At 40.2% G+C, this 125,693-nt stretch overlaps 5 protein-coding genes and 1 pseudogene across 5 annotated transcripts; 2 read left to right on the top strand and 4 right to left on the bottom strand.

Moving 5' to 3' along the window:
* Nucleotides 1-19,049: 19,049 nt before the first annotated feature.
* On the bottom strand, nucleotides 19,050-34,418 carry LOC142951863 (alpha-tectorin-like). The gene is made up of 24 exons (XM_076093714.1): nucleotides 34,376-34,418; nucleotides 31,111-31,140; nucleotides 30,235-30,350; nucleotides 29,601-29,879; nucleotides 29,407-29,502; nucleotides 29,123-29,288; nucleotides 28,247-28,647; nucleotides 27,577-28,153; nucleotides 26,912-27,492; nucleotides 26,095-26,647; nucleotides 25,408-26,006; nucleotides 25,083-25,240; nucleotides 24,537-24,937; nucleotides 24,183-24,379; nucleotides 22,932-23,327; nucleotides 22,529-22,812; nucleotides 22,126-22,403; nucleotides 21,849-21,968; nucleotides 21,013-21,197; nucleotides 20,757-20,917; nucleotides 19,991-20,242; nucleotides 19,649-19,808; nucleotides 19,452-19,554; nucleotides 19,050-19,352 (listed from the first exon to the last, which is right to left on the bottom strand). The coding sequence occupies exons 1-24, from the start codon at nucleotides 34,416-34,418 to the stop codon at nucleotides 19,261-19,263; spliced, it is 6,228 nt and encodes a 2,075-aa protein (XP_075949829.1). The 3' UTR covers nucleotides 19,050-19,260.
* Nucleotides 34,419-37,783: 3,365 nt separating this feature from the next.
* On the bottom strand, nucleotides 37,784-51,410 carry LOC142951290 (alpha-tectorin-like). The gene is made up of 25 exons (XM_076092786.1): nucleotides 51,317-51,410; nucleotides 50,688-50,756; nucleotides 50,528-50,551; nucleotides 49,659-49,774; nucleotides 49,025-49,303; nucleotides 48,831-48,926; nucleotides 48,540-48,705; nucleotides 47,662-48,062; nucleotides 46,992-47,568; nucleotides 46,327-46,907; nucleotides 45,554-46,106; nucleotides 44,867-45,465; nucleotides 44,542-44,699; nucleotides 43,996-44,396; nucleotides 43,642-43,838; nucleotides 42,389-42,784; nucleotides 41,986-42,269; nucleotides 41,583-41,860; nucleotides 41,306-41,425; nucleotides 40,468-40,652; nucleotides 40,212-40,372; nucleotides 39,478-39,729; nucleotides 39,136-39,295; nucleotides 38,939-39,041; nucleotides 37,784-38,839 (listed from the first exon to the last, which is right to left on the bottom strand). Exons 1-25 carry the CDS (start codon nucleotides 51,408-51,410, stop codon nucleotides 38,748-38,750), a joined length of 6,342 nt encoding a protein of 2,113 aa, XP_075948901.1. The 3' UTR covers nucleotides 37,784-38,747.
* A 16,747-nt stretch (nucleotides 51,411-68,157) lies between these two features.
* On the top strand, nucleotides 68,158-69,178 carry LOC142951289 (neurexophilin-1-like). The gene is made up of 2 exons (XM_076092785.1): nucleotides 68,158-68,217; nucleotides 68,579-69,178. Exons 1-2 carry the CDS (start codon nucleotides 68,158-68,160, stop codon nucleotides 69,176-69,178), a joined length of 660 nt encoding a protein of 219 aa, XP_075948900.1.
* A 1,041-nt stretch (nucleotides 69,179-70,219) lies between these two features.
* LOC142951864 (alpha-tectorin-like) lies at nucleotides 70,220-90,296 on the bottom strand. The gene is made up of 27 exons (XM_076093715.1): nucleotides 90,257-90,296; nucleotides 89,859-89,927; nucleotides 89,704-89,727; nucleotides 84,481-84,596; nucleotides 83,846-84,124; nucleotides 83,652-83,747; nucleotides 83,361-83,526; nucleotides 82,480-82,880; nucleotides 81,810-82,386; nucleotides 81,145-81,725; nucleotides 80,328-80,880; nucleotides 79,641-80,239; nucleotides 79,316-79,473; nucleotides 78,770-79,170; nucleotides 78,416-78,612; nucleotides 77,164-77,559; nucleotides 76,761-77,044; nucleotides 76,358-76,635; nucleotides 76,083-76,202; nucleotides 74,120-74,920; nucleotides 73,095-73,214; nucleotides 72,271-72,455; nucleotides 72,015-72,175; nucleotides 71,278-71,529; nucleotides 70,936-71,095; nucleotides 70,739-70,841; nucleotides 70,220-70,639 (listed from the first exon to the last, which is right to left on the bottom strand). The coding sequence occupies exons 1-27, from the start codon at nucleotides 90,264-90,266 to the stop codon at nucleotides 70,548-70,550; spliced, it is 7,179 nt and encodes a 2,392-aa protein (XP_075949830.1). The 5' UTR covers nucleotides 90,267-90,296; the 3' UTR covers nucleotides 70,220-70,547.
* A 5,748-nt stretch (nucleotides 90,297-96,044) lies between these two features.
* Nucleotides 96,045-97,083, top strand: LOC142951288 (neurexophilin-1-like; annotated as a pseudogene).
* A 1,407-nt stretch (nucleotides 97,084-98,490) lies between these two features.
* Nucleotides 98,491-117,420, bottom strand: LOC142951287 (alpha-tectorin-like). Its single transcript, XM_076092784.1, has 21 exons — nucleotides 117,243-117,420; nucleotides 116,365-116,765; nucleotides 115,695-116,271; nucleotides 115,030-115,610; nucleotides 114,213-114,765; nucleotides 113,526-114,124; nucleotides 113,204-113,358; nucleotides 112,658-113,058; nucleotides 112,303-112,499; nucleotides 111,043-111,438; nucleotides 110,640-110,923; nucleotides 110,237-110,514; nucleotides 109,960-110,079; nucleotides 101,744-101,767; nucleotides 101,359-101,478; nucleotides 100,528-100,712; nucleotides 100,272-100,432; nucleotides 99,545-99,796; nucleotides 99,203-99,362; nucleotides 99,006-99,108; nucleotides 98,491-98,906 (listed from the first exon to the last, which is right to left on the bottom strand). Exons 1-21 carry the CDS (start codon nucleotides 117,418-117,420, stop codon nucleotides 98,815-98,817), a joined length of 5,817 nt encoding a protein of 1,938 aa, XP_075948899.1. The 3' UTR covers nucleotides 98,491-98,814.
* Nucleotides 117,421-125,693: the final 8,273 nt, after the last annotated feature.

Below are 125,693 nucleotides of genomic sequence, written 5' to 3'. Positions count from 1 at the left end.
CCTTCATGTAACCATCAGGCTGTGCTTGTAATCATTCATGCTCACATTTTAAAACCCACACAATTCAAAGCCTATGTGGAAGGAAACTGTCTATAATCACTTCGCTTTTGAGCCTGTAAATCCACCTGCCTTTCCACATTATTTGACATCCACTTTATCGTTCTCCGACTTTATTAATCATAGAGGAGCAGCGGGCTTTGAATTCAATTTATTGTGGATATCTGGCTCTTTCATTCCCAAAACTTGATCCTCTGCATCTTTATTCTTAAACGTTAATAGTCAATTTGTCCCATACTTATAGCATTCATAAGCTAGTGTTGTATCTTTAAATTTTACAAACTTTACAAATCTATGCTACCAAAGAGGAGTAAACGTCTCAAGAGCATACCTGAAAAGCGACATTATTTACATGCCATGTTAGACTATTTGAGTTTAAGTTGTCAAATGACTTGTGTCTGTTACTGCTGCCCGATGACGCCTACATACCACAGAGTATCTGGATCTCTGCAGACATGACAACCCGAGGAAGGATGCTTGGACGCTTTTCAAATTAACCCGTTCTCTTTTTAGCAGCAAACAAAAGTCCATTTACTCTTATTTTAAATGTGTGTATTGCATTCAAGACATTGGGCTGCAGCACGTGGAATCTCAACTAACTAGTTTCTGCAGTTTTTCCGACAAGTGCTATAAGAACTTGACTTCGCCAACGAGTTGGTCTGTGGGGCAGATCATTGACCGAGGCAACATGAGACACTGTTCTATGTGCTCAGGCCTATCTGCATAGAACAGGGGCTCCCACACAGACTCACTCATCCTGACCCAGAAAATGGACAGACATGAAATTCAACTATGTACAGTATGTAAATAGGCAGACGAGTGAACACACCATACACATACATACACACACACACCTACAGTATGTAACAATGCATGTACTATTCAAACAAACACACACAGAGATCATGTAAACATTTACATACGTATTCATTGTAGAAGACAGAAACACAGAAAACTTCAGATCCTGCCATATTCTGAATAGAACGCTATCATGAGGGGACCATATATTGTTTAATGTCATTATTAGTAGCCTCTGTGTCTTTAAAAAGAATGTCTAAAATCCATATAATTTGCAATGTGTGCTCTAGATGGTGAAATGCTACCTTAACAGTAAACAGCATGCATAGTAACTCATTGTCAGCCAGTGCACAGATACCAAGAAAAACACATACAGAATAATCAGGATGCAAAACAAAAATCCAGGATTTTCTATAATGTTTTGCTTATTTTCTCAGGGTATCTTGAATGATTGTGTTACTGCATCAATATTACACTTCTTATTGCACCCTGTATAGACACTGTGTTTATCCAAAGCAGTGGCTCTTGCAACTCACAATCCTTCAAACAGGTGAATAAGAGGGGGAAACGGGCCAGAGAATAAAGAAAAGGGGTGTCTTGTTTCCTCATTGTTTGCAACAATGACCTCTGGATAAAAGGCAAGTCAGTGGAGACATAAGTCAAAGGATGTGGGATGATCGGAGCGAGGGAAAGCGGAAAAGTTTTGGATTACTTAAATGTAAAGGTGAAACCCAGGATTCTGCGTTTGCAGTAATCAGCTTGTTGCATGCATTGTGTTGTGCTGCACCCATTTGGTTTGAATTTGTCAAAGCTTACTTAAAAAAATGTTATTATGTTGATATTATTATGCTGCCAACTGAGGACCACTAGCCCCTTTTTGTTTGCTTTCTTTTTTGGGGAACATTTTTGAAGGAGCAAATAGTTTACTTTGCTAAACTTAAATCACCAACTTCATCTGTTACTTTGAGGTACAGATTGTACATTGTTACTAACCACTCGCATAAAAAGCATCATGCTGCAGTGTTACTTTAAATGAAGGTATTCTCACTCCACTGTCTGAGGATTGTTGTATTTTTATTCCTCAATAACAACTGCAAATGGTATTATGTTTATCCTATTGTCCTATAGATTCTAGTACTCAAATGTGTAATTTTGTCTGTTTTGCATCCCAAGTGCCTGGGGACTATTTCAGGTGTCCGCTGATGTTGTACATTTGTTGTTTTTAGCTGTTTTTGTAAGTATATTTTCTTTAGTTGTCGTTTTTTAACTTGTAAGTAATTTGTCTTTTTCTAGTTTTTATTTTAGTTAAAGCCTAGACGGCTCTACTGTACAATATCTTTGTGAACGGGACGTTTTTACAATATCAATGCTGTTCTAGTTTAAAAGGATATGAAGGGCAAAGGGATAGGTGCCTTTGTGAGGTAGGAAACTTTTAACAAATTATTCACCACCAGGTGTAGCCTATTAATATAAAGACTGAACATGAATAGGGAACACAAATTTACATTCCTTTAAGGCTAATCAGATCTGGAAAGGCTGTAATTGTCCATTTGGAAAAACACCAGCTGCCACCAAACTCAACTATACAACATTATAGTACACTGCGGTGTGAGGGCCCTGTACAGTGAGTCAATCATTTTGCAGTATGACATTTTTGGAAATATGCTTATTAGCTTGTTTTGCAGAGTTAGCAGACACACTCTAATATGTGTATGTTCAATATAATGGCTACAGCCAGCAGCCACTTAGCTTAGCATAAAGACTGGAAACAGGAGAAACTAGCTGTTTCCAGTCTTTATGTTAAGCTACGCTAACTGTCTGCCGGCTGTAGCCGTATATTTATTAAACAGACAGACTATTTGAGGAGTTACACAATACTAAATATGAGTGTTGAGGAAACTTTGCAGATGTTTTCAATATTAGCCTACCACCTATTACCTTCACTAAAAAAGCCCTTCGTTCATTGTACTAGAACTTCGTCAACACTATCTTCAGGGTTGTGAATTGTGACTGAAAATGGAAGTGTTTTCCTTGGACAGTATTTGTTTAGTTTGATAGATATGAGAGGTTTAATTGAGTTAACAGTGATATGGAATTGCCTGTACAGTAAACCCAACTGAAGGGGAACATGTCATGATATTGCACTTGAGAGTAACAAAGTAGTACTGCAGATAGGGGGTTGAGGGTGGATCCCCCATCCCCCATCACCCCTATCTGCAAGGTTTTTTAAAAGGCCCTGGTAATGTAGTTCATGGTAAGACTGACAGTGCACCAGGATTTAATTGTACAGATCTGAGAAATACTGAATGTTCCTTGTATACTAATACTGTACTATACTTAATGTGAATTTGCAAAATTCCTACATCAGACAAGCAGTAACCAATAATAAAGCTCTTAAAACCACTTAAACCCTGTGTTGATCCAGTAATGCACACACAAACAAATAAGATTGCATGCACTTGCATCTTCACGAACATATGCTCAGTCTTAACACAACATGTCTTGCTAAATTATTAAAACTCAACTGAAATGTTATTTTCATTCTTAGTTTGAATTGTATTCAAGTTCAAATACAAGTGTTAGAATAAAATGTCATTATAAAATAGACATTGTTGTAATAAAATAAAAAATAACCAATAAAACTAATTTCTTAAATTATTTAGAATGTATTGGTTCATAAGCCTATGTGTTACACAATTTATTCATTGGATTATTTATTTCATAATTACTTATTTATGTATTTCATATTGTAGAACTAGACTTTGGGGCTCCATGGATACAGTATGCCCTGGATTCTTATGTATTTTGCCCTCAGGATGGAGAAGGTCTGTGCATTTTCCTCAAGAGCCACTAAAGTCCTTCTGACATGTAATCCAAGCCAAATGAGACAGACTGATTACTGGAAGCCTCAACAGTTGCACCCCAAAGAGGGATTGAAGAGGAAAGGGGTTCTGAAAAGGGGGCAAAGTAGGATTGACTAGTTCCTTTTTAGCTTCACTAAACTGACTGCATGAGTTATGGCATTGTGTGTGGTCAATGTGGCAACGGCAATACAATACTATAATAATAGAAACCAACAGCCTGTCAAAGCAATTAGACTTCCTCTGGTGAGTGATATGGAAAGGTAATGGTGCATGAAATGACACACGCTGGCACTCTGGCTCTAACTGGTTTCATATTTTTATGTCACTGTGGGCTCAAGTCAATGGTGGAGTTACAAATGTGAAAATATTGTGACGAATTTGTATATTTTATGGTCAAATAGTAAATATTTTTACTGTTGGCATTCATATATGTGATAAGGTAAGACTTTACTGGCCACCAGAGGGGAAATTGAGCAAGACATAAAACAGTCTTAAGAGGTAGGAAACATATATAGAACTGTTATAAATAATAAATACAACAAATTGAAAAGCTGTATGCATTTCAATACTTGGTGAAGTTATCGATTTGTATATTGTGCAGATAGCTGTTTGCTAGATGTTTGCTACTGTATGTGCAGAGAACGGCTAAAGAAGCAACCTGTGACTTGCTGGATTACTTTCTGAGGGAACTGTGAAGAACATGACAACAGCTGCAGTATACTGGTCTTTCCTATACCAGGAATTGAGGGTGGACACGTTAAATTATATCACTTAAGATTCAAATTCTGTATCAGATAAAACACAAACGACAAAGATTACTGTATTGGTTACTGTAATAAAGCTTTAATTATTTTTATCATACAGTATCATGCAGACACACCATATAAATGAATGTAGAAAAATGCACGCAAATGTAAAACATTATATTTGTGTGCCACTAACAATGCACCCAAACTGTCAAACATGTCTTCATAATAGGAAAGACAAACTCCCCGCTTCACATGTGCTCTCAGTCCAATTGAACTTAAGTTAGCAACAATCTTTCCCCTGCGTTCTTGCTCACTCCACCCTGACCTGTTTCTGCTTACTCTGATCAGAACAGGTTCTGACCCAGTCCCAGTACCCAGGATCAGTTTCTTAGTGAACCATGGTTCAAATGGAAAACACATTCCCAAGCTAAATGCTGCTAACCTCCAGTGAGTCGTTAGCGAGGAATGTTTGATGTGTGAAGGGAACCATGTGTGCAGTGACATGTGGTGGTGAAAGAGGATAGGCCACGTTGAGCTTGGCTGACCAGTTGAGTTTTAGCTTCATGTTGAGTGGAGAAAAGTTTTCTTCACTTAGTCTCTACAGCCACAACACTTATAATCAGTGGTTCTGTGTTCACTTACTTTAAAGAGAAACACTTCATCATGCTGATTTACATTATGTAAATGTGACTATTTTACAGTAAAGCACAGTACGCTAAATTACAAAAAATAAAGACATTGACATAAAAAGAAGATAACAATATACAAAACCACTTTATTTGTATTGCTACTTTACAGAAAGCTGTAAATAAAATAAATATAGGTATGTGATGATTTTCATGCTGCAAAGTTCACAGGGCTAATTTACAACATGTTATGGTTAGTTTTATGAGTCAGTCTCGGTGTGGTCTCTGAATAATGTTATTTTCTCTACAAATCACCTCTGGGATGAAGTGAGAACGAGGAAACAGGACTCCCTCAGGACTGTCCAGAAATGTGAGGTTGTGAAACCTTTGCCACGTAAAGACCTTTTCCACAGGTCTCGCAAAAAATAACAGCACAACACATAATCTCTGAAGGTTCATCCTTCCATCCATCCAAAAAAATTTTTAGGTTGTACCTTGAGAAGAAACTTTTGTAGCAAAACAAGAGTTATTTCCTATATGGTACAGTCAAATACTTGATCCCAGTCTTCTAACCTCAATGCCTTCTGTGCCTCATTCCATACAAGTTCACACAATGTTCTTCAAAAGGCAATCATGAGATGAGGTCAAAGGTCAGAGGCATCTTCATCTTTAAGACCAAGTGAAGAGCATTTTTCTGAGGTTTTCGCTCATGATGATGTATGACTGACTGTATAAAGACAGTCTGTAGATCATTCCAGACGATGGAACACGTGTTCTCTTTGGACACGGAGGACTTTAGCAGGAGATCAAACACAAGGTGCAACCTTTGAAAGTAGCAAAATGGTGTTCACGAGCGGGACAGTAGGGAAGAAGTGACTGATCTCCTCTGAAGTCAAAGGTCGGCGTCTCACAAGGTAATAGAGCTGGAGCAGCTTTCTTTTCTGTCTTAGGCGTGAATTTAAGGGTCAATTCCAATTTGTATCCTGTTTTGGATACAATACATTAAAGGTAGTAGTACCACTTTGAAGGTTTGAAATTACATCTTTCTTATGATTAATTCAGAAACAGTTTATTTCTATTTTTTAACCCAACAGTAACATTCACGCACTTATATTGAGAGTAAACCAAAGCCAAGTTTTTGAACTGAGGATTGTGATTTTGGAGCTTGAGGAAGTTTGACATTTTTAACAGAAACTCTATGAAGTTATGGAATTGTATTACTGGAGATATATCTGGTATTTTTGGAGCTTGACCTATAAGAACTAAAAGTCAGGATATACTGGCATCTGCTGCATATCTGCCACCAATTATTGAGACTCTTTCCTGGTCAAACAATAGCATGTGCAGCCACATAAAATATACGTGTCTATTAGTGTGATTCAGAAATGACATAAAGCTGGGCACATTAGATTGTCTGGGTCAAACTATAAAATATCAAAACATTTACCGAATGAAGATTTATGAATGAACATACAAAAACTTCACTGACCCATGCGTGCAGGTATGCTTTTGAAGAATAATAAATACACTGCCACTCTGTCTCTGCTAAAAAAGCATTTGTTCGCCAACCTTCTGCGATGATAAATGTGCTTCACCTGACATGCCACTACATCCTTCGTAACAATGCATGGCCATGGAGGAGCTCCCTATTGTGTTCATTACCAGTTATCATAATTAATAATTACCAAGACATACTTAGATTGGTGTATAATGGTTATTGCCCTATCCCTATGCAGAATTCTTAGCATCTTTATAACGTGTGACAAATGGATAAACAAATATGATAGAAAATGTCAGCTTACTGATTTGGGATTTGATGAATGCAAATTCTGTCTGAAACAAATTTAGCAACTTTCACATCTTCTTAACCCCACTTCATCAATATACTGTAAAAGATACTCTTCTTGTGCTGTTTTTTTCTTGTCTAGGAAAATCAATCATATGTAAACAAAGGCAATAATTATATTACGTCTACATGGATTGTGTTATTGGTTAACTGTATGTGACTGTAAGTCCATCATCTACTGTTCCTGCATGACACACTCAGAACAGTGAGGGGGATCTCAGTGTTTACACTTGGCTACTCAGAGGGGACCACATAACCTATCGCTTTTACAAGCTGTCCATCTATAAAAATGAAGTGGTGTGGTTTCCCCACTCTGTTCTATTATTCTGCTCTTCGTCCTCTTCTCCCACCTGCCTCTGTTTGCTGGAACAGAGAGTGCATGAGGCTCTGCCAGCAACGCACACAATTAAGTGGAGTGATGAAATTATATCTCCGGGCCGCGCAAATGGAGGGATGAGGGGATAGAGAGGCAAAGTGGGAAGGAGGGAGAGTCCATTCTGTGTCCCTCTGGGGCCAAGGGAAATTCTATTAGGCCTATAATGGAGACATTTTTCACCTCCTTCCACATCACCCTGTTATCCAATGCCTCCTCCTGTCCTTTCCTCTCTCCTCTTTAAATATGCTGCATCATGATTTAGAGTCCTTTTATTATCCTCTACTCTATTCTCTGCATTGTACCTTATCTGTCCTCTTTCTTTTATTTCCCCACCACATGATGTAAATAAGACAGAACACGCCTTACTGTGCTTGTAGTAAAAAGTCATCAAATGCAAAGTACATTCAAATCCAGTAAACAATTTGATTAATCAAAGTTTTGCAGTCAAAGCATTCCTAAGAAACAACTTCTTTGTTGACTGAAGGATCATAAAATGTCTGCGGCCTTAAAGCATGTGAATAAAGCTTAATGACGTATGTGCTTTGAAGAGTCACGACTTTTATTGTCCACATTAATTCCATTTTCAGCGACGATGAAGCTATAATGTGTTTAGTAGGAAGTGACAAAATAAGGAACATTTGACACAATTCACACAGCGTCTTTCAGAAGCTCATAATTGGTGAGGCATTCCAGCCGGTGGCTTTGCGGCGAATAGGAAAGGCTATATTTATTTGTCATGGGTTGGTTCATCGGGGGAAATGCCCTCAAAACATTACTGGTTTAATTGCATTTGATGTAAAAGCACATATGTTCCCTGTCCCTATTTATGGGTCCTGCCTGCTAACCAGGTGCCTGGCACATACGCATCAGCTGTGCCATTAGAAAATATTCATACACTATGGAGAACAGGCACACTTGTCTCTTGTTGTGTTTATAACAGAATTCATAAGAATGTCACCCAGGAAACTGTTTTGAAAGAAAAATCTATCCAGCCATCATTAGAACAACAAGACGTCAACCATAGACAGAACCTATTGTTCAAAATGTTGACTTGCTTCATCACACATCCATATGAATATTTGGTATACATGCTTCCTGCTTTTGATTCTTTTGTTAGCCTGTCCTGACAAGTGAGTCACTGAACCAACAGAGCCTTCGTGTCATAACAGAAAAAAAGATCAACAGCACGATAACAATTGCACCCAGACGACCAGGATACATCCAAAGCCTGGTCTGCACCTACAGGTACAAACATACTGCTTGAATGACACTGATACTCTGAGCCAGCTGTACATTTCACATTATTAGCACATCCATGAGGTCTCAACTAGAAAGCAACCGCAATGTGTGTGTTAGAATGAAAATATCTGCTGCAGAGGTAGTGAAGGTACCAATACTGACAGCTTGAAAATTAGTCCTCGCTTAGAACTGGTTTCATTTTATAATGACTGCTTTGATAATGAATACATTCAAATTAAAGAGAGACAATGCAACTTTTTAAGAATATGAACGACATAAATGTTTTATTACAAATCAAGAGTTGAATTTGTATGCATCCTTCCTCTATTAACCAAACTTTAGTTGGGCCGGTCCAACTCTGTGGTGAAGAATAGCAAAGAGATTCTGTTGTAACATTACATTAACATTAACATTTATTTTTCTCCTGTAGCAGCAAGCTAGCTTTTGATGACTATTATTCTGCCCCCTGAGTTCTCTAGACACCCTTAACAGCATACTGTACTCCACAATAACATGTTTGGTATCGCTGGAAAATAGAAATTACGAGCACATAAACGCACCATGACTCAAAACACACAGCGCCTGCCACAAACGTGAGCGGCCATGTTAGTCAAGTTTGACTGACTTGCACTGTTGGGTGCTTTTTATTAAAAAAAAACACCACATAAAGGAGAAAATGTGTTAATGCCAACTGTTAGCTGTAATGATTATTATAAAATAAATACTCTGCTAACCCATCACTGCCAGCCATTATGAATCCAAATTTAATGGTGATATTGCCCTTGAAATTATTATTATTATATACAATACTATTATATACAATTACTGAGTGATATATATACTTTAAATAGAGCCAGGTCAGCTGTTTCACCCTCTTTTCAATCTTTGTGCTAAGCTAATCAATTGCTATCGTTAGTTTCATATTTACAGTCTTCTCTCCTAACTTACAAGAGAAAATGTCTAACTATTGCTTTAAATTTCTTGCCAAACATTGTGTCTTGGTGTCTTCTGGGCCCTGCTTGTAATCCAGCCTTGGCCAAAACATGTTTACCAAATGGACGATCTCTTCAAGACATGTGTTATTTGTGAGACGTCTACTATATCTGTTATCTGGACAGAGCATACAGGAAACTGGAACTCTGTCCCTATATTCTGCCTCATGAAATCTGATTATCCTCCAGAATAGCCAAGGACAAGCATTGAGGTTCTGCATCTCGTATAATACACAGGCTTGAGTTTCAACCCCAGCCACCAGTCTCTGTGGTGAATGCAGGTATAGAGTGATGATCATGATGTCACATTGATATGGCCTCTAAATAAAGGAGTGATGTAATGTTGCACTGTGGATGTGGAAGAGGACACGGTAGCAGATTATTGTACTCCAAAAGATAATACAGCTCTCTAGTATGACATGGACCTTTCCCACATCTATCTCGACATCCAAGAAAGAGAAAGAGCCTCTGGGTTTTGCTACTTCATCCCTGTTATCAATCCATCCATTTTCCTCCGCTTATCCGGGGTCGGGTCGCGGTGGCAGCAGGCCAAGCAGGCTGACCCAGACTTCCCTCTCACCGGCAACATGTTCCAGCTCATTCTGGGGGATCCCGAGGCTTTCCCAGGCCAGCTGGGAGATGTGATCCCTTGGTCTTAAGCTTATATGCTAATGATGCAAAAATGATAAAACAATTAGTTGTGACCGAATGGGTTTTAAATAGGCCTTTGAGGAACATGCAATCTATCAGTTAAAAATGTTCCAATAAATTGTGAAAATACCTTGGATCTTATTGTTTGAAGGTCCTGAATATGACCTAAAATAGTGGAGAATCCCACAAATATACATTTGTTGTTTCATTCAACTGTGTTGTTCAGGTATGTTCAGACAAGAGGCCCAATCGGTCAACATCAACTGTAGTGCTGACCTGAGGCAGGATGTGTTGCAGCTTGCCTGTTTGCGATGTTTGCAAACTGCATTGGTGATCTTAAGAATCAAGAGAGGGAGGCATGTCTTTAAGTTTTTCTAGGAAAACACAAGTGGAACCCAAAACACCTCAGTGACGTTTCATAAGCTTGGTTAAGCGTTTACATAGAGAAAAACACACCTTGAATGGTTGAAAGACAAATGATTCATCACAAAGAAATACGGGGAACAAATGTCTTTGAACGCCCCTGTGTATCCCAAGGGATCTCCGGGTAGCCCCTGTTTAAAATACTTTTCTTGGAATTTAATTTCGGAAGGCTCGAATTGCTGATGGCTCTATGCCATTTCAGCCAATAGCAGAGCCTTATAGCTAATGCTGGTGGGGCTCATCTGCAGCACCTGTAAAGGACTGGCCATACAGCCATCAGAGTCAGACTGAAGCGTCCCTTCAGGAAAAATACAGCAGTCAGAACTGTAGAAATAAGAGTTATGAGAAAGTTAAGCTTTCTCTTTGTTGTTAAAATGTCTTCTGAGATGTTCTGAACTCCTTTTGTACACTTAGACTTAGCAGCAAATATAGTGAACTTAACCCTCGGGCACACTTAATGCCCCAGACCAAAGTTGACAATCATCTTTGGTTGGGCAAAAACAGTAGATTACAGTGTGAGGCAAGCCCTGACGCAGGACCATATACTGAACTACATATCACAGACTGGCATGGCTCCTAACCTCCCAGAACTTGGACATTTCAGTCACAGATCGACTCATACAATTTGTTACGAGCGGAATGTTCGAAATACAAAAAATACACTGAAACTATATCACATCCATAGCACTAGAAGCCTATCTTCTGGCCACATCTTCTGGCCACCAGTGGCAGTACTGAGCGCTCTGCAGCTGAGCAGCACGGCAGTTGTTCAGTGACGAAGCAGTCCTGTTCCATTTTTCCTAATACAGATGCTGATCGCAATCCCATATCACCATCATGTCCAAGTTAGATTTTATGCATCCATGTAAAGAGATGAAAGTGACAATAACACCAAGAGACACTTGTTAACTCTCAGGGCATTCCCTCCTCTTAGGTATGGGCCGTGACCTCGTGGGCTGAGTTTAACCAGGAGGGTCATCATGTCTGTCTGGCACACAAAACAACAGATACTCTGCAATCCAGGCCTGCCCGTCTCAATCCCATTCTCTTCTTCCCTTTCCAGATTTGTTCAGAGGCAGCGCTGAGTGTCAGGTTCAGCTACAGTATCAGCTGTCAGGGATTGGAGTCAGATCAAAGTGGGATATTGAAAAGAGTGAGATCCACACCCAGACTCCTAACCGTACAAAGAAGCCAAGGAGCAAACCCCCCTCCCCCGGGAGTTGTAATGGGAGCGGCCGATTACTCCTGTGTACCACAGTCATTTGGGCCAACCTGAGGGAGCCACAGTGGACGACTGCATGCAGCCAACGATGAGGCCTTGCATTGCATAGGCCAAAACTAGGTGATCCCTAATCACGCCATATAGTGGGAATTCAGTTTTCCTAATAAGTGACATATGTCCACCAATACATTCAGTAAAGCTCATCAATTGCAGCAGACAACAAACCAACATTCACCCCATCCTGGTCCATGTTAATCTGGTGTTATCATGTCTGCTGCTTCGTGACGAACTATCCTCCTCTTCCTCCTCCAAAACCAAGAGAAAATTGAGTTAGGACCGATCCGCTGCCCAATTTATCTCAAATCCTCGGCAATGCAGATCTTATTTCAGCCTCTTAGTACCACAAACAGGAAGAAGAAGCCAGTCGATAAACAGCCCATGGTCACTGTTGGATGGAGTGAAGAAGTGGTGGTGGAGGAAAGAGAATATGGTGACACAGTGGAAAAGGAAAGCAGGAGGGTTGTCATTATCATTTGCCCAGTTCATCACTCACTCCATCAACCTCTGGCCTTCTAATTTGTGCGATAAACTTAATTAGAGTATGTGCAAATTAGCTAAAAGCATTTTAAGTTAATTGAAAATACTCAAAAAATGCATGTAATCTGGTCTGACCAAATGACTTAAAAGCTATGAGTCATTTTTCTCAAATATGAAGCTAATGCGAGCAGCATGTTAGCTTAGCTTAGCACAAAAACTGGAAACTGGGGAACAGCCAGCCTGGCTCTGTCCGAATGTTTTTACATGTGTTGTTTTTACACTTTGGTTTGTGTACGGATTAAACAAACAAAATACGCTTTTATTCGATAAAATAGTTAAGCCAGAGGCAATACTGTACAACTGAGGCCTCAAATGTGATCAAGATATAAAACCTGAAACTGCACCATGAAGCGTGAACGAGAAAAAAAATGAGCACATGAGAGAAGCCAGGGGGCTTCTGGAAGGATGAAAATAAAAATAATTACAATTATTTTGAAGAGGAAAGACACAAGAAAACAAAATTTCCTGATGCTCATAAGACAAATCTTAAGTGAGTCACCGAACACTGAACTGCAGGTCTAAGGACGAGAGGAAGCAGTCATGGGTTGACAGCAGAACCAGATGGCAATAGAAAGCCCTCTGGTAAACCTCTGATCTAATATTTCAAATGGAAGGCTGATGGAAGCAGCATGTCTCAGACAATATAAATCATGATTTTGTCATTTTTATTATAATGGATTTTTATGGAATTCTTAATAATCATAACCACACACTCACCATAGTAATTGTACCTATTGCACGAAAGGGGGGCTGATAAGATGTACAAAGATTTTTGTTTTATTTCAGCTTGAATGGGACATAATAGAAATACATCAAGACTATAGAAAAACAATATTTAAAAAAACTAAAATGTATTTCGCTCTCACGGGATGTAATTGTTAGGACAGTAAATATGTCACAATAAATCCACAAAGAACACAGCATGGATCAAAGTCACGGTACGTATATTTCACTTTAAAAGGTGTTGATTTTTTTCACGCATGGTTTGCCAAGTCAAGTTCATGACTTCTAGGATTGCAGCTACAGTCCCCTGACTGTCCAGCCTTCTCAGGAGTATAGAATTCACCAGGGAAATCTAATTACTCTCCACAGCAACAGTAGATGGCTGGATATGTCTTTATAGAGAGAGGTCCGATCAAAACAAAAGGCCCTGTGAACAAGAAAAACAAACTACAAAAAAAGGAGAATCCTGTGAGTTTCCATTCACACAGCATATTGTGTGCTAAAGTATACTTGCTGCTCACAGGAATTGAATGCATTTGTGTTAGAACTTCTTTTTTTTCTACAATAACAAACTTCACGTTACCAACATTAACTGGTGCTTTTGTTTCTATTCTCTGTCAAATCTGAATTTAAAGTTAAAATTAGGTTTCCTTATCCAGATGCCATGGTTATGTCACCCTGATTAGTTGTCTCCCGCTCTTGTTAATTGGCAGAGACCTTACACTTGCCATCTGCAAGCATTCTGGAAACTGCAAAATATTAAAAACAATAATATTGCACTGGGAACGGCTGGTGAATTATAACATAGCAACACTTACTACAGTGAAACAGATCCTCAACAAAAGGATAATGACATGAGTCGTCTACTTACTCTAAAATGAAGAAGTCCACTACATTCAAGCCCAATTCTTATTTTCTTTACATTAATTACTTTTAATTTGAAGAATGATAACATGTGTCCATAAGGTGTAGTTCAAAATGTAATATTATTATTTCCATTGCTTTCTTAAAGAAACGTTTTGTCATATCCATATGAACATGTTGCTATATCTTCAGAGCTATTAAACCATGATTGATGTTAGCTTTGGATACAAATGTACAGAGTACACTTCACACATATCTCAAAATACAAGGGCAAACTAATTTGTCCATCAAACCCCATACAAAAATGAATACAAGGTTTTTAAAGCCATAGCTTTTATCTAGAAAAGGGATACAGTATAGGAGATAAACTATTTTTAAATAAAGATTGAATTAATTTTGTATTCATCTGTTTGTGAAAGCATTCATTTGTTGACAGTCATATTTCATTATTCTCCAACAACAATGCCTTTGAAATAGCAGCATAAACCCACATTTATCCTCACAACCAGACCCTGAACATCTCTTTCAAACTGGCAGTCAAAGTGCAGTTGGGATGTTGGGGGAATTCTTGGTGGGAACCAATCAATGGTCAATGTGCCATTTGCTAACCACAAAGTAGAACGTCTACTCGTTAAAACCTATTGTATATAAATCATTTTTGCATTAAAAAAGCCAGGCGCTGGAATCTGGAATAAATTAACTCAAGTTCAGACGTAATTACGCTTTGAGCTGCATAGTGGTCAGTGGTGCTGACGTGAGGGGAAAAGGAGAGGTCAAACGTCAGATGGGACTGTTCCTGACCCCTCCAACACACCACACAGGGGACCTTTTGAGCGAATCCAGTTAAGCCCACTGAGCCCTCAGCATCTAGTAAAAGTCAACAAGCTATCACTCATATTTCCCTCTCTTCCCCATCCACCACCTCCTCTCTCACCAGCTTCCTCTTTATTCTGTCTCTCTCCTCACGACCTTCCTGAGCTCAGGTCTGAAGTGGAGCGATGAGTATTCAAAATGGTTTGATGGCTCCGAGTTGGAAACTGCAAAGACAATCTTAGCCAGGAAATCAGATTAAGCTAAGGAAAACTCTGAGAACATCCACTTGTAAACATTTAATGAACCATTAGTGATCTATTTAGCTAAATTCTCATCAAGCCATCTAATGTCGATGCCGTTCACCCAGTAGCTCTCTACATCAAGGAGGGCACGATGAAGTGACTGAATGACAACAGTTTACAAGTGAAAGATAAAGTATGACTCGCCACATATGGATGTTGTTAAGTTTGACATGTGTGGGTGGGTTCAAAAAGGTGGGACAAAAGCTTCAGGAACTGCATTTAGTTAATTCAATTTGAGTTAAAGAAAAGGACGGGTGAATGGAGCTGAAAACTGCTGGCCATGTTAGCGGTGTGGCTTTAGGGAGGCCTCGTAGTGGCACTAGACATTTTGGATTTTGAGTGAAATGTCTCAATAACCGTTATAAGATAGATGGATTGTCATGAAATCTGGTACACAAATTCATGTTCCCCTCAGGATGATCTGTAAGAACGTAGGTGATTTCTAAACTTTTTACATGGAGCCATCATCAGGGCAAATGTTTTATTTTTTTCAAATATATGCAAAACTAGTTACGTTCCCCTCAGCCTCAGCTGTACTTTACTGTTCAGTGCTAAACATTAACATGCTAAGACGTAATACTAGGATGGTGGAAATGGACAACAATACGCCTGTTAGCATGGCTGACTTTAGCATTAAGCTTAGACTACAGTTTAACAGAGCCGCTAGTGTAGCTGTAGACACATAGTTATATATGTCATAAATATATAAAATAACGTTAACTGGGAGAATACTGCAGTATTGTAAAGCTGGAGAAAGATTGTAGGCTTACTAAACTTTTTACAATAATATAGAAATATATACAAGCATCAATGTTTTGCACATTAACTTCAATCAAATTAAACTATTCGCAGTTGACCTTTTACAGTGTTCACAAATGGTTTTAATAATCAACTAGTCCACAAGCTAACAAGTCTGTGATTTAGTGTCAACATGTGGAGCATCTTCCTTATTTCCCCTGACAGCTCATTAAATGTATGGACAGATCTCTGCACATCTTGCCTTTACTTGCAGTCTCGTACACATCAAAGTAGTACTGCCCAGGGCTTTTTATTGCATTTTTCTTTGATGGCATTATCAACATTTTCGATCAAGTTATTTTCCATACATGTACAACTTTTAAGTAAGGATAATTTCCTTCATTTGGATATGCGTAATAAACTTTTACACTAACCTGCCATGTCCATTTACTGCACGTGGAGCTCAGGCACATGGTTTCCTGCAAAGCCTGGGCATGACATTAGATTTTCTCTCAACAAAGGATCCCTGCTAAATAATGACTTGCAGATATCGGTTCCATTGTGAACTATGCATTATTTCCTGTGAGCGAGTCTCCGTTTGGCTCTCGCATTCATGTTCACACATTGACTTTGAAAGCCTGCAAATGCCACATAAGCCACAGGATTAACCTCCCAATGGTGCACTCAGAGAAGCTGAGCTACTACATGAGAAACACGGAGTGACCAAACAACTCCAGTATAAAGAGGGTGATGTGTCAACAGATGTGCCACATGATCTGTAAAGTAATCTCGACAAAATGTACCTTAATCGACAGTAGTGGACTGGAGAGCCTGTGTATTGGGCCATGTGGTGTTGGACATATTGCCCCTCTTTGAAGTCTTTACTGTAACATACAGCAACACCAATGACAAATTACATGTTGTGGGTGTGTGGTAAGTGTTGTTATGTCTACTGTAAATCTCATCCCATACTGCAGAGGACACGTTGACTGACAATGATGAATTTAAGCCGCAAAGAGAAGACACAGGAGACATGAGCTCTGCCGGCCTCCACACTCAGCCTGACAAAGGAGGTTCAGCACAAAAGAGAGAAACCTGACCTCTTGTAACACTGACAGCTTCTTACATGTCCAATGAGAACCATCTTGTATTAACGGTTTGGATTGTGATTATTGTTACGTTTACGTGTCCTGTAAAGAACTTGTTGTGATAGCATTGTGGAGTTTTCTTACCTACTTACTAGTATTTCTAGATGGTTCAAGACATAACTCCTAACTTTAAATAAATATTGAAACATGGAGAAAGTTCAAACTTTATTCATAAAGAATAAAGATTAAAAAAATTATATAATAGATTAATATTTCTCAACTAAATGACTTAATTAATCATCTTAATCTTGGTTATCAAGGATTGTCACTAATACAATATTGATTGGTTACAACAGATACACATTATACTAAATACAAAAAGGTGAGAAGCAGACAAGAGCTTCATCAAAAAAGAGCCAAGTGTGTATTTGAGCTCATACTGCCCTCTAATGTTGGAAAGCAAAACTCCCACAACTTTAAGGACAAGACCTCTGAGTGAGGAACACTTATCAGGAGGAATGTATCGGACAAATTAACAAATATTCAGTAACATCTATAACATTTTCAAGCCTGCAACATCATCACGGTTCCTATTGAAAAGATGTATCTTATTCCAGTTTAGTGTTTAGTGCAACACAACAGAGAAGAATAACTGATCATTATTAAAATCGAATCACTCTAATCATTAAATCTGTGCACGGGGATTAAGCTACTGCTGACTGATTGATATGTTGTGGTTTAATTTGTATATATTCATCTGTATAATTTATGTGTTTTATCTGCTCGGATCGCCGCTTCTGGGAAAATTCTGAGGAGGTCAAAACTCCAGCAATACTTGTAGTTTAACTTTTGAGTTTAGACCAACGCGTTTTGGCTTGTGGCATTCATCAGGGTCATAATGTCAGAATGTCCTAAGTGCATTAGAGGTCTGCGATCTTTAAACAAGGACCCGTCTCGTTTACCATGCTTTGTGTGTGTGACTTTTTGTAATCCAAAACTATCATACTATACTGGGATCCTCTCAGGTATCATTGATACACTCTGCATCTTAAAATCGTCGAAAAAGTAGCCTATTTTGTATTGTGTCACGTCTGTTGCATTCTTTTGTTTTAATGTTTTTACTGTTTTGTCACTTTTATGGTCTTTTTGTTTCTCTGTTTCTTATGATGATAATTACACTAGTTTAACTTTTTACAATCAGCTAAAGAAGTTCTTTGTAAGATGTTTAATGTGGTCGTAACAGTAGTAAATTATGGGAATTATATTTTATTTACTGCAACACTCTTGCTTCATTGATACACTGAGTTTCCTAGCATTTTTATTCTTGGAAGAAATTTGTTTGTGAACAATCTTTCTCCCTCTCTTTCTATAATTTTTTGGTAATATTTAGGTATTATTGCAGATTTCGATTCCCTTTTGGGTCAGGTTCTCTAGGGTCAGATTAAATGAAAGTATCAGATGTCACTAAAACCAGGTTACAGGATGATTAAAATCAGCCATTTCAACTGATGAGCAATTGATGTGTTCATTGATTCACGTCACTTCTGACTTTGCACTGCATCAGTGATATCTGATACTTTAATTTAAATCTGACCCTAGAGAACGTGATCTTACAGGGAAATTAATCTAGAAATAATACCAAAAGTAAAGGCAGAGAGAGAGGAAAGAGATCGTTTACAAACTAATTTCCTCCAAAAATGCCAATGTGACACCACCTTGAGCTGCACAATAGAACAATTATTTTGTATATTTTTGTTGGAGAAAATAAATTACAGAGATAGGTCCTGTTAATATCAGATTTCTTTGTTTATTTATGTGATCATTTATAATACCTTCCTTGTGATGTGACTTTGCAGGTATTAAGCCATAACCTGGTCATTGTTGATTCAATTATTAAGTGATGCTGGCAGCTTGCAGCAACCACACAACCTTCTACTAAGGACAATAGAAAATGAGATCCATACTACATGCATTGAGAAACTTTATTTATATTTTCAACCTTCATTATACATGGTTGGTTACTTCTTATGTGATAGAAATCTAATGATTAGAACCCCAACAAAGACCCTAAGGATACACTCGATAAACATCTTATATAGTGAAAACAACAAAAGGCAAGTGATTTCAGCTTCAGTATGCTGCACATTTACGGTTATAAAGCAAAATTACTTCAATTTTCAGCAGACCACAAAAACAGAACACAACACAAGGAAAAGGCCTCTCGAATAGAAACACAATCTAAAAGCAAATGTATGTTGAGTGATTTTAGAATATGGATCATCTTTGAACGCCCTACACCAGAGTTTTGGCTGTCAGCAAACTGACTAGCAGGGTCACCAGTGAGGCCAACTGGCCTGAGGCACTGCTCGGGTTCCCCATTCTGGCTGTAAGAGAAGAATTAAAGTTTAGAGTACATAAAATGTATGCATCAAGATTAGTATTATCAAAAGAGCAAAAGTCATGAGGAGATAAGAGGGTTTTACCTTTCCTATTGAGCGGCATGGTAAGTGGTCCTAGTGAGATGCCCGTCATGGCATGCTGGGATACGTCCCTTGCAACTCGGTTGTGGTGGCCTGGGTAGCAGTGCTGCAGGAAAACAACATTAGAGGCTTCTGTTAACGCACCTTTTAATAATCTATCCAAACTCATTACGAACGCACACAAACACAGTAGCACTTACAGCAGCGCAGTTGTTGTGTCTCTTAAGACACAGGTGGACCTGGCAGTGCAGGTAGATGGATGAAAAGTTGTTAAAGGTGAACATCTTGAAGGAGAATCGGGCCACAGTGGAGATGCCGTTCGCAACCAGCTCTACTGTACCATCTGCTGGGTTAGGACACCTGGAGGGAGATAGAAGTTACAATGTTACCAGCTGGACTATAAAATAAACAGGGTTAAGTTGTGAAAGTGAGGAAGGGTGAAGCGAGTGAAGAGAGGCCCTTCTAGAGTAAATCATTTTCTGGGTAATCAAGAACCAGTGATCAGAATGCTAAACTACATGCAGTTGCAATAGCTTGTTTACTCTTCATGTATGAGATCCCAGCGGACAGGGTAGCTGGCTAGGTTGACTGGCGTGGCCCAACAAGAGTCCACAATGGTGGAGATCTGCCTTGCATCGACTCCTTCTGTCCGAATCTCCACATATAGCCTCTGGTCAACTTCCATTTCTATGTTGCTGCCACTGGCCAGGGGGTAGCGGAAGCCAGCGTCCTGGTAGGGGATCATTCTCGTAAGATACTGTCCATGGCCTGATGGAAGCTTCTTTCTCACAATGCTGCAAAAAAACAACAAAGAAGTTGATTGCACTTGAGAAGGACCAATTCACTGGATTGTTCTTGGTAACAACGTCTTGTTGACGCATTCACATTCACATTCACAGAACAGAACAGGGAGAGACTTCTCTGAATGTTTCTTTTTTCACTTTTCTTTTCTTTTAACTTTTCTTCGTATTGTTGATTTAAATGGCAAGTTTATTGATTGCATTGGGTGCAGAATGTGTGTAGTGGAGAAATTACACAACATTTATGACAACAAAGGGCTAAATTATAACTAACTATTTTCAGTCTTTGTCATCATCGAGCATCACTGTCGCAGAAGATAAGTACTCAAAAAAGGTTTGAGGTGCAGATGTAGCACTGTTAAATATATGGTCCTGTTATTGAAAACATAAATATTGAAACATATGTCATGACGTATCACTATGGACATATGTTCACTATAACAAGGATTGTGGTAATTGTATTTAGTTAGCATAAAACATGTAAAGTAGATGGTGTTGTTATTGTTACCTCTCTACAGGGTTGATGCCCACATCCATAGACAGGGCCTGGGTCAGAAGGTATTCACAGCAGAAACGCAAATGAATGTTCCTCTGGCGGCTGATTAGCCCTCCATTAGGGTCCACGTCGCCCTGAATGGTGTTCTCATAGACGAAATGGGTTCCATTGCTCTTAAAATTGAAATGACAAAATGGTAAACTTAAGTAAGTTGCTTGTACTTGTAATATGTCTGATGGAGCACATTAACGTCTGAAACGGACTGTACCCTGAGAGCTGTCCCACACAGATGGTCGTCATTGTTAAAGCGGAACACCAGTCGTCCGTCCTGGAGGGTCCCATTGCAGGAGTCATCTCGGAGGTGGAGGGCGCTGGAGTGGAAGCCAGCTTCAAACAGCTGGCAGCGCGACACAGACATGGTGCCTGAACTACTGGAACAACTGATGGACGAGTCTACGTATATGAGAGAGAGCTTTAAAAAAAATTCTGTAGTGTTTGTAGCTAATCTCATAGTTAGAGCTGCACTAATCAATATTTTCCTGGATTAAATAACTACTATATATGTAATTTGAAAGGTGTTGCTCATAGTGACAAACCCACAGAGTTGTGACTCATAGATATTGTAACAATCCTATAGGTTTATATTGACCATTTAAATCATTTTAACGCTGTTTCCATGAAATCATGTTTCGTCTCTCATTTTGGCATTGAGCACAGTTCACATTACTGCAATACCAATGAGCCTTGGCTGAGATTTGTTCAGGGGTGCCATTCAGATTGGCTGAATTAATTTAAAATTGACGCAGAATTTAAAAGTGAATTGGTTTAAGTTGCAGATTGCACTTATTTTCAAGACCGTAATCTTTAGCTTCCATGCCGTCAGTCGTGCACAAACAGAATTCTAAGCTCTGAGATTGGATATTATGGCAAAAGAACGACGATAAACCGACACCTGAGTGGATATTATTGTTCTGTGGTCTTACGTTGGCGTATATTTAACAAACAATAATATTGTACTATGAAGCAATTTCTACTACTAATCTTACACATATCACATCCGGGATCTATAAGACAAAGCAGTGTTTTAAATGGAGCTGCCCTCACCGTAGCTCTCATTGTTGGGCCGATGGTGGTGCTCATCACAGAAGCAGCCGTACACACCGTGCTTCTCACCACACCACTCATACTCTGTGCAGTCCAGCTGTTCGCAGGGGTCTGACTCAGCTATGGAGATTGTGGGGAAAGGATGAGACAAAGAGTGACGAAACAAGTAAAAAACTACCTTTTTCCACAAGTAGGACAAATGCTAAAGTTCTGTTAAACTAAGGATTATATCTCTCATTCATTATTTTGGCTGTCCATAAGCCCAGTGCAAACTTACCACACAGCAAAGCAGAGCGCCACTCAGTGATGTTTAACCCCAAGACAGAGCAGGTGCTCTCGTAGGCGGAGACTGCAGAACACAGCATGCCATTGGCTGGAGTGTAGAGGCAGAGGTCATAGACACAGGAACTGAAAAATGGCTGTGGATCAGAGTGCAGGTGACATGCACTGAATGGACCGCTACTGTTGGTGATGACACTACAGAGCTCAGAGTATTCTTCCATATAGGGACATCCATCCAATCCATTATCACTCCTTCCATCAGTGGATCCACATCTAGAAAAGAGATGATTTGAGCTGACTTTGTTTACTTTGACATATTTTTCCGTCATATGTGTATTGTTGTTTCTTTATGTAGTGAAGGATTGTTAACCCTGCAAGCTCTTTTCATAACATCTCACCCTGGTTGGCTTGTGGAGGATTTCCAGCTGTGTCCAAAGTGATTGTCATTTTGTGCCAAAGTGCCATTGGGCAAGACTTTGTCATCTGAACGATCCCTGTTGAAGTTTCCACACATGCCTGTGACTCTATTTTGATGGTATTGGGCCAGTCTGACCAGTAAAGTGCTCCGGCCGTCAAAGTGAACTTTCAAGTCAATGGCGTCGACCACGATGTAGCTTCCCTGTCTTACTACCTGAGCTAATGTTCCCACAGTGGTGGGAAGAGACACCTCACTTCCATTTACCTGGAAGGAGGAGAGATCAGAGAGAGACGGACAAGAAGGGAGGAGGCACTTGTTAGTAATTATATTTACAATACAGAGATACAGAAAGTTTTTCATCTTGCAAGTAATGAAGAGCTTACCTTTACTCTTTTGTTGGGTCCAATCCTGATATGCACACTCTCTAGTTGATTTGAGAGGTATACATCCACTGCTGACACAAACGACACACGGTTGTTGCCACGGTGATTATTGGTGGCTACTACCTGAAAGTGTTTTTCATTGATGCCGGGGTTCACACTCTCAGTAATGATGTAAGAGCATGTGCCCTGGAAATGGGCCAGTGCCCTATCAAAGGTGATGTAGTGTGGATCGCCCGTAACAGTGCAAGTAGACATCTCATCAAAACAGCCCAGCTGGCCATTTCTGATGGTGCACTCTTGTGTAGAAGTGCAAGATGCAGCAGAACAGCGCAGGTCATTGGGAGCATGGCATTCACACCGCTGGGAGCAACCCTCTGTCCAGAAGGATTCACCAGCCTGTAACATGTGAGAAAAACAGATGCAATAAAAATCAATGTGTGGTACAATAATAAGACAAAAAGACTGCTATGGGGAATAGGATAAGGAAATTGTCATGGGAATAATGGGCTTCAGAGTGCCGTAGTACACTTGTCACGTTCTGTCAGAAAGGCCCTTTAAATTGTTGTCATGTGATTTGCTATATTTTTACTGTAAAACGATAGTTACATAGCTACATTGCTTGGAACATCACTTGTCACTTTTGAATACCAAGTTGTCACTCAGTCTTGTAACTTGCAGCTTTGCGTCATAGTTTCATGAAATTCAATAGTCGCAGCAGAATAGAGGATAAAGTAATCCAAAACTGAGATATGTGTCTGCGTTCCTTGTCTGACTTTTTTCTTAAATGCTGTTGTCTTTCATTTTCTTTGTGAAATGATGCAATATGTTCATGTACATGTATTTATACAACTTGTGGGCTGTGTATCAGGTCTAATACTAATAAAATGCAAAAATAAAATAAACTAAAACTACTACAACTACAGTTGGTCAAGGTACAAAATGACAGTTGTGACACACAATATATGTAGCACAGTAAAGTAGCAAATATTTGGTTCTCTGTCAACAGTATTTCTAAATATCTTGTTACTTGATAATTTTAGGCAAATGAGGATCGCTTTTTATTGAGCACACTGATGCTGGCTGATTAAAAAAGAAGACAAAAGGATTCTGATATCTGTGATATAAGAGAGTTGCTTGACCAAAGTAAAATGATTATGTGCAAAGACTGAAATCACAGAGACTGTCAGATGAATTATTCGGGCACAGTGATACAAATCTGGTTTGTTATCCATTTAGAGCTATATGACTTACATTATAGTAGAATCCGTCATATTGACAGCCACAGCTTTCCACGGGGACACATCTTGTCCCACTCCTGAGAAAACCTTCATTACAGAAACATCCCTCAGAGCAAACCTGCTCACAGATGGCATCAACGCTGCTGGCACAGATGTGACCACAGTCGGTACCACACAGCTCATAATGGCTGTTGGCGGGACATTCAAGTCCTTTATGAGAGAGGAATTAAAGATGCATGTCAGATGGTTGAAAAGTATTCAGTCAATTAACATAGCCTACACGTAGATGCAGTAGGTCGAGACTTCTTTGATTGTTTCCTAGGCTGTTTAAATGGTGGATAAACAACACATTGACTCGTTGACTTACTGCAGGTGGTGTTCTGTCTCCAAGGGTAGATTGGAACATTTGCAGACTGACAGGCACTGACGTATGTCTGAATGGCTCTGCACAGAAGATCTTGGCCTTGACTTCCCGACACACAAACATCAAACACGCAGTCACTGAAATATGGCGCTGGGTTCACCTCCTCATGGCAGAAGCTTAAGGGGCCGTCAGATGCCTGAATCACCTCACATTGGGCTCTAGCAGGTTGCTCATTGTTGCATTGTGGGCAGGAGGAGCCACACCCATCACTGCAGGTGTAGTTGCTTGCCACTTTCCAGGCTGTCCCAAACTCCTGTGGAGTGGTAACCATCATTCCAGATGGGGTGTGGAAGTCATCATTTGGATTCCCATTGAAGTTTCCACAAAGTCCACATGTTTTTTGTCTGTAATGATGACAATAATTAAATACACCCAGAGTCAAAAATATGTTTATACATTGAAGCTAAATGATTTAAACATTTGTAATAAAATATTTTTCAGAATGTAAACTAAAGCATTCAAACATGGGCTGCAGGAAATGGCAGTTACCTGTAACTTGGAGGTACAGAGACAGACACTGTACTATATCCATCGTACATGACCCTCAGGCCAAACTCAGCACTGACATATGTGCGAAATCCACTTGCATAGATTGAGACAAGACTTCCATTCAGGACGACAGGTAAGTTCTTAGTTACTCCGTTCACCTTTCACAATGTACAAACAAAATTGGATTAACAATCATAGATTTGTATTTTTGTTGCAACTATCTGGTGCTTTTAAAAATGATAGTCGCAAACCCAGTATAGACTCAAAACAGAAGAAAGTTCAGGAGAAAGAATATCTCCAACTGTTCAGAATTTGTGTAACTCACCTGTACCACACCACGGCTCTCCCTCGACATGTGCACTCGATAGCCTCCCACATTCACAAAAACTTCTGCTGTGATTGAAACTGGCTGCCCTCTCCACGGCTCATTCTTAGCTTCCACAGAAAATTGGTGAAGCCCATGAGTGGCATTACAAAGGGTCGCCAAAACATAGCGGCAGGTTCCCTGGAAGTCATAGGCCTTGCGATCAAAGGTGAGGTAGTGGGGGTCACCAGAGGCAGAGCAGGTGCCATGAGGGTTGGGATGGCAGCCAAACTCACCCTCCACCACACGGCAGGACTCCTGGGGACCACAGGCGTTGGGGATACAGTGGACTGCCCCAGTAGTGCCATTACAGGAACACAAGCTCTGACATTCCTCACCATCCCAGAATCGCTCTCCTCCTCGCCGATAGCGTCCTTGGTGATGGCATCCGCAGGCTGTAGGTCGCACGCACTGGTTGCCATTAAGGATAAACCCATCATCACACTGGCACCCATCCTGGCACACAGTGTCACAGATGAAAGGGAAAGAGAGGCTGGGGCAGGTGGAAGGACAAGAGCTTCCACAGAATTCATGATGGCTGTTTTGGGGGCAGTTTTGCTCTAGAGAAGAAGAAAAAATCAATTAATTAAGCAAAGTCATTTACATTATATCAAAACAACCTACACCAAAAGGGGGCAAAGTGCTTACCACAGTGAGTTGCATTCCTCCAGCGTCCAAGGGCAACGCCCTGCTGTTGACACATTAGTGAATAATCTCGTAGGACCTCACATAGTGCTGATGCTGGATCTCTAGAGGCTCTAAGGATCCCCACACATGCATTCACATGCTGCTGGGAGTCCTCCATGGCCAAGCATTGGGCAAACGGCCCATGTGGTGAGCCAAGAATGCCACAGTACTCACGGGAATTGTTATTTGTTGTAGAGTCATGATTTACACTTTCCACACAGTGTGCAGTGAGGGAGCCGTCCCGCCAACTGTCCCCAAAGTCCTGAGGGCTGGTGACCAGAATGCCGTTGGGTGTGCGGAAGTCGTCACGTGGCTGGCCATTGTAATTACCACAGAGTCCACCTAATGAACCGTTGTAGATACCAGGTGCAGTGACACGCACAAAGTGAGGCCAAACTGTCTGCACAGTTACACCAAAGGAAGTGCGAATGATGATACTGTGAATGCTGCTGTGGTAGATTTGGATTCGGTTGGACGCCGAGCTGAATGGTAGTCTTATCCGCTGACCGTCAACCTAAGGGGCCATTTGAATAGTAGTTCAAATTACTTTGTAGTTCACAAGATTTAAACAAAAGTATGTGCTGTTAAATATTCAGAAGAAACGATTAAATCATTAAAGAACCTAAAACAGTTGTAATAATATTCATATTACTAAACTTTTTCACGTCAGCAATCCTTTTGTCAAATTTGTCTTCATTAGAGTTCAGATGCCTAACTTTTAAAATGTTGGATGTATCTCATTGGAATCTGTCTTTTCAAAAAAGTTCCAATCACTTACCTCTACTCTGCTGCTCGCCATCTCAATAGACACGTGTGTTCCCTCTGCCTCAAACTTTAGCAACCTGGAAAAACCCTGCTGGCCTCTGGGCAGTTTTTCTGCTGTCACCACAAAATGTGGGTAACTAGACAATCCCATTACTTTGGCAAGGGTCAATCGACACGCCCCAGGATACAGGTATGTCAATCCATCAAATGTTTGATATGACACTGGACCTTTTATCCAGCATGTTCCATAGCTGTTAGGTCTGCATCCTCTTTCTCCCTCCTCCACACGGCATGATTCAAGTGGACCACAACCATGGGAGTGGCAAGTCATGGAGCCATAACTGCAGCTACAACGTCTCCCACAGTCGTTGTCTAGTATAACAGTTTCTCCAGAGCGGTAGTAGCGACCCTCAAAGCTACAGCCACACTCAGCATGAGGGATGCAGACCCCAGCACTAAGTATGTAGCCTGAATTGCAGATGCAGCTCTCCTGGACAGGAAGAGGGCAGTCGAAGGTAGAATTGGGGCTGACACAGGTAGCTGGACATGCTGTGCCTTGCGGCTCAAAGTGGCTGTTTGCTGGGCATTGGATTTCTAGACAAAAGAAAACAAGATGTATCTTGACATCATGACAGCCCAAGGATTATATGAAATAATGTTTTTGACTGACAGACATACCACAGAAGCCTTGCCTCCTCCAGCTCGGCAGCTGTACACCATTCTGTTGACACCGACTTGCATACACATTTAGGGCTTGACACAGAATGGGTTGATATCCTTCTCCTACACACAGATCATACACACAGCTTTGCAAAATGGTCTGTGGGGGAAGTTGTTGATGGCAAGCAGCAAAAGGTCCAGAAGTGCTCTGGAGGATACCACAATGAGCAGTATTGCTGTATAAAGCTGTCTGAGCCTCAGTACAGGCAGCACAGCTCAGACCTCCACACTGTGCCTCACAACCAGGCTCATTGTCTCCCGATGCTTGCCAGCTGTTGGCAAAATCCACATCAGAGCTTACAACTTCTCCTTGGCGGGTTCGAAAGTCATCCCTGCGATCATTGTTGAAGTTTCCACACAAGCCACATGTTGCATTCTGGTAAGTGTAGGGCACCCTGATCCGAACATAATGATTTGTGTCATAAAACACCTCCAAGCCAAAGTCAGTACTGACGATCACAGAAAAACCTGACTCGTAAACCTCGACCGTGCCATTGTTGAGAGAGAATGGAGTGTCTGCAAAGATGCCATTAACCTGTAAACACACCAACAAGCAAAGACATAGTTGTAAAAATATGAACAAAATTAAAATATCACAGTAAGTGGAGACTTATTTCTGAATACCGACCTTAACTGCACCACGACGTCCCTTGACAAGCTCAATGGTTTCATTATAGACAAACACTTTGACCAGTCGTGTCCAGGAAACACGAGTGCTGCCCCGATGCTCGTTCTTGCCCTCTACTCTATAGTAGGGCAACCCACGACCACATTGCTCAGAGAGAACATAAGTGCAGGTGCCTTGGAAGTGAAACACTTTGTTATCGAAGGTATAGTAATGTGGATCACCACTAATGGTGCAGGTGCCTCTCCGCACCGTCTGGCAGGTGAACTGAAAGGCAGTAGGTTGGCAGATTTGGGAAAAGGAGCAGCGTTGGTTGTGACACTGCAGGCCTGCTGAGGTGCAGGTGCACTTCTGTGCACAGGTACTGTCACTCCAGAATGAGTCACCAAGCTGCACGAATTCACCTTGAGAAGAATGAAAGGAAAAGTTAAATTCAAGGAATAGACTGAAACGTGTCGACACTATCACTGTTAAAACATTAGACATTTGACTTTAATTTTTTGTGGACAATTTTGCATTTGTTTTCATAATAAATAGTAGAACAGTGACAAAAATTAGGAGATAAAGAAAAGGATGCCTTGCAAGAAAAGTCGTCAACCGCCTTACTTGAGACAATACATTGTCGTGGTCAGCGCTTGCCTTTTGAGAGCTACTTTGGCATGAAATGAAAAAACTTAATTTGCAATGCAATTCAATTATATGTCACCATATTCTAATGTAATAGCAGTATGCACATTATACTCCACTGTGTGCAGCAAAATATACATTGTTTATTTAGTTCAACAAACACTTAATACATATCTTCATGGAGTGGTGATCACATATCCACATTACTGTAAAGAACTACCTATGGTGACCACCCTCTGGTTCTGATCTTACCATTGTAAGTACAGCCTCTTGATCCATGGTCCGTCCGGAAAGCCCAGCGACCGGGCACATTGACATTGCTGCTCAGTCGGAAATTTGAGTTACTGCCTGATGCATTGTTAGAGAATGATCCAGGGATGGTGAAATGGTGAGTGGAGCTCACCGTGTCATATCCAGCCTGGAAATACATGTCATATAAATTAAAGTAGTTTTATTTTTGTGCATCTGCATTCAGATTTAAGTAAGTCATGGCCACTTCTACATTGTAAGTCACATATCATTGTAATGCCTCTAACCTGTATATTTGGAGTTGTTGAGGCTATTATCCCATAATTCATCAGCACAAATGAGTACTGGCCACCAGAGATCAAGACTGCTTGAACTGTTGTTTTCTGAAAAAAAATTACTTGTGGTTATTATAGTAAATATATGTTGGCATAGGTCAAATACACGTCCTATGTGTTTCCTCATTTAGAGCAAGATAACTTACTGTTCCAGTGGTGGGATAGTAGGCCATCTCATACCATGTTGCAACAAAGACCCAGTTGGCATTGAAACTCAATCCTGGGAAGTAGCGATTAATGTCTTGCGTAGCTTGGTGGAGGATGCTGCCACTGGTGTATTGGTTGTAGTAGACCTGACCATTCTCTCTGTTGTCTAAATCTACCCAGAGTGGAGCAATGACGTCCCTGGATCCATGCAGTGGAAACCTTTGAGGGGTGTACCTACTCCAAGGTGAGTTAAAGGTCAGATGTCCGTTGTGGTTCACCTGGAAACAAGTTAACCAGTTCTTACTAACGAAGAATTAGTAACATTTACTACACCAATCAACATATGTATTGCTCGTACTTTATAACCTTATTATAACAATATATTGACAACAACCTAACTGCAGTACTTCTTTAATACCTGTTTCAGTTGAAGTCAAATATAAAGTAGTATTAGTTTAATAACATAGTGCAGTTTGTTTTACTTCTCCAATTTATTCATTAACTTCATTAATTTATTTGTTGCACATTTACAACACAGTTCTTGTGATTTACTAACCAGTGGATGAAAACTGGATTCCTCCACAAAACATAAAAGATATGGATTTTGTATTTGCTAATATTATATTTACATACATAAATCTGATTATGCGGCCGTCCGAAATACAGAAATGGTTGTTGCAGGCGAATGTTAGGAGAACTTCCATCATCTGTGCTGGTGCTTCTTGTTCCGGTTATTAAGTAGAGGGTTCCTAGAAAGAACAAAAGACATCACATTTTTAAGAAGAGATGGAATGTCCTTCCATAGTGTTTTTTTGTACATTTCTAGATCACCACATCTAATACATACCAATGTTTGATACAAAATATGCTTTTTGTGTTATTTGTGTTTTTGTGGACTCTTTTAATCTAATATTCTGATCAACCAAAATAAACCTTTTTCCCAGCAGCCATTATGGCATGTTATAGCAGGAACAGAACATATGTCATTGAAAACATTAGAAAAGACAGCATTCTCTCAAAGGCTCACTGGCTTTGCTTTCTGGGACAGTCAAAATTACTACTGTCAAAAAGTTCTAATTTAAAAAGCAATGTAACACCACCTGAAGATCTTGTTTTGTACACCATAAAATCACCGTTGGGCATAGTTGCAGGTGCAGCAAAGTAATCTTTGTACCACATACCAAGTGCAACCAGAGGGTGGCGGTGAAACTCCACCTTTCAACCTGGTATTCATAACTTGTTAACTTGTAAATTAAAACAAAGCAAAGAAATGCCTTGGGTGTGGTACCTCTGCAACCTCCACACTGGCATAGGATGTAAATTGTGTATTTTATATATATATGTATCTCTAAATATATAGATACATATATATAACAATCATAACCAGCAGTATTAGCTGCAATCCAGGGGAAATGGGTATAATCTGGAAGTAATAACTAGAGCGACTGTATGACTGACATGTTAATAGCATGAACAAATTACTAAGAGATTATACAAACTCCAATTCACCTGTCGTCTGAGGAGTCACCGTACCTATGAAAACAAACACAGATATAATTGGATTAAAATCAGTCTGCTCTGCTAACATCAAAAACAAAAGTCAGTTAGTGAATTTAGGTAAATACAACAAAAATAAAAATGTATTTAATTAATTGATACATCAGTCTGGTATTTGTAACTTGTTAACTTCTAAGTTAAAGCAAAGCAAAGCAATGCCTTGGGTGCGGTACCTCTGCAAACTCCACACTGGCAGAGGATGTAAATTGTGTATTATTTAAATGTGTATTGATTTTGTATCAAATTTTGTCATTTAGTCATTTTTATTTTCCATTTTTCTGTATTCATTGTTCTGAATGATCTTTATCCCTTTCCTGCCCCTTGAGACTGCTTATTCTGCTACTGTATTGTGACATGTGAATTTACCCTCTTGGGTTGTTGTTGAGGCAACAATTGTTGATGTTGAGGTGGCGGTTGTTGTTGTTATGGCAGTTGTTGATGTTGGGGGAGCAGTTGTTGTTATTGGGGTGGCGGTTGTTGTTGTTATGGCAGTTGTTGTTGGGGCTGCAGTTGTTGATGTTGGGGGAGCAGTTGTTGTTGGGGCTGCAGTTGTTGATGTTGGGGGAGCAGTTGTTGTTGGGGCTGCAGTTGTTGATGTTGGGGGAGCAGTTGTTGTTGGGGCTGCAGTTGTTGATGTTGGGGGAGCAGTTGTTGTTGGGGCTGCAGTTGTTGATGTTGGGGGAGCAGTTGTTGATGGGGCTGCAGTTGTTGATGTTGGGGGAGAAGTTGTTGATGTTGGGGTGGCAGTTGTTGTTATTATGGCAGTTGTTGTTGAGGCTGCAGTTGTTGATGTTGGGGTGGCGGTTGTTGTTGTTATGGCAGTTGTTGTTGGGGCTGCAGTTGTTGATGTTGGGGGAGCAGTTGTTGTTGGGGCTGCAGTTGTTGATGTTGGGGGAGCAGTTGTTGTTGTTGGGGTGGCGGTTGTTGTTGTTATGGCAGTTGTTGTTGGGGCTGCAGTTGTTGATGTTGGGGGAGCAGTTGTTGATGTTGGGGTGGCGGTTGTTGTTATTATGGCAGTTGTTGTTGAGGCTGCAGTTGTTGATGTTGGGGTGGCGGTTGTTGTTATTATGGCAGTTGTTGTTGGGGCTGCAGTTGTTGATGTTGGGGGAGCAGTTGTTGATGTTGGGGCTGCAGTTGTTGTGGCAGTATTACAGAAACTGGTCCCACAACAGGATGGTCCACTGCTTATGCTTCCAACGCTTTGCATGAAAGGAAGGCTACCCAGGCCTGCAGCAGCTGCACACAGATTTGTAGATGCACAGCCAAAAGCTGGAGAGGTGCTGGACCCATTTGTCACTGTAGAGGAAAAATCATCGTTTAACTACACAGCCTTCATTGTTTTAAGTTTGCTAATTGATTAAAATAAGTAATACCACAATGTAGAATATACTTAAAATGTAAGAAATAAAAGTATTTTCACTTCGTACGTGTTTATTACTGTACTTTGAATACTATTGAATTATGACATGTAACATTTTGGGAATATTACAACATCAAAACTTAAGTGTATTGACTTTTCTTGAAGTAGTCACTATAACTGTCGTATGAATGTAGTGCAGTAAAAAGTACAATAATTACCATTGATATTTACTGGACTATAAGTATTAAGTACCACATCATAGAAATATTACAAATACTATAGAACTGCAGTTCAGGACATGTACTTCTTTACTTTCCTCCACTGGTTGATTTTCCAGATCTTACATGAAGTCGGTTTGAGATACTTTAAGGTTGTAAAATACTTTTTGGAAACCATTTATGATTAAGACTCACCACTCGCTTGAAAGCAGCGATTCTCCTCCCCCCTACATTGTACTTGAGAAGTACATTGAGAGGTGGAGGGGTTACAAGTGAAACACTGTAGGGTGTTATATGTCTGAGCAGCAGGGACTGAAAGAGAAAAGAACATAATTAGTTTGACGAAGAGAGAACATTTAAGCTTCACAAAATTGAAGCATGTCAAAGTCTATTTCGTATTTTTTCATCTTAAATGAGGTATTTATACATCTGTACTTACACGGTAGAGTTTCTGTGTTGCAACTATCTGTGTTGCAGCACTTAGCAGATGCAACTGCACCCGAAACACCCAAATTGGCTGAAAATGTCTGAGAGCCTGTGGCTGGACACAGGGAGGATGATGCACACGCCTTGAATATTTGCTGTGCTGGAGTTCCAGGTGAAGTGGCTACAAAATAAAAAGTTGACTTCGTCAATATTAAGAGAAGGAACACATAACTCTGCAGTACATTTATTTCACTCAAAAGTAGAACATGGTATAAAGAAATGCCCACCTTGAATGGAAGCTGTTACACACATCGTCTCTGAGGAACATGGGACTAGCGTTGCGTTTGAACACTGCTGATCTGTGCATGTCTGACATTGAAGTGCCCAAACTGAAATTGGGAGAAAAAATTGTCAATGAATAATGATCACATCTCAAATGTCAAATCAAATATCTGAAGTGTATTGATGGTTTGTAAAGACTGAAAAGTCCTCTTCTTCTACTTCTTCCCCTTCTTCTGAACCAGGATTGTAAATAATATGAGGTTGTAATTTCTAAAAATGGTTTAGTGTCTAATATACACTACTTGACTCTTTACTCCACCACACATATCTATATACTTGCACAGCCAAGTTTTGTCATGTGTATTGCCTAAGAATTGTAATGTATCAAATACAGTGGTCAGCCGTCAGGGCCAGCAAAGCCTTCTCTGCTGGCCTAAACAGAATCACAAAGTTATAGCTATTTTATAATTTAATAATTTTTCATAAATACACTACATGTATTCTAAATATTTTTCCCATTATCTTATTTTCTCATTGCACAGCTACTGTCTACTTCAGTTGCTCTGCTTCCAGTGCAGCTTGTTTTAAGTAGAGCAAGTAGGTAAGAAGACAGATATATATAGATAACAATCATAAACAGCGGTATTACCTGCAATCCAGGGGAAATGGGTATATTCTTGAAGTAATAACTACAGCAACTTTATGACTGACATGTTAATAGCATGAACAAATTACGAAGAGATTATCTAAACTTCAATTCACCTGTTGTGCGAGGAGTCACCGTACCTATGAAAACAAACACAGATATAATTGGATAACAATCAGTCTGCTCTGCTAACATCAAAAACAAAAGTCAGTTAGTGAATTTACATAAATACAACAAAACTAAAAATGTATTTAATTGAAACAGACTGAATTTGATACTTACTTATCAATCCCAAAAGCAGCACACGCAACATGATTAGATTTGCCATTCTCCAAAGCCCCAAATATAAACCTGCTGACCAAATGTATTTAATTAAATTCCCTCCAAAAAAACAACTAGAAAGCACTGAGACTGCTTACCCAACCAAGGATGCATAGTCATGGACAATAAATGTGTTATATGATTATATAATAGCAAAAGATGTTTTTAATTATTTAATTAAATTAGATTTAAATTCCTATTGATCACGATATACATTCAAATGTCCATTCTACATAAAATTGTCATACATGTGCAGCCTTTTTTAAAATATGAATTGACTGCAAGTGCAATAGTTTCTGAAAAAATGGCACAAATAACTAAATGCTAATAACTAATAATTAAAAAAGACATATCTTGCAAAGTTAAGAAATGCTGGAGTTATATAAAAATAAAATCAATTAGTTACCTGTTCACATGTGCTTCTTTGGCTCCTTTGCCTCTCCTCCCCCTCCTGTATAAAGCACTGGAACAGGCTTTATACAGTAAAAGTTGGCACAGACCCATAAATCTGTTGCTTAACTGGTTGTATCAATATAATCAAATTGCTTCCTCATAACTAGTGAACCAAACCTCCCATTGTGCATTTATAATAACACAGATTATCAGAATTGGTTTCGCGGAAACAAAAGCGAGGTGTTATATGTGTTAAACCCAGTTTATTCATTATTCATGGTGAAACTATGTTTTGTCGCTAATTGTGACCTATAGTGCACAGCGGGTACTAAAGTGTCTGTATTTGCTGATGTTTGTTTTTCAGAGACTTTATTGTTATTTAGTGGCAAATCAGATACTGATACAAAAACAGAGCTCCCAGAAAATGAGTCATAGTACTTGCATGTCAGAAATTGCTCAATACTACAGATTTACCAATCCCACTTTCCCCAAATCCAAATTTCACATCAACTAAAAGAGTGTTCTTTGCAGGATCTGAAGGCTACGGTGAGCCTGCTCCTTGTGCCCCAACAACGAGATGTCCCTATCAGTGTTATGTCAAAAGGGTTTCTAGGTTTCAGGAGCTCTGTAGATTCACTACATATCCATGTGCTCTCAAGAGAAAATAGTGGATTTTATGCCTTCTCAAATTATTTATTAGAAACTTGGTCAAAAATACGCTCCATTTGAGGAGCCTTTTGTGAACACTTTCTGAGGCACACACTTTATAATGGTTGTCGTGTATATTAGCTGTGTATTTGTTTTTATTCGCCGTGCTGCACTTTCAAAGGATTGTTAATTCCCAACCAAGTTCCTGGTTGTTACCCTAAATGCTTCACGTCTTACTTCTTCTGGCATGACACCTTTTACCTGGTTGAACTAGTTAAGTGAGGTAAAGGTTGTTTCCATGCTAATACAATAACAAACATACACATAGAATAGAAATAGCTTTTCTACTGTGATTTCTAGTTGTAAATATTAAATCTAGCTCCTTTCTTCCTCTGGGTTTTGATACATTTCCAACTTACTGATTGATGCATCTGTTTGTTCTGAAAACATTAAACCAACTTCCTTCCCACTACCACATATTTGTATTGAATTCATTGTTTATATGTTTCATTTAGTTTTAAAAAAGTGTATCTTTTTGCATAAATGAGCACAGAATAGACTACAGTGACAACAAGAGGACTTTTTTATGATCCAAACTGGTATATAATAATAATAAAGATTAAATACCATCAAAATAAAACACATTAGAAGTTAAGTAAAGCAAATGGATGACATTGATTCAAGGCTGGTATATACCATTGTTGAAATAAGATACTAAATAAGACTGTTACCAAGTTTATTGTTTGATATCATATTGACATCTGTTGACTAACTAAACTTGATCTAAATGATTGTATAAAGACAAAACACTTTCTGTGTGGTTTGAGTGTCTTTGTTTCAGTTTCTGCTCTGTGTGCCACATGTTTATACATTAGGTTTATGATGTACTAAAAATGAAATGGTAATCATTAACTTTATTTGTTTGAGCATCTAGTGTGTAGGGTTTCGTGACAGTTTATGGCGCTCAGGAACACAGAAAGAGGGTTAATTTAAATGCTTGCTTGTTGCTCAATGATGCATGAATTTAGGTTTGTTTGGTAACAGCCGCTTTCTTAAATCCTTCCTGAATAGGACATTTGATAACCTTTTAATCTCCTTCCTTACCGTATCTCTGACCCTGGAAACTGAATCTGAGAGAAACAAAACCTGCAACATGACCTGAGCCACGAGCAAAGGCAGAGGCGGGACATCTTCCAGGTGCAAGATAGTCCAAGAATCTGAGAGCTCCAAAAATCTACAGCATGTGAATGAATTAAATTACCTCTACTGGACTCATATTTCATATATCTTCAACTTTAACACAAATGAGGAGTTCGAATAATTGAGTTTGCGAGGAAACTAGGCACGTGTCGCCTTTCCTTTACTCAAGTAACATATGTAACTGGCAGGAAATCATGTAGCTTCAGAGATCTAATCTGTGCCATCGGTCACGTCTTCTTGGTGGTTGAGTGCCACAATTAGAAATACTTTGCATCCATGTACCTGCACACACCCTGCAAAGATTTTTTTAATATAAGTTTGAGTGACTGCTGGTGGTTTAACACATTATTCTGTGGTTAAAGTGAAGGAGAATCTGGCCACAGTGGAATTGCTGAACCATCTCTACAGCATCATCGGCTGGGGTTTAAATAGTGAAGAGGCAGAGTGAGCAGGTGAGAGTGATGAGCTGATGAGGTGAGTGTGACTGGCAGGTGCACTGAATGAACTGATTAGGTGAGTGAAAGGTGGAAAAAGCTAGACAGAAGTGACAGAGCTGTGACCGTTTTTGTGACTTTTTTGAAATGCCATAGTATAGTATGTCATAATGCGGTATTACCAAGTTTTCAGGGGATTTATTCATGATGTAGTGTCATGGGATCTAATTTGGCTCCTCTATTTCAGCTCAGACTGCAGTTTGCTATCTGACCATGGGGTGGCAGTATCACATTATCTTGGATGAGTTCGCCTTGTGAATCAAAATAAAATTCTCATTTAAAAAAGTGTCAATTGAATTATTTCATCACCCAAAACATAATGCAAGACATTTTTCAGTGACAAAGAGAGGGGAGGGAGGACAAGCGGCCGAGTCCGGGGATTGCTGAGGCAGCCGAGTCCGGGGATTGCTGCGGCGCTGAGGCGGCAGCGTCCGAGTCCAGGGATTGCGTCCAAGCATGCAAACCTCATGTTCAGATTAAAGACATCTTGCATTTCGTTATAGAACGAAATATAACGAATAGAAAATGAGATCCATACATGCATTGAGAAACTTTATTTATATTTTCAACCTTCATTATACATGGTTGGTTACTTCTGTTAAGGATTTCAGTATTAGAAATATTATAAATAGGATTAAATAACACCCCTAGTGGTGAGTAGAAGTGTCACAATAATAATAATGTCAAAATAGGTTAAAAAGTCACAAAATATTTACTTATGGAATGTATTATGTTTACAATATTCTTACTTGTAGAGGATATTATGTTACAGTATTTTACTCATTGAATGTATTAAACCATAGAAGTATAGTCACTAAAGGTATTAAAACACTGTATGAATAGTTTTGAGGGTCAGAAAGGGAACATTTTGAGTGAGACTTTACAGAGGTGCAGCAGAGAACAGAGGGATGGACAACTGACCACCAGGACCTAGGGAGGAGTCCGGACGACTTCAACCAAACACTGAGATGATAACTGCCCCAAGCCAGGAGGGGCTATTGAATTTCGGCCAATCACAGAGGCTGATACTGGACATTTAAACTTTCGGACAGAGACTTTTAAATATAGGCTTAGTTCCAGAGGGTTTTTGCCAGAGTTCGCGCCGTTACCACTCTGGGTAGTTTACCAGCTGGGCTGGGCTATTTAGTGGGCCTTGTGAGAACTCTGCCCTGGGAACATATTGATATCGATAGAGTAATTCAGTTTGCAACTGTTCTAGCTTCTCTTGTTTATTAAATACTTTTTGATTGTTAACCGGATCCAGTTCATTTTTGGTGCGACTGGAAAGTCCAGCGGTCTGGGTCTCCCCTGAAAACATCTAACCCTAACCCTTCTTATATGATATAAATCTAATGATTAGAACCCCGACAAAGACCCTAAGGATACACTCAATAAACATCTTATATAGTGAAAACAACAAAAGGCAAGTGATTTCAGCTTCAGTATGCTGCACATTTACGGTTATAAAGCAAAATTACTTCAATTTTCAGCAGACCACAAAAACAGAGCACAACACAAGGAAAAGGCCTCTCTAATAGAAACACAATCTAAAAGCAAATGTATGTTGAGTGATTTTAGAATATGGATCATCTTTGAACGCCCTACACCAGAGTTTTGGCTGTCAGCAAACTGACTAGCAGGGTCACCAGTGAGGCCAACTGGCCTGAGGCACTGCTCGGGTTCACCATTCTGGCTGTAAGAGAAGAATTAAAGTTTAGAGTACATAAAATGTATGCATCAAGATTAGTATTATCAAAAGAGCAAAAGTCATGAGGAGATAAGAGGGTTTTACCTTTCCTATTGAGCGGCACAGTAAGTGGTCCTAGTGAGATGCCCGTCATGGCATGCTGGGATACGTCCCTTACAACTCGGTTGTGGTGGCCTGGGTAGCAGTGCTGCAGGAAAACAACATTAGAGGCTTCTGTTAACGCACCTTTTGATAATCTATCCAAACTCATTACGAACGCACACAAACACAGTAGCACTTACAGCAGCGCAGTTGTTGTGTCTCCTAAGACACAGGTGGACCTGGCAGTGCAGGTAGATGGATGAAAAGTTAGTAAAGGTGAACATCTTGAAGGAGAATCGGGCCACAGTAGAGATGCCGTTCGCAACCAGCTCTACTGTACCATCTGCTGGGTTAGGACACCTGGAGGGAGATAGAAGTTACAATGTTACCAGCTGGACTATAAAATAAACAGGGTTAAGTTGTGAAAGTGAGGAAGGGTGGAGCGAGTGAAGCGAGGCCCTTCTAGAGTAAATCATTTTCTGGGTAATCAAGAACCAGTGATCAGAATGCTAAACTACATGAAGTTGCAATAGCTTGTTTACTCTTCATGTATGAGATCCCAGCGGACAGGGTAGCTGGCTAGGTTGACTGGCGTGGCCCAACAAGAGTCCACAATGGTGGAGATCTGCCTTGCATCGACTCCTTCTGTCCGAATCTCCACATATAGCCTCTGGTCAACTTCCATTTCTATGTTGCTGCCACTGGCCAGGGGGTAGCGGAAGCCAGCGTCCTGGTAGGGGATCATTCTCACATGATACTGTCCATGGCCTGATGGAAGCTTCTTTCTCACAATGCTGCAAAAAAACAACAAAGAAGTTGATTGCACTTGAGAAGGATCAATTCACTGGATTGTTCTTGGTAACAACGTCTTGTTGACGCATTCACATTCACATTCACATTTACAGAACAGGGAGAGACTTCTCTGAATGTTTCTTTTTTCACTTTTCTTTTCTTTTAACTTTTCTTCGTATTGTTGGTTGAAATGGCAAGTTTATTGATTGCATTGGGTGCAGAATGTGGGTAGTGGAGAAATTACACAACATTTATGACAACAAAGGGCTAAATTATAACTAACTATTTTCAGTCTTTGTCATCATCGAGCATCACTGTCGCAGATGTAGCACTGTTAAATATATGGTACTGTTATTGAAAACATAAATATTGAAACATACGTCATGACGTATCACTATGGACATATGTTCACTATAACAAGGATTGTGGTAATTGTATTTAGTTAGCATAAAACATGTAAAGTAGATGGTGTTGTTATTGTTACCTCTCTACAGGGTTGATGCCCACATCCATAGACAGGGCCTGGGTCAGAAGGTATTCACAGCAGAAACGCAAATGAATGTTCCTCTGGCGGCTGATTAGCCCTCCATGAGGGTCCACGTCGCCCTGGATGGTGTTCTCATAGACGAAATGGGTTCCATTGCTCTTAAAATTGAAATGACAAAATGGTAAACTTAAGTAAGTTGCTTGTACTTGTAATATGTCTGATGGAGCACATTAACGTCTGAAACGGACTGTACCCTGAGAGCTGTCCCACACAGATGGTCGTCATTGTTAAAGCGGAACACCAGTCGTCCGTCCTGGAGGGTCCCATTGCAGGAATCATCTCGGAGGTGGAGGGTGCTGGAGTGGAAGCCAGCTTCAAACAGCTGGCAGCGCGACACAGACATGGTGCCTGAACTACTGGAACAACTGATGGACGAGTCTACGTATATGAGAGAGAGCTTTAAAAAAAATTCTGTAGTGTTTGTAGCTAATCTCATAGTTAGAGCTGCACTAATCAATATTTTCCTGGATTAAATAACTACTATATATGTAATTTGAAAGGTGTTGCTCATAGTGACAAACCCACAGAGTTGTGACTCATAGATATTGTAACAATCCTATAGGTTTATATTGACCATTTAAATCATTTTAACGCTGTTTCCATGAAATCATGTTTCGTCTCTCATTTTGGCATTGTGCACAGTTCACATTACTGCAATACCCATGAGCCTTGGCTGAGATTTGTTCAGGGGTGCCATTCAGATTGGCTGAATTAATTTAAAATTGACGCAGAATTTAAAAGTGAATTGGTTTAAGTTGCAGATTGCACTTATTTTCAAGACCGTAATCTTTAGCTTCCACATGCCGTCAGTCGTGCACAAACAGAATTCTAAGCTCTGGGATTGGATATTATGGCAAAAGAACGATGATGAACCGACACCTGAGTGGATATTATTGTTCTGTGGTCTTACGTTGGCGTATATTTAACAAACAATAATATTGTACTATGAAGCAATTTCTACTACTAATCTTACACATATCACATCCGGGATCTATAAGACAAAGCAGTGTTTTAAATGGAGCTGCCCTCACCGTAGCTCTCATTGTTGGGCCGATGGTGGTGCTCATCACAGAAGCAGCCGTACACACCGTGCTTCTCACCACACCACTCATACTCTGTGCAGTCCAGCTGTTCGCATGGGTCTGACTCAGCTATGGAGATTGTGGGGAAAGGATGAGACAAAGAGTGACGAAACAAGTAAAAAACTACCTTTTTCCACAAGTAGGACAAATGGTAAAGTTCTGTTAAACTAAGGATTATATCTCTCCTTCATTATTTTGGCTGTCCATAAGCCCAGTGCAAACTTACCACACAGCAAAGCAGAGCGCCACTCAGGGATGTTTAACCCCAAGACAGAGCAGGTGCTCTCGTAGGCGGAGACTGCAGAACACAGCATGCCATTGGCTGGAGTGTAGAGGCAGAGGTCATAGACACAGGAACTGAAAAATGGCTGTGGATCAGAGTGCAGGTGACATGCACTGAATGGACCGCTACTGTTGGTGATGACACTACAGAGCTCAGAGTATTCTTCCATATAGGGACATCCATCCAATCCATTATCACTCCTTCCATCAGTGGATCCACATCTAGAAAAGAGATGATTTGAGCTGACTTTGTTTACTTTGACATATTTTTCCGTCATATGTGTATTGTTGTTTCTTTATGTAGTGAAGGATTGTTAACCCTGCAAGCTCTTTTCATAACATCTCACCCTGGTTGGCTTGTGGAGGATTTCCAGCTGTGTCCAAAGTGATTGTCATTTTGTGCCAAAGTGCCATTGGGCAAGACTTTGTCATCTGAACGATCCCTGTTGAAGTTTCCACACATGCCTGTGACTCTATTTTGATGGTATTGGGCCAGTCTGACCAGTAAAGTGCTCCGGCCGTCAAAGTGAACTTTCAAGTCAATGGCGTCGACCACGATGTAGCTTCCCTGTCTTACTACCTGAGCTAATGTTCCCACAGTGGTGGGAAGAGACACCTCACTTCCATTTACCTGGAAGGAGGAGAGATCAGAGAGAGACGGACAAGAAGGGAGGAGGCACTTGTTAGTAATTATATTTACAATACAGAGATACAGAAAGTTTTTCATCTTGCAAGTAATGAAGAGCTTACCTTTACTCTTTTGTTGGGTCCAATCCTGATATGCACACTCTCTAGTTGATTTGAGAGGTATACATCCACTGCTGACACAAACGACACACGGTTGTTGCCACGGTGATTATTGGTGGCTACTACCTGAAAGTGTTTTTCATTGATGCCGGGGTTCACACTCTCAGTAATGATGTAAGAGCATGTGCCCTGGAAATGGGCCAGTGCCCTATCAAAGGTGATGTAGTGTGGATCGCCCGTAACAGTGCAAGTAGACATCTCATCAAAACAGCCCAGCTGGCCATTTCTGATGGTGCACTCTTGTGTAGAAGTGCAAGATGCAGCAGAACAGCGCAGGTCATTGGGAGCATGGCATTCACACCGCTGGGAGCAACCCTCTGTCCAGAAGGATTCACCAGCCTGTAACATGTGAGAAAAACAGATGCAATAAAAATCAATGTGTGGTACAATAATAAGACAAAAAGACTGCTATGGGGAATAGGATAGGGAAATTGTCATGGGAATAATGGGCTTCAGAGTGCCGTTGTACACTTGTCACGTTCTGTCAGAAAGGCCCTTTAAATTGTTGTCATGTGATTTGCTATATTTTTACTGTAAAACGATAGTTACATAGCTACATTGCTTGGAACATCACTTGTCACTTTTGAATACCAAGTTGTCACTCAGTCTTGTAACTTGCAGCTTTGCGTCATTGTTTCATGAAATTCAATAGTCGCAGCAGAATAGAGGATAAAGTAATCCAAAACTGAGATATGTGTCTGCGTTCCTTGTCTGACTTTTTTCTTAAATGCTGTTGTCTTTCATTTTCTTTGTAAAATTATGCAATATGTTCATGTACATGTATTTATACAACTTGTGGGCTGTGTATAACAGGTCTAATACTAATAAAATGCAAAAATAAAATAAACTAAAACTACTACAACTACAGTTGGTCAAGGTACAAAATGACAGTTGTGACACACAATATATGTAGCACAGTAAAGTAGCAAATATTTGGTTCTCTGTCAACAGTATTTCTAAATATCTTGTTACTTGATCATTTTAGGCAAATGAGGATCGCTTTTTATTGAGCACACTGATGCTGGCTGATTAAAAAAGAAGACAAAAGGATTCTGATATCTGTGATATAAGAGAGTTGCTTGACCAAAGTAAAATGATTATGTGCAAAGACTGAAATCACAGAGACTGTCAGATGAATTATTCGGGCACAGTGATACAAATCTGGTTTGTTATCCATTTAGAGCTATATGACTTACATTATAGTAGAATCCGTCATATTGACAGCCACAGCTTTCCACGGGGACACATCTTGTCCCACTCCTGAGAAAACCTTCATTACAGAAACATCCCTCAGAGCAAACCTGCTCACAGATGGCATCAACGCTGCTGGCACAGATGTGACCACAGTCGGTACCACACAGCTCATAATGGCTGTTGGCGGGACATTCAAGTCCTTTATGAGAGAGGAATTAAAGATGCATGTCAGATGGTTGAAAAGTATTCAGTCAATTAACATAGCCTACACGTAGATGCAGTAGGTCGAGACTTCTTTGATTGTTTCCTAGGCTGTTTAAATGGTGGATAAACAACACATTGACTCGTTGACTTACTGCAGGTGGTGTTCTGTCTCCAAGGGTAGATTCGAACATTAGCAGACTGACACGCACTGACGTATGTCTGAATGGCTCTGCACAGAAGATCTTGGCCTTGACTTCCCGACACGCAAACATCAAACACGCAGTCACTGAAATATGGCGCTGGGTTCACCTCCTCATGGCAGAAGCTTAAGGGGCCGTCAGATGCCTGAATCACCTCACATTGGGCTCTAGCAGGTTGCTCATTGTTGCATTGTGGGCAGGAGGAGCCACACCCATCACTGCAGGTGTAGTTGCTTGCCACTTTCCAGGCTGTCCCAAACTCCTGTGGAGTGGTAACCATCATTCCAGATGGGGTGTGGAAGTCATCATTTGGATTTCCATTGAAGTTTCCACAAAGTCCACATGTTTTTTGTCTGTAATGATGACAATAATTAAATACACCCAGAGTCAAAAATATGTTTAAACATTGAAGTAAAATGATTTAAACATTTGTAATAAAATATTTTTCAGAATGTAAACTAAAGCATTCAAACATGGGCTGCAGGAAATGGCAGTTACCTGTAACTTGGAGGTACAGAGACAGACACTGTACTATATCCATCGTACATGACCCTCAGGCCAAACTCAGCACTGACATATGTGCGAAATCCACTTGCATAGATTGAGACAAGACTTCCATTCAGGACGACAGGTAAGTTCTTAGTTACTCCGTTCACCTTTCACAATGTACAAACAAAATTGGATTAACAATCATAGATTTGTATTTTTGTTGCAACTATCTGATGCTTTTAAAAATGATAGTCGCAAACCCAGTATAGACTCAAAACAGAAGAAAGTTCAGGAGAAAGAATATCTCCAACTGTTCAGAATTTGTGTAACTCACCTGTACCACACCACGGCTCTCCCTCGACATGTGCACTCGATAGCCTCCCACATTCACAAAAACTTCTGCTGTGATTGAAACTGGCTGCCCTCTCCACGGCTCATTCTTAGCTTCCACAGAAAATTGGTGAAGCCCATGAGTGGCATTACAAAGGGTCGCCAAAACATAGCGGCAGGTTCCCTGGAAGTCATAGGCCTTGCGATCAAAGGTGAGGTAGTGGGGGTCACCAGAGGCAGAGCAGGTGCCATGAGGGTTGGGATGGCAGCCAAACTCACCCTCCACCACACGGCAGGACTCCTGGGGACCACAGGCGTTGGGGATACAGTGGACTGCCCCAGTAGTGCCATTACAGGAACACAAGCTCTGACATTCCTCACCATCCCAGAATCGCTCTCCTCCTCGCCGATAGCGTCCTTGGTGATGGCATCCGCAGGCTGTAGGTCGCACGCACTGGTTGCCATTAAGGATAAAACCATCATCACACTGGCACCCATCCTGGCACACAGTGTCACAGATGAAAGGGAAAGAGAGGCTGGGGCAGGTGGAAGGACAAGAGCTTCCACAGACTTCATGATGGCTGTTTTGGGGGCAGTTTTGCTCTAGAGAAGAAGAAAAAATCAATTAATTAAGCAAAGTCATTTACATTATATCAAAACAACCTACACCAAAAGGGGGCAAAGTGCTTACCACAGTGAGTTGCATTCCTCCAGCGTCCAAGGGCAACGCCCTGCTGTTGACACATCAGTGCATAATCTCGTAGGACCTCACATAGTGCTGATGCTGGATCTCTAGAGGCTCTAAGGATCCCCACACATGCATTCACATGCTGCTGGGAGTCCTCCATGGCCAAGCATTGGGCAAACGGCCCATGTGGTGAGCCAAGAATGCCACAGTTCTCACGGGAATTGTTATTTGTTGTAGAGTCATGATTTACACTTTCCACACAATGTGCAGTGAGGGAGCCGTCCCGCCAACTGTCCCCAAAGTCCTGAGGGCTGGTGACCAGAATGCCGTTGGGTGTGCGGAAGTCGTCACGTGGCTGGCCATTGTAATTACCACAGAGTCCACCTAATGAACCGTTGTAGATACCAGGTGCAGTGACACGCACAAAGTGAGGCCAAACTGTCTGCACAGTTACACCAAAGGAAGTGCGAATGATGATACTGTGAATGCTGCTCTGGTAGATTTGGATTCGGTTGGATGCCGAGCTGAATGGTAGTCTTATCCGCTGACCGTCAACCTAAGGGACCATTTGAATAGTAGTTCAAATTACTTTGTAGTTCACAAGATTTAAACAAAGGTATGTGCTTTTAAATATTCAGAAGAAACGATTAAATCATTAAAGAACCTAAAACAGTTGTAATAATATTCATATTACTAAACTTTCTCACGTCAGCAATCCTTTTGTCAAATTGTATCACATTGGAATCTGTCTTTTCAAAAAAGTTCCAATCACTTACCTCTACTCTGCTGCTCGCCATCTCAATAGACACGTGTGTTCCCTCTGCCTCAAACTTTAGCAACCTGGAAAAACCCTGCTGGCCTCTGGGCAGTTTTTCTGCTGTCACCACAAAATGTGGGTAACTAGACAATCCCATTACTTTGGCAAGGGTCAATCGACACGCCCCAGGATACAGGTATGTCAATCCATCAAACGTTTGATATGACACTGGGCCTTTTATCCAGCATGTTCCATAGCTGTTAGGTCTGCATCCTCTTTCTCCCTCCTCCACACGGCATGATTCAAGTGGACCACAACCATGGGAGTGGCAAGTCATGGAGCCATAACTGCAGCTACAACGTCTTCCACAGTCGTTGTCTAGTATTACAGTTTCTCCAGAGCGGTAGTAGCGACCCTCAAAGCTGCAGCCACACTCAGCATGAGGGATGCAGACCCCAGCACTAAGTATGTAGCCTGAATTGCAGATGCAGCTCTCCTGGACAGGAAGAGGGCAGTCGAAGGTAGAATTGGGGCTGACACAGGTAGCTGGACATGCTGTGCCTCGCGGCTCAAAGTGGCTGTTTGCTGGGCATTGGATTTCTAGACAAAAGAAAACAAGATGTATCTTGACATCATGACAGCCCAAGGATTATATGAAATAATGTTTTTGACTGACAGACATACCACAGAAGCCTTGCCTCCTCCAGTTTGGCAGCTGTACACCATTCTGTTGACACCGACTTGCATACACATTTAGGGCTTGGCACAGAATGGGTTGATATCCTTCTCCTACACACAGATCATACACACAGCTTTGCAAAAAGGTCTGTGGGGGAAGTTGTTGATGGCAAGCAGCAAAAGGTCCAGAACTGCTCTGGAGGATACCACAATGAGCAGTATTGTTGTATAAAGCTGTCTGAGCCTCAGTACAGTCCGCACAGCTCAGACCTCCACACTGTGCCTCACAACCAGGCTCATTGTCTCCCGATGCTTGCCAGCTGTTGGCAAAATCCACATCAGAGCTTACAACTTCTCCTTGGCGGGTTCGAAAGTCATCCCTGCGATCAATGTTGAAGTTTCCACACAGGCCACATGTTGCATTCTGGTAAGTGTAGGGCACCCTGATCCTAACATAATGATTTGTGTCATAAGACACCTCCAAGCCAAAGTCAGTACTGACGATCACAGAAAAACCTGACTCGTAAACCTGGACCGTGCCATTGTTGAGAGAGAATGGAGTGTCTGCAAAGATGCCATTAACCTGTAAACACACCAACAAGCAAAGACATAGTTGTAAAAATATGAACAAAATTCAAATATCACAGTAAGTGGAGACTTATTTCTTAATACCAACCTTAACTGCACCACGACGTCCCTTGACGAGCTCAATGGTTTCATTATAGACAAACACTTTGACCAGTCGTGTCCAGGAAACACGAGTGCTGCCCCGATGCTCGTTCTTGCCCTCTACTCTATAGTAGGGCATCCCACGACCACATTGCTCAGAGAGAACATAAGTGCAGGTGCCTTGGAAGTGAAACACTTTGTTATCGAAGGTATAGTAATGTGGATCACCACTAATGGTGCAGGTGCCTCTCCGCACCGTCTGGCAGGTGAACTGAAAGGCAGTAGGTTGGCAGATTTGGGAAAAGGAGCAGCGTTGGTTGTGACATTGCAGGCCTGCTGAGGTGCAGGTGCACTTCTGTGCACAGGTACTGTCACTCCAGAATGAGTCACCAAGCTGCACGAATTCACCTTCAGAAGAATGAAAGGAAAAGTTAACTTCAAGGAATAACCTGAAACGTGTCGACACTATTACTTTTAAAATATCAGGCATTTGACTTGAATTCTTTGTGGACAATTTTGCCTTTGTTTTTATAATAAACAGTAGAACGGTGAGAAAAATTAGGGGATAAAGAAGAGGATGCCTTGCAAGAAAAGTCGCCAGCCGCCTTCAACTTGAAACATTACATTGTCGTGGTCAGCGCTTGCCTTTTGAGAACTACTTTGGCATGAAATGAAAAAACTTAACTTGCAATGCAATTCAATTATATGTCACCATATTCTAATGTAATACCAGTATGCACATTATACTCAGCTGTCTGCAGCAAAAAAGACATTGTTTATTTAGTTCAACAAACACTTAATACATATCTTCATGGAGTGGTGATCACATATCCACATTACTGTAAAGAACTACCTATGGTGACCACCCTCTGGTTCTGATCTTACCATTGTAAGTACAGCCTCTTGATCCATGGTCTGTCCGGAAAGCCCAGCGACCGGGCACATTGACATTGCTGCTCAGTCGGAAATTTGAGTTACTGCCTGATGCATTGTTAGAGAATGATCCAGGGATGCTGAAATGGTGAGTGGAGCTCACTGTGTCATATCCAGCCTGGAAATACATGTCACATAAATACAAGTAGTTTTATTTTTTGTTTTTGCACATTTGCATTGAGATTTAAGTAAGTCATCGCCAGTTTTACATCGTAAATCACATATCATTTTAATGCCTCTAACCTGTATACTTAGATTTGTTGAGGCTATTATCCCATAATTCATCAGCACAAATGAGTACTGGCCACCAGAGATCAAGACTGCTTGAACTGTTGTTTTCTGAAAAACAATTACTTGTGGTTATTATAGTAAATATATGTTGTAATAGGTCAAATACACGTCCTATGTGTTTCCTCATTTAGAGCAAGATAACTTACTGTTCCAGTGGTGGGATAGTAGGCCACCTCATACCATGTTGCAACAAAGACCCAGTTGGCATTGAAACTCAATCCTGGGAAGTAACGATTAATGTCTTGCGTAGCTTGGTGGAGGATGCTGCCACTGGTGTATTGGTTGTAGTAGACCTGACCATTCTCTCTGTTGTCTAAATCTACCCAGAGTGGAGCAATGACGTCCCTGGATCCATGCAGTGGAAACCTTTGAGGGGTGTAACTTCTCCAAGGTGAGTTAAAGGTCAGATGTCCATTGTGGTTCACCTGGAAACAAGTTAACCAGTTCTTACTAACGAAGAATTAGTAACATTTACTACACCCATCAACATATGTATTGCTCATACTTTATAACCTTATTATAACAATATATTGACAACAACCTAACTGCAGTACTTCTTTAATAACTGTTTCAGTTGAAGTCAAATATAAAGTAGTATTAGTTTAATAACATAGTGCAGTTTTTTATACTTCTCCAATTTATTCATTAACTTCATTAATTTATTTGTTGCACATTTACAACACAGTTCTTGTGATTTACTAACCAGTGGATGAAAAGTGGATTCCTCCACAAAACATAAAAGATATGGATTTTGTATTTGCTAATATTATATTTACATACATAAATCTGATTATGCGGCCGTCCGAAATACAGAAATGGTTGTTGCAAGGGAATGTTAGGAGAACTTCCATCATCTGTGTTGCTGCTTCTTGTTCCGGTTATTAAGTAGAGGGTTCCTAGAAAGAACAAAAGACATCACATTTTTAAGAAGAGATGGAATGTCCAATAGTGGTCTTATTGGCAAATATTGCATAGTGTTTTTTTGTACATTTCTAGATCACCACACCTAACCTATCATGCCAATGTTTGATACAAAATATGCTTTTTGTGTTATTTGTGTTTTTGTGGACTCTTTTAATCTAATATTCTGACTTTTTCCCAGCAGCCATTATGGCATGTTATAGCAGGAACAGAACATATGTCATTGAAAACATTAGAAAAGACAGCATTCTCTCAAAGGCTCACTGGCTTTGCTTTCTGGGACAATCAAAATGACTTTTGTCAAACATTTGTAATTTAAAAAGCAATGTAACACCACCTGAAGATCTTGTTTTGTACACCATAAAATCACCGTTGGGCATAGTTGCAGGTGCAGCACAGTAATCTTTGTACCACATACCAAGTGCAACCAGAGGGTGGCGGTGAAACGCCACCTTTCAACCTGGTATTCATAACTTGTTAACTTGTAAGTTAAAACAAAGCAAAGCAATGCCTTCGGTGTGGCACCACTGCAACCTCCACACTGGCATAGGATGTAAATTGTGTATTTTATATATATTTGTCTATATAGATAACAATCATAAACAGCAGTACAAGCTGCAATCCAGGGGAAATGGGTATAATCTTGAAGTAATAACTAGGGCGACTGTATGACTGACATGTTAATAACATGAACAAATTACTAAGAGATTATCTAAACTTCAATTCACCTGTTGTCTGAGGAGTCACCGTACCTATGAAAACAAACACATAGATATAATTGGATAACAATCAGTCTGCTCTGCTAACATCAAGTCTGTTAGTGAATTTACGTAAATACAACAAAACTAAAAATGTATTTAATTGAAACGGACTGAATTTGATACTTACTTATCAATCCCAAAAGCAGCACAGGCAACATGATTAGATTTGCCATTCTCCAAAGCCCCAAATATAAACCTGCCGACCAAATGTATTTAATTAAATTCCAAAAAAAAAAAAAAAAACTAGAAAGCACTCAGAGACTGCATACCCAAACCAAGGATGCATAGTCATGGACTTTAAATGTGTTATATGGTTTTATAATAACAAAATATGTTTAGAGATTTAAATTCCTATTGATCAACATATACATTAAAATGCCCATTCTACACAAAATTGTCATACATGTGCAGCCTATTTTTAAATATTAATTGACTGCAGGTGCAAAAGTTTCTGAAAAAATGGCACAAATGTTAAAAAAGACATATCTTACAAAGTTAAGAAATTCTGGAGTTATATATATATATATATGGAAAATGCTAACAATATCAATAGCAATATCAATATATATATATATATATATATACTTAGTGCTGGGCAAGTTAACGCGTTATTATCGCGTTAACGCATTAATTAATTAATGCCGCCAATTATTTTATCGCGCGTTAATGTCGTTTTTTTTATTTTTATTACTAAGCGGACATTTTTAACTCAAGAACCGCAGCGAGCGGTGAACAGCTGTGTTTGTGTGGCGTCACTTCCTGCTGCTGCTGCCGCACCCCCCCCCGGGTGACACGCCCAGTCCTTCACTCCGTCACCGTATATGACGATAAAAATAATATCAATATACATATTGTCGTGTTTTTAAATGAACATATAAGCACGTGAGAACAAACTGCTCTTAACTGCAACTCTTTATTAGCATAACTTCCACGTGCACGTGACTGCCACGGTACAGACTCCCTCCAGGTCCCATGGTTCACCTACATTCCCCTGGGTCCTAAGTCCCTCCATAGCTTATCACCCTCTATGTACCAACGTACATTTATATCAAATACCACACATATTGCGGTAATCAGCGTTGCATATGTGTCTGACCAAAATACCAAAAAAGCTATGATTAATTTAAATTATTTTTTTAGAGTTTTTAAAGTTGTTTTGTTTGGAATATGTATAATAAGAATATCATTTAGTTATCGCTACTGAGAATTTAACAAACATAAAAAACATGACGAAGATAGGTTTACAGTTTTCAAGAAGTATATTTCAAATTGCATCTCTTACGGAGATAAAGTTGTGAACACCGGCTGAATATCTACGGGTGCTGGTCATATAATTAGACTATCATCAAAAAGTTGATTTATTTCACTAATTCCATTCAAAAAGTGAAACTTGTCTATTATATTCATTCATTACACACAGACTGATATATTTCAAATGTTTATTTCTTTTAATTTTGATGATTATAACTGACAACTAAGGAAAATCCCAAATTCAGTATCTCAGAAAATTAGAATATTGTGAAAAGGTTCAATATTGAAGAGACCTGGTGCCACACTCTAATCAGCTAATTAACTCAAAACACCTGCAAAGGCCTTTAAATGGTCTCTCATTCTAGTTCTGTAGGCTACACAATCATGGGGAAGACTGCTGACTTGACAGTTGTCCAAAAGATGACCATTGACACCTTGCACAAGGAGGGCAAGACACAAAAGGTCATTGCAAAAGAGGCTGGCTGTTCACAGAGCTCTGTGTCCAAGCACATTAATAGAGAGGCGAAGGGAAGGAAAAGATGTGGTTGAAAAAAGTGTACAAGCAATAGGGATAACCGCACCCTGGAGAGGATTGTGAAACAAAACCGATTCAAAAACGTGGGGGAGATTCAGAAAGAGTGGACTGCAGCTGGAGTCAGTGCTTCAAGAACCACTACGCACAGACGTATGCAAGACATGGGTTTCAGCTGTCGCATTCCTTGTGTCAAGCCACTCTTGAACAACAGACAGCGTCAGAAGCGTCTCGGACTGGACTGCTGCTGAGTGGTCCAAAGTTATGTTCTCTGATGAAAGTAAATTTTGCATTTCCTTTGGAAATCAGGGTCCCAGAGTCTGGAGGAAGAGAGGAGAGACACACAATCCACGTTGCTTGAGGTCCAGTGTAAAGCTTCCACAGTCAGTGATGGTTTGGGGTGCCATGTCATCTGCTGGTGTTGGTCCACTGTGTTTTCTGAGGTCCAAGGTCAACGCAGCCGTATACCAGGAAGTTTTAGAGCACTTCATGCTTCCTGCTGCTGACCAACTTTATGGAGATGCAGATTTCATTTTCCAACAGGACTTGGCACCTGCACACAGTGCCAAAGCAACCAGTACCTGGTTTAAGGACCATGGTATCCCTGTTCTTAATTGGCCAGCAAACTCGCCTGACCTTAACCCCATAGAAAATCTATGGGGTATTGTGAAGAGGATGATGCGAAATGCCAGACCCAACAATGCAGAAGAGCTGAAGGCCACTATCAGAGCAACCTGGGGCTCTCATAACACCTGAGCAGTGCCACAGACTGATCGACTCCATGCCACGCCGCATTGCTGCAGTAATTCAGGCAAAAGGAGCCCCAACTAAGTATTGAGTGCTGTACATGCTCATACTTTTCATGTTCATACTTTTCAGTTGGCCAAGATTTCTAAAAATCCTTTCTTTGTATTGGTCTTAAGTAATATTCTAATTTTCTGAGATTCTGAATTTGGGATTTTCCATAGTTGTCAGTTATAATCATCAAAATTAAAAGAAATAAACATTTGAAATATATCAGTCTGTGTGTAATGAATGAATATAATAGACAAGTTTCACTTTTTGAATGGAATTAGTGAAATAAATCAACTTTTTGATGATATTCTAATTATATGACCAGCACCTGTATTATCAGAATCATTATAACCTTATTTGTTTAAAGTGTTTGCAAACCAAATGTTATCGCACTTTTGTTCATATAGCAGTACTTTTAAAATAAAAGTGCGCAATACACTACTTTTGAATTCATTATTGAACTTTGCGCATAACAATGCGATTAATCGCAGAAAAATCATGCGATTAAGCGCGATTACGAATTTTAATTGTTGCCCAGTACTAATATATATATATATATATATATATGTTTGGAAAATGCTAACAATATCAAGCAGGCAGTTTACAATTTATATCTTATTTAAAAATAAAATCAATTAGTTACCTGTTCACATGTGCTTCTTTAGCTCCTATGCCTCTCCTCCTCATGAGACTGCAGCACTGCAACAGGCTTTATACAGTAAAAGTTGGCACAGACCCATAAATCTGTTGCTTAACTGGTTGTATCAATAGAATCTGATTGTTTCCTCATAACAAGTGACCCAAACCTCCGCAAGGAAGTTGTTAGAAAGTTATTTAAGTGGCGATGTACTTGCTTCAAAGGAGTATTAATTAATGTTATATCTCAAATGATATTGGTAACCCTCGTAAAGAAATGCTCTACGCAGACCTTTACTGGCTGGTTCATGATCATAGAAAATGAGGATGATTGATTTGTTTGAGGGGTCTGCAGTGAGGGTGTCATAGTAGCCTTCTTAATGGATGAGAATAATAATTCTGCAATTATTTAAAGGATTTTCAATAAAAGACAATAAGCAAACAAACATTCTATTATATTTCGGCCGCCATCCATTTAAGCGTATCAGTTATTTTAAGTTCTTTTGAAAAAGGAGTGTAATGATTGTGAAGTTATTATAATCACTTATCAGTAGATTTATATATCTTCTATATGTTTAGTCCAGCATTCAGTTCCCTTTTTTGTTTATTTCTAGTTTAGTTAAAAGTAACCCAGTTAATTCATTAGAAATGTAAAGGGGACCATCATCTAAATTAAGAATACCAATATGTTAGTTCCATGGTCTAGAGAAGTTCAATCATTTCAATCATTATTTATGAACATGACTCTCTCAAAGGCAGAAACCAGCACTGTAAAATCTAATTAGTTAACCTTACTTAAAAAAAACATGCAAACCGATTGCCTTGAAAAAAGCAAGTAAAGTAAGGTACTCATTTCATTCAAGTATAAGTATACTTACACTCGAGTTTCAGTAACTAAAAAAAACGAGTGAAGAGTACTTGAAACTTTACTTAAGATGTACTCTTGACTTAGTAAAGCCTACTCAGAATTACTATTTCAAACAACTAAATAATTTCAAGTGAAATATACTTTGTGTGTATTCCAAGCAACACATTTATTTAAGTCAGGCTAACTTATGTGACATTTACTGCTACTTAATATTTCTCAGTTGTATTTACTTGAACACTAAAATCATTTACTTGGTAAAACCATGCAAACCGATTGCCTTGAAACAACCAAGTTCATGTTACTCGTCTAACTTAAGTATGTCAAACATCCTTTAAACAATAATGAAAAACAGGTTCCATTGTCTTCAAACAATCACATTTACACATAATAAATCAAGGCAGTGACACAGTTCAAAGTTCTAGTATATGATTTTTTTATTTTAACATTAGGATTTGGTTCAGATAAAAACATTTAGTAAAATGTACAATTTGATCATCAAATAGACATGTACTGGAGGTTCTATATTTCACAGAGGAACAACTTTTTCACAATAGCAATTTAAAACACCAAATGCTCAGCTATGTTACACTGCTTTGCCAACTCACTGCTATAGGAGTATTGTGAACAATGGAGTCTGCTGGACTGTCTTTTTTTCCCCCATCAGCCTACATATGCCAGCATCAAAATCAGTGATGGTACAGTTATCTGCCATCAATACTTGCCAGCTGTAGTATAAATTGGGCTTTATAAAAATAAATGCAATTATAATACTGAAAAAGAAAAATCCAACCCTGATCTTTAACCTAACATACAGTCCTGAAACAACAACGTTAATACTGTAATAGCTATAAAACGTTGTTGATAGACCAAACTTGGTAAAGAACCAACGGGCTGACAACTACAAAGTGGCTTCATTCAGTTAGCAGAAGAGTATGAAAGAGAAAGGACTCTGGCATTGGATCACACACTTTTTTAACATACACTGGCACACTGGCAGCCTCTGGACATGACTTGCTGATGAATCCATGGGCTAACTATTTGAAACGAGTGCCTTAATATAGTTAACGTAACAAAAAGCAACTGAATCTAATGCCAAACGTCAACACCTTTATACAGTAATTTACATTCTAACTATTTTTAAGAGTTTGCAGTTTTGGTGGGAGTTTGTCTTGTGCCAAGCATCACTCTTTGAATGAAGTTGAAAGTGTTTTTCACGGCTTTAGGGTATTCAGTCCAAGTGTAAAGAAAATGACAACCCAAACAAGAGGCAAAGTGCTTGAGGTAGGTTCAGGAGATCATCCATTACAATACCTTCCTCAACAATGATGGAAGTAGACACTGGGTCAAGGTGGAGTTGATTTGGAGAGAGGGACATCTTCACTGATGTTCGTCACCACCCCAACAGATACTTGTGCCCAGGCATCATCCCTGTCAGAATCCTGTGTAAGACCAAACGGAAACAACATTACAACAAGGACATATAAATTGTCACTGTGTCATATGTCCCGTCTACGCTGCCTTCCAGCCTTGCCCATAACGTTTTCCTTTCACACACCTGCATTTAGTAGTTGTATCCACATTAGTAGGCCTAAAACAGTTTTGACCAGTTTACAGATGTCCAGTAAAGAAGATGAAAGAAATTAAGTGTTGAAGTCTTCCTCGCACTAAATATTCTTTGCCATCCTCGTTAGATTGTATTAGCTAATGTATTCGAGGGAGAGATATGATCTACCTCTTGTGCATTATACACAACCGGAGATGGCAAGCAGGCTTAGCACCGTTGAGCTGAGCTGAGCAGTGCAACCCGGTGGCATGGACTGCGAACGGAGTTAGTTCAATATATGGCTGCTTCACCTTATGGGTGATGCTACCAGCCTAGCTCATGTGAAGCCAGGAAAATACACCTTTATCCATATGCATTAAAAAAAAAAAAAATTGTAACAAATTTTGGGGGGCATTTCTGCATTATTCGACAGTAACAGTAGAGAGACAGAAAAGGCAGGGATGAGAGAGGCGATGACATGCAGCGAAGGCCTCCATCCAAATCAACTTCCGGCCGCTGTGGTTGGGACTCAGCCTTGCTGTGATACGTCTTGAGGCATTATGTTTATCTCAGGATCACCTTGAGGGAATTTCTTCAAATTTGGAACAAAGGTCCACTTGGACTCAAGGTCGAAATTTGGTGGTCAAAGATCACAGGTCACCGTGACCTCACAAAACACGTTTCTGGCCATAACTCAATAATTCATATGCCAATTATGACTATTTCACACAAATGTCTAGGATAAGATGTAACTATGAGAACTTACAAAGCAGGTGTGGTAGAAGTGACTGGGGTCATCACCAAGTAGAACATGTGACAGCAATGTGCACCCTTGAGTACAAGGGTGCACATTGCTGTCACATCTGGTTTCAAGAAGTGGATAATTAACAAAAAAAGTTCAAAATTATGTAACATTCAAATCTGACCATACAAATATGTTTGTCAATGTGACAATGAAACAAGTGTCACCAGAATGTTTGTTTGACAGTACGGACTCACCCGTGAATCAATTTGCTGCACAAACTCAGCAGATGTCTCTCTAACACTTCCGTTCTTGGACTTGAAGATTGTGACAAAGTGCGGTGTTGTGTAGTGGTCCACAGCATCAACAAAGTCATTCTGCAGGTTTGTGGTGGCTCAAGTTAAACTCTGCAAACACCTAGAGCACACAGAAAAAAAACATAGAGTGACTAAATCGGCTTGGACCAATGTGGACATTTTTGAAAACCATTCTGCAAACAAAAACACCGTCACAACTGTTGACATCACTGCATTTTGCAAATTTAAATCAATAGCATACTGCTATTTAGTCACCAGGCTGAGTGACAGGACAAAGTATTGATTGGAAATTGATTTTGATTTAACTTTTGCTACAGCGAGCTAGTCTATTAATTCTAATAAAATTGTAGCATTAACGCTTTGTCAAAAACTGCTCTACCGCTGATTATAACTCCTTAAGCCTAAATATCCTCCAAATTATAGGCTACTGGCATCTCACCTTTAGTGAACCGGTATCCAGTGTTGACGAAGCAGCTCTTTAAGAGCCCCCAGGCAGTTACCGTGAGCACTTCTTCTGAAAAGGACAAAGAATATTTAAGTTAAAAGGAAGTTGTACTTATGTTGTTATTTAGAGACAAATCCCTTGATAAATGCATGCTTTACCGGCATCACAGGAATAAACATTTGATTTTGTTAAACTAATCTTTTTGACACAGGTCAAAGAAGCTAGCTAAGACCACCAATATCCCTGACAGACAAAAGAAATGACTGGGTCATAACGTATACAAGCCTCCTCGATATAATTGTGGAATTTCTTTGTTTTAAGTTACCATAAAATGGAGATCGAGATGATTTCTCCTTCATTATCAGTCACAGACAGCTTAATGTAGCTGACAGCTCGAGAGGGGGAAGGAAAGGTCGTTAATTTGCGCATTCAGTGAGGCTAAAGAGCGGTGTGCGCGCGCAGCTGCAGCTTTTAAGCACTTTCACTGGAATCGAATTAACGTTGAATGAAGCCGGTGGCTACTCGCGTCCATGTGAAAAACTATGGGTGTGTTGGAAAGACTGTTACAACGGCACTAGTCATTAAATACACAGACGTAGCATAGTCTAACCTAACTGTTGCGTTCACTCCCGTGATATTATCGTTTCCTTCAACCACGGTTTGCATGATATATAAAAACATGTCCGCTAACGTCATACACCCATCACGTGACGTAAAATAATATAACTCCACCGCTAACGAAACAAACAGTACTGTTAAATAGTCTTCTAGTTGTCTACCTAACGCGGCTGCAAACTGCACGTTTCAACAACACCGTGTTTAACGTCGCTCTCAAAGCACGGTTCATGCTGCATTCACTTATAACTCGGAATTTCCAAGTTGTAATGTCGTGCGACCTGCGACCAAAATACGTTGGCTGTGTCAACTCGAAGAAAACCGAACAATTAAAATGTACATCGGACTTTCCACTTTCGTTATGGAAAAATTAAAATGTTTTCAGGCGAACCTGGAGCAGTGGTGGGAACAGCTAACGTTAGTCTTTAGGCTACCGCTAAAACATGCCTGAACAAGTTTAGCTAAGCTAATGTGCAGTGACTGTTAGCTAAGTCAGCTAGCGTTGGCTAGTTAACAATTAAAATATGTTTGCAGGCGAACCTGGGGCAGTGGTGGGAAAAGCTAGTCTTTAGCCTACCGCCAAGACATGCCTGAATAAGTCTAGCTAATAGACGAAATGTGCAGTGAGTGTTAGCTAAGTCAGCTAGCGTCGGCTAGTTAACGATTAGCAAGCGTTAGCTCACGCTAGCTAACATTGGCAACAGTCAGAAACATAAACATTTTACACACAGTTACTGTTTGCTTGATGACTTACCTTAATATTCTTCAAAAGCCAAGTGGTTTGTCTTTCTTGCCTCAGCTACCGAGTCCGCCGATCCACCATCTTGAGCGCACACATGGACTGAATGTGGGCTTCTGCGCATGCTCAAACCTCAGCCGTTTTTTGTTACTTGAGTGTTTGAAGTTAGCTTAACTCCAAACAATAAAGTAAATAGTTTTTTTCCACCCGCAATTAACGCTGACTTAGTAAAATCTAGTAAGAAGTCATATTTTGGATGACAAAGTAAAGTTAACTAATTAAATGTAAGTCTGGACAACTATTACATTTTACAGTGAGGGAAGTAAATCTATAATTAGTATAAAGTCTGATGCTGCTCCATAGACAATGGATGGGAGGCTCAGGTCATAGGAATAACACGCAGGAATCTTTAAAATGTGTGTAGTTCCCCTTTTACAGTCACACCATTAACTACCTGTCAGTGAATCTGAATGTTTTAAGTAGGTGTGTAACTAACTGGAAAACCAATCCATACAAAGAAACAATGTGTAATATGTTGAGGTACTTAAAAGGCACTTCAACAATATGACAGTTTGAAATGTGCAAGATGAAGGAGTGTTGGCATGCAGCATAAAATCAACAAACACTCAACCACAGCGATTTCAAGACAATAAAGGCTATCATGGGTTAATCTAGTCGCATGATTTGTTCTTTATCTTACAGCTACTTAAACATTTCAAAAACAATTAATTAAGTAGAAGTTGATGTTTGAACAGATCGTTCGCCCGATTCTGCATCTGGACTTCCTATCCCCTGATCAATAAGCTATCCTAACCGTAGTCATTCATCACTCAGGACCTTCCATTGTAGTGTTTACCGTAAACAATGTTACAGTAAATGATGAAATGACAGATAAGGAAGCAGTCAGAGTTTTCATATACTGGAAGCAACGCAGCTATGTAGTGTGCCGTTTTTGGAAAACACTGTCCTGCATATTATGTTATGTATATATTCATATCATGTATTATGACAAATTCACGGTCTGAAAAAATCTTAGTTAAGCATTATGTGTTACTGCCTGAGGTTTGTGTTTCTGTGCCTTCCAGGTTTAACTTGAATTTGTATGTATTGCTACGTTCATGTTACATCTGAAAGGAGGTTGTGGTCTTGTAATTCATGTGTTTGCTTCGATGCAGCCACAGTATTTATATTTTTTTCTGACACTATTAATGTGCAAGCACAATTATGAACCAAATGGACATGATTTGTGTAGCGTCACATGTCAGTTCAGTCAGTGTGTAGAGATGTTGTTTGTATGTGCTTAAATTCTTGTGTGCAGTTGGTTGAATGTGCCCTGGTGTGTTGCACATACTGTGATAGCAAATGAACTGGCTTTTCAAGCTTCAAGATTTAATCTTTTATGCTTGGTGGCAAAGGCTGTTTGCACAGAAACGAAACCATTTCAGAGATCTATGAAACCCTTAAAGATACAGTATGCAGGGGTGTCTCTGTGGAGTCTTAAAAGTAAACAGAATAACCCAAATGATCCCTCAAAATCAAGAGGGGGTTGGGAGCATTTTGATTGCCTCTCAACGGCGTCCGTCCAGACGTCCAAGTGTGAGCACGATCGATACAGAGGATGACATTAGTGGTAAAACAACAGTTATTATAAGCAAGTAGAAGTTGATGCTTGAATGGATCGTTCGCCCGATTCTGCATCTGGACTTCCTATTTCCTGATCAATAAGCTATCCTAACCGTAGTCATTCCTCACTCAGGACCTTCCATTGTAGTGTTTATCGTAAACAATGTTACAGTAAATGATGAAATGACAGATAAGGAAGCAGTCACAGTTTTCATATATTGTTTTGCTGAATCATGTATGTGGGCTGTGTTCCAAGATTCAAAGCAGGGTGGTGTTCGTTTTTGCACAAACCAAAAAATAAGTATCAAGTTTTAATGACACACTTACAATGACTGAAAAACTCCATATATCCATCCCAATAACCGTCCCAAAATCCAAATGTTGTTTCTCTATTATCATCTATAGCTGTTAGTGACATAATGAAAACACCATTACAATGTCGAAGAAAAAGAAAAGATGAGCTCTGTAGTAGTCGTACACAAATATACACAAAATTCTCTTATTGTGTTCAAATTTAAAAGAGGAACAATTCGTCATCTTTAGCAGAAATAAGTAAAATTCCAAAACAGTTGAGAGGAGTAAGGAGCATGTTTGAACTTCACAAAAAGAAAACTAGAGGGAATGCAACAAAAGCTTTGTTTACACAGAAGTTAGTAATCAGCAAGTGCATTTTCATATCCCGACTAATATCCGGCATAGAGGGATGGAATATCTTTTATTATACTATATTCATCCCCGAAGGGAAAACTTGTCTCTGCATTTGACCCATCCCTGTATATAGGGAGCAGTGGTCTGCCCATGACAGGCACCCTGGGAGCAGTTAGGGGTTCAGTGTCTTGCTCAGGGACACTTCAATACAGGACACGTAGCAGCCAAGGATAGAACCGCCAACCTTGCAGTTACCGGACGACCCTCTCTACCCAGTGAGCCACGGTCGCCCAAAATATTTATTGCGAGAATTACTATAGTTATTTTTTTATCTATCTCATATGCTATACAATAATACAGACATTATGAAGAGATTTTAAAAAAAGACTTACCCTTATCCGGCCCGGAGGCCAGACGTCCAAGTGTGAGCATTACAATGTCACAGTAGGATGAGTCTCTCTGATCTCTCTGGTGAATGGGTTTGCAGTGCTGCAGAAGCAACGCAGCCATGTAGTGCCCCGTTTTTGGAAAACACTGTCCTGCATATTATGTTATGTATATATTCATATCATGTATTGTGACAAATTCTTAGTTAAGCCATTATGTCTTACTGCCTGAGGTTTGTGTCTGGCGTCTTATGTTTCTGCCTTCCAGGTTTAACTTGAATTTGTATGTATTGCTATGTGCATTTTGACATCTGAAAGGAGGTTGTGGTCTTGTAATTCATGTGTTTGCTTCGATGCAGCCACAGTGTTTTTTTCTGACACTGTTAATGTGCAAGCACAATTATGAATTACATGGACATGATTTGTGTAGCGTCACATGTCAGTTCAGTCAGTGTGTAGAGATGTTGTTTGTATGTGGTTAAATTCTTGTGCGCAGTTGGTTGAATGTGCCCTGGCGTGTTGCACATACTGTGACAGCAAATTAACTGGCTTTTCAAGCTTCAAGATGTAATCTTTTATGCTTGGTGGCAAAGAAGGCTGTTTGCACAGAAACGAAACCATTTCACAGATCTATGAAACCCTTAAAGATACAGTATGCAGGGGTGTCTCTGTGGAGTCCTAAAAGTTAACAGAATAACCCAAATGATCCCTCAAAATCAAGAGGGGGTTGGGAGCATTTGGATTGCCTCTCAACGGCTCTCAACATGGCAAAGGCATACCAGTTGATCACAGCTAACGGTGCAACATTGTGCTAACAATGGCGAAAAAGCTGACGCTGTTTACCCGAGGCTACACTACCACAACGCCGCTGTCGGTCGGGACGGCGTTGTCAGCTGTAACCTCCATATGAGAGCAGTGCAGTGTGGCAGCCATGAGCTAACCAGAAGAGCACGCTCACATGCATCGACATGCAGTAAGAACATGTGCGGCCGACCCGGCTACATCAACAAAGCCGAGCAACTCCGATAACAACACACTGCTGAGGTTGACATTATTCCACAATATCTTTACATAGCAAATTGTTGTTAACAATACAGCTTTTGAAATATCAACCTGCTGGCTTGGCTTGAAATTTAACTGTTGGCCCACAAGTAGAAAATATGTCAAAGAGATGGATAAGGGAACTAGCAATGTATTGCTATTTCCATCAACTACAAATATGCTGCTTTGCTCCCTAAGTGGTGGTATTGATATTGTCTCAATAAATAATAAAGTATGTACAGTGTCAATGCTCAAACCTCATCTTTCTTTTGCATTCTGTAACATGAAGAGAGGCAAGAGAGGCTTAATTTGAATCTGGATTGAATTCATACACACAAGCTTCATTCAGTCTGCATTGAAAACATTGAAGGTCATGGACTGTACCCTGAGAGCTTTTCCACACAGCTGGTAGTCATTGTTAAATAGGAACACCAGTCGTCCCATTGCAGGAGTCCTCTTTGAGATGGAGGGCACTAGGACAGAGACATGCCGCCTGACCTACTGTGAAGAAGGAGTCCAGCAGAAATCCTCATCTTGAACCATCATGACAATAATATTAAACTAGTGGTGATTAAAGGAACAGTAGGTGGATTTTATTACGACTAGGAGCTTCTCTTTAAGTACTTGCTTTTTACTTTTTACGAGGGCCTACTGAGTTTCGGAACGCATCCCTACCTTCAGACAATGTCAAAACGCAAGAAAAAAAAGCTCTTGCTGTAACACGGCGGTACAACATGGTGGACTATGTTGGAGAGGACCCGATCCCTATGTAGATATGAATTGCTTTTTCTAAGCTAACAAAAACACAACAATTCTTAGTTTCAGGTGACTACTTACTAATGAAGACATAGTTATGAATATTATATTCCATTTATGCCAATTAATCCCCCTAAATGTTACACACTGTTTATATTATTTATGAATTATCATGATGAATCAATCTATCATGTCTGCTAACAATTACACTTATAATCATACAGTGTTAGTATTCATCGCTATGAACCAATGACTGTGGCTTGATTGTGTGACTTACAAAAATGTGAACCAAAGAAAAATCTAGGTTCATCTGGAGTTCAATTTACCAAAGCTCTGGGGATCCACCATGCCTGCAACAAAAATGAAGCAATGATGCACATATAAACAGATACAACTAGAAACTTCACCAACACCAAAGAATTTAAGTCAAGCTTATATTTCCAAAATAAATATAGCACAAGGTAACATATGCGAAAATTAAATTATATTTGATTGAAACTACTTAGTCCTCATCCCCAAAAGCAGCTGAGGCAACATGATGTGACATGCCAATTCAGATCTGCTTACTGGGAGAAATCTGGAAAGTGAAAAGTGAAAGAAGTGGATTAGATTAGAAAAAATTAGATTAGAAAACTTTATTAATCCCCAGTGGGGAAACTCATCTGCCACCAAAAAAAAATTGACTCATACAGACAACAATAGACACAGTCCACAGAGCACAACAGACAAAAAACACATTACAAAGAATAAATAACACCAGAAAATGCCATATGAAACATGATCGACATCAGAAAGATGCTAAATCTAAAAACCACATCTAAAGGTGTTAATAAATCTAACTGCTGCTGGAACGAAAGACCTTCTGAGTCGTTCAGTAGAACACTGAGGCATCCTGAGTCTCTCACTAAATGAGCTTCTGAGTCCATTAAAAACAGTGTAATGGATGGCCTTCAAAAGAAACAATCGTTTTTAACTTGGCCCTTGTTCTCTTTTCTACAATGACCTCTAGTGAGTCCGGGGTAAGGCTAATCACTGAGCCAGCCTCTCTGATGATCTTATTGATCCTGTTTGTATCATCCGCAGTGATGCCCCCCCCCCCCCCCCCCCCCAGCAGAGCACAGCATAGAAGAGGACACTGGCTAAGATCCCCTGGTAAAAAGCATGAAGAAGCTTTCTGCTGATATCAAAGGATCTTAGTTTCTTTCCTCAAGAAGAGAAGTCTTGACTAAGCCTTTTTAATTACAGTATCAGTGTTCTTTTTCCAGTTTAATTAACTGTCCAATTGCACGATAATGTGGGTAAATATAGCATGGGTGTGGTGCTGTGACAGCAAAGAAAAAGAAACCAAAAGAAACCGCAAAGGTCTGTGGTGAGAGGAGATCTGCCAACAAATTACTGGTGCACAATGGATTGGGCACACCACGCCTAGGTGTGTCTAATGCCACTGATTACGCTCCAATTAATTAAATTACCTGGTGATGCTGTCCTTTTCATTCACCCATTTGGGACTGCACTGCTAGAACGATGCGTCATACAGTGTTAGCTCTTACTTCCTCCTCAACACTAACCATGCCACGTTGTCTATTCAAAACAATGAAGATTATCAAATTGTGCTCAGGACAAAATACTGAAATGTACTGAAATAAGTTTCCAGACACTTGTTCCAAAAGGCAATTTATCAACATTTTTTTATACCAATATTGTGATTAAGCCACAAACTAACATCTGTTGTCAAAGCAATGGCCTGATTTCCTTTGGTGTGACCTGTCCAATGATTTCCTGTTCGCTCTCAGGACTAGAACCTGCAGAACAGGGAACCCTTGTTGAATGTGGCGGACAATGTTCCACACTTTATATTCACCTTTTCTCTGTTGAAGTATTGCATTATGTGTTTTGTAATTGCTGCATGCTAAGTTAGGAGTATATGCTTTACAGATTAACAGATAAACAGAATCTCTAAATACACTAGAGCAGTGGAGGGTATTCTTTTGGTGACCTCATGATTTAATTTCTCCTTTTCACTATGTTTTGTCGCTAATTGTGACCTCTAGTGCACAGTGTCTGTATTTGCTGATGTTTGTTTTTCAGAGACTTTATTGTTATTTAGTGGCAAATCAGATACTGATACAAAAACGGAGCTCCCAAAAAATTACTCACAGTACTTGCATGTCAGAAATTGCTCAATACTACAGATTTACCAATCCCACTTTCCCCAAATCCAAAATTCACATCAACTAAAAGAGTGTTCTTTGCAGGATCTGAAGGCTACGGTGAGCCTGCTCCTCGTGCCCCAACAACGAGATGTCCAAATCAGTGTTATGTCAAAAGGGTTTCTAGGTTTCAGGTGCTCTCAAGAGAAAATAGTGGATTTTATGCCTTCTCAAATTATTTATTAGAATAAAAGCCTTTTGGGAACACTTTATAATGGCACACACTTTATAATGGTTGTCGTGTATATTGGCTGTGTATTTGTTTTTATTCGCCGTGCTGCACTTTCAAAGGAATGTTAATTCACAACCAAGTTCCTGGTTGTTACCCTAAATGCTTCACGTCTTACTCCTTCTGGCATGACACCTTTTACCTGGTTGAACTAGTTAAGTGAGGTAAAGGTTGTTTCCATGTTAATGCAATAACAAACATACACATAGAATAGAAATAGCTTTTCTACTGTGATTTCTAGTTGTAAATATTAAATCTAGCTCCTTTCTTCCTCTGGGTTTTGATACATTTCCATCTGTTTGTTCTGAAAACATTAAACCAACTTCCTTCCCACTACCACATATTTGTATTGAATTCATTGTTTATATGTTTCATTTAGTTTTAAAAAAGTGTATCTTTTTGCATAAATGAGCACAGAATAGACTACAGTGACAACAAGAGGACTTTTTTATGATCTAAACTACCTGGTATATAATAATAATAAAGATTAAATACCATCAAAATGAAACACATTAGAAGTCAAGTAAAACAAATGGATGACATTGATTCAAGGCTGGTATATACCATTGTTGAAATAAGATACTAAATAAGACTGTTACCAAGTTTATTGTTTGATATCATATTGACATCTTTTGACTAACTAAACTTGATCTAAATGATTGTATAAAGACAAAACACTTTCTGTGTGGTTTGAGTGTCTTTGTTTCAGTTTCTGCTCTGTGTGCCACATGTTTATACATTAGGTTTATGATGTACTAAAAATGAAATGGTAATCATTAACTTTATTTGTTTGAGCATCTAGTGTGTAGGGTTTCGTGACAGTTTATGGCGCTCAGGAACACAGTAAGAGGGTTAATTTAAATGCTTGTTGCTCAATGATGCATGAATTTAGGTTTGTTTGGTAACAGCCGCTTTCTTAAATCCTTCCTGAATAGGACATTTGATAACCTTTTAATCTCCTTCCTTACCGTATCTCTGACCCTGGAAACTGAATCTGAGAGAAACAAAACCTGCAACATGACCTGAGCCACGAGCAAAGGCAGAGGCGGGACATCTTCCAGGTGCAAGATAGTCCAAGAATCTGAGAGCTCCAAAAATCTACAGCATGTGAATGAATTAAATTACCTCTACTGGACTCATATTTCATCTATCTTCAACTTTAACACAAATGAGGAGTTTGAATATTTGAGGTTGCGAGGAAACTAGGCACGTGTCGCCTTTCCTTTATTCAAGTAACAAATATGTAACTGGCAGGAAATCATGTAGCTTCAGAGATCTAATCTGTGCCATCGGTCACGTCTTCTTGGTGGTTGAGTGCCACAATTAGAAATACTTTGCATCCATGTACCTGCACACACCCTGCAAAGAATGTTTTAACCTCTTAAGCCCTAGCCCTATTTTTAGAGATTTGAGTGACTGCTGGTGGCTTAACCTGGCAAATAAACCTGGCAGCCTCAGTGAGCACCATTTCCTTTGACCCTTTGACTTTTGTGTGATATACTATGACATACTATACAATTACTTTTTATGTCTTTTCGTGACATACATCTTTATAACTTTTTTGAAATATATACGTTGACATTTTAATGATTTCTTTTTACATGAATATATCATCATACATTGATGTTTTTATGACTTTTTTGTGACTGTACTGTAAAATGCCATAGTATAGTATGTCATAACTCAGTGTTACCAAGTTTTCAGGGGATTTATTCATGATGTAGTGTCATGGGATCTAATTTGGCTCCTCTATTTCAGCTCAGACTGCAGTTTGCTATCTGACCATGGGGTGGCAGTATCACATTATCTTGGATGAGTTTGCCTTGTGAATCAAAATAAAATTCTCATTTAAAAAAGTGTCAATTGAATTATTTCATCACCCAAAACATAATGCAAGACATTTTTCAGTGACAAAGAGAGGGGAGGGAGGACATCAGGCAGGACATCAGGGTGATACTGTTAACACTGCATATCCTTAAATAAAAGGGTCTGTGTGGGTGGGTGGGTGAGAGGGGGGGGGGGCATTCACAGCAAAACTGAGTGTTAAAAACCTCGAGTTCTGACCAAGCCTCCCAGACTGCGTGCTGTGAGTGGACCGTGCAGCTCTCAGAAGGTTTACTGTGTCTCTATCAGCTGTTCCACATGGAATTTCAAAACATAACTCAGCCTGAATAAAGTTCAGGTGAAAGTGGATGGATCTTAAGACAGGAATTTCTGCACTATGGAGATGTTTGCCAGGCAGTGCTTTGTTTGGATACTTCTGGAAGGAGCCTTTTGTTTGGTAAGTAAAAGAACTAGACTGGAGAAACATTGAGCAAGATGGTGGAAAGTACTCAAGTGTAGTTGTGAGCCATCTATGCATTTTAAGTCTTGTTTTATTTTTCTGCTACATTTTACATCTAAATAATAATTTGTATGCCACCATATATTTCTGTAAAGTGGGTATTTTGCAGTTTACATGCCAACATACCCAATAAGCTGTTTAAATATGATGCATTTTAATCTAAATTTGTTTAGTTAGATCATCAACCAGATTTAAAATGTAATAACATTGAACAGATATTCACTGAATCCCTGACCATTCTTATTCATTTATTTCCACTTCTAAATGTCTAAATGTCTCTCCTAAATTGTCTGTATAGTTGGTTCTTGGGCAACATCATGCCAACTTCACCATCAGCAAGAGGGCATCGACTGAACTCAACAGAGACCAAGACCCTCCTTCACAGAAAGACTGGGCGCGTCAAACTAGGAGTTTGATTCAGAGCACCAAGCTACCCATCAGTCCTCTAATTCCTCTTTCAAAGCAGGGACTTCTGGAAATACTTGGAGGAAACTCCCAGTCACACACCAACCCGTCCTCAAAGATAAAGCTTCGTCCCATCATGAAAGTCCAAGCAACGTCTAAATTCTCCAGAACGTTCAGCTGGGGCGACTTTTACTCAAACATCAAAACCGTCAAACTGAATTTGCTGATAATGGGCAAGATTGTGGATCACGGGACCGGCTCTCTTGGAGTCTACTTCCGCCACAACTCCACAGGTGTGGGCAACGTGTCCGTGAGCCTCGTCCCACCGATGAAAGAGGTGGAGTTTGATCTGGAGCGTCAAAGCGTGGTCAACCCCAAAGACTCGAAGACGTTCATGTGTAGCACTAGAAGCCTATCTTCTGGCCACATCTTCTGGCCACCAGTGGCAGTACTGAGCGCTCTGCAGCTGAGCAGCACGGCAGTTGCTCAGTGATGAAGCAGTCCTGTTCCAGTTTTCCTCATACAGATGATGATCGCAATCCCATATCACCATCATGTCCAACTTGGATTTTATGCATCCATGTAAAGAGATGAAAGTGACAATAACACCAAGAGACACTTGTTAACCCTCAGGGCATTCCCTCCTCTTAGGTATGGGCCGTGACCTCGTGAGCTGAGTTTAACCAGGAGGGTCATCATGTCTGTCTGGCACACAAAACAACAGATACTCTGCAATCCAGGCCTGCCCGTCTCAATCCCATTCTCTTCTTATCTTTCCAGATTTGTTCAGAGGCAGCGCGGAGTGTCAGGTTCAGCTACAGTATCAGCTGTCAGGGATTGGAGTCAGATCAAAGTGGGATATTGAAAAGAGTGAGATCCACACCCAGACTCCTAACCGTACAAAGAAGCCAAGGAGCAAACCCCCCTCCCCCGGGAGTTGTAATGGGAGCGGGCGATTACTCCTGTGTACCACAGTCATTTGTGCCAACCTGAGGGAGCCACAGTGGACGACTGCATGCAGCCAACGATGAGGCCTTGCATTGCAGAGGCCAAAACTAGGTGATCCCTAATCACGCCATATAGTGGGAATTCTGTAAAGCTCATTAATTGCAGCAGACAACAAACCAACATTCACCCCATCCTGGTCCATGTTAATCTGGTGTTATCCTGTCTGCTGCTTTGTGACGAACTATTCTCCTCTTCCCCCTCCAAAACCAAGAGAAAATAGTTTAATGTGGCCGTAACAGTAGTAAATTATGGGAATTATGTGTATTATGTGTTTTACTGCAACACTCTTGCTTCATTGATACACAGATTTTCGTACCAGCATTTTTATTCTTGGATGAAATTTGTTTGTGAACAATCTATCTCCCTCTCTTTCTATATTTTTGGTATTATTAAGGTATTAGTGCAGATTTCTATTCCCTTTCAGATCTTAACATAACCTGGTCATTGTTGATTCAATTATTAAGTGATGCTGGCAGCTTGCAGCATCACACAACCTTCTAAGGACAATAGAAAATAAGATCCATACTCCATGCATTGAGAAACTTTATTTATATTTTCAACCTTCATTATACATGGTTGGTTACTTCTTATATGATATAAATCTAATGATTAGAACCCCGACAAAGAACCAAAGGATACACTCGATAAACATCTTATATAGTGAAAACAACAAAAGGCAAGTGATTTCAGCTTCAGTATGCTGCACATTTACGGTTATAAAGCAAAATTACTTCAATTTTCAGCAGACCACAAAAACAGAACACAACACAAGGAAAAGGCCTCTCGAATAGAAACACAATCTAAAAGCAAATGTATGTTGAGTGATTTTAGAATATGGATCATCTTTGAACGCCCTACACCAGAGTTTTGGCTGTCAGCAAACTGACTAGCAGGGTCACCAGTGAGGCCAACTGGCCTGAGGCACTGCTCGGGTTCCCCATTCTGGCTGTAAGAGAAGAATTAAAGTTTAGAGTACATAAAATGTATGCATCAAGATTAGTGTTATCAAAAGAGCAAAAGTCATGAGGAGATAAGAGGGTTTTACCTTTCCTATTGAGCGGCATGGTAAGTGGTCCTAGTGAGATGCCCGTCATGGCATGCTGGGATACGTCCCTTGCAACTCGGTTGTGGTGGCCTGGGTAGCAGTGCTGCAGGAAAACAACATTAGAGGTTTCTGTTAACGCACCTTTTAATAATCTATCCAAACTCATTACGAACGCACACAAACACAGTAGCACTTACAGCAGTGCAGTTGCTGTGTCTCTTAAGACACAGGTGGACCTGGCAGTGCAGGTAGATGGATGAAAAGTTGTTAAAGGTGAACATCTTGAAGGAGAATCGGGCCACAGTGGAGATGCCGTTCGCAACCAGCTCTACTGTACCATCTGCTGGGTTAGGACACCTGGAGGGAGATAGAAGTTACAATGTTACCAGCTGGACTATAAAATAAACAGGGTTAGGTTGTGAAAGTGAGGAAGGGTCGAGCGAGTGAAGAGAGGCCCTTCTAGAGTAAATCATTTTCTGGGTAATCAAGAACCAGTGATCAGAATGCTAAACTACATGCAGTTGCAATAGCTTGTTTACTCTTCATGTATGAGATCCCAGCGGACAGGGTAGCTGGCTAGGTTGACTGGCGTGGCCCAACAAGAGTCCACAATGGTGGAGATCTGCCTTGCATCGACTCCTTCTGTCCGAATCTCCACATATAGCCTCTGGTCAACTTCCATTTCTATGTTGCTGCCACTGGCCAGGGGGTAGCGGAAGCCAGCGTCCTGGTAGGGGATCATTCTCACATGATACTGTCCATGGCCTGATGGAAGCTTCTTTCTCACAATGCTGCAAAAAAACAACAAAGAAGTTGATTGCACTTGAGAAGGACCAATTCACTGGATTGTTCTTGGTAACAACGTCTTGTTGGCAATCTTTGACACATTCACAGAACAGGGACAGTTTTTTTTCTTTTCTTTTAACTTTTTTTCTTATTGTTGGTTGAAATGGCAAGTTTATTGAATGCATTGGGTGCAGAATGTGGGTAGTGGAGAAATTACACAACATTTATGACAACAAAGGGATGAATTATAACTAACTATTTTCAGTCTTTGTCATCATCGAGCATCACTGTCGCAGAAGATAAGTACTCAAAAAAGGTTTGAGGTGCAGATGTAGCACTGTTAAATATATGGTACTGTTATTGAAAACATAAATATTGAAACATACGTCGTGATGTATCACTATGGACATATGTTCACTATAACAAGGATTGTGGTAATTGTATTTAGTTAGCATAAAACATGTAAAGTAGATGGTGTTGTTATTGTTACCTCTCTACAGGGTTGATGCCCACATCCATAGACAGGGCCTGGGTCAGAAGGTATTCACAGCAGAAACGCAAATGAATGTTCCTCTGGCGGTTGATTAGCCCTCCATGAGGGTCCACGTCGCCGTGAATGGTGTTCTCATAGACGAAATGGGTTCCGTTGCTCTTAAAATTGAAATAACAAAATGGTAAACTTAAGTAAGTTGTTTGTACTTGTAATATGTCTGATGGAGCACATTAACGTCTAAAATGGACTGTACCCTGAGAGCTGTCCCACACAGATGGTCGTTATTGTTAAAGTGGAACACCAGTCGTCCGTCCTGAAGGGTCCCATTGCAGGAATCATCTCGGAGGTGGAGGGCGCTGGAGTGGAAGCCAGCTTCAAACAGCTGGCAGCGCGACAAAGACATGGTGCCTGAACTACTGGAACAACTGATGGACGAGTCTACGTGTATATATAAATAAATTTAAAAAAGAGAGAGAGAGAGATTTTAAAAACAATTCTGCAGTGTTTGTAGCTAATCTCATAGTTAGAGCTGCACTAATCAATATTTTCCTGGATTAAATAACTACTATATATGTAATTTGAAAGGTGTTGCTCATAGTGACAAACCCACAGAGTTGTGACTCACAGATATTGTAACAATCCTATAGGTTTATATTGACCATTTCAATCATTTTAATGCTGTTTCCATGAAATCATGTTTCGTCTCTCATTTTGGCATTGAGCACGGTTCACATTACTGCAATACCCATGAGCCTTGGCTGAGATTTGTTCAGGGGTGCCATTCAGATTGGCTGAATTCATTTAAAACTCACGCAGAATTTAAAAGTGAATTGGTTTGAACCGTAATCTTTAGCTTCCACATGCCGTCAGTCGTGCACAAACTGAATTCTAAGCTCTGGGATTGGATATGATGGCAAAAGAACGATGATAAACCGACACCCGAGTGGATATTATTGTTCTGTGGTCTTACGTTGGTGTATATTTCACAAACAGTGCCGTTGTACTACGAAGCAATTTCTACTACTCATCTTACACATATCACATCCAGGATCTATAGAACAATGGAGCTGCCCTCACCGTAGCTCTCATTGTTGGGCCGATGGTAGTCCTCAGCACAGAAGCAGCCGTACACACCGTGCTTCTTTCCACACCACTCATACTCTGTGCAGTCCAGCTGTTCGCAGGGGTCTGACTCGGCTATGGAGATTGTGGGGAAAGGATGAGAGTGATGAAACAGAAAAAAAAACAAGTAACAAAATACCTTTTTCCACAAGTAGGACAAATGGTTAAGTTCTGTTATCTCTCATTCATTATTTTGGCTGTCCATAACACCAGTGCAAACTTACCACACAGCAAAGCAGAGCGCCATGTCATTTGGGTTTTATGTTATTCTACCTGCTTTGTTGTCAAATAAATATATGAGACTGGTTCTTGCGAGTTTGTTCTCGTCATTGTCTTAATTACATTGATTTTGACTATATGCATTGCCCGTTAATGACGAAGCATCCCGACACGCTGGCTAATAGTGAGGTTATTAGGATGTGGTTCAACTATAGTAGGACAGCACTGATGGCCCAAGTATAAAATACATGGCCCGCCACTGATATATACGTATATATCTAACAATCATAAACAGCAGTATTAGCAGCAATCCAGGGGAAATGGGTATAATCTTGAAGTAATAACTACAGCAACTGTATGACTGACATGTTAATAACGTGAACAAATTACTAAGAGATTATACAAGCTCCAATTCACCTGTCGTCTGAGGAGTCGTCGTACATATGAAAACAAACACATAGATATAATTGGCTAAAAATCAGTCTGCTCTGCTAACATCAAAAACAAAAGTCAGTTAGTAACTTGTTAACTTGTAAGTTAAAGCAAAGCAATGCCTTGGGTGCGGTACCTCTGCAAACTCCACACTGGCAGAGGATGTAAATTGTGTATTATTCAAATATGTATTGATTTTGTATCAAATTTTGTCATTTAGTCATTTTTATTTTTCATTTTTCTGTATTCATTGTTCTGAATGATCTTTATCCCTTTCCTGCCCCTTTAGACTGCTTCTTCTGCTACTGTATTGTGACATGTGAATTTACCCTCTTGGGTTGTTGTTGAGGCAACAATTGTTGATGTTGGGGTGGCGGTTGTTGTTGTTATGGTAGTTGTTGTTGGGGCTGCAGTTGTTGATGTTGGGGGAGCAGTTGTTGATGTTGGGATGGCTGCAGTTGTTGTTGGGGCTGCAGTTGTTGATGTTGGGATGGCGGTTGTTGTTGTTATGGCAGTTGTTGTTGGGGCTGCAGTTGTTGATGTTGGGGGAGCAGTTGTTGTTATGGCAGTTGTTGGGGCTGCAATTGTTGATGTTGGGGGAGCAGTTGTTGATGTTGGGGTGGTGATTGTTGTTGTTATGGCAGTTGTTGTTGGGGCTGCAGTTGTTGATGTTGGGGGAGCAGTTGTTGTTATGGCAGTTGTTGGGGCTGCAGTTGTTGATGTTGGGGTGGCAGTTGTTGTTGTTGGGGTGGCGGTTGTTGTTATGGTAGTTGTTGTTGGGGCTGCAGTTGTTGATGTTGGGGGAGCAGTTGTTGATGTTGGGGTGGCGGTTGTTGTTATGGTTGTTGTTGTTGGGGCTGCAGTTGTTGATGTTGGGGGAGCAGTTGTTGTTGTTTGGGTGGCGGTTGTTGTTATGGTAGTTGTTGTTGGGGCTGCAGTTGTTGATGTTGGGGGAGCAGTTGTTGATGTTGGGGTGGCGGTTGTTGTTATGGTTGTTGGGGCTGCAGTTGTTGATGTTGGGGTGGCGGTTGTTGTTATGGTAGTTGTTGTTGGGGCTGCAGTTGTTGATGTTGGGGGAGCAGTTGTTGATGTTGGGGTGGCGGTTGTTGTTATGGTTGTTGTTGTTGGGGCTGCAGTTGTTGATGTTGGGGTGGCGGTTGTTGTTGGCGATAAAACAAATAATTTAAAGGGATCATTTCTTTTTTGCTTTTTTTGGTATTTTTGTCAGACACATATGCAACGCTGATTACTGTAATATGTGTGGTATTTGTTATGTACATTGGTACATAGAGGGTGATAAGAAGCTGTACAAGGAGGGACTTAGGACCCAGGGGAGCATGGAACCTGTAGTCTGTAACGTGTTAGTAGGACGTTATGCTAATAAAGAGTTGCAGTTAAGAGCAGTTTGTTCTCACGTGCTTATATGTTCATTTAAAAACACGACAATATGTATTTTAATTCATTTTTAGGCCGTCAGGGCCTGCAAGGCCTTCTCTGCTGGCCTAAACAGAATCACAAAGCTATATCTATTTTATAATTTAATAATTGTTCTTAAATACACTACATGTATTATAATTTATAAAAATATTTTTCCCATTATCTTATTTTCTCATTGCACAGCTACTGTCTTCCTCAGTTGCTCTGCTTCCAGTGCAGCTTGTTTTAAGTAGAGCTTTTATCCAATCAGATTTCACCTCTGTGTCTCTAGGTAAGAAGAGAGACAGAGGCCTGCAGAGTCTCAGGTGCATCCAGTGCAGTTTAAGTGAATGGGGACGATATTGTTGATTGTCATAGTGTTCAACCAATCAGATCTTTAGTTTGACATGTTGGGCGTATTCTTTGACCTGTCAGCACCTGCTAGCCGGCCTATAATGACATCAGCATTACATGCCGCTCAGTGTCCATGTGCAGCTCTGCCGCGAGTGCAGAGTGTGCTGTGATTGGTCAGTGGGCGAGCACGTGACTATCGTGAAACTTGACAGCAGAGGCTGTCGGTGGTGAATCACATCACGTGATGCAGCTCAGCCAATCAAATATGGGCATTCTGACTGAGCGAGATGTACCACACACCATGACACAGGAGACTGAGAACATTATATTTTCCTGAATTTAGGCTTTTGCATTTTTTAAATGCTCTAGCATTATTCAAACGACTAGTACCGAACGGTTTAATACGAAAATGTACATATAGTTACAGCCTTAAAAACGGCCCGCCACTGGTATATATGTAGGTCACATATCACATCCGGGATCTATAAAACAAAGCAGTGTTTTAAATGGAGCTGCCCTCACCGTAGCACTCATTGTTGGGCCGATGGTGGTGCTCATCACAGAAGCAGCCGTACACACCGTGCTTCTCACCACACCACTCATACTCTGTGCAGTCCAGCTGTTCGCAGGGGTCTGACTCAGCTATGGAGATTGTGGGGAAAGGATGAGACAAAGAGTGACGAAACAAGTAAAAAACTACCTTTTTCCACAAGTAGGACAAATGCTAAAGTTCTGTTAAACTAAGGATTATATCTCATTCATTATTTTGGCTGTCCATAAGCCCAGTGCAAACTTACCACACAGCAAAGCAGAGCGCCACTCAGTGATGTTTAACTCCAAGACAGAGCAGGTGCTCTCGTAGGCGGAGACTGCAGAACACAGCATGCCATTGGCTGGAGTGTAGAGGCAGAGGTCATAGACACAGGAACTGAAAAATGGCTGTGGATCAGAGTGCATGTGACATGCACGGAATGGACCGCTACTGTTGGTGATGACACTACAGAGCTCAGAGTATTCTTCCATATAGGGACAGTCATCCAATCCATTATCACTCCTTCCATCAGTGGATCCACATCTAGAAAATAGATGATTTGAGCTGACTTTGTTTATTTTGACATATTTTTCCGTCATATGTGTTTTGTTGTTTCTTTATGTAGTGAAGGATTGTTAACCCTGCAAGCTCTTTTCATAACATCTCACCCTGGTTGGCTTGTGGAGGATTTCCAGCTGTGTCCAAAGTGATTGTCATTTTGTGCCAAAGTGCCATTGGGCAAGACTTTGTCATCTGAACGATCCCTGTTGAAGTTTCCACACATGCCTGTGACTCTATTTTGATGGTATTGGGCCAGTCTGACCAGTAAAGTTCTCCGGCCGTCAAAGTGAACTTTTAAGTCAATGGCGTCGACCACGATGTAGCTTCCCTGTCTTACTACCTGAGCTAATGTTCCCACAGTGGTGGGAAGAGACACCTCACTTCCATTTACCTGGAAGGAGGAGAGATCAGAGAGAGACGGACAAGAAGGGAGGAGGCACTTGTTAGTAATTATATTTACAATACAGAGATACAGAAAGCTTTTCATCTTGCAAGTAATGAAGAGCTTACCTTTACTCTTTTGTTGGGTCCAATCCTGACATGCACACTCTCTAGTTGATTTGAGAGGTATACATCCACTGCTGACACAAACGACACACGGTTGTTGCCACGGTGATTATTGGTGGCTACTACCTGAAAGTGTTTTTCATTGATGCCGGGGTTCACACTCTCAGTAATGATGTAAGAGCATGTGCCCTGGAAATGGGCCAGTGCCCTATCAAAGGTGATGTAGTGTGGATCGCCCGTAACAGTGCAAGTAGACATCTCATCGAAACAGCCCAGCTGGCCATTTCTGATGGTGCACTCTTGTGTAGAAGTGCAAGATGCAGCAGAACAGCGCAGGTCATTGGGAGCATGGCATTCACACCGCTGGGAGCAACCCTCTGTCCAGAAGGATTCACCAGCCTGTAACATGTGAGAAAAACAGATGCAATAAAAATCAATGTGTGGTACAATAATAAGACAAAAAGACTGCTATGGGGAATAGGATAAGGAAATTGTCATGGGAATAATGGGCTTCAGAGTGCCGTAGTACACTTGTCACGTTCTGTCAGAAAGGCCCTTTAAATTGTTGTCATGTGATTTGCTATATTTTTACTGTAAAACGATAGTTACATAGCTACATTGCTTGGAACATCACTTGTCACTTTTGAATACCAAGTTGTCACTCAGTCTTGTAACTTGCAGCTTTGCGTCATTGTTTCATGAAATTCAATAGTCGCAGCAGAATAGAGGATAAAGTAATCCAAAACTGAGATATGTGTCTGCGTTCCTTGTCTGACTTTTTTCTTAAATGCTGTTGTCTTTAATTTTCTTTGTAAAATTATGCAATATGTTCATGTACATATATTTATACAACTTGTGGGCTGTGTATAACAGGTCTAATACTAATAAAATGCAAAAATAAAATAAACTAAAACTACTACAACTACAGTTGGTCAAAGTACAAAATGACAGTTGTGACACACAATATATGTAGCACAATAAAGTAGCAAATATTTGGTTCTCTGTCAACAGTATTTCTAAATATCTTGTACTTGATAATTTTAGGGAAATGAGGATCGCTTTTTATTGAGCACACTGATGCTGGCTGATTAAAAAAGAAGACAAAGGGATTCTGATATCTGTGATATAAGAGAGTTGCTTGACCAAAGTCAAATGATTTTGTGCAAAGACTGAAATCACAGAGACTGTCAGATGAATTATTCGGGCACAGTGATACAAATCTGGTTTGTTATCCATTTAGAGCTATATGACTTACATTATAGTAGAATCCGTCATATTGACAGCCACAGCTTTCCACGGGGACACATCTTGTCCCACTCCTGAGAAAACCTTCATTACAGAAACATCCCTCAGAGCAAACCTGCTCACAGATGGCATCAACGCTGCTGGCACAGATGTGACCACAGTCGGTACCACACAGCTCATAATGGCTGTTGGCGGGACATTCAAGTCCTTTATGAGAGAGGAATTAAAGATGCATGTCAGATGGTTGAAAAGTATTCAGTCAATTAACATAGCCTACACGTAGATGCAGTAGGTCGAGACTTCTTTGATTGTTTCCTAGGCTGTTTAAATGGTGGATAAACAACACATTGACTCGTTGACTTACTGCAGGTGGTGTTCTGTCTCCAAGGGTAGATTGGAACATTAGCAGACTGACAGGCACTGACGTATGTCTGAATGGCTCTGCACAGAAGATCTTGGCCTTGACTTCCCGACACGCAAACATCAAACACGCAGTCACTGAAATATGGTGCTGGGTTCACCTCCTCATGGCAGAAGCTTAAGGGGCCGTCAGATGTCTGAATCACCTCACATTGGGCTCTAGCAGGTAGCTCATTGTTGCATTGTGGGCAGGAGGAGCCACACCCATCACTGCAGGTGTAGTTGCTTGCCACTTTCCAGGCTGTCCCAAACTCCTGTGGAGTGGTAACCATCATTCCAGATGGGGTGTGGAAGTCATCATTTGGATTCCCATTGAAGTTTCCACAAAGTCCACATGTTTTTTGTCTGTAATGATGACAATAATTAAATACACCCAGAGTCAAAAATATGTTTAAACATTGAAGCTAAATGATTTAAACATTTGTAATAAAATCTTTTTCAGAATGTAAACTAAAGCATTCAAACATGGGCTGCAGTAAATGGCAGTTACCTGTAACTTGGAGGTACAGAGACAGACACTGTACTATATCCATCGTACATGACCCTCAGGCCAAAATCAGCACTGACATATGTGCGAAATCCACTTGCATAGATAGAGACAAGACTTCCATTCAGGACGACAGGTAAGTTCTTAGTTACTCCGTTCACCTTTAACAATGTACAAAGAAAATTGGATTAACAATCATAGATTTGTATTTTTGTTGCAACTATCTGGTGCTTTTAAAAATGATAGTCGCAAACCCAGCATAGATTAAAAATAGAGGAAAGTTCAGGAGAAAGAATATCTCCAACTGTTCAGAATTTGTGTAACTCACCTGTACCACACCACGGCTCTCCCTCGACATGTGCACTCGATAGCCTCCCACATTCACAAAAACTTCTGCTGTGATTGAAACTGGCTGCCCTCTCCACGGCTCATTCTTAGCTTCCACAGAAAATTGATGAAGCCCATGAGTGGCATTACAAAGGGTCGCCAAAACATAGCGGCAGGTTCCCTGGAAGTCATAGGCCTTGCGATCAAAGGTGAGGTAGTGGGGGTCACCAGAGGCAGAGCAGGTGCCATGAGGGTTGGGATGGCAGCCAAACTCACCCTCCACCACATGGCAGGACTCCTGGGGACCACAGGCGTTGGGGATACAGTGGACTGCCCCAGTAGTGCCATTACAGGAACACAAGCTCTGACATTCCTCAGCATCCCAGAATCGCTCTCCTCCTCGCCGATAGCGTCCTTGGTGATGGCATCCGCAGGCTGTAGGTCGGACGCACTGGTTGCCATCAAGGATAAAACCATCATCACACTGGCACCCATCCTGGCACACAGTGTCACAGACGAAAGGGAAAGAGAGGCTGGGGCAGGTGGAAGGACAAGAGCTTCCACAGACTTCATGATGGCTGTTTTGGGGGCAGTTTTGCTCTAGAGAAGAAGAAAAAATCAATTAATAAAACAAAGTCATTTACATTATATCAAAACAACCTACACCAAAAGGAGGCAAAGTGCTTACCACAGTGAGTTGCATTCCTCCAGCGTCCAAGGGCAACGCCCTGCTGTTGACACATCAGTGCATAATCTCGTAGGACTTCACATAGTGCTGATGCTGGATCTCTAGAGGCTCTAAGGATCCCCACACATGCATTCACATGCTGCTGGGAGTCCTCCATGGCCAAGCATTGGGCAAACGGCCCACGTGGTGAGCCAAGAATGCCACAGTACTCACGGGAATTGTTATTTGTTGTAGAGTCATGATTTACACTTTCCACACATTGTGCAGCGAGGGAGCCGTCCCGCCAACTGTCCCCAAAGTCCTGAGGGCTGGTGACCAGAATGCCGTTGGGTGTGCGGAAGTCGTCATGTGGCTGGCCATTGTAATTACCACAGAGTCCACCTAATGAACCGTTGTAGATACCAGGTGCAGTGACACGCACAAAGTGAGGCCAAACTGTCTGCACAGTTACACCAAAGGAAGTGCGAATGATGATACTGTGAATGCTGCTGTGGTAGATTTGGATTCGGTTGGATGCCGAGCTGAATGGTAGTCTTATCCGCTGACCGTCAACCTAAGGGACCATTTGAATAGTAGTTCAAATTACTTTGTAGTTCACAAGATTTAAACAAAAGTATGTGCTGTTAAATATTCAGAAGAAACAATTAAATCATTAAAGAACCTAAAACAGTTGTAATAATATTCATATTACTAAACTTTCTCACGTCAGCAATCCTTTTGTCAAATTTGTCTTCATTAGAGTTCAGATACCTAACTTTTAAAATGTTGGATGTATCACATTGGAATCTGTATTTTCAAAAAAGTTCCAATCACTTACCTCTACTCTGCTGCTCGCCATCTCAATAGACACGTGTGTTCCCTCTGCCTCAAACTTTAGCAACCTGGAAAAACCCTGCTGGCCTCTGGGCAGTTTTTCTGCTCTCACCACAAAATGTGGGTAACTAGACAATCCCATTACTTTGGCAAGGGTCAATCGACACGCCCCAGGATACAGGTATGTCAATCCATCAAACGTTTGATATGACACTGGACCTTTTATCCAGCATGTTCCATAGCTGTTAGGTCTGCATCCTCTTTCTCCCTCCTCCACACGGCATGATTCAAGTGGACCACAACCATGGGAGTGGCAAGTCATGGAGCCATAACTGCAGCTACAACGTCTTCCACAGTCGTTGTCTAGTATAACAGTTTCTCCAGAGCGGTAGTAGCGACCCTCAAAGCTACAGCCACACTCAGCATGAGGGATGCAGACCCCAGCACTAAGTATGTAGCCTGAATTGCAGATGCAGCTCTCCTGGACAGGAAGAGGGCAGTCGAAGGTAGAATTGGGGCTGACACAGGTAGCTGGACATGCTGTGCCTCGCGGCTCAAAGTGGCTGTTTGCTGGGCATTGGATTTCTAGACAAAAGAAAACAAGATGTATCTTGACATCATGACAGCCCAAGGATTATATGAAATAATGTTTTTGACTGACAGACATACCACAGAAGCCTTGCCTCCTCCAGCTTGGCAGCTGTACACCATTCTGTTGACATCGACTTGCATACACATTTAGGGCTTGGCACAGAATGGGTTGATATCCTTCTCCTACACACAGATCATACACACAGCTTTGCAAAAATGTCTGTGGGGGAAGTTGTTGATGGCAAGCAGCAAAAGGTCCAGAAGTGCTCTGGAGGATACCACAATGAGCAGTATTGCTGTATAAAGCTGTCTGAGCCTCAGTACAGTCCGCACAGCTCAGACCTCCACACTGTGCCTCACAACCAGTCTCATTGTCTTCCGATGCTTGCCAGCTGTTGGCGAAATCCACATCAGAGCTTACAACTTCTCCTTGGCGGGTACGAAAGTCATCCCTGCGATCATTGTTGAAGTTTCCACACAGGCCACATGTTGCATTCTGGTAAGTGTAGGGCACCCTGATCCTAACATAATAATTTGTGTCATAAGACACCTCCAAGCCAAAGTCAGTACTGACGATCACAGAAAAACCTGACTCGTAAACCTGGACCGTGCCATTGTTGAGAGAGAATGGAGTGTGTGCAAAGATGCCATTAACCTGTAAACACACCAACAAGCAAAGACATAGTTGTAAAAATATGAACAAAATTAAAATATCACAGTAAGTGGAGACTTATTTCTTAATACCAACCTTAACTGCACCACGACGTCCCTTGACGAGCTCAATGGTTTCATTATAGACAAACACTTTGACCAGTCGTGTCCAGGAAACACGAGTGCTGCCCCGATGCTCGTTCTTGCCCTCTACTCGATAGTAGGGCAACCCACGACCACATTGCTCAGAGAGAACATAAGTGCAGGTGCCTTGGAAGTGAAACACTTTGTTATCGAAGGTATAGTAATGTGGATCACCACTAATGGTGCAGGTGCCTCTCCGCACCTTCTGGCAGGTGAACTGAAAGGCAGTAGGTTGGCAGATTTGGGAAAAGGAGCAGTGTTTGTTGTGACACTGCAGGCCTGCTGAGGTGCAGGTGCACTTCTGTGCACAGGTACTGTCACTCCAGAATGAGTCACCAAGCTGCACGAATTCACCTTCAGAAGAATGAAAGGAAAAGTTCACTTCAAGGAATAGACTGAAACGTGTCGACACTATTACTTTTAAAACATTAGACATTTGACTTTAATTTTTTGTGGACAATTTTTCCTTTGTTTTTATAATAAACAGTAGAACGGTGACAAAAATTAGGGGATAAAGAAGAGGATGCCTTGCAAGAAAAGTCGCCAGCCGCCTTCAACTTGAGACAATACATTGTCGTGGTCAGCGCTTGCCTTTTGAGAACTACTTTGGCATGAAATGAAAAAACTTAACTTGCAATGCCATGCAATTCAATGATGTCACCATATTCTAATGTAATACCAGTATGCACATTGTACTCAGCTGTCTGCAGCAAAAAAGACATTGTTTATTTAGTTCAACAAACACTTAATACATATCTCCATTGAGTGGTGATCACATATCCACATTACTGTAAAGAACTACCTATGGTGACCACCCTCTGGTTCTGATCTTACCATTGTAAGTACAGCCTCTTGATCCATGGTCCGTCCGGAAAGCCCAGCGACCGGGCACATTGACATTGCTGCTCAGTCGGAAATTTGAGTTACTGCCTGATGCATTGTTAGAGAATGATCCAGGGATGGTGAAATGGTGAGTGGAGCTCACTGTGTCATATCCAGCCTGGAAATACATGTCACATAAATACAAGTAGTTTTATTTTTTGTTTTTGTGCATCTGCATTCAGGTTTAAGTAAGTCATGGCCAGTTTTACATTGTAAGTCACATATCATTTTAATGCCTCTAACCTGTATATTTTGAGTTGTTGAGGCTATTATCCCATAATTCATCAGCACAAATGAGTACTGGCCACCAGAGATCAAGACTGCTTGAACTGTTGTTTTCTGAAAAAAAATTACTTGTGGTTATTATAGTAAATATATGTTGTAATAGGTCAAATATACGTCCTATGTGTTTCCTCATTTAGAGCAAGATAACTTACTGTTCCAGTGGTGGGATAGTAGGCCACCTCATACCATGTTGCAACAAAGACCCAGTTGGCATTGAAACTCAATCCTGGGAAGTAGCGATTAATGTCTTGCGTAGCTTGGTGGAGGATGCTGCCACTGGTGTATTGGTTGTAGTAGACCTGACCATTCTCTCTGTTGTCTAAATCTACCCAGAGTGGAGCAATGACGTCCCTGGATCCATGCAGTGGAAACCTTTGAGGGGTGTAACTTCTCCAAGGTGAGTTAAAGGTCAGATGTCCATTGTGGTTCACCTGGAAACAAGTTAACCAGTTCTTACTAACGAAGAATTAGTAACATTTACTACACCCATCAACATATGTATTGCTCGTACTTTATAACCTTATTATAACAATATATTGACAACAACCTAACTGCAGTACTTCTTTAATACCTGTTTCAGTTGAAGTCAAATATAAAGTATTATTAGTTTAATAACATAGTGCAGTTTGTTTTTACGTCACCAATTTATGAATTAACTTCATTAATTTATTTGTTGCACATTTATAACACAGTTCTTGTGATTTACTAACCAGTGGATGAAAAGTGGATTCCTCCACAAAACATAAAAGATATGGATTTTGTATTTGCTAATATTATATTTACATACATAAATCTGATTATGCGGCCGTCCGAAATACAGAAATCGTCGTTGCAGGCGAATGTTAGGAGAACTTCCATCATCTATGTCATTGCTTCTTGTTCCGTTAATTGCGTAGAGGGTTCCTAGAAAGAACAAAAGACATCACATTTTTAAGAAGAGATGGAATGTCCTTCCATCGTGTTTTTTTGTACATTTCTAGATCACCACACCTAACCTATCATACCAATGTTTGAAACAAAATATGCTTTTTGTGTTATTTGTGTTTTTGTGGACTCTTTTAATCTAATATTCTGATCAACCAAAATAAACCTTTTTCCCAACAGCCATTATTGCATGTTATAGCAGGAACAGCACAGATGTCATTGAAAACATTAGAAAAGACAGCATTCTCTCAAAGGCTCACTGGCTTTGCTTTCTGGGACAGTCAAAATTACTTCTGTCAAAAAGTTCTAATTTAAAAAGCAATGTAACACCACCTGAAGATCTTGTTTTCTACACCATAAAATCACCGTTGGGCATAGTTGCAGGTGCAGCACAGTAACCTTTGTACCACATACCAAGTGCAACCAGAGGGTGGCGGTGAAACACCACCTTTCGACCTGGTATTTATAACTTGTTAACTTGTAAATTAAAGCAAAGCAACACCTTGGGTGTGGTACCTCTGCAACCTCCACACTGGCATAGGATGTATATAGACATATACATATGTCTATATACATATGTCTATATACATATGTATATATACATATACATATACATACATATATATAGATACATATATATAACAATCAAACAGCGGTATTAGCTGCAATCCAGGGGAAATGGGTATAATCTTGAAGTAATAACTAGAGCAACTGTATGACTGACATGTTAATAGCATGAACAAATTACTAAGAGATTATCTAAACTCCAATTCACCTGTTGTCTGAGGAGTCACCGTACCTATGAAAACAAATACATAGATTTAATTGGATAAATATCAGTCTGCTCTGCTAACATCAAAAACAAAAGTCTTTTAGTGAATTTACGTAAATACAACAAAAATAAAAATGTATTTAATTGATACATCAGCCTGGTATTTGTAACTTGTTAACTTGTAAGTTAAATTAAAGCAAAGCGATGCCTTGGGTTTGGTAGCTCTGCAACCTCCACACTTGCATAGGATGTAAATTGTGTATTTTGTATATATGTATGTCTAAATATATACATAACAATTATAAACAGCAGTATTAGCAGCAATCCAGGGGAAATGGGTATAATCTTGAAGTAATAACTAGAGCAACTGTATGACTGACATGTTAATAGCATGAACAAATTACTAAGAGATTATCTAAACTCCAATTCACCTGTCGTCTGAGGAGTCACCGTACCTATGAAAACAAATACATAGATTTAATTGGATAAATATCAGTCTGCTCTGCTAACATCAAAAACAAAAGTCTTTTAGTGAATTTACGTAAATACAACAAAAATAAAAATGTATTTAATTGATACATCAGCCTGGTATTTGTAACTTGTTAACTTGTAAGTTAAATTAAAGCAAAGCAATGCCTTGGGTTTGGTAGCTCTGCAACCTCCACACTTGCATAGGATGTAAATTGTGTATTTTGTATATATGTATGTCTAAATATATACATAACAATTATAAACAGCAGTATTAGCAGCAATCCAGGGGAAATGGGTATAATCTTGAATTAATAACTAGAGCAACTGTATGACTGACATGTTAATAGCATGAACAAATTACTAAGAGATTATCTAAACTCCAATTCACCTGTTGTCTGAGGAGTCACCGTACCTATGAAAACAAATACATAGATTTAATTGGATAAATATCAGTCTGCTCTGCTAACATCAAAAACAAAAGTCTTTTAGTGAATTTACGTAAATACAACAAAAATAAAAATGTATTTAATTGATACATCAGCCTGGTATTTGTAACTTGTTAACTTGTAAGTTAAATTAAAGCAAAGCGATGCCTTGGGTTTGGTAGCTCTGCAACCTCCACACTTGCATAGGATGTAAATTGTGTATTTTGTATATATGTATGTCTAAATATATACATAACAATTATAAACAGCAGTATTAGCAGCAATCCAGGGGAAATGGGTATAATCTTGAAGTAATAACTAGAGCAACTGTATGACTGACATGTTAATAGCATGAACAAATTACTAAGAGATTATCTAAACTCCAATTCACCTGTCGTCTGAGGAGTCACCGTACCTATGAAAACAAATACATAGATTTAATTGGATAAATATCAGTCTGCTCTGCTAACATCAAAAACAAAAGTCTTTTAGTGAATTTACGTAAATACAACAAAAATAAAAATGTATTTAATTGATACATCAGCCTGGTATTTGTAACTTGTTAACTTGTAAGTTAAATTAAAGCAAAGCAATGCCTTGGGTTTGGTAGCTCTGCAACCTCCACACTTGCATAGGATGTAAATTGTGTATTTTGTATATATGTATGTCTAAATATATACATAACAATTATAAACAGCAGTATTAGCAGCAATCCAGGGGAAATGGGTATAATCTTGAATTAATAACTAGAGCAACTGTATGACTGACATGTTAATAGCATGAACAAATTACTAAGAGATTATCTAAACTCCAATTCACCTGTTGTCTGAGGAGTCACCGTACCTATGAAAACAAATACATAGATTTAATTGGATAAATATCAGTCTGCTCTGCTAACATCAAAAACAAAAGTCTTTTCGTGAATTTACGTAAATACAACAAAAATAAAAATGTATTTAATTGATACATCAGCCTGGTATTTGTAACTTGTTAACTTGTAAGTTAAATTAAAGCAAAGCAATGCCTTGGGTTTGGTAGCTCTGCAACCTCCACACTTGCATAGGATGTAAATTGTGTATTTTGTATATACAGGACTGTCTCAGAAAATTAGAATATTGTGATAAAGTTCTTTATTTTCTGTAATGCAATTAAAAAAACAAAAATGTCATGCATTCTGGATTCATTACAAATCAACTGAAATATTGCAAGCCTTTTATTCTATTAATATTGCTGATTATGGCTTACAGCTTAAGAAAACTCAAATATCCTATCTCTAAATATTAGAATATCATGAAAAAGTATACTAGTAGGGTATTCAACTAATCACTTGAATCGTCTAATTAACTCGAAACACCTGCAAGGGTTTTCTGAGCCTTGAAAAACACTCAGCTTGGTTCAGTAAACTAAATCACAAGTATGGGGAAGACTGCTGATCTGACTGCTGTCCAGAGGACCATCATTGACACCCTCCATCAGGAGGGTAAGACACAAAAAGAAATTTCTCAAAGAGCAAGCTGTTCACAGAGTGCAGTGTCAAAGCACATCCACAAAACGTCTGTTGGAAGGGGGAAATGTGGCAGGAAACGCTGCACAACCAAGAGAGATGACCGCAGCCTTAACAGCATTGTGAAGAAGAGTCGCTTCCAGAATTTGGGGGAGCTTCAAAGACAGTGGACTGAAGCTGGAGTCCAGGTATCAAAAGCCACTGTTCACAGACGTGTCCGGGAAATGGGCTACAATAGCCGTATTCCCATGGTCAAGCCACTTCTGAACTCAAGACAACGGAAGAAGCGTCTGACTTGGGCTATGGAAAAGAAGCACCGGACAGTTGCAGAGTGGTCCAAAGTCCTCTTTTCAGACTAAAGCAAGTGTTGTATTTCATTTGGAAGTCAAGGCGCCAGAGTCTGGAGAAAGGCTGGAGAGGAGCAAAATCCAAGTTGCTTGAAATCCAGTGTGAATTTGTGGGGTATTGTGAAGAGGAAGCTGAAAGACACCAGACCCAACAATGCAAATGAGCTAAAGGCCGCTATTGAAGCATCCTGGGCATCCATAACACCTCAGCAATGCCACAGGCTGATTGCCTCCAGGCCACGCCGCATTGATGCTGTAATCCGTGCAAAAGGATTCCCAACCAAGTACTGAGTGCATTAATGGACATTTTCTAATGTTTGATTTTGTTTTGCTGTTATCAATCTTTTTTTTAACTTGGTCTGAGGAAATATTCTAATATTTAGAGATAGGATGCTGTAAGCCATAATCAGCAATATTAATAGAATAAAAGGCTTGCAATATTTCAGTTGATTTGTAATGAATCCAGAATGCATGACATTTTTGTTTTTTTAATTGCATTACAGAAAATAAAGAACTTTATCACAATATTCAAATTTTCTGAGACAGTCCTGTATGTATGTCTAAATATATACATAACAATTATAAACAGCAGTATTAGCAGCAATCCAGGGGAAATGGGTATAATCTTGAATTAATAACTAGAGCAACTGTATGACTGACATGTTAATAGCATGAACAAATTACTAAGAGATTATCTAAACTCCAATTCACCTGTTGTCTGAGGAGTCACCGTACCTATGAAAACAAATACATAGATTTAATTGGATAAATATCAGTCTGCTCTGCTAACATCAAAAACAAAAGTCTTTTAGTGAATTTACGTAAATACAACAAAAATAAAAATGTATTTAATTGATACATCAGCCTGGTATTTGTAACTTGTTAACTTGTAAGTTAAATTAAAGCAAAGCAATGCCTTGGGTTTGGTAGCTCTGCAACCTCCACACTTGCATAGGATGTAAATTGTGTATTTTGTATATATGTATGTCTAAATATATACATAACAATTATAAACAGCAGTATTAGCAGCAATCCAGGGGAAATGGGTATAATCTTGAATTAATAACTAGAGCAACTGTATGACTGACATGTTAATAGCATGAACAAATTACTAAGAGATTATCTAAACTCCAATTCACCTGTTGTCTGAGGAGTCACCGTACCTATGAAAACAAATACATAGATTTAATTGGATAAATATCAGTCTGCTCTGCTAACATCAAAAACAAAAGTCTTTTAGTGAATTTACGTAAATACAACAAAAATAAAAATGTATTTAATTGATACATCAGCCTGGTATTTGTAACTTGTTAACTTGTAAGTTAAATTAAAGCAAAGCAATGCCTTGGGTTTGGTAGCTCTGCAACCTCCACACTTGCATAGGATGTAAATTGTGTATTTTGTATATATGTATGTCTAAATATATACATAACAATTATAAACAGCAGTATTAGCAGCAATCCAGGGGAAATGGGTATAATCTTGAATTAATAACTAGAGCAACTGTATGACTGACATGTTAATAGCATGAACAAATTACTAAGAGATTATCTAAACTCCAATTCACCTGTCGTCTGAGGAGTCACCGTACCTATGAAAACAAATACATAGATATAATTGGAAAACAATCAGTCTGCTAACATCAAGTCTGTTAGTGAATTTACTTAAATACAACAAAACTAAAAATGTATTTAATTGAAACGGACTGAATTTGATACTTACTTATCAATCCCAAAAGCAGCACAGGCAACATGATTAGATTTGCCATTCTGCAAAGCCCCAAATATAAACCTGCCGACCAAATGTATTTAATTAAATTCCAAAAAACTAGAAAGCACTCAGAGACTGCATACCCAAACCAAGGATGCATAGTCATGGACTTTAAATGTGTTATGGTTTTATAATAGCAAAAGATGTTTAGAGATTTAAATTCCTGTTGATCAAGATATACATTAAAATGCCCATCATACACAAAATTGTCATACATGTAAAAAAGACATATCTTAGAAAGTTAAGAAATTCTGGAGTTTTATATATATACAGTATTTGGAAAATGCTAACAATATCAAGCAGGCAGTTTAAAATTAATATCTTATTTTAAAATAAAATCAATTAATTACCTGTTCGCATGTGCTTCTTCACAGCCACGTATTGCAGTAACTGTGAGTGAGCACCCCCCGGAACAGTTCTCCGTACATGTTTATTTATACCATCAGAAAGAGAAAGGAGACAGAAAAATAGGGGGGGGCAAGTCATGTGTGCATCATGTCTGGTATATTTCCTCTGCAAAACAGGAAACTGCACAGCAGGTGCCTCATCTTAAGCTATTGCTTAATATGGAAATGTTTTAGGTGACAACAGGTGCTTCCTCTTACGCTTATGCTGATGTTTCATACAGAGACTTTATGCAGAGAACATGTTAACACATATTTTTACCGTTACAGTACTTGCTTCAAAGGAGTATTAATTATTGTTGTATCTCAAATGATATTGTTACCCTCGTAAAAAAAATGCACGCAGACCTTTACTGGCTGGTGCATGATCATAGAAAATGATTGATTTGTTTGAGGGGTCTGCAGTGAGGGTGTCATAGTAGCCTTCTTGATGGGTGAGAATAACAATTCTGCAATTATTTAAAGGATTTTCAATAAAAGACAATAAGCAAACAAACTGTCACGGGATTTCACGGATAGGACCCAAACGCAAGACCACAGGAGACAGAGTATGGTGAAACAGACTTTATTTAGCCAGAGTAGAGAGGACAGAAAGGTGTGTGAAGGTGTGGAGCCCGTGGTCCGACACCAGAGAGCAGATCGACGGTGTGAGTCCCGTGGCTCGACACCGGAGGGCTGGTAGCTCGACGGTGTGATGTCCCGTGGCTCGACACCGGAGGGCTGGTAGCTTGACGGTGAGATGTCCCGTGGCTCGACACTGGAGAGCTGGCAGCTTGACGGCGTGTGTAGTCCGCTAACACAACGGAGGGCAGAGCGGCGGTGAGTAGTCCGTAAACACAGAGGGCACGGGGGATTCCCGGACCGACGGACACCGGAGGCAAGCGCTCGAGGGAGAAGATGCAACGGGGTTGAATCGGGTGAAAGACGGTACGACCTGACAACCCCAGACTGCAGGACCAGAGTTTATATATTGCCAGGGGAATCGTTAGTGGGACCTGAGTCTGGTGTGTCAGGCTGCAGGAGGGAATTGGCTGGAGTGGCTGCAGCTGTGTGGCAATGGGAGGTGTCTGGTCTGACAGGGATCCTGACACAAACGTTCTATTATCTTTCGGTCGCCATCCATTTAACCGTATCAGTTCTTTTAAGTTCTTTTGAAAAAGGAGTGCAATGATTGTGAAGTTATTATTATAACTTATCAGTAGGTTTATATATCTTCTATATGTTTAGTCCAGCATTCAGTTCCCTTTTTTGTTTATTTCTAGTTTAGTTAAAAGTAACCCAGTTTATTCATTAGAAAAGTAAAGGATACCATCATCTAAATTAACTTAAGAATACCAATATGTTATTTTCATGGTCTAGAGAAGTTCAATCATTTCAATCATTATTTATGAACATGACTCTCTCAAAGCCAGAAACCAGAGAAGTAAATCTATAATTAGTATAAAGTCTGATGCTGCTCAATAGACAATGGATGGGAGGCTCAGGTCATAGGAATAACACGCAGGAATCTTTAAAATGTGTTCCCCTTTTACAGTCACACCATTAACTACCTGCCAGTGAATCTGAATGGTTTAAGTAGGTGTGTAACTAACTGGAAAACCAATCCATACAAAGAAACAATGTGTAATAGGTTGAGGTACTTAAAATGCACTTCAACAATGTGACTGTTTGAAATGTGCAAGATGAAGGAGTGTTGGCATGCAGCATAAAATCAACAAACACTCAACCACAGTGATTTCAAGACAATAAAGGCTATCATTGTTATGGGGTAGTGTAGTTAGTGGACCCAAACGCACGCACACACACAGCAGTTTTACTCCAGCCAAGACTTTATTTAAATGTGCAGGAGGAGTCAAAGAATGAACAAACAAAAAACAAAGACTAACTGTCCAGCAAATTAAAGTCACTCCTCTTTCTCCACCGGAGTAGGGAGGGAAGCTCAACCGCACTCAATACTGAAGGAACAGAAAAACAAACAGATTACGATCTTCACTGAATCGGTGTTCAGCCTTACGTGACCAGACTGGTAACCGGACGGACTGACGACGCGCCGGTGAAACGCCGAGGTATTTAAGTCAGCCAGCGGCGATCACTGGAATGAGCCACAGCTGAGCCTAAGGAGAGAGGCGTGAAGTGGGCGGAACACGGGGGTGGAAACTGTTGGCTGACACAAAAACAAAACATAAGCACATGGCCCACAATAACAAAACAGACAGGGGGAAAACAGAGGAGCACAAACTAGGAGCAGACAGGGATCCTAACAATCATGGGTTAATCTAGTCGCATGATTTGTTCTTTATCTTACAGCTACTTACACATTTGAAAAACAATTAAAAGCTTTTATTTCATCCATGTCTCATTACTTTTTGAAAAATGTAATCTCAAGAATGACAATCGATACAGAGGATGACATTAGTGGTAAAACAACAGTTATTATAAGGAAGTAGAAGTTGATGCTTGAACGGATTGTTCGCCCGATTCTGCATCTGGACTTCCTATCCCCTGATCAATAAGCTATCCTAACCGTAGTCATTCCTCACTCAGGACCTTCCATTGTAGTGTTTACCGTAAACAATGTTACAGTAAATGATGAAATGACAGATAAGGAAGCAGTCACAGTTTTCATATATTGTTTTGCTGAATCATGTATGTGGGCTGTGTTCCAAGATTCAAAGCAGGGTGGTGTTAGTTTTTTCACAAACCAAAAACTAAGTATCAAGTTTTAATGACACACTTAGAGGGAATGCAACAGAAGCTTTGTTTACACAGAAATTAGTAATCAGACACTATCAGGTGCATTTTCATATCCCGACTAATATGCCCAATGAGGGATGGAATATTGCGAGAATTACTATAGAAACCAAACCCGCAACAATCTCAAAACTTAACAGTATAGCACATATGTTGTAACAGAGAGGTCTATATCCCTACCTTCAGACAATGTCAAAACGCAAGAAAAAAAAATGTGAACCAAAGAAAAATCTAGGTTCATCTGGAGTTCAATTTACCAAAGCTCTGGGGATCCACCATGCCTGCAACAAAAATGAAGCAATGATGCACATATAAACAGATACAACTAGAAACTTCCCCAACACCAAAGAATTTAAGTCAAACTTATATTTCCAAAATGTCAATAAAAATATAACACAAGATAACATATATACATGCAAAAATGAAATGATATTTGATTGAAACTACTTAGTCCTCATCCCCAAAAGCAGCTGAGGCAACATGATGTGACATGCCAATTCAGATCTGCTTACCGAACATAAAGGATTTCATTATATTATCAGTTACATTGCAACACTAATAATTCCAATAGTTGGAATTAGAAATAATGCATTTGCAAAAATGCTCTAAAACTGTAACAAAAACGGGGGACACACGAGTATACTTAACAAATGTAATGGTTTATTAATCATAAAGTGAATCAATATAAGTAAAATAAACGGATGGGAGAAATCTGTAAAGTGAGAAGTGAAAGAAGTGAAAGAAGTGGATTAGATAAGAAAACGTTATTAATCCCCAGTGGGGAAACTCATTTGCCACCAAAAAACTCATACAGACAACAATAGACACAGTCCACAGAGCACAACAGACAAAAAACACATTACAAAGAATAAATAACACCAGAAAATGCCATATGAAACATGATCGACATCAGAAAGACGCTAAATCCAAAAACCACATCTAAAGGTATTAAAACATCGAACTGCTGCTGGAATGAAAGACCTTCTGAGTCGTTCAGTAGAACACTGAGGCATCCTGAGTCTCTCACTAAATGAGCTTCTGAGTCCATTAAAAACAGTGTAATGGATGGCCTTCAAAAGAAACAATCGTTTTTAACTTGGCCCTTGTTCTCTTTTCTACAATGACCTCTAGTGAGTCCGGGGTAAGGCCAATCACTGAGCCAGCCTCTCTGATGATCTTATTGATCCTGTTTTTATCATCCACAGTGATGCCCCCCCCCCAGCAGAGCACAGCATAGAAGAGGACACTGGCTAAGATCCCCTGGTAAAAAGCATGAAGAAGCTTTCTGCTGATATCAAAGGATCTTAGTTTCTTTCCTCAAGAAGAGAAGTCTTGACTGAGCCTTTTTAATTACAGTATCAGTGTTCTTTTTCCAGTTTAATTTACTGTCCAATTGCACGATAATGTGGGTAAATATAGCATGGGTGTGGTGCTGTGACAGCAAAGAAAAAGAAAATTAAAAGTTACAACAAAGGTCTGTGATGAGAGGAGATCTGCCCACAAATTACTGGCGCTGCTCAAGCTTTAATGGATTGGGCACACCACGCCTAGGTGTGTCTAATGACACTGATTACGCTCCAATTAATTAAATTACCTGGTGATGCTGTCCTTTTCATTCACCCATTTGGGACTGCACTGATAGAATGATGAGTTATACAGTGTTAGTTCATACTTCCTCCTCAACACTAACCATGCCACGTTGTCTATTCAAAACAATGAAGATTATCAAATTGTGCTCAGGACAAAATACTGAAATATACTGAAATAAGTTTCCAGACACTTGTTCCAAAAGGCAATTTATCAACATTTTTTATTCCAATATTGTGATTAAGCCACAAACTAACATCTGTTGTCAAAGCAATGGCCTGATTTCCTTTGGTGTGACCTGTCCAATGATTTCTTGTTCGCTCTCAGGACTAGAACCTGCAGAACAGGGAACCCTTGTTGAATGTGGCGGACAATGTTTCACACTTTATATTCACCTTTTCTCTGTTGAAGTATTGCATTATGTGTTTTGTAATTGCTGCATGCTAAGTTAGGAGTATATGCTTTACAGATTAACAGATAAACAGAATCTCTAAATACACTAGAGCAGTGGAGGGTATTCTTTTGGTGACCTCATGATTTAATTTCTCCTTTTCACTATGTTTTGTCGCTAATTGTGACCTCTAGTGCACAGCGGGGACTAAAGTGTCTGTATTTGCTGATGTTTGTTTTTCAGAGACTTTATTGTTATTTAGTGGCAAATCAGATACTGATACAAAAACACAGCTCCCAAAAAATGACTCGCATACTATATCATCATCATCATGTAAAATGCCATAGTATGTCATAACTCGGTGTTACCAAGTTTTCAGGGGATTTATTCATGATGTAGTGTCATGGGATCTAATTTGGCTCCTCTATTTCAGCTCAGACTGCAGTTTGCTATCTGACCATGGGGTGGCAGTATCACATTATCTTTGATGAGTTTGCCTCGTGAATCAAAATATAATTCTCATTTAAAAAAGTGTCAATTGAATTATTTCATCACCCAAAACATAATGCAAGACATTTTTCAGTGACAAAGAGAGGGGAGGGAGGACAACAGGCAGGACATCAGGGTGAGACTGTTAACACTGCATATCCTTAAATGAAAGGGTCTGTGTGGGTGAGAGAGAGAGAGGGGGGGAGGGAGAGAGGGAGAGAGAGAGAGGGGGGGGGGGGGTTGAGAGAGAGGGATGGAGATAGGGGGTGAGAGAGAGAGAGAGAGAGAGAGAGAGAGAGAGAGAGAGAGAGAGCAGCCATTCACAGCAAAACTGAGTGTTAAAAACCTCGAGTTCTGACCAAGCCTCCCAGACTGTGTGCTGTGAGTGGACCGTGCAGCTCTCAGAAGGTTTACTGTGTCTCTATCAGCTGTTCCACATGGAATTTCAAAATTTAACTCGGCCTGAATAAAGTTCAGGTGAAAGTGGATGGATCTTAAGACAGGAATTGCTGCACTATGGAGATGTTTGCCAGGCAGTGCTTTGTTTGGATACTTCTGGAAGGAGCCTTTTGTTCGGTAAGTAAAAGAACTAGACTGGAGAAACATTGAGCAAGACGGTGGAAAGTACTCAAGAAGTGTAGTTGTGAGCCATCTATGCATTTTAAGTCTTGGTTTATTTTTCTGCTACATTTTACATCTAAATAATAATTTGTATGCCACCATATATTTCTGTAAAGTGGGTATTTTGCAGTTTACATGCCAACATACCCAATAAGCTGTTTAAATATGATGCATTTTAATCTAAATTTGTTTAGTTAGATCATCAACCAGATTAAAAATGTAATAACATTGAACAGATATTCTTGGAGAATTAGAGTGAGTATTCACTGAATCCCTGATCATTCTTATTCATTTATTTCCACTTTAATGATTTCTCTCCAAAATTGTCTGTATAGTTGGTTCTTGGGCAACATCATGCCAACTTCACCATCAGCAAGAGGGCATCGACTGAACTCAACAGAGACCAAGACCCTTCTTCAGAGAAAGACTGGGCGCGTCAAACTAGAAGTTTGATTCAGAGCACCAAGCTACCCATCAGTCCTCTAATTCCTCTTTCAAAGCAGGGACTTCTGGAAATACTTGGAGGAAACTCCCAGTCACACACCAACCCGTCCTCAAAGATAAAGCTTCGTCCCATCATGAAAGTCCAAGCAACGTCTAAATTCTCCAGAACGTTAAGCTGGGGCGACTTTTACTCAAACATCAAAACCATCAAACAGAATTTGCTGATAATGGGCAAGATTGTGGATCACGGGAACGGCTCTCTTGGAGTCTACTTCCGCCCCAACTCCACAGGTGTGGGCAACTTTTCGTGAGCCTCGTCCCACCGATGAAAGAGGTGGAGTTTGATCTGGAGCGTCAAAGCGTGGTCAACCCCAAAGACTCGAAGACGTTCATGTGTAGCACTAGAAGCCTATCTTCTGGCCACATCTTCTGGCCACCAGTGGCAGTACTGAGCGCTCTGCAGCTGAGCAGCACGGCAGTTGCTCAGTGATGAAGCAGTCCTGTTCCAGTTTTCCTCATGTCGTGTCTTGTATGCGGCAGTTCTGTTGAAGTGATGAGGAAGGATGCTCCGTGGACACTGTTCTTGCTGGTATAATAAAGTTTAATACAAACAAGCAACACATGCCATTACGGACGTCTAGATCGTCCGGAGGTCTCAAGTCGAATCCGAAAGTCCCCCCTTCTAGGGCGCTCGCTTCATCTTTATATAGGGTACATGTCATGCAACATCTGGGCGGAACATAAAGAGAATGTATGTGGCCCCCTCATTCTACACATCCACCCTTCTGCCCCTGGTCTCCTGCACATCTGGTTTTCATCTAAGACAAATACACTTGGGGTCTTCGCTGTACTGTGTAAGGCCTGAAAATATACCACACTCATACAGATGATGATCGCAATCCCATATCACCATCATGTCCAACTTGGATTTTATGCATCCATGTAAAGAGATGAAAGTGACAATAACACCAAGAGACACTTGTTAACCCTCAGGGCATTCCCTCCTCTTAGGTATGGGCCGTGACCTCGTGAGCTGAGTTTAACCAGGAGGGTCATCATGTCTGTCTGGCACACAAAACAACAGATACTCTGCAATCCAGGCCTGCCCGTCTCAATCCTATTCTCTTCTTATCTTTCCAGATTTGTTCAGAGGCAGCGCGGAGTGTCAGGTTCAGCTACAGTATCAGCTGTCAGGGATTGGAGTCAGATCAAAGTGGGATATTGAAAAGAGTGAGATCCACACCCAGACTCCTAACCGTACAAAGAAGCCAAGGAGCAAACCCCCCTCCCCCCGGGAGTTGTAATGGGAGCGGGCGATTACTCCTGTGTACCACAGTCATTTGTGCCAACCTGAGGGAGCCACAGTGGACGACTGCATGCAGCCAACGATGAGGCCTTGCATTGCAGAGGCCAAAACTAGGTGATCCCTAATCACGCCATATAGTGGGAATTCTGTAAAGCTCATTAATTGCAGCAGACAACAAACCAACATTCACCCCATCCTGGTCCATGTTAATCTGGTGTTATCCTGTCTGCTGCTTTGTGACGAACTATTCTCCTCTTCCCCCTCCAAAACCAAGAGAAAATAGTTTAATGTGGTCGTAACAGTAGTAAATTATGGGAATTATGTGTATTATGTGTTTTACTGCAACACTTTTGCTTCATTGATACACAGATTTTCGTACCAGCATTTTTATTCTTGGATGAAATTTGTTTGTGAACAATCTATCTCCCTCTCTTTCTATATTTTTGGTATTATAGGTATTAGTGCAGATTTCTATTCCCTTTCAGATCTTAACATAACCTGGTCATTGTTGATTCAATTATTAAGTGATGCTGGCAGCTTGCAGCATCACACAACCTTCTAAGGACAATAGAAAATGAGATCCATACTCCATGCATTGAGAAACTTTATTTATATTTTCAACCTTCATTATACATGGTTGGTTACTTCTTATATGATAGAAATCTAATGATTAGAACCCCGACAAAGAACCAAAGGATACACTCGATAAACATCTTATATAGTGAAAACAACAAAAGGCAAGTGATTTCAGCTTCAGTATGCTGCACATTTACGGTTATACAGCAAAATTACTTCAATTTTCAGCAGACCACAAAAACAGAACACAACACAAGGAAAAGGCCTCTCGAATAGAAACACAATCTAAAAGCAAATGTATGTTGAGTGATTTTAGAATATGGATCATCTTTTAACGCCCTACACCAGAGTTTTGGCTGTCAGCAAACTGACTAGCAGGGTCACCAGTGAGGCCAACTGGCCTGAGGCACTGCTCGGGTTCACCATTCTGGCTGTAAGAGAAGAATTAAAGTTTAGAGTACATAAAATGTATGCATCAAGATTAGTGTTATCAAAAGAGCAAAAGTCATGAGGAGAGAAGAGGGTTTTACCTTTCCTATTGAGCGGCATGGTAAGTGGTCCTAGTGAGATGCCCGTCATGGCATGCTGGGATACGTCCCTTGCAACTCGGTTGTGGTGGCCTGGGTAGCAGTGCTGCAGGAAAACACCATTAGAGGTTTCTGTTAACGCACCTTTTAATAATCTATCCAAACTCATTACGAACGCACACAAACACAGTAGCACTTACAGCAGTGCAGTTGCTGTGTCTCTTAAGACACAGGTGGACCTGGCAGTGCAGGTAGATGGATGAAAAGTTAGTAAAGGTGAACATATTGAAGGAGAATCGGGCCACAGTGGAGATGCCGTTCGCAACCAGCTCTACTGTACCATCTGCTGGGTTAGGACACCTGGAGGGAGATAGAAGTTACAATGTTACCAGCTGGACTATAAAATAAACAGGGTTAAGTTGTGAAAGTGAGGAAGGGTGGAGCGAGTGAAGAGAGGCCCTTCTAGAGTAAATCATTTTCTGGGTAATCAAGAACCAGTGATCAGAATGCTAAACTACATGAAGTTGCAATAGCTTGTTTACTCTTCATGTATGAGATCCCAGCGGACAGGGTAGCTGGCTAGGTTGACTGGCGTGGCCCAACAAGAGTCCACAATGGTGGAGATCTGCCTTGCATCGACTCCTTCTGTCCGAATCTCCACATATAGCCTCTGGTCAACTTCCATTTCTATGTTGCTGCCACTGGCCAGGGGGTAGCGGAAGCCAGCGTCCTGGTAGGGGATCATTCTCACATGATACTGTCCATGGCCTGATGGAAGCTTCTTTCTCACAATGCTGCGAAAAAAACAACAAAGAAGTTGATTGCACTTGAGAAGGACCAATTCACTGGCTAGTTCTTGGTAACAACGTCTTGTTGACACATTCACAGAACAGGGACAGTTTTTTTTCTTTTCTTTTAACTTTTTTTCGTATTGTTGGTTGAAATGGCAAGTTTATTGAATGCATTGGGTGCAGAATGTGGGTAGTGGAGAAATTACACAACATTTATGACAACAAAGGGATAAATTATAACTAACTATTTTCAGTCTTTGTCATCATCGAGCATCACTGTCGCAGAAGATAAGTACTCAAAAAAGGTTTGAGGTGCAGATGTAGCACTGTTAATATATGGTACTGTTATTGAAAACATAAATATTGAAACATACGTCATGACGTATCACTATGGACATATGTTCACTTTAACAAGGATTGTGGTAATTGTATTTAGTTAGCATAAAACATGTAAAGTAGATGGTGTTGTTATTGTTACCTCTCTACAGGGTTGATGCCCACATCCATAGACAGGGCCTGGGTCAGAAGGTATTCACACCAGAAACGCAAATTAATGTTCCTCTGGCGGTTGATTAGCCCTCCATGAGGGTCCACGTCGCCCTGAATGGTGTTCTCATAGACGAAATGGGTTCCGTTGCTCTTAAAATTGAAATGACAAAATGGTAAACTTAAGTAAGTTGCTTGTACTTGTAATATGTCTGATGGAGCACATTAACGTCTAAAATGGACTGTACCCTGAGAGCTGTCCCACACAGATGGTCGTCATTGTTAAAGCGGAACACCAGTCGTCCGTCCTGGAGGGTCCCATTGCAGGAGTCATCTCGGAGGTGGAGGGCGCTGGAGTGGAAGCCAGCTTCAAACAGCTGGCAGCGCGACAAAGACATGGTGCCTGAACTACTGGAACAACTGATGGACGAGTCTACGTGTATATATAAATAAATAAGAGAGAGAGAGAGAGAGAGAGAGAGAGATTTTTTTAAAGTTCTGTAGTGTTTGTAGCTAATCTCATAGTTAAAGCTGCACTAATCAATATTTTCCTGGATTAAATAACTACTATATATGTAATTTGAAAGGTGTTGCTCATAGTGACAAACCCACAGAGTTGTGACTCACAGATATTGTAACAATCCTATAGGTTTATATTGACCATTTAAATCATTTTAATGCTGTTTCCATGAAATCATGTTTCGTCTCTCATTTTGGCATTGTGCACGGTTCACATTACTGCAATACCCATGAGCCTTGGCTGAGATTTGTTCAGGGGTGCCATTCAGATTGGCTGAATTCATTTAAAACTGACGCAGAATTTAAAAGTGAATTGGTATGAACCGTAATCTTTAGCTTCCACATGCCGTCAGTCGTGCACAAACTGAATTCTAAGCTCTGGGATTGGATATGATGGCAAAAGAACGATGATAAACCGACACCCGAGTGGATATTATTGTTCTGTGGTCTTACGTTGGTGTATATTTCACAAACAGTGCCGTTGTACTACGAAGCAATTTCTACTACTCATCTTACACATATCACATCCAGGATCTATAAAACAATGGAGCTGCCCTCACCGTAGCTCTCATTGTTGGGCCGATGGTAGTCCTCAGCACAGAAGCAGCCGTACACACCGTGCTTCTTTCCACACCACTCATACTCTGTGCAGTCCAGCTGTTCACAGGGGTCTGACTCAGCTATGGAGATTGTGGGGAAAGGATGAGAGTGATGAAACAGAAAAAAACAAGTAACAAAATACCTTTTTCCACAAGTAGGACAAATGGTAAAGTTCTGTTATCTCTCATTCATTATTTTGATTATATATAACAATCATAAACAGCGGTATTAGCTGCAATCCAGGGGAAATGGGCATAACCTTGAAGTAATAACTACAGCGACTGTATGACTGACATGTTAATAACGTGAACAAATTACTAAGAGATTATACAAACTCCAATTCACCTGTCGTCTGAGGAGTCGTCGTACCTATGAAAACAAACACATAGATATAATTGGATAAAAATCAGTCTGCTCTGCTAACATCAAAAACAAAAGTCAGTTAGTAACTTGTTAACTTGTAAGTTAAAGCAAAGCAATGCCTTGGGTGCGGTACCTCTGCAAACTCGACACTGGCAGAGGATGTAAATTGTGTATTATTCAAATATGTATTGATTTTGTATCAAATTTTGTCATTTAGTCATTTTTCTGTATTCATTGTTCTGAATAATCTTTATCCCTTTCCTGCCCCTTTAGACTGCTTCTTCTGCTACTGTATTGTGACATGTGAATTTACCCTCTTGGGTTGTTGTTGAGGCAACAGTTGTTGATGTTGGGGTGGCGGTTGTTGTTGTTATGGTAGTTGTTGTTGGGGCTGCAGTTGTTGATGTTGGGGGAGCAGTTGTTGATGTTGGGATGGCGGTTGTTGTTGTTATGGCAGTTGTTGTTGGGGCTGCAGTTGTTGATGTTGCGGGAGCAGTTGTTGATGTGGGGATGGCGGTTGTTGTTGTTGTTATGGCAGTTATTGTTGGGGCTGCAGTTGCTGATGTTGGGGGAGCAGTTGTTGATGTTGGGATGGCTGTTGTTGTTGTTGTTATGGCAGTTGTTGTTGGGGCTGCAGTTGTTGATGTTGGGGTGGCGGTTGTTGTTGTTATGGTAGTTGTTGTTGGGGCTGCAGTTGTTGATGTTGGGGTGGCGGTTGTTGGGGTGGCGGTTGTTGTTATTATGGCAGTTGTTGTTGGGGCTGCAGTTGTTGATGTTGGGGTGGCAGTTGTTGTTGTTATGGTAGTTGTTGTTGGGGCTGCAGTTGTTGATGTTGGGGTGGCGGTTGTTGGGGTGGCGGTTGTTGTTGTTATGGCAGTTGTTGTTGGGGCTGCAGTTGTTGATGTTGGGGTGGCGGTTGTTGGGGTGGCGGTTGTTGTTATTATGGCAGTTGTTCTTGGGGCTGCAGTTGTTGATGTTGGGGTGGCGGTTGTTGTTGTTATGGTAGTTGTTGTTGGGGCTGCAGTTGTTGATGTTGGGGTGGCGGTTGTTGGGGTGGCGGTTGTTGTTATTATGGCAGTTGTTGTTGGGGCTGCAGTTGTTGATGTTGGGGTGGCGGTTGTTGTTGTTATGGTAGTTGTTGTTGGGGCTGCAGTTGTTGATGTTGGGGTGGCGGTTGTTGGGGTGGCGGTTGTTGTTATTATGGCAGTTGTTGTTGGGGCTGCAGTTGTTGATGTTGGGGTGGCGGTTGTTGTTGTTATGGTAGTTGTTGTTGGGGCTGCAGTTGTTGATGTTGGGGTGGCGGTTGTTGGGGTGGCGGTTGTTGTTGTTATGGCAGTTGTTGTTGGGGCTGCAGTTGTTAATGTTGAGGTGGCGGTTGTTGGGGTGGCGGTTGTTGTTATTATGGCAGTTGTTGTTGGGGCTGCAGTTGTTGATGTTGGGGTGGCGGTTGTTGTTGTTATGGTAGTTGTTGTTGGGGCTGCAGTTGTTGATGTTGGGGTGGCGGTTGTTGGGGTGGCGGTTGTTGTTATTATGGCAGTTGTTGTTGGGGCTGCAGTTGTTGATGTTGAGGTGGCGGTTGTTGTTGTTATGGTAGTTGTTGTTGGGGCTGCAGTTGTTGATGTTGGGGTGGCGGTTGTTGGGGTGGCGGTTGTTGGGGTGGCGGTTGTTGTTGTTATGGCAGTTGTTGTTGGGGCTGCAGTTGTTGATGTTGGGGTGGCGGTTGTTGGGGTGGCGGTTGTTGTTATTATGGCAGTTGTTGTTGGGGCTGCAGTTGTTGATGTTGGGGTGGCGGTTGTTGTTGTTATGGTAGTTGTTGTTGGGGCTGCAGTTGTTGATGTTGGGGTGGCGGTTGTTGGGGTGGCGGTTGTTGTTATTATGGCAGTTGTTGTTGGGGCTGCAGTTGTTGATGTTGGGGTGGCGGTTGTTGGGGTGGCGGTTGTTGTTATTATGGCAGTTGTTGTTGGGGCTGCAGTTGTTGATGTTGTGGGAGCAGTTGTTGATGTTGGGGGAGCAGTTATTGTGGCAGTATTACACAAACTGGTCCCACAACAGGATGGTCCACTGCTTATGCTTCCAACGCTTTGCATGAAAGGAAGGCTACCCAGGCTTGCAGTAGCTGCACACAGATTTGTAGATACACAGCCAAAAGCTGGAGAAGTGCCGGACCCACTTGTCACTGTAGAGGAAAAATCATCGTTTAACTACATAGCCTTCATTGTTTTAAGTTTGCTAATTGATTAAAATAAGTAATACCACAATTTAGAATATACTTAAAAAATCAGAAATAAAAGTATTTTCACTTTGCACGTGTTTATTACTATACTTTGAATACTATTGAATTATGACATGTAACATTTTGGGAATATTACAACATCAAAACTTAAGTGTATTGACTTTTCTTGAAGTAACTAGTCACTATAACTGTCATATGAATGTAATGCAGTAAAAAGTACAGTAATTACCATTGATATTTAGTGGACTGTAAGTATTAAGTAGCACATCATAGAAATACTACAAATACTATAGAACAGCAGTTCAGGACATGTATTTCTTTACTTTCCTCCACTGGTTGATTTTCCAGATCTTACATGTAGTCGGTTTGAGATACTTTAAGGTTGTAAAATACTTTTTGGAAACCACGTATGATTAAGACTCACCACTCGCTTGAAAGCAGCGGTTCTCCTCCCCCCTACATTGTACTTGAGAAGTACATTGAGACGTGATGGGGTTACAAGTGAAACACTGTAGGGTGTTATATGTCTCAGCAGCAGGGACTGAAAGAGAAAAAACATAATTAGTTTGACGAAGAGAGAACATTTAAACTTCAAAAAATGTAAGCATGTCAAAGTCTATTTCGTATTTCTTCATCTTAAATGAGGTATTTATACATCTGTACTTACACAGTAGAGTTTCTGTGTTGCAATTATCTGTGTTGCAGCACTTAAAAGATGCAACTACACTCGAAAATCCCAAGTTGGCTGAAAATGTCTGAGAGCCTGTGGCTGGACACAGGGAGGATGATGCACACGCCTTGAATATGTGCTGTGCTGGAGTTCCAAATGAAGTGGCTACAAAATAAAAGGTTGAGTTCGTCAATATTAACAGAAAGAACACATAACTCTGCAGTACATTTATTTCACTCAAAAGTAGAACATGGTATAAAGAAATGCCCACCTTGAATGGAAGCTGTTACACACATCGTCTCTGAGGAACATGTGACTAGCGTTGTGTTTGAACACTGCTGATCTGTGCATGTCTGACATTGAAGTGCCCGAACTGAAATTGGGAGAAAAAATTGACCATGAATAATGATCACATCTCAAATGTCAAATCAAATATCTGAAGTGTATTGATGGTTTGTAAAGACTGAAAAGTCCTCTTCTACTTCTTCCCCTTCTTCTGAACCAGGATTGTAAATAATATGAGGTTGTAATTTCTAAAAATGGTTTAAGTGTCTAATATTCACTACTTGACTCTTTACTCCACCACACATATCTATATACTTGCACAGCCACGTTTTGTCATATATATTGCCTAGGAATTATAATTTATCAAATTATATATATAACAATCATAAACAGCGGTATTAGCTGCAATCCAGGGGAAATGGGTATAATCTTGAAGTAATAACTACAGCAACTGTATGACTGACATGTTAATAACGTGAACAAATTACTAAGAGATTATACAAACTCCAATTCACCTGTCGTCTGAGGAGTCGTCGTACCTATGAAAACAAACACATAGATATAATTGGATAAAAATCAGTCTGTTCTGCTAACATCAAAAACAAAAGTCAGTTTGTAACTTGTTAACTTGTAAGTTAAAGCAAAGCAAAGCAATGCCTTGGGTGCGGTACCTCTGCAAACTCCACACTGGCAGAGGATGTAAATTGTGTATTATTCAAATATGTATTGATTTTATATCAAATTTTGTCATTTAGTCATTTTTATTTTTCATTTTTCTGTATTCATTGTTCTGAATGATCTTTATCCCTTTCCTGCCCCTTCAGACTGCTTCTTCTGCTACTGTATTGTGACATGTGAATTTACCCTCTTGGATTGTTGTTGAGGCAACAGTTGTTGATGTTGGGGTGGCGGTTGTTGTTGTTATGGTAGTTGTTGTTGGGGCTGCAGTTGTTGATGTTGGGGGAGCAGTTGTTGATGTTGGGATGGCGGTTGTTGTTATGGCAGTTATTGTTGGGGCTGCAGTTGCTGATGTTGGGGGAGCAGTTGTTGATGTTGGGATGGCGGTTGTTGTTATGGCAGTTGTTGTTGGGGCTGCAGTTGCTGATGTTGGGGGAGCAGTTGTTGATGTTGGGATGGCGGTTGTTGTTGTTGTTATGGCAGTTGATGTTGGGGCTGCAGTTGTTGTTGGGGCTGCAGTTGTTGATGTTAGGGGACCAGTTGTGGCAGTGTTACACAAACTGGTCCCACAACAGGATGGTCCACTGCTTATGCTTCCAACACTTTGCATGAAAGGAAGGCTACCCAGGCTTGCAGCAGCTGCACACAGATTTGTAGATACACAGCCAAAAGCTGGAGAAGTGCTGGACCCACTTGTCACTGTAGAGGAAAAATCATCGTTTAACTACACAGCCTTCATTGTTTTAAGTTTGCTAATTGATTAAAATAAGTAATACCACAATGTAGAATATACTTAAAATATCAGAAATAAAAGTATTTTCACTTCGCACGTGTTTATTACTGTACTTTGAATACTATTGAATTATGACATGTAACATTTTGGGAATATTACAACATCAAAACTTAAGTGTATTGACTTTTCTTGAAGTAACTAGTCACTATAACTGTCATATGAATGTGGTGCAGTAAAAAGTACAATAATTACCATTGATATTTAGTGGACTATAAGTATTAAGTACCACATCATAGAAATACTACAAATACTATAGAACAGTAGTTCAGGACATGTATTTCTTTACTTTCCTCCACTGGTTGATTTTCCAGATCTCACATGTAGTCGGTTTGAGATACTTTAAGGTTGTAAAATACTTTTTGGAAACCACGTATGATTAAGACTCACCACTCGCTTGAAAGCAGCGGTTCTCCTCCCCCCTACATTGTACTTGAGAAGTACATTGAGACGTGATGGGGTTACAAGTGAAACACTGTAGGGTGTTATATGTCTCAGCAGCAGGGACTGAAAGAGAAAAGAACATAATTAGTTTGACGAAGAGAGAACATTTAAACTTCAAAAAATTTAAGCATGTCAAAGTCTATTTCGTATTTCTTCATCTTAAATGAGGTATTTATACATCTGTACTTACACAGTAGAGTTTCTGTGTTGCAATTATCTGTGTTGCAGCACTTAAAAGATGCAACTACACTCGAAAATCCCAAGTTGGCTGAAAATGTCTGAGAGCCTGTGGCTGGACACAGGGAGGATGATGCACACGCCTTGAATATGTGCTGTGCTGGAGTTCCAAATGAAGTGGCTACAAAATAAAAGGTTGAGTTCGTCAATATTAACAGAAAGAACACATAACTCTGCAGTACATTTATTTCACTCAAAAGTAGAACATGGTATAAAGAAATGCCCACCTTGAATGGAAGCTGTTACACACATCGTCTCTGAGGAACATGTGACTAGCGTTGTGTTTGAACACTGCTGATCTGTGCATGTCTGACATTGAAGTGCCCGAACTGAAATTGGGAGAAAAAATTGACCATGAATAATGATCACATCTCAAATGTCAAATCAAATATCTGAAGTGTATTGATGGTTTGTAAAGACTGAAAAGTCCTCTTCTACTTCTTTCCCTTCTTCTGAACCAGGATTGTAAATAATATGAGGTTGTAATTTCTAAAAATGGTTTAAGTGTCTAATATTCACTACTTGACTCTTTACTCCACCACACATATCTATATACTTGCACAGCCAAGTTGTGTCATGTATATTGCCTAAGAATTGTAATGTATCAAATTATATGTATAACAATCTTAAACAGCGGTATTAGCTGCAATCCAGGGGAAATGGGTATAATCTTGAAGTAATAACTACAGCAACTGTATGAATGACATGTTAATAACGTGAACAAATTACTAAGAGATTATACAAACTCCAATTCACCTGTCGTCTGAGGAGTCACCGTACCAATGAAAACAAACACATCGCTATAATTGGATAAAAATCAGTCTGCTCTGCTAACATCAAAAACAAAAGTCAGTTAGTAACTTGTTAACTTGTAAGTTAAAGCAAAGCAAAGCAATGCCTTGGGTGTGGTACCTCTGCAACCTCCACACTGGCAGAGGATGTAAATTGTGTGTTATTCAAATGTGTATTGATTTTGTATCAAATTTAGTCATTTAGTTATTTTTCTTTTTCATTTTTCTGTATTCATTGTTCTGAATGATCTTTATCCCTTTCCTGCCCCTTTAGACTACTTCTTCTGCTACTGTATTGTGACATGTGAATTTACCCTCTTGGGTTGTTGCTGAGGCAACAATTGTTGATGTTGGGGTGGCGGTTGTTGTTGTTATGGTAGTTGTTGTTGGGGCTGCAGTTGTTGATGTTGGGGGAGCAGTTGTTGATGTTGGGGTGGCGGTTGTTGTTGTTGTTATGGCAGTTGTTGTTGGGGCTGCAGTTGTTGTTGTTGGGGTGGTGATTGTTGTTGTTATGGCAGTTGTTGGGGCTGCAGTTGTTGATGTTGGGGGAGCAGTTGTTGTTGTTGGGGTGGCGGTTGTTGTTGTTATGGCAGTTGTTGTTGGGGCTGCAGTTGTTGATGTTGTGGGAGCAGTTGTTGTTGTTGGGGTGGCGGTTGTTGTTGTTGGGGTGGCGGTTGTTGTTGTTATGGCAGTTGTTGTTGGGGCTGCAGTTGTTGATGTTGGGGGAGCAGTTGTTGATGTTGGGGTGGCGGTTGTTGTTGGGGCTAAAACAAATAATTTAAATGGATCATTTCTTTTTTGCTTTTTTTGGTATTTTTGTCAGACACATATGCAACGCTGATTATTGTAATATGTGTGGTATTTGTTATGTACGTTGGTACATAGAGGGTGATAAGAAGCTGTACTAGGAGGGACTTAGGACCCAGGGGAGCATGGAACCTGTAGTCTGTACCGTGTTAGTAGGAAGTTATGCTAATAAAGAGTTGCAGTTAAGAGCAGTTTGTTCTCACGTGCATATATGTTCATTTAAAAACACAACAATATGTATTTTAATTCATTTTTAGGCCGTCAGGGCCTGCAAGGCCTTCTCTGCTGGCCTAAACAGAATCACAAAGCTATATATATTTTATAATTTAATAATTTTTCTTAAATACACTACATGTATTATAATTTATCAAAATATTTTTCCCATTATCTTATTTTCTCATTGCACAGCTACTGTCTTCCTCAGTTGCTCTGCTTCCAGTGCAGCTTGTTTTAAGTGGAGCTTTTATCCAATCAGATTTCACCTCTGTGTCTCTAGGTAAGAACAGAGACAGAGTCTCAGGTGCATCCAGTGCAGTTTAAGTGAATGGGGACGATATTGTTGATTGTCATAGTGTTCAACCAATCAGATCTTTAGTTTGACATGTTGGGCGTATTCTTTGACGTGTCAGCACCTGCTAGCCGGTTTATAATGACATCAGCATTACATGCCGCTCAGTGTCCATGTGCAGCTCTGCCGCGAGGTGCAGAGTGTGCTGTGATTGGTCAGTGGGCGAGCACGTGACTATTGTGAAACGAAACTTAACAGCAGGGTAGTGAATCACATCACGTGATGCAGCTCAGCCAATCAAATATGGGCATTCTGACTGAGCGAGATGTACCACACACCATGACACAGGAGACTGAGACGAGGAAAGACATTGCAGAGCAGTACGTTCAAATTGTGAAAGTAAAATCCTATCATAATCTCTTTGGGTCGTGGCTTGTCATTAAGGAATGATGGCGGATCCCACAGCCAGACTAGCTGAGAACATTATATTTTCCTGAATTTAGGTTTTTGCATTTTTTAAATGCTCTAGCATTATTCAAACGACTCATTACTGAACGGTTTAATATGAAAATGTACATAGTTACAGCCTCAAAAATGAATAATAGCTGTGGTGCCATCATGTGGTTATAAGGTGGTATTTCAGCTGCTGGACAGCAGTGAAGGCCCAGGTATAAAATGCATGGCCCGCCACTGGTACACATATCACATCCGGGATCTATAAAACAAAGCAGTGTTTTAAATGGAGCTGCCCTCACCGTAGCACTCATTGTTGGGCTGAAGGTGGTGCTCATCACAGAAGCAGCCGTACACACCGTGCTTCTCACCACACCACTCATACTCTGTGCAGTCCAGCTGTTCGCAGGGGTCTGACTCAGCTATGGAGATTGTAGTGAAAGGATGAGACAAATAGTGACGAAACAAGTAAAAAACAACCTTTTTCCACAAGTAGGACAAATGCTAAAGTTCTGTTAAACTAAGGATTATATCTCTCCTTCATTATTTTGGCTGTCCATAAGCCCAGTGCAAACTTACCACACAGCAAAGCAGAGCGCCACTCAGGGATGTTTAACTCCAAGACAGAGCAGGTGCTGTCGTAGGCGGAGACTGCAGAACACAGCATGCTATTGGCTGGAGTGTAGAGGCAGAGGTCATAGACACAGGAACTGAAAAATGGCTGTGGATCAGAGTGCAGGTGACATGCACTGAATGGACCGCTACTGTTGGTGATGACACTACAGAGCTCAGAGTATTCTTCCATATAGGGACAGTCATCCAATCCATCATCACTCCCTCCATCAGTGGATCCACATCTAGAAAAGAGATGATTTGAGCTGACTTTGTTTACTTTGACATATTTTTCCGTCATATGTGTATTGTTGTTTCTTTATGTAGTGAAGGATTGTTAACCCTGCAAGCTCTTTTCATAACATCTCACCCTGGTTGGCTTGTGGAGGATTTCCAGCTGTGTCCAAAGTGATTGTCATTTTGTGCCAAAGTGCCATTGGGCAAGACTTTGTCATCTGAACGATCCCTGTTGAAGTTTCCACACATGCCTGTGACTCTATTTTGATGGTATTGGGCCAGTCTGACCAGTAAAGTTCTCCGGCCGTCAAAGTGAACTTTCAAGTCAATGGCGTCGACCACGATGTAGCTTCCCTGTCTTACTACCTGAGCTAATGTTCCCACAGTGGTGGGAATAGACACCTCACTTCCATTTACCTGGAAGGAGGAGAGATCAGAGAGAGACGGACAAGAAGGGAGGAGGCACTTGTTAGTAATTATATTTACAATACAGAGATACAGAAAGCTTTTCATCTTGCAAGTAATGAAGAGCTTACCTTTACTCTTTTGTTGGGTCCAATCCTGACATGCACACTCTCTAGTTGATTTGAGAGGTATACATCCACTGCTGACACAAATGACACACGGTTGTTGCCACGGTGATTATTGGTGGCTACTACCTGAAAGTGTTTTTCATTGATGCCGGGGTTCACACTCTCAGTAATGATGTAAGAGCATGTGCCCTGGAAATGGGCCAGTGCCCTATCAAAGGTGATGTAGTGTGGATCGCCCGTAACAGTGCAAGTAGACATCTCGTCAAAACAGCCCAGCTGGCCATTTCTGATGGTGCACTCTTGTGTAGAAGTGCAAGATGCAGCAGAACAGCGCAGGTCATTGGGAGCATGGCATTCACACCGCTGGGAGCAACCCTCTGTCCAGAAGGATTCACCAGCCTGTAACATGTGAGAAAAACAGATGCAATAAAAATCAATGTGTGGTACAATAATAAGACAAAAAGACTGCTATGGGGAATAGGATAAGGAAATTGTCATGGGAATAATGGGCTTCAGAGTGCCGTAGTACACTTGTCACGTTCTGTCAGAAAGGCCCTTTAAATTGTTGTCATGTGATTTGCTATATTTTTACTGTAAAACGATAGTTACATAGCTACATTGCTTGGAACATCACTTGTCACTTTTGAATACCAAGTTATCACTCAGTCTTGTAACTTGCAGCTTTGCGTCATTGTTTCATGAAATTCAATAGTCGCAGCAGAATAGAGGATAAAGTAATCCAAAACTGAGATATGTGTCTGCGTTCCTTGTCTGACTTTTTTCTTAAATGGTGTTGTCTTTAATTATTTTCTTTGTAAAATTATGCAATATGTTCATGTACATATATTTATACAACTTGTGGGCTGTGTATAACAGGTTTAATACTAATAAAATGCAAAAATAAAATAAACTAAAACTACTACAACTACAGTTGGTCAAGGTACAAAATGACAGTTGTGACACACAATATATGTAGCACAGTAAAGTAGCAAATATTTGGTTCTCTGTCAACAGTATTTCTAAATATCTTGTACTTGATAATTTTAGGCAAATGAAATGAGGATCGCTTTTTATTGAGCACACTGATGCTGGCTGATTAAAAAAGAAGACAAAGGGATTCTGATATCTGTGATATAAGAGAGTTGCTTGACCAAAGTCAAATGATTTTGTGCAAAGACTGAAATCACAGAGACTGTCAGATGAATTATTCGGGCACAGTGATACAAATCTGGTTTGTTATCCATTTAGAGCTATATGACTTACATTATAGTAGAACCCGTCATATTGACAGCCACAGCTTTCCACGGGGACACATCTTGTCCCACTCCTGAGAAAACCTTCATTACAGAAACATCCCTCAGAGCAAACCTGCTCACAGATGGCATCAACGCTGCTGGCACAGATGTGACCACAGTCGGTACCACACAGCTCATAATGGCTGTTGGCGGGACATTCAAGTCCTTTATGAGAGAGGAATTAAATGATGCATGTCAGATGGTTGAAAAGTATTCAGTCAATTAACATAGCCTACACGTAGATGCAGTAGGTCGAGACTTCTTTGATTGTTTCCTAGGCTGTTTAAATAGTGGATAAACAACACATTGACTCGTTGACTTACTGCAGGTGGTGTTCTGTCTCCAAGGGTAGATTGGAACATTAGCAGACTGACAGGCACTGACGTATGTCTGAATGGCTCTGCACAGAAGATCTTGGCCTTCACTTCCCGACACGCAAACATCAAACACGCAGTCACTGAAATATGGCGCTGGGTTCACCTCCTCATGGCAGAAGCTTAAGGGTCCGTCAGATGCCTGAATCACCTCACATTGGGCTCTAGCAGGTTGCTCATTGTTGCATTGTGGGCAGGAGGAGCCACACCCATCACTGCAGGTGTAGTTGCTTGCCACTTTCCAGGCTGTCCCAAACTCCTGTGGAGTGGTAACCATCATTCCAGATGGGGTGTGGAAGTCATCATTTGGATTTCCATTGAAGTTTCCACAAAGTCCACATGTTTTTTGTCTGTAATGATGACAATAATTAAATACACCCAGAGTCAAAAATATGTTTAAACATTGAAGCTAAATGATTTAAACATTTGAAATAAAATCTTTTTCAGAATGTAAACTAGAGCATTCAAACATGGGCTGCAGTAAATGGCAGTTACCTGTAACTTGGAGGTACAGAGACAGACACTGTACTATATCCATCGTACATGACCCTCAGGCCAAACTCAGCACTGACATATGTGCGAAATCCACTTGCATAGATTGCAAGACTTCCATTCAGGAGAATAGGTAAGTTTTTAGTTACTCCGTTCACCTTTAACAATGTACAAACAAAATTGGATTAACAATCATAGATTTGTATTTTTGTTGCAACTATTTGGTGCTTTTAAAAATGATAGTTGCAAACCCAGTATAGATTAAAAACAGAAGAAAGTTCAGGAGAAAGAATATCTCCAACTGTTCAGAATTTGTGTAACTCACCTGTACCACACCACGGCTCTCCCTCGACATGTGCACTCGATAGCCTCCCACATTCACAAAAACTTCTGCTGTGATTGAAACTGGCTGCCCTCTCCACGGCTCATTCTTAGCTTCCACAGAAAATTGGTGAAGCCCATGAGTGGCATTACAAAGGGTCGCCAAAACATAGCGGCAGGTTCCCTGGAAGTCATAGGCCTTGCGATCAAAGGTGAGGTAGTGGGGGTCACCAGAGGCAGAGCAGGTGCCATGAGGGTTGGGATGGCAGCCAAACTCACCCTCCACCACACGGCAGGACTCCTGGGGACCACAGGCGTTGGGGATACAGTGGACTGCCCCAGTAGTGCCATTACAGGAACACAAGCTCTGACATTCCTCACCATCCCAGAATCGCTCTCCTCCTCGCCGATAGCGTCCTTGGTGATGGCATCCGCAGGCTGTAGGTCGCACGCATTGGTTGCCATTAAGGATAAAACCATCATCACACTGGCACCCATCCTGGCACACAGTGTCACAGATGAAAGGGAAAGAGAGGCTGGGGCAGGTGGAAGGACAAGAGCTTCCACAGACTTCATGATGGCTGTTTTGGGGGCAGTTTTGCTCTAGAGAAGAAGAAAAAATCAATTAATTAAGCAAAGTCATTTACATTATATCAAAACAACCCACACCAAAAGGGGGCAAAGTGCTTACCACAGTGAGTTGCATTCCTCCAGCGTCCAAGGGCAACGCCCTGCTGTTGACACATTAGGGCATAATCTCGTAGGACCTCACATAGTGCTGATGCTGGATCTCTAGAGGCTCTAAGGATCCCCACACATGCATTCACATGCTGCTGGGAGTCCTCCATGGCCAAGCATTGGGCAAACGGCCCATGTGGTGAGCCAAGAATGCCACAGTTCTCACGGGAATTGTTATTTGTTGTAGAGTCATGATTTACACTTTCCACACATTGTGCAGCGAGGGAGCCGTCCCGCCAACTGTCCCCAAAGTCCTGAGGGCTGGTGACCAGAATGCCGTTGGGTGTGCGGAAGTCGTCATGTGGCTGGCCATTGTAATTACCACAGAGTCCACCTAATGAACCGTTGTAGATACCAGGTGCAGTGACACGCACAAAGTGAGGCCAAACTGTCTGCACAGTTACACCAAAGGAAGTGCGAATGATGATACTGTGAATGCTGCTGTGGTAGATTTGGATTCGGTTGGACGCCGAGCTGAATGGTAGTCTTATCCGCTGACCGTCAACCTAAGGGGCCATTTGAATAGTAGTTCAAATTACTTTGTAGTTCACAAGATTTAAACAAAAGTATGCGCTATTAAATATTCAGAAGAAACGATTAAATCATTAAAGAACCTAAAACAGTTGTAATAATATTCATATTACTAAACTTTCTCACGTCAGCAATCCTTTTGTCAAATTTGTCTTCATTAGAGTTCAGATGCCTAACTTTTAAAATGGTGGATGTATCACATTGGAATCTGTCTTTTCAAAAAAGTTCCAATCACTTACCTCTACTCTGCTGCTCGCCATCTCAATAGACACGTGTGTTCCCTCTGCCTCAAACTTTAGCAAACTGGAAAAACTCTGCTGGCCTCTGGGCAGTTTTTCTGCTGTCACCACAAAATGTGGGTAACTAGACAATCCCATTACTTTGGCAAGGGTCAATCGACACGCCCCAGGATACAGGTATGTCAATCCATCAAATGTTTGATATGACACTGGGCCTTTTATCCAGCATGTTCCATAGCTGTTAGGTCTGCATCCTCTTTCTCCCTCCTCCACACGGCATGATTCAAGTGGACCGCAACCATGGGAGTGGCAAGTCATGGAGCCATAACTGCAGCTACAACGTCTCCCACAGTCGTCGTCTAGTATAACAGTTTCTCCAGAGCGGTAGTAGCGACCCTCAAAGCTACAGCCACACTCAGCATGAGGGATGCAGACCCCAGCACTAAGTATGTAGCCTGAATTGCAGATGCAGCTCTCCTGGACAGGAAGAGGGCAGTCGAAGGTAGAATTGGGGCTGACACAGGTAGCTGGACATGCTGTGCCTTGCGGCTCAAAGTGGCTGTTTGCTGGGCATTGGATTTCTAGACAAAAGAAAACAAGATGTATCTTGACATCATGACAGCCCAAGGATTATATGAAATAATGTTTTTGACTGACAGACATACCACAGAAGCCTTGCCTCCTCCAGCTTGGCAGCTGTACACCATTCTGTTGACACCGACTTGCATACACATTTAGGGCTTGACACAGAATGGGTTGATATCCTTCTCCTACACACAGATCATAAACACAGCTTTGCAAAAAGTTCTGTGGGGGAAGTTGTTGATGGCAAGCAGCAAAAGGTCCAGAACTGCTCTGGAGGATACCACAATGAGCAGTATTGCTGTATAAAGCTGTCTGAGCCTCAGTACAGTCCGCACAGCTCAGACCTCCACACTGTGCCTCACAACCAGTCTCATTTTCTCCCAATGCTTGCCAGCTGTTGGCGAAATCCACATCAGAGCTTACAACTTCTCCTTGGCGGGTTCGAAAGTCATCCCTGCGATCATTGTTGAAGTTTCCACACAGGCCACATGTTGCATTCTGGTAAGTGTAGGGCACCCTGATCCTAACATAATAATTTGTGTCATAAGACACCTCCAAGCCAAAGTCAGTACTGACGATCACAGAAAAACCTGACTCGTAAACCTGGACCGTGCCATTGTTGAGAGAGAATGGAGTGTCTGCAAAGATGCCATTAACCTGTAAACACACCAACAAGCAAAGACATAGTTGTAAAAAAATTAACAAAATTAAAATATCACAGTAAGTGGAGACTTATTTCTGAATACCGACCTTAACTGCACCACGACGTCCCTTGACAAGCTCAATGGTTTCATTATAGACAAACACTTTGACCAGTCGTGTCCAGGAAACACGAGTGCTGCCCCGATGCTCGTTCTTGCCCTCTACTCTATAGTAGGGCATCCCACGACCACATTGCTCAGAGAGAACATAAGTGCAGGTGCCTTGGAAGCGAAACACTTTGTTATCGAAGGTATAGTAATGTGGATCACCACTAATGGTGCAGGTGCCTCTCCGCACCGTCTGGCAGGTGAACTGAAAGGCAGTAGGTTGGCAGATTTGGGAAAAGGAGCAGCGTTGGTTGTGACACTGCAGGCCTGCTGAGGTGCAGGTGCACTTCTGTGCACAGGTACTGTCACTCCAGAATGAGTCACCAAGCTGCACGAATTCACCTTCAGAAGAATGAAAGGAAAAGTTAACTTCAAGGAATAAACTGAAATGTGTCGACACTATTACTTTTAAAATATCAGGCATTTGACTTGAATTCTTTGTGGACAATTTTGCCTTTGTTTTTATAATAAACAGTAGAACGGTGAGAAAAATTAGGGGATAAAGAAGAGGATGCCTTGCAAGAAAAGTCGCCAGCCGCCTTCAACTTGAGACATTACATTGTCGTGGTCAGCGCTTGCCTTTTGAGAACTACTTTGGCATGAAATGAAAAAACTTAACTTGCAATGCAATTCAATTATATGTCACCATATTCTAATGTAATACCAGTATGGACATTATACTCAGCTGTCTGCAGCAAAAAAGACATTGTTTATTTAATTCAACAAACACTTAATACATATCTCCATTGAGTGGTGATCACATATCCACATTACTGTAAAGAACTACCTATGTTGACCACCCTCTGGTTCTGACCTTACCATTGTAAGTACAGCCTCTTGATCCATGGTCCGTCCGGAAAGCCCAGCGACCGGGCACATTGACATTGCTGCTCAGTCGGAAATTTGAGTTACTGCCTGATGCATTGTTAGAGAATGATCCAGGGATGGTGAAATGGTGAGTGGAGTTCACTGTGTCATATCCAGCCTGGAAATACATGTCACGTGAATAGAAGTAGTTTTATTTTTTGTTTTTGCACATCTGCATTGAGATTTAAGTAAGTCATGGCCACTTCTACATTGTAAGTCACATATCATTGTAATGCCTCTAACCTGTATATTTCGAGTTGTTGAGGCTATTATCCCATAATTCATCAGCACAAATGAGTACTGGCCACCAGAGATCAAGACTGCTTGAACTGTTGTTTTCTGAAAAAAAATTACTTGTGGTTATTATAGTAAATATATGTTGTAATAGGTCAAATACACTATGTGTTTCCTCATTTAGAGCAAGATAACTTACTGTTCCAGTGGTGGGAAAGTAGGCCACCTCATACCATGTTGCAACAAAGACCCAGTTGGCATTGAAACTCAATCCTGGGAAGTAACGATTAATGTCTTGCGTAGCTTGGTGGAGGATGCTGCCACTGGTGTATTGGTTGTAGTAGACCTGACCATTCTCTCTGTTGTCTAAATCTACCCAGAGTGGAGCAATGACGTCCCTGGATCCATGCAGTGGAAACCTTTGAGGGGTGTAACTTCTCCAAGGTGAGTTAAAGGTCAGATGTCCATTGTGGTTCACCTGGAAACAAGTTAACCAGTTCTTACTAACGAAGAATTAGTAACATTTACTACACCCATCAACATATGTATTGCTCGTACTTTATAACCTTATTATAACAATATATTGACAACAACCTAACTGCAGTACTTCTTTAATACCTGTTTCAGTTGAAGTCAAATATAAAGTAGTATTAGTTTAATAACATAGTGCAGTTTGTTTTACTTCTCCAATTTATTCATTAACTTCATTAATTTATTTGTTGCACATTTACAACACAGTTCATGTGATTTACTAACCAGTGGATGAAAAGTGGATTCCTCCACAAAACATAAAAGATATGAATTTTGTATTTGCTAATATTATATTTACATACATAAATCTGATTATGCGGCCGTCCGAAATACAGAAATCGTCGTTGCAGGGGAATGTTAGGAGAACTTCCATCATCTGTGCTGGTGCTTCTTGTTCCGGTTATTAAGTAGAGGGTTCCTAGAAAGAACAAAAGACATCACATTTTTAAGAAGAGATGGAATGTCCTTCCATAGTGTTTTTTTGTACATTTCTACATCACCACACCTAACCTATCATACCAATGTTTGATACAAAATATGCTTTTTGTGTTATTTGTGTTTTTGTGGACTCTTTTAATCTAATATTCTGATCAACCAAAATAAACCTTTTTCCCAGCAGCCATTATGGCATGTTATAGCAGGAACAGAACATATGTCATTGAAAACATTAGAAAAGACAGCATTCTCTCAAAGGCTCACTGGCTTTGCTTTCTGGGACAGTCAAAATTATTTCTGTCCAAAAGTTCTAATTTAAAAAGCAATGTAACACCACCTGAAGATCTTGTTTTCTACACCATAAAATCACCGTTGGACGTCGTTGCAGGTGCAGCACAGTAATCTTTGTACCACATTCCAAGTGCAACCAGAGGGTGGCGGTGAAACACCACCTTTCAACCTGGTAATTATAACTTGTTAACTTGTAAGTTAAAGCAAAGCAAAGCAATGCCTTGGGTGTGGTACCTCTGCAACCTCCACACTGGCATAGGATATAAATTGTGTATTTTGTATATATACATGTCAATATATATATATATATATATATATATAACAATCATGAACAGCAGTATTAGCAGCAATCCAGGGGAAATGGGTATAATCTTGAAGTAATAACTAGAGTGACTGTATGACTGACATGTTAATAACATGAACAAATTACAAAGAGATTATCTAAACTTCAATTCACCTGTCGTCTGAGGAGTCACCGTACCTATGAAAACAAACACATAGATATAATTGGATAACAATCAGTCTGCTCTGCTAACATCAAAAACAAAAGTCAGTTAGTGAATTTACGTAAATACAACAAAAATAAAAATGTATTTAATTGATACATCAGCCTGGTATTTGTAACTTGTTAACTTGTAAGTTAAAGCAAAGCAAAGCAATGCCTTGGGTGTGGTACCTCTGCAAACTCCACACTGGCATAGGATGTAAATTGTGTATTTTGTATATAAGTAGGTCTATATATATATATATATAACAATTACAAACAGCAGTATTAGCAGCAATCCTGGGGAAATGGGTATAATCTTGAAGTAATAACTAGAGCGACTGTATGACTGATATGTTAATAACATGAACAAATTACTAAGAGATTATCTAAACTTCAATTCACCTGTTGTCTGAGGAGTCACCGTACCTATGAAAACAAACACATAGATATAATTGGATAACAATCAGTCTGCTCTGCTAACATCAAAAACAAAAGTCAGTTAGTGAATTTACGTAAATACAACAAAAATAAAAATGTATTTAATTGATACATCAGCCTGGTATTTGTAACTTGTTAACTTGTAAGTTAAAGCAAAGCAAAGCAATGCCTTGGGTGTGGTACCTCTGCAAACTCCACACTGGCATAGGATGTAAATTGTGTATTTTGTATATAAGTAGGTCTATATATATATATATATATAACAATTACAAACAGCAGTATTAGCAGCAATCCAGGGGAAATGGGTATAATCTTGAAGTAATAACTAGAGCGACTGTATGACTGACATGTTAATAACATGAACAAATTACTAAGAGATTATCTAAACTTCAATTCACCTGTCGTCTGAGGAGTCACCGTACCTATGAAAACAAACACATAGATATAATTGGATAACAATCAGTCTGCTCTGCTAACATCAAAAACAAAAGTCAGTTAGTGAATTTACGTAAATACAACAAAAATAAAAATGTACTTAATTGATACATCAGCCTGGTATTTGTAACTTGTTAACTTGTAAGTTAAAGCAAAGCAAAGCAATGCCTTGGGTGTGGTACCTCTGCAAACTCCACACTGGCATAGGATGTAAATTGTGTATTTTGTATATAAGTATGTCTATATATATATATATAACAATTACAAACAGCAGTATTAGCAGCAATCCAGGGGAAATGGGTATAATCTTGAAGTAATAACTAGAGCGACTGTATGACTGACATGTTAATAACATGAACAAATTACTAAGAGATTATCTAAACTTCAATTCACCTGTCGTCTGAGGAGTCACCGTACCTATGAAAACAAACACATAGATATAATTGGATAACAATCAGTCTGCTCTGCTAACATCAAGTCTGTTAGTGAATTTACGCAAATACAACAAAACTAAAAATGTATTTAATTGAAACGGACTGAATTTGATACTTACTTATCAATCCCAAAAGCAGCACAGGCAACATGATTAGATTTGCCATTCTCCAAAGCCCCAAATATAAACCTGCCGACCAAATGTATTTAATTAAATTCCAAAAAAACAACAACAACTAGAAAGCACTCAGAGACTGCATACCCAACCAAGGATGCCTAGTCATGGACTTTAAATGTGTTATATGGTTTTATAATAGCAAAAGATGTTTAGAGATTTAAATTCCTGTTGATCAAGATATACATTAAAATGCCCATTCTACACAAAATTGTCATACATGTGGAGCCTTTTTTTAAATATGAATTGACTGCAAGTGCAAAAGTTTCTGAAAGTTTCTGAAAAAATGGCACAAATGTTAAAAAAGACATATCTTGCAAAGTTAAGAAATTCTGGAGTTTTATATATATATATATATATATATATATATATATATATATATAATTTATATATATATATAAATATATATATATATGTGTGGAAAATGCTAACAATATCAAGCAGGCAGTTTAAAATGAATATCTTATTTAAAAATAAAATCAATTAGTTACCTGTTCACATGTGCTTCTTTAGCTCTTATGCCTCTCCTCCTTGTGAGACTGCAGCACTGGAACAGGCTTTATACAGTAAAAGTTGGCACAGACCCATAAATCTGTTGTTTCACTGGTTGTATCAATAGAATCAAATTGCTTCGTCATAAAAAGTGAACCAAACCTCCCATTGTGCATTTATAATAATGCAGATTATCAGAATTGGTTCAGCAAGGAAGCAGCAAGGAAGTTGTTAGAAAGTTATTTAAGTGTCAATATACTTGCTTCAAAGGAGTATTAATTAATGTTGTATCTCAAATGATATTGGTTACCCTCGTAAAAAAAATGCACGCAAACCTTTACTGGCTGGTTCATGATCATAGAAAATGAGGATTGATTTGTTTGAGGGGTCTGCAGTGAGGGTGTCATAGTAGCCTTCTTAATGGATGAGAATAACAATTCTGCAATTATTTAAAGGATTTTCAATAAAAGACAATAAGCAAACAAACGTTCTATTATCTTTTGGTCGCCATCCATTTAAGCATATCAGTTATTTTAAGTTCTTTTGAAAAAGGAGTGTAATGATTGTGAAGTTATTGTTATAATTTATCAGTAGATTTATATATCTTCTATATGTTTAGTCCAGCATTCAGTTCCCTTTTTTGTTTATTTCTAGTTTAGTTAAAAGTAACCCAGTTAATTCATTAGAAAAGTAAAGGGGACTGTGGTGGCGGGCGTGGGTGGCTCAGCTGTGGAGGGGACGGAGTGTGGGAGTGGTTCAGGGAACGGTGCCGGGAAGAGACTTAATTAGGCGCAGCTGAAACTGATCCTGATTGTCTCACTTACAGCTGTATTTAATCAACAGTAGCGACGGAGGCGAGAGGGACAGCTCGGGACGAGCACAGTCAGACACTGGAACGAACAGGACGGGAGAGGACTGCAATCCTCCCGCGGCGTGTGCTCGGAGGCAAGGCAGGAGAGCACACGGCCAAGCTAGTCAGATTCCATGCCAATAAAGAACATTTGAAACCGTCATTTAACCGTGTGCTGGCATCCTTGTGCTCATCAGACCCACCGGGTAGCAGGGACTCTGTTACAGGGACCATCATCTAAATTAACTTAAGAATACCAATATGTTATTTCCATGGTCTAGAGAAGTTCAATCATTTCAATCATTATTTATGAACATGACTCTCTCAAAGCCAGAAACCAGAGAAGTAAATCTATTATTATTAAAGTATAAAGTCTGATGCTGCTCCATAGACAATGGATGGGAGGCTCAGGTCATATAACACGCAGGAATCTTTAAAATGTGTGTAGTTCCCCTTTTACAGTCACACCATTAACTACCTGTCAGTGAATCTGAATGTTTTAAGTAGGTGTGTAACTAACTGGAAAACCAATCCATACAAAGAAACAATGTGTAATAGGTTGAGGTACTTAAAAGGCACTTCAACAATGTGACGGTTTGAAATGTGCAAGATGAAGGAGTGTTGGCATGCAGCATAAAATCAACAAACACTCAACCACAGTGATTTCAAGACAATAAAGGCAATCATGGGTTAATCTAGCCGCATGATTTGTTCTTTATCTTACAGCCATTTACACATTTGAAAAACAATTAATAGCTTTTATTTCATCCATGTCGCATTATTTTTAGAAAAATGTAATCTCAAGAATGACAATCGATACAGAGGATGACATTAGTGGTAAAACAACAGTTATTATAAGCAAGTAGAAGTTGATGCTTGAACAGATCGTTCGCCCGATTCTGCATCTGGACTTCCTATTTCCTGATCAATAAGCTATCCGAACCGTAGTCATTCATCACTCAGGACCTTCCATTGTAGTGTTTACCGTAAACAATGTTACAGTAAATGATGAAATGACAGATAAGGAAGCAGTCACAGTTTTCATATATTGTTTTGCTGAATCATGTATGTGGGCTGTGTTCCAAGATTCAAAGCAGGGTGGTGTTCGTTTTTGCACAAACCAAAAACTAAGTATCAAGTTTTAATGACACACTTACAATGACTGAAAAACTCCATATATCCATCCCAATAACCGTCCCAAAATCCAAATGTTGTTTCTCTATTATCATCTATAGCTGTTAGTGACATAATGAAAACACCATTACAATGTCGAAGAAAAATAAAAGATGAGCTCTGTAGTAGTCGTACACAAACACACACAACATTGTCTTATTGTGTTCAAATTTAAAAGAGGAACAATTCGTCATCTTTAGCAGAAAAAAAATACAATTTTAAAACAGTTGAGAGGAGTAAGGAGCATGTTTGAACTTCACAAAAACAAAACTAGAGGGAATGCAACAAAAGCTTTGTTTACACAGAAGTTAGTAATCAGCAAGTGCATTTTCATATCCCGACTAATATGCCCAATGAGGGATGGAATATTGCTAGAATTACTATAGAAACCAAACCCGCAACAATCGCAAAACTTAACAGTATAGCACATTGTAACAGAGAGGTCTATATCACTACCTTCAGACAATGTCAAAACGCAAGAAAAAAAGCTCTTGCCGTATACACGGCGGTACAACATGGTGGACTCTGTTGGAGAGGACCCGATCCCTATGTAGATATCAATTGCTTTTTCTAAGCTACCAAAAACACAACAATTCTTAGTTTCAGGTGATTACATACTAATGAAGACATAGTTATGAATATCATATTCCATTTATGCCAATTTATCCCCCTAAATGTTACACACTGTTTATATTATTTATGAATTATGATGATGAATCAATCTATCTTTTAAGTCATGTCTGCTAACAATTACACTTATAATCATACAGTGTTAGTATTCATCGCTATGAACCAATGACTGTGGCTTGATTGTGTGACTTACAAAAATGTGAACCAAAGAAAAATCTAGGTTCATCTGGAGTTCAATTTACCAAAGCTCTGGGGATCCACCATGCCTGCAACAAAAATGAAGCAATGATGCACATATAAACAGATACAACTAGAAACTTCACCAACACCAAAGAATTTAAGTCAAGCTTATATTTCCAAAATGTCAATAAAAATATAGCACAAGATAACATATATACATGCAAAAATGAAATGATATTTGATTGAAACTACTTAGTCCTCATCCCCAAAAGCAGCTGAGGCAACATGATGTGACATGCCAATTCAGATCTGCTTACCGAACATAAAGGATTTCATTATATTATCAGTTACATTGCAACACTAATAATTCCAATAGTTGGAATTAGAAATAATGCATTTGCAAAAATGCTCTAAAACTGTAACAAAAACGGGGGACACACGAGTATACTTAACAAATGTAATGGTTTATTAATCATAAAGTGAATCAATATAAGTAAAATAAACGGATGGGAGAAATCTGTAAAGTGAGAAGTGAAAGAAGTGAAAGAAGTGGATTAGATAAGAAAACGTTATTAATCCCCAGTGGGGAAACTCATTTGCCACCAAAAAACTCATACAGACAACAATAGACACAGTCCACAGAGCACAACAGACAAAAAACACATTACAAAGAATAAATAACACCAGAAAATGCCATATGAAACATGATCGACATCAGAAAGATGCTAAATCTAAAAACCACATCTAAAGGTGTTAAAAAATCGAACTGCTGCTGGAACGAAAGACCTTCTGAGTCGTTCAGTAGAACACTGAGGCATCCTGAGTCTCTCACTAAATGAGCTTCTGAGTCCATTAAAAACAGTGTAATGGATGGCCTTCAAAAGAAACAATCGTTTTTAACTTGGCCCTTGTTCTCTTTTCTACAATGACTTCTAGTGAGTCCGGGGTAAGGCCAATCACTGAGCCAGCCTTTCTGATGATCTTATTGATCCTGTTTTTATCATCCACAGTGATGCCCCCCCCCCCCCCCCCCCCCCCCCCCCCCCAGCAGAGCACAGCATAGAAGAGGACACTGGCTAAGATCCCCTGGTAAAAAGCATGAAGAAGCTTTCTGCTGATATCAAAGGATCTTAGTTTCTTTCCTCAAGAAGAGAAGTCTTGACTGAGCCTTTTTAATTACAGTATCAGTGTTCTTTTTCCAGTTTAATTAACTGTCCAATTGCACGATAATGTGGGTAAATATAGCATGGGTGTGGTGCTGTGACAGCAAAGAAAAAGAAAATTAAAAGTTACAACAAAGGTCTGTGATGAGAGGAGATCTGCCCACAAATTACTGGCGCTGCTCAAGCTTTAATGGATTGGGCACACCACGCCTAGGTGTGTCTAATGCCACTGATTACGCTCCAATTAATTAAATTACCTGGTGATGCTGTCCTTTTCATTCACCCATTTGGGACTGCACTGCTAGAACGATGCGTCATACAGTGTTAGCTCATACTTCCTCCTCAACACTAACCATGCCACGTTGTCTATTCAAAACAATGAAGATTATCAAATTGTGCTCAGGACAAAATACTGAAATGTACTGAAATAAGTTTCCAGACACTTGTTCCAAAAGGC

The sequence above is a fragment of the Anarhichas minor genome, unplaced genomic scaffold (assembly GCF_050575085.1).
Source record: "Anarhichas minor isolate MPS153535 unplaced genomic scaffold, ASM5057508v1 ptg000017l, whole genome shotgun sequence".
NCBI classification, from domain to species: domain Eukaryota; kingdom Metazoa; phylum Chordata; class Actinopteri; order Perciformes; family Anarhichadidae; genus Anarhichas; species Anarhichas minor.
This window is presented reverse-complemented; position numbering and strand designations above follow the sequence as displayed.

Excerpts from the sequence above, each read along its gene's own strand:
- LOC142951863 (XM_076093714.1), bottom strand. The coding sequence starts at position 34,418 with ATGGCAAATCTAATCATGTTGCGTGTGCTGCTTTTGGGATTGA. Across the intron at positions 21,198-21,848 it reads GCCCAACAATGAGAGCTACG|ACTCGTCCATCAGTTGTTCC; the intron begins GTGAGGGCAGCT and ends TCATATACGTAG. Across the intron at positions 19,555-19,648 it reads GACACAACAACTGCGCTGCT|CACTGCTACCCAGGCCACCA; the intron begins GTAAGTGCTACT and ends GTTTTCCTGCAG.
- LOC142951290 (XM_076092786.1), bottom strand. The coding sequence starts at position 51,410 with ATGTATATTGATATTATTTTTATCGTCATATACGGTGACGGAGTGAAG. Across the intron at positions 48,927-49,024 it reads ACTATCCCACCACTGGAACA|AAAACAACAGTTCAAGCAGT; the intron begins GTAAGTTATCTT and ends ATTGTTTTTCAG. Across the intron at positions 44,397-44,541 it reads TCTGTACCTCCAAGTTACAG|ACAAAAAACATGTGGACTTT; the intron begins GTAACTGCCATT and ends TCATCATTACAG.
- LOC142951289 (XM_076092785.1), top strand. The coding sequence starts at position 68,158 with ATGGAGATGTTTGCCAGGCAGTGCTTTGTTTGGATACTTCTGGAAGGA. Across the intron at positions 68,218-68,578 it reads TGGAAGGAGCCTTTTGTTTG|TTGGTTCTTGGGCAACATCA; the intron begins GTAAGTAAAAGA and ends TTGTCTGTATAG.
- LOC142951864 (XM_076093715.1), bottom strand. Across the intron at positions 84,597-89,703 it reads GGTGACTCCTCAGACGACAG|GAACCCTCTACGCAATTAAC; the intron begins GTGAATTGGAGT and ends TGTTCTTTCTAG. Across the intron at positions 83,748-83,845 it reads ACTATCCCACCACTGGAACA|AAAACAACAGTTCAAGCAGT; the intron begins GTAAGTTATCTT and ends ATTTTTTTTCAG.
- LOC142951287 (XM_076092784.1), bottom strand. The coding sequence starts at position 117,420 with ATGTATTTCCAGGCTGGATATGACACAGTGAACTCCACTCACCATTTC. Across the intron at positions 116,272-116,364 it reads GACGTCGTGGTGCAGTTAAG|GTTAATGGCATCTTTGCAGA; the intron begins GTCGGTATTCAG and ends GTGTGTTTACAG. Across the intron at positions 111,439-112,302 it reads ATGACGGGTTCTACTATAAT|GCTGGTGAATCCTTCTGGAC; the intron begins GTAAGTCATATA and ends CACATGTTACAG.